This window comes from Ylistrum balloti, unplaced genomic scaffold (genome assembly GCF_031769215.1).
Source record: "Ylistrum balloti isolate Yb309-2 unplaced genomic scaffold, AGI_CSIRO_Ybal_v1 Utg369664, whole genome shotgun sequence".
Taxonomy (NCBI): Eukaryota; Metazoa; Mollusca; class Bivalvia; order Pectinida; family Pectinidae; genus Ylistrum; species Ylistrum balloti.
Window position 1 is genome coordinate 509,198 of NW_026781913.1, and position 118,296 is coordinate 627,493.

Genomic DNA, 118,296 nt, shown 5'->3' on the forward strand with positions numbered 1-118,296 from the left:
TGGCTCATTTGAGAAAAAAAGGGTCATACAATGAAAACTTAAAACTAACCCTTTAGAAAAGATGTACACATAAACACAGATGCCCAACACTTTTGCACCATGAATGTGCTTTGATTTTCATTTTCATCAAAATATTATTCCAGTTCAAATGATGATTTATGTAATACTTGTGTCACACAAAGCTAACTCAAGCGTCTCTGTGATTGATGTCATCAGAAAAGAAAGCGCAGTCACATGTTCGATACACATGTCAATCCTTTCAGGTTTGCCATTTTGAGATCATATCTTTTAATTTACCGACATTTTAAAATAAATCTTATAGTATGAACACATTACAATGCATTTATGTATTTGTTAAGTGTGGCAGTTCATCAACATAGCGTAGCTAGCGAAAAATTATTCTTAAGGGGACCGACTAAGTAATGTGCAAAGGGTACCTTTACAATAGCAATTAGTAAGAATTACCTAATATAGTCACACGTTAAACACATCCTGGGAAACAAGTCATACCCTGTCTCTTTCATCACTCTAAATGAGACAAATGAATAAGACTGCTCTCCTCCTGGAGGAACAATATTGTCTCTAGCACACGAAAGCTGTCTATTATCTAGTTAAAAAGATTTTCTCTGCGAGTATTGTTCGACACTATAACACTCCAAATTGTATCTTTCAATACAAATTTGAGATCTTGCATTGAATATATATAGAGGAGCTACATGTGAAGTGAGTTAAAAATCTCCGATACAAGTAATTCAGTCTAGCAAAAACTGGAGGGTTGGTCAAGGATGAGTGATGTCATCTTGGATTTTATCTATTTATAGACAATTTGATATATGAATTAGAAAATGAAAAAATGGTGTGGTTATAGGACCACTGCACATTTCAGCAATACTTCTAGCTGATGATACATCTTTCATAGCTTCATCATTAAAAAATCACAGTGTCAGTTGGATTGTGTTCAATCATATGCTAATATGTGGAGACAAACTTACAATGGAAAGAAAAGTACTGCGGTTATATCTAGAAATAAAAATTTAAAAATGGTAACAGTGTAAATCATTTACATCTGGGTAATATCAGAATATTACAGAAATTAAGAGAAAATAAGGAAACAGAGGCTGCATTCTCTGTATGGTATTGGAGTGAAACCTGATGGTATGACACCTATATCATCATTATCAAAATGCATATGGGAACGAGTTTTACTTCCGACCGCTCTTTATTCCTCTGCAATGTGGGGAAAAGGAAATTCTGGAAATTTAACAAAGAGTATCATTTTATGATTAGAGTCAAACCCAACTTTCGATACTACAATAATTAACTTTGGCCTATGGACAATAGAGACCAAAATAGATAAATGTAAACTATTTTTCTTGGAAAGATAATGTAATATAAATAATATGTATATACATAAATAAATGTTCAGTTACATTGTAGGAGCTACACATATCAATTCTAACTTGAGATTCAGTTACATTGTAGGAGCTACACATATCAATTCCCTGAAATTCAGTTCAATAACATTTCTTTTCAAAACCGCCATAAAATATGGGCAAACATTTGTTATAGAACAGTTTATTGGAAGTTGTTATTTTCCACCAAAACAAAATTGGAAATCTTGTATAAATGAAGAAGAGTTGTGGAGGGAAACTATAGCCAAAAGGTATGCCTTAGAATGTTTCTTTCTGACACATCATAGTCTATAGGAACACTGTATCCTTATGTCTGATAATGTTAGATAGAAATCAGCTGTAATGATAAAAATTGCAACTATACCGATCAAAGCAGAAAAATGTTAAAACTGCGGAATAGCTGTGATTGATATCATAAAACATATTTTCATGAACTGCGGTGATTTGTTAGAAGAAAGAAATACAATAGATTATATGATTGTAGATATGTTACCTGTTCATGAATCTGTAGAATTTTTCAATCAAGATGATTCTGATATACTTGTGTTTTTGCTTGTTGATAATAATCAATTTGCAAGGCAAATGAACAGTCAGGAATATCTGAATATAATGCTTACTATATCTCAATTTATCTAAATTGCCTGTTTATATGACATCAAAAATACATTGGAAGAGAATAAGAACATCAACCTTAATTAAATGTATGTGGTTTGGTGAGATTGTGTAGATAGATAGGTAGTTTGGCTTGGTGCGTTTGTATGTAAGTGTATATTCTACTCTCTTATTATGTACTAAGATGTCTTGATTTGTATATGTAAACAGTTTCTGATCAGTGCAAGGACGTATGATAGCATATGCATTAGGTACGTCCCTGATCAGTGTAGGGACATATGATATCATATGCATTAGGTATGTCCCTGATCAGCGCAGGGACATATAAATCATCTACATAAGGTACGTCCCTGATCAGTGCAGGGACACATGATATCATATGCATTAGGTATGTCCCTGATCAGTGCAGGGACATATGATATCATCTGCATTAGGTACGTCCCTGATCAGTGCAGGGACATATGATATCATATGCATTAGGTACGTCCCTGATCAGTGCAAGGGCATATTATGTCATATGTTTTAGGTACGTCCCTGTTCAGTGCAGGGACATAATGATATCATCTGCATTAGGTACGTCCCTGTTCAATGCAGGGACGTATGATAGCATATGCATTAGGTTTGTCCCTGATCAGTACAGGGACATATGATAGCATATGCATTAGGTACGTCCCTGATCAATGCAGGGACATATGATAGCATATGCATTACTTACGTCCCTGTTCAGTGCTGGGACATATAAATCATCTGTATAGGTACGTCCCTGATCAGTGCAAGGACATATGATATCATCTGCATAAGGTACGTCCCTGATCAGTGCATGGACATATTTGTCATATGCATTAGGTACGTCCCTAATCAATACAGGTCTCTGACAGTGATAAATTTGAGCATCAGCAACGGCTGAACAAGAACTGTATTGTCATAGGGGCAGACTTTGACATTTTCTAATTCATTTTGATGTCAAGCTGTGATGAAAATATTGATTTAACGAGTTTAGACTTTTAAAAAGTCTTAAAAATTCCATTCTGAGCCTCAACACATTGTGTGCTGCCCTCCATACGAGTAAATTTCCCTTGTGTACTGTTGTGTGAAATGGCTGTACTTTGTCTGTATCTGCCATTACATAATACGTTAATTATACATTCACTGTAATTCCATCAATGTTCCAATATTGTTCTTTTATAATTTTACCTTTGCATGTCAAAAATCTTCCCCAGTTACTCTTGATTACCAAGACAATTCCCCTGAGTAAATTTAACCTCTACACCTCAAAGTTACACATAAACAGTTATCAAACCATTACAAACAATAGCTGTCAATATTTCATCAATCTAATTAGACTTGTAATTTCCGTTCCTCCATGATAGGTTACAATATTTGTATTAAAGTCTTCAACAGGTCTATCATCAATCTAATTAGAATTATACTGAGCTTTCCTATTTGCAAAGAAATACTTAACATCCTATTTGCTTTTAATATACACCATATAAAATGAACCAACATCTTTATTCTTCTCAAAAAACACCAAAATGCTGTGTAAACATTTTGAAAACGAAGGACAACAGTGACTTGGTCAGAATTTTCGCAATATAATGTGCAACAAATGTGTCCTAAAAACGAATTTTGCTTGACAGAGGTTAGGTTCACAATATTGGTAGAAATTCTTACTCAGAATTTTTTCTGACCATATGTGAAATAAGCTCCAGTAACATTTCAAGAGAGTATTTAACTCGCAAACTTTAAAGGTTAAAATAAAGGTCACAGTAACTAACCACTCGTTAATGATGCAATGTTTTTTAGAGGTGTACCTACTTTTAAACAAATGTATCTTGCAGACCATGTGATATAGTATTAAGAGATTTGCATGCAGCATCACTTTACTTCCATTCACAAATACATGTATCGGTAAATCAATGTAGTGATATCACCTCATTGTTTCAACTACCAGTAATCATTGAGGGGTATGTGAAGTAAGCAGAATAAAACTGTCTAATACTTCCTATAGTGATTTTAACAAAGGAATGAGCAACATAGTCAATATGTTATGCTGATGTCACCTACATGTTTTGATGATAACACTTGTGTTGTCTGATAAATACGGCCCACCCCTTGGATATCGCCCATAAACCTCCAAGTGTAGAAAGAGGTTACATTGTCCTACTTTTAACAGGATACAACATTTCTGCCCAAAATGTAAAGGTAGAGCAGATAACATGCCCCAGACTCAACCTGAAACAAGAGACCATTGTTATCAATATGTTCCACTATCTGCTCAAAGAACTAAACCACTTTACAGTTCAGTTATAAGCACTCACATCTTCAAAACCACCATTAACTGCAGAAACATATTCTCATAGCTGTATTTCACACCTGTTTTAGTGGTTTAATTTTTTTACAACAGTTTTTTTTTCCATTATTTAGTATGTACATCAAGTATGAAACACGCATTTGGTTAAAAAAATCTTTAATAAAACATAGCATCATATATACATGGCCAACTGTGAGTTGTGATACAGGTCTAGATATGTAAAAGGTTTACCTTGGTAACTAGTTGTTTTAAGGGGAAGTACATTTCTCCCTCTTCTATATACAACTGGTAAAGTTTATATGTGTATTGTCACTCATTGATTAGGAAACACTTCTGCCATCTTTTTATTTGTTTAGTAAAACATGTTTTGGAGAAGAAACAAACATGTATAGTTGAACTTTGATATGAAGGCAATTCAAAGAATGAAAACAAACTTTAGCAAGGCTTTACGTGGTAGTGGTCACAAACGTATAATCCTATTCTACATTAAAACAACATTGTCAGGGTCCTATGTGTCCGACTCCATATCCCCCATTGGCTGTAATCACCACTAAAATAAACAACGTGTTGGAGGTGTATTTGTCTGAAAACGGAAGGGGCATAACTCTTATATTCATCAACAATATTCATTGCAATCTGCACCAAGACAAGGTTAAGCCTTATCAGTATTTAAGATTTGTTTCCATGGTAACTGAATGATTTTTCCAAAAGTATCTCACAGAAATAAAATCTATCAACAATCTGGCATGACAGCATTAACAGGGAAAAGTGTGATTAACTTTTCCAGGTTGTGCCTGTGATGGTCAAAATGATGGTCAGTCTCATCATCTGCTGGTCAGTACTGATCATCACTTCCTCTAGGTAATGATGAGGAATATTACAGAACATAAACAGTCACTTCCTCCATGTCACCTCCACTTCATCCGTCCTGAATCTGTAGTAAATAGTTGACATTATTTATAGAATTATTGAATAATGCATCATAGATATGTACCTTTCTTAAAACACCCATTCAAATTAACTGAAATGGATAATGTTTAGTAGAGACAAGACAAATCCTGAACATGAAGCCATTTTGTTATCTTTCTCTTAATTAATTAGTTATAGGTTACGAAACTGAATCCTACAACTCCTAGTTTAGACAACTTTTAACTGAGTTTTTTGTACGAGTTCGCATGAATAAAACAGATGTTTCTCTGTTTTTCAAAATGAATTAGAATTCAAGATATACCAGTAGTGCCTGTTTTACTGTTCTTTACCTGTTTATGTGATTACATCAAATTCACATTTCAATAAAACTTAACAACATGCAGAGCAACACTTTTGGATATTGGCCTTGAAAAACTGGATAAAGCTGAGGCCTTAGAATTACCATTAGATGAAGAAATCATTATACCTTTGTGTACAAAATGTGTCTTCTAATGGGGTGACTATTCCTGCTCGGAACATCTCCCAGCCGGCCTGCGCAATCATAGCTCCATTGTCTATACAGAATCTGTAATAAAGATCATTAAACTTTGTAAAATCTGGAACAAGACGGACTGTGAATGGAACTTTTCTCAAGACATCCTGGCTCCAAGATGAAAATAGCACTATTGATTAGTGAAGACAGTAGTATTTTCACCTGGGATCCAGGATGTATATCACAATGCTATTTGATTTCAGGCAAAAGTGAAATATATATATGATATATGACAACAATGATTGCTACATTTAATTCATCCCTTAACACTTAGGTTTCCTTTTTTTATACACATACCTCATATCTGTGGCAAATAGAGTGGCCCCTCTTTCCTCAGCCATCTTGCCCATCATTTCCTGTAGTCTGAGATTACAACCCACTCCACCTACTATGAGGACTTCCTGAGAGCCACAGTGGGCCATGGCTCGCTCTGTAATCTCAATCAACATGGCAAACACAGTCTCTTGTAAGGAGAAGCAGAGGTCTTCTGGTGTATACTGTCCACTCTCCACCAGGCTCGCTGCTCTCTCCTCTATAAATGACAAAAGTCCCGAGAATGATACATCCATGCCTTTGACTGTGTAGGGCAGCTCTAGAAACTTTTTACCACCTTTTGCAAGTTGTTCTATATTGTATCCTGGGCTCGGATCATTCGACAACTTCAACACCCGCGCAAATCTATCCAGACAGTTCCCAACAGCAATGTCAATGGTCTCACCAAAGATTCTGTACCGTTGTTGAGAATAGGCTATCACCTGTGAGTTTAACAACAAACACATACATCTGTAGGCTCATTATTACAAGTGTTAACAACTACACAGATGTTTACTGGATAATGTATGTTGTATACAAAGCCTTTTCCATCATAAGTCAACCACCTTCTTATTTGATTGTTATTGATCTTTAGCAATTGAAGAATTAGCACCTGGGTGAATCCTAAAATTTTGGAAAAGTGAAAAAGGGTAGGAATGGGGGTTAAGGGTTAGGCCTTGGAGAGGGGGCTTAAACATTTTTGGCCATTAACTCTATAATTTCCCCCTGATCCCACACAGAAACATTACACAAAGGTGAGGCTACATCACCACTGATATTAACACACCTGTGTGTTACCTCCACTGACATATAACACAGCCGGGTTGTTTGCTCCTGTGATGAGGCGCCCCATCTCTATATCTAGCAGTTGTTAAAGATACAAAAACATCATTTGTTTAATAGATAATATAAACACAGAAAGTAAACTCTAATTGTATACACCCTAAACAATACCTAATTCCTATGATAATGAACATGTCAGTACAATGTTTAAATCCTACTATAAAGTATACCCCGGTATACAATGGTTGACCTCTATTATAAAGGATATGCTCAGTACAATGGTTGAACAGTGTGATACAGGATATACCCTATAAAATGATTTTCCTCTTTGACAGGAAACACCTGTATAAAAACTGACCCTTCTGATAAAGGATACACTCTGTCAGAACTTTTTCAGGGAGCTGTGTAGAGCCAAATTTGGCCCCTTTCCAGACTAGATTCATTTCACAATATGGCCAAATTACAAAAATATGTAGTTTACTCCTGAAAGCATTCTTCCCAAATTCTCAGTCTTCTTCCCAAAAGACATGTTTGAACTCTGTAATGGAAGACATGCCCTATAGACTTTACAATGTTTGACCCCTATAATAGAAGACATGCCCTATGGCCTACATAATGCTTGACCTCTATAACAGAAGACATGCCCTATGGCCTATATGATGTTTGACCCCTATTATAGAGGATATGCCCTTTGGCATATACAATGTTTGATCTCTATGATAAAGGATACGCCCTATACAATGGTTGACCCCTATGATAGGTTTCCTCCACAGCTGGGCCACAGTTCTGGCTACTACTGCAACAGACACGAGAGGAGCTGCCATTCCTGGACCTGTAACCCAAAATTATCAATTCAAGCTTTTCATGAAACAGAGGTCTATGGTAGATTTGCACTGAAAAGCAGCGCTGTTATATGAAGGTGTGCTGGGTCATTACCTTTTGTGTAACATACTACATCCAGATCTTTGGGTTCAATGTTGGCCTCTTTCAGGGCTTGTCGGAGTACATCTAGGATATGTTTGCGGTGATGTATGGCAGTATCTCTTGGCAGGAATCCTGAAAAGTACAGAAACATCTAGTCAGGGAAAATATGACCATTTTCTTACAGTTTTGCCTGACTTTTAAAGAGTAGATGTTTTTCAAAAGATTGTCTTAAAGAAACATTTTGTTTGTAAAAACTTGCAACGCAAAAATTGTCTTCTTTTGACTAACATTTAAAATTCAGTGTAACAAATAAGGGGTTTGGTAATAGAATCCTATGAATATTTGATTTCTATGAATCATACCAATAATGCAACAATATCATCTACAGCAAGACAACATCACCCTGATTGGAGATGACTAGGACAACATTGCCTTGACTGGAGATGACTGGGACAACATCTTCTTGACTGGAGATGACTAGGACAACATTGCCGTGACTGGAGATGACTAGGACAACATTGTCTTGACTGGAGATGACTGGGACAACATCTTCTTGACTGGAGATGACTGGGACAACATCACCCTGATTGGAGATGACTAGGACAACATTGTCTTGACTGGAGATGACTGGGACAACATCTTCTTGACTGGAGATGACTAGGACAACATTGCCGTGACTGGAGATGACTAGGACAACATTGCCATGACTGGAGATGACTAGGACAACATCATCTTGACTGGAGATGACTAGGACAACATTGCCTTGACTGGAGATGACTAGGACAACATTGCCGTGACTGGAGGTGACTAGGACAACATTGCCTTGACTGGAGATGACTACGACAACATCACCTTGACTGGAGGTGACTAGGACAACATCACCTTGACTGGAGATTACTAAGACAACATTGCCATGACTGGAGATGACTAGGACAACATTACCTTGACTGGAGATGACTAGGGCAACATCACCTTGACTGGAGATCACTAGGACAACATCATCTTGACTGGAGATTACTAAGAGAACATAGCCTTGACTGGAGATGACTTAGACAACATTGCCTTGACTGGAGATGACTAGGACAACATCACCCTGACTGGAAGTGACTAGGACAACATCTCCCTTGTAGATGACTTGGACAACATTGCCTTGACAGGTGACTACTGGGACAACATCACCTTGACTGGAGATGACTAGAACAACATTGCCTTGACTGGGGATGACTAGGACAGTATTGCCCTGTCTGGAGATGACTAGGACAACATTGCCTTGACTGGAGATGACTACGACAACATCACCTTGACTGGAGATGACTAGGACAACATTGCCTTGGCTGGAGATGACTAGGACAACATTGCCTTGACTGGAGATGACTACGACAACATCACCTTGACTGGAGATGACTAGGACAACATTGCCTTGACTGGAGATGACTAGGACAACATCATCTTGACTGGAAGTGACTAGGACAACATTACCTTGACTGGAGATGACTAGGACAACATCATCTTGACTGGAAGTGACTAGGACAACATTACCTTGACTGGAGATGACTAGGACAACATTGCCTTGACTGGGGATGACTAGGACAGTATTGCCCTGTCTGGAGATGACTAGGACAACATTGCCTTGACTGGAGATGACTAGGACAACATTGCTTTGACTGGAGATGACTACAACAACATCACCTTGGCTGGAGATGACTAGGACAACATTGCCTTGACTGGAGATGACTAGGACAACATCATCTTGACTGGAAGTGACTAGGACAACATTACCTTGACTGGAGATGACTAGGACAACATCATCTTGACTGGAAGTGACTAGGACAACATTACCTTGACTGGAGATGACTAGGACAACATCACCTTGACTGGAAGTGACTAGGACAACATTGCCTTGACTGGGGATGACTAGGACAGTATTGCCCTGTCTGGAGATAACTAGGACAACATTGCCTTGACTGGAGATGACTAGGACAACATCATCTTGACTGGAAGTGACTAGGACAACATTACCTTGACTGGAGATGACTAGGACAACATCACCTTGACTGGAGATGACTAGGACAACATTGCTTTGACTGGAGATGACAAGGACATCATTGCCTTGACTGGAGATGACTAAGACAACATTGCCTTGACTGGTGACTACTGGGACAACATCACCTTGACTGGAGATGACTAGAACAACATTGCCTTGACTGGAGATGACTATGACAACATTGCCTTGACTGGAGATGACTAGGACAATGTTGCCTTGACTGGAGATGACTACAACAACATCACCTTGACTGGAGATGACTATTGGGACAACATCACCTTGACTGGAGATCACTAGGACAACATCATCTTGAGTGGAGATTACTAAGAGAACATAGCCTTGACTGGAGATGACTTAGACAACATTGCCTTGACTGGAGATGACTAGGACAACATCATCCTGACTGGAAGTGACTAGGACAACATCTCCCTTGTAGATGACTTGGACAACATTGCCTTGACTGGTGACTACTGGGACAACATCACCTTGACTGGAGATGACTAGGACAACATTGCCTTGACTGGGGATGACTAGGACAACATTGCCCTGTCTGGAGATGACTAGGACAACATTACCTTGACTGGAGATGACTACGACAAAACATCACCTTGGCTGGAGATGACTAGGACAACATTGCCTTGACTGGAGATGACTAGGACAACATCATCTTGACTGGAAGTGACTAGGACAACATTACCTTGACTGGAGATGACTAGGACAACATCACCTTGACTGGAAGTGACTAGGACAACATTGCCTTGACTGGAGATGACTAGGACAACATTGCTTTGACTGGAGATGACTAGGACAAGATTGCCTTGACTGGAGATGACAAAGACAACATTACCTTTACTGGAGATGACTAGGACAACATTGCCTTGACTGGAGATGACTGGGACAACATCACCTTGACTGGAGATGACTAGGACAACATTGCCATGACTGGGGATTACTAGGACAACATTGCCTTGGCTGGAGATGACTAGGACAACATTGCCTTGACTGGAGATGACTAGGACAACATCATCTTGACTGGAAGTGACTAGGACAACATTACCTTGACTGGAGATGACTAGGACAACATCACCTTGACTGGAAGTGACTAGGACAACATTGCCTTGACTGGAGATGACTAGGACAGTATTGCCCTGTCTGGAGATGACTAGGACAACATTGCCTTGACTGGAGATGACTAAGACAACATTGCCTTGACTGGAGATTACTAAGAGAACATAGCCTTGACTGGAGATGACTTAGACAACATTGCCTTGACTGGAGATGACTAGGACAACATCGCCCTGACTGGAAGTGACTAGGACAACATCTCCCTTGTAGATGACTTGGACAACATTGCCTTGACTGGTGACTACTGGGACAACATCACCTTGATTGGAGATGACTAGAACAACATTGCCTTGACTGGGGATGACTAGGACAACATTGCCTTGACTGGAGATGACTACGACAACATCACCTTGACTGGAGATGACTAGGACAACATTGCCTTGACTGGGGATTACTAGGACAACATTGCCTTGGCTGGAGATGACTAGGACAACATTGCCTTGACTGGAGATGACTACGACAACATCACCTTGACTGGAGATGACTACGACAACATTGCCTTGACTGGGGATTACTAGGACAATAACACAAATAAGTTATTTTCCTGAAGATTTCTGGTTTTGTGCAGTCATCAGTTTAATTCCCAGATGTTGTTCATAAGTGTATATCCCTGTGCAGAATGCCAAGACACAATAATGTAAATCCACAAATGTATGTTATCTAACAATCAGTTGTGGCATTTTTATGGCATTTGCTATCACCAAATTTCACACAGTGAAAATATCTAGTTAAAAGTAATCATATATATATGGTACATAGCCAATGAGTCATCTCATACAAGGTCGTTCAAATAACTTTATATCGTCATCTTAAGTTTTCAAAATACAGGAAGAAAGGGAAAACACCCACTTTATTTTTTCCTGCCACACACCATTGTGTAAACAATACACTATAAAAAATGTATATGAATAGGTATGTTTCACTATAAAAGTACTGTGTAAATGAATATATGCATGGTGCAAGTATGCATGTCTTATTAAGTAAATAGAATTTCACTATTGCCAAAGCAATACTTTGATGTCACATGTCTGTTGACTTCAAAATATACACATATTCACCAGATGAAACTGCAGGGAGCAGGACAAGCTTTCGCAGTTGTGTGTGTGTGTTAAAAGAGACAGGATAACGTGGACTACATACATGATTGCATTATGTTTGACTGAAATAGGGAATTAAGAAAAAATGTAGCCAAAACTCTTCAATCTTTTTTGGCACCATAATATACATACCTTGTCCTGGAGGTGTAATGTAAGTGTGCCGAGGGTTAGATAATACCTCCCCATCTTTGATAATGCCAATTCCGATCTTGTTGGCACTGCCTTCGAATCCAATAGCAATCACCATTTTTCACACTGCTAAAACATTTTAAGGAAACCATAAATTTAGCAGATTATCAAAGTATATTGTCATTGTTTTTACTTAAATGAATGATGGTTTATGGAGAAAAATGTAATATTGAGTTGAACCATAGGTATTTGAATTTCGGTCAATAATACACCATAACGTTTGGATGTATGAAGACATGAGGCATTCTCAGCCCCCATCAGCAGTTAAGCTTATTGCTATACCATCTAAACTGACAGAGTGAAAGGAAGTGTAAAAAGGCTGTTATCTGGGATTTGCAAAAATCTCCAACAGAAAAGACCTATACCAATAAAAAAGCATCAGGAGTCTACATGTAATCATTTCTCAATTGTCCAGAATTTCTGATCAATTTCAATATTTCTCTACAAAGACTCTGTTAATGTAGGAGCTCCATTAGAAAGTGTCCACATTAGTTTTAAATTAAGACTTGGTTAAAGTAATTAAAACAGGAGGACTGCAATTGTTTTGAATTTTTCGTCTACCGTCTAATTTTAAAAAGTGTGTACATAGTTGTGGATGATATATATTTCTTACTTAAACAGTGTCGCTATTTTGTTTGAGCGACTGCCAAACCTAACAGTTTATTAATTTAACAGATTAAGCCTACATGTACGTGTTACCTGATAGTTAGTAGACTGTGAGTGGTGACGTAGAACCAGACAAATCGATTACGATTTATTAATTCTATTTACATTTTTTTGAATCTACATATACACCAACGTTTTTATCATCGAATCACGTGTACCCTTATTAGCTGTTAACTGCAGTCGGTTTCTCTATCCCATGTGCTACGCTTAGTCGTTGTTTCAGTAAACAGGAAGTTCTAAACCGGCGTACCGGAAGTACGTAAATCTACTTGCGCTTTCCATATATGAAATGCAGGCAGGCTGCAAATCAACTGAGTGAGTTTCATGGTTCAGGACTTCCTCAGTCGCTTTGAAGTTCCCACTAGTGATAAATAACAAGTTTTACATGTAAAACCTAATGTTTGAAGGCGCTGCTGCACGCAAAATCACTACCTTCTTTAAATCGATTCACTTTATTTACACGGCCCTAAATCCCCATAGCCTAGCTCTCTCATCACGTTGTCAGTGTGTTCACAGGGCGCGTTATGATGTACGATATATATAGATAGAGAGATATGTGAGTAAGGCTTGGCAATCCTTATTTCTGTTAGATTAACCGAATTCAGTCTGGAGTCCACTGCGATAGAATTATACAGTTCTGAAAAAGCATAATCCGTAATAACACATGTTCATTTGAAATTTAGATTTGTATTGTAATATGAAGATTCACATCAGTTTACAGTGTAGAACTCTGGTAGGCCTAAAACCCATGTAATTCCTAACAAAGATTTTACATTATTTTTTTGATACAATTCATTTAACCATGGACTTAGAATAGTTCTACACTATGTCCATAATTTAACATATTCATTATACATGTACATGTTTCTTTACAGAAAGTTACTTATATCACATCATCCATGATTTACGAGAACAGCAATGATTACAGTTGAGTCAAGTCGACCTGATGATGTAGGAGAAGGGGAGAAAAAAGGGAAGCCTCTACAGTGTAAGTCAGTCCATTCAAGTAAAGAGTATTTTGGGAATTGTCAAAGAGGGTAATACCATCAGGAAAGTCACAGACATGGAGATTACAGACAGGGAGGTCAAAGACAGGAAGGTTACAGACAGGGAGGTCACATATAGGGAGGTCAAAGACAGGCAGACAAGGAGATCAGAAAGGGAGGTCACAGACAGGGAAAGTTACATGACAAGATGCAGTTTTGTTTTAGAGTTTGGCAGTTAATACACATGAATACAACTGTTGTTTTAGGCTCCTCTCAGTTTCACCATTTGAATCTTGATCCTCACACTCCTGCACCAGACATTTACTTTTCTATTAGACAGATGTCTGTTATGGGCATATGCCTATTTAAATACCTAAAGCTATGTATAGGAGCTAATGGAAACCATGATAATGCTTTCCTGGTGAATTGCTAATGTTTTAGGGATGACATACAATAACATGGATGTATCTTGGGTCTGTGCTGATTTTGATTAGTGTAATCAAAACAAACCATTATTTACTTCATCATAAATTCTCATTAACTGCTTAATATAAAAGTTGAATGCAAAAAAGATCAGGTGTACTATTTCATTTTGAATCATATTGATGATGATTGTTCTGTATAAAAAAATTTTCAAAGTGGTTTTTCTTCATTTTTGTTTGTATAGGTTGGTCATGTCGTGGCTATGGCCATCGAGCTGGAGATAGAAAATGTCCTAAATTCATCAGTGATGCAACTCAAACTGATCGCTTTAGATGGGTAAGTATAACACACTGAAGTTGACATAGTAATAAAGATACGGAAAACAAGTCACCCCTTTATTTTAACAAATCTAAATTCAGTTTGTTTTTTCAGAAATTTTCTACTAAATGACATTGGCCCATCTTGTCTTATTTGATGAGCAAATGACAACTTCCAGCAGAGACCTGCAGTAAGGATCATTGACATTTAGTCCATATTGCTTTTTGTATCGGTAAGTTATTTGGAGCTTACCTTAAAGATGTGATTTTAACAAACACTAAATTTACAGGGTATTATCTCCCTTTACAGAGTCATGAAGACCCAATGAGAAAGTATATAGAGGATAGGAAACGAAGACAAAAAGAAGAAAGGTAGGATATAAGACTTCAATATCAGAAGTTGCTTAGAGCAATACTCAATATATGCAAAGAAGTTGTTTACAATGTCACTTCAGGCTTTAAAATATTCACTTATAAATGATTTGTTTGTCATTTGACCAATTACAGATTTGGATGATTGGCTACAAAAGCACAATAATTTGTGTTTCTTTAATGGAACAGGACAAAATTTTGTAATTGTAAGATAAGACGAAGATCAGAGAAAAAAATTTCTGATAGACAGCGAAATATTAAAAGCTAGCATTTAAGCATGGGTACCATGAAAATAAATAATTAAAAATGACAAAAGCATATGTTATGACACCATAACAGTGTTACTATGTATAGATATTGTAGCAGCATACACATATACTTAGTACTTGGATCAGGATGTTTAGTTTGAGTATTTAACTGGCTGAATTTTAATTGTTTATTTGTATATTTTTTGTTTTCAAAATGGAGAAAAAAGACAATTGATTGTAAAGTACAGCATATTTTCTTTGGAAGAAAATCAGTTTGATGCAATTGTCAAAACTGAATTGAAATAAGCATCCTGTTGCTCTATGAGTGATGCATTTTAAAGTTAATTTCTGAAATAAAGTAGTATGAATAAATTATGATGTTGTTGACATGTTTTATGTTTATTAGTATGACTATCTTTGTTTAAGAATTCAGCAACTGAAAGATTTGATAGCACAGACATCATCATCTTCAGACTCCGACTTTAGTGAAAAATCCACAAAGAAGAAAAAACACAGAAGTCATAGAAAGAAGAAAGTAAAAAGATTGAAATCCTCTCATGCCAGTGTAGATTATGACGAAGGAAAGGACTCAATGAAACATAGGGGTGATAGAGAAGGTGATTCCAGTGAACAGGAGAAAAGGAAAGTTAAGCATCACAACCACACTGATGAGAGAAAAAAGAAACACAAGCATCTAAGTGACACTGAAGATAGAAAAAGGAGACATAATCATCATAATGATACTGGTCATAGAAAAAAGACAAAACAGAAACACAAAGATTACAAGGAGAAAAAACGTCACAAAACCAAACGCAAAAGAGATTAAAGATGATAATAAAACACTTAATTACTTCGTATGTTGTAATAATTATAAATTGGTAACTGAAAAACAAGTGTACAGCGCATTTATGTAATGTGCCATTTAGACAATAATAATAAGTAATAATAGACTTTTTTTAAGGTCAATGACACTTGGAGTTAACATTAAAATTCAGCGGTTTTCATGTTCTGAGCAAATGAAGTGTAAGTTGATAAGACGCCCATCAGATAATTCACATGTACATTTCTGGTTCTCTCAAATTTGTTATATGAACCACTTTATGAGCGATTCTTACCCGATAACAGAATAAGATGGTAGAATACCCCGTAAACAGCCTATTCAAAATGACATCATCTTGTTAAGCATAACATCAAACTAACTGATGTCAAAGAACGTGCTAAATTTTCCCTTAATTTTTTAACACTGCTTTATTCTATTATGGGTTGGCTCTTTCATTTATAATAAAAAAAAAATTTAAATGGTTTCCGTAGGTTCACTTGTATGACAGAATATCCCAGGTATCTGTATTTTTCATTAGTGTTCACACTCACTGAAAAATATAGATATATTGCAATTGTCATGCTGTGAAATAAATATGATTTTATAGAATACTTGTATCTTTTCAGTATCCACAAAAACAGAAAAACATAATCAAGACCCCAATGTCACCTAACCTAGAGCTGAGCGCAGTATGTCAAATTGTCACATCACTATCAAACTCTGTGCTAATTCAATGAATTCATTCATAATTTCTTCCTTCCTTTGCAAAGCATAAACAATAGCTCCTTCAGAGCCTGCACCAAGAGTTCAGATACACTATAAAAGGAACACCCAAATTAAAGAACAACAAAAAAGGCACCTATAGGGTTAGGGGATTGTTTGTAAGCTAAAACAATATAATTATTGACCAGAAACTTTTCATGTAATGTAAATCGTAACCTTAATCTAAGAAGGTTTTCGATTGGACAATGACAGATAGTACAAAAATTTGGCCATTTGATTTTCTGTTTTAAATGTATTTGATTGGATAATTGATTAGTACTACTGACAAATATGAAGTTATCAGAAAGCTACCATTAAAAGTTCACTTGGTTGAGTGTTCTTGAAATCAAGTACTTTCTTTGACGCGATGGTTTCGGGAAAGAAGTAACATATAGGCGTTGTATAAATGAAAGCATATGAGAGGCGTGAACTCAAGATCAATATTTTCATCACCGCTTATGGCAGAATGTACTTAGCATATCCTATGTTATGCTAAAACGTTGATTAACACAGGTTTACGACTGGCATATTCACAGTTGATCTTTATTAGTCTTGTCCCATCTGGTAACAACCGGATTATCTTCTGATGTTAGGGGTCTCTGTGTAGATATTTCTTTTCCTTTATAGTTTGATTTTAAAAGACGGTGATCAGCAGTTTGGTACCAACACACAGAGTCTAAGTGTTTTTGGCATTGTTTTCCAGTTGGTGTAAACAGAAGAGGCACATGGGGCCTGTAACACCCACCTCCTTTGGTTCGGTAACAATTGGAAGAATCTTAAACATTATTCACAGGAAAGTCAAAATTTTCATTAATGCTAAATCAGACCAAATTTTATAAAAATCAACTTTCATTATAACAGAAGAACAACAGCTATTCCTTGGATTAACCTACTTGACCCCGTTCATCTGTGTCCTTGGGGTGTGACCTTTCATTTATGAGTGCCAGTTGCCTAAAAACGCTTCAGATCAAATTTGGTCAATTTCCCATCATTCCCAAAGAAAGAATTTGCTCTATTTACCATAATGGACCTCACCATCCCGCTGTAGGGGAACAAGATTCACTTTCGATGCATAACTGATATCACTTCACCCAATGATGCTTCAGACCAAATTAGAACGGAACCCTGGCATTCTTACGAAAGAAGAATTTTAAACAATTTTCAAAATCTCGTCTATTGGGCAACGCCCCTCTAGTTCCGGGGAGACCAACAATTTATACAAGAAAATTGTTCCAAAGGATGTTTTTGACCTAATTTGGTCAGTACGCGATTTTAAGAATACAGAAAAAATATTGACGATGGACGCTGCGCTATGAGGATTTATTGAGTACTACGACAAGAAGTCCGAAGGGTGTTGACTATCTTTCCTTCATTCTATTTTTGTCATTGCTGATATTCCAAATTCCAACCCTCATGAAAACATCGACCTCGACAATTACAATATACTAGAACAAGAGTAAACAAGAGGCCCATGGGCCTTAACGGTCATCTGACAAAAAGCAAGCCAAACCTAGAAAGTGGGTTGAGGTCATTCATTTGAACAAACTTGGTAGCCTCTCCTCCAAGCATCTTACAGGCCCAATATCAGCACTCATGGACTTTTGCTTGTTGAGAAGAAGTCGTTTGTATATTTTAACATATTTGACCCCTGTGACCTTGAAAGTGAGTTGAGGTCATTCATTTGAATAAACTTGGTAGCCTTTCCTCCCAGCATGCTACAGACCCAATATCGGCACTCATAGACTTTTGCTTATTGAGATGAAGTCCTTTGTATATTTTAACATATTTGACCCCTGTGACCTTGAAAGTGGGCCAAGGTCATTCATTTGAACAAACTTTGTAGGGCTCCATGCCAGCATGCTATGGGCCAAGTATTAGCCCCCTAGGCCTTCTAGTATTTGAGAAGAAGTTATTTAAAGATTTTGACATATTTGACCCCTGCGACCTTGAAAGTTGTTCAAGGTCATTCATTTAAATAAACTTGGTAGCCTTTCCTCCCAGCATGCTACAGACCCAATATCGGCACTCATAGACTTTTGCTTATTGAGATGAAGTCCTTTGTATATTTTAACATATTTGACCCCTGTGACCTTTAAAGTGGGCCAAGGTCATTCATTTGAACAAACTTTGTAGGGCTACATGCCAGCATGCTATGGGCCAAGTATTAGCCCCCTAGGCCTTCTAGTATTTGAGAAGAAGTTATTTAAAGATTTTGACATATTTGACCCCTGTGACCTTGAAAGTGGGCCAAGGTCATTCATTTGAACAAACTTTGTAGGGCTCCATGCCAGCATGATATGGGCCAAGTATTAGCCCCCTAGGCCTTCTAGTATTTGAGAAGAAGTTATTTAAAGATTTTGACATATTTGACCCCTGTGACCTTGAAAGTTGTTCAAGGTCATTCATTTAAACAAACTTGGTAGTCCTTCATCCCAGCATGTCACAGGCCCAATATCTACACTCTGAGCCTTTTGGTTAATGAGAAGAAGTTGTTTAAAGATTTTAACATATTTGACCCCTGTGACCTTTAAAGTGGGTCAAGGTCATTCATTTGAACAAACTTGGTAGAGCTCCATGCCAGTATCCTCTGTGCCAAGTATTAGCCCCCTAGACCTTCTAGTATTTGAGAAGAAGTCGTTTGAATGAAAAGTTTACGGACGGCGGACGGCGCACGGCGGACGACGACGGACGAAGCATGATGACTATAGGTCATCGGACCCTTCGGGTCAGATGACCTAAAAAACAACACTTTGAACTACATAGCAATTTCAATGAGCAGTGAAAAAACAACGGAGGTTGACTTATCTCTCTGTAATTGTCATGCTACAATATACTATTCTGATCTCTCAGAGTTACTGCCCTTTATTTCACTCTGTCACCCTGTCGGATAGTATAGCGATAATCTTGACAGCCGATGGGAGCCAAGAATGCAATATACTGACATGCCGTTTTTTTTGTAAGATTTCAGATATGATGTCATATCGGAACTCTAAAAAAGAAGGAAAAACAAACAAAACGATACATATTTTATAAATTTATTGACTGACGACAGATTGAAGTGGAATCAAAAACAATACTTTTTTGCGATCAGATTTTTCGTTATGTACATGATATATTGACATTATACAATTGACGTTCGCAACATGATGGATACATCAGTATTAGGTATGTACATGTACAATGTCCTCCATAGATAATGGACTCGTTAGTTGCACGTGCTGTATTCCGTTGTTGCTGAATACAACAAAAATAATGTGGCAGACAACAATGGAACGACAAGTATGTTTACCCAAAAATAGATACAACTCCAATATATAAATATTTGAACTTAAGTTATTATTAAAATGACATTACCACATTAACCACACACGTAACAAGAAAAAAAAATCTAGAAAATACCAACATGACAGCATAACCATAACTCCAACTCAAATTCCGCTAAACTAGGGCAAAATATGAACAGAAGAAAGATTTACATGGTTACATGATTCAAGGAGAATAAGACCAGGTGTTCAAGAGGAGTAAGCGTCTCCTACTTCATCGACGACACCTGCCATGCAAACCTTGGTAAGTACTAGTAAGTAATGCTACAGTCTCAAATGAGAACAAGGTATACAACAACGGAACCAACAGGAAAACTAACGAGCATCAAATACGTCCAGCTTCATGTCGCACAAAGATATAGAATATTTCTCAAAACACATCTTATCCCGAAGGTTTGTATGATTTCAAATTATCCTGAGGTGAGCATCTTTTCATGTTACAAAAATAAATTCAAATTAAAATCAGTGAAACGTAGGAAATCATGAAAATATGAAAGATTTACATGCAAAGGTACATCGATAAAACTGGAGGTACTGATCTCTTTAGATAAAAAGAAATTTATTGACAACGTATATACCTACCAGAATTATAAATCAAAGACACGACAGACTCTTCTACATCAGCTCCTTACCTCGATATTTTCCTACAACGAAATCAACATGGACAGTTTTCCATCAAGCAGTACGAAAAACATGATTAATTCAATTTCTTGGTTGTGAATTTTCTACTCTTGATAGCCACATTCCTGCATCCAAAACCTATGGTGTTTACCTGTCGCAATTGATTCGATATTCAAGAACCTGTTCCCATAATTCCGATTTTCGTGCTAGAGTCGTTAACTGACAGACAAACTCGTACTATAGAGTTTTAAAAAATGCAGTTTCATGAAAAATATGGAGAAGTTTTATTTCGTCATAGTGATCTCATTGAGAAACATTTTACCTCTTCGTGCGATATGAAACTGGATGCGTTTGGTGCTTGCTAGTTTGCATGTTGTTCAGTTATCTTGTTCTCATTTGCAAAAAGTGACATTAACAACTAGGATTGATCAAGGTTTACATGGCATGTGTCGTCGATGAAGCTGAAGACGCTTACTCTTCAGGAACACTTGGTCTTATTATCCCTGTACCTTTTCGGGAGTCTTCTTGTTTCTCTTGTTCATATTTTGCCTTAGTTTGATTGAATTTGAGTTTGGATCATAACCGTGTTGAGATGGGTTTTTTCATCGACCAAACCTGTCATGTAAAAGTTTTTAAATGCATGTAATTAGCGGCACATTCCTAAATGACAACCAGGTTTATAACTACGAAAAGACCAGGCATGGACACACCTACAAAACAACGATATGTATATGTACGATATATAGTTGCACGAACAAGCACTTCTCGAAGACCTGACTTGTGACCGTAACAACTTTTGTTTCTACCACCACCCGTTTGTGAACTTGCATTTGTGTAATTGATAAACAATATAATGACATTTTTTACAACGACATTTGTTCTTCTGTTATTTCAAATCCTCTGTTTGATTTCCCGTGAAGACTATTCTCTTCAGGTGAAGATGATTCGTCCCTGTTTCTACAACACTTGCACACCCCAATAATCTTAGTTAAAACTCGATCTAAAGGATCCAGTGAGTGCAAGGGTTCTGGAAGGAAGTCCCAGTTCCTAAGAATTCTTGGTAAACAGTTATTCATTTTTCTCTGGAGTACATTTATTAAAATGATTATAACAATAGCTGTAAGAAGAGGGACTCCGACCGCTAGAAGAACCATGGTTCCCGCGAGGGACAGACCTAGTACAGTTCCGGGCACTAGGAAGAATGCCACAACTATATAGAAAAAGGAAAACCACCGGTATTGTGACGTCACGTTGCCAAGAATTTTTGCCAAACCAATAGGAATTTTTCTCATGAACGGGAGAGGATAAAACAAGATGGCTCCCGATAGATTGAAGAAGAGGTGACACAGTCCAACCTGGAGCGAGTGTGGAATCTGGTCGGCAGGAAGAGAGAGAGAAGCCATGATGGTTGTTATAGTCGTACCAATATTTGCCCCAACAGTCAGTGGAAACATTCGGTCAAGGGAGACAACCTCTACACCAACAAGTGGTGTAAGGATTGAGGTGAACACTGAGCTGCTCTGTATTATCATTGTCATACCTGTAACAATCAAACCATTGAACATAAAATAATACAAATATATTTTGACGAAATCAAAGAAATGGTCAGGTTTCTGGTCGACAACATGTTCGTCGAGTTTTTTTTTTTTTTTTTTAAAAACTTCCAACAGACAGCTGGCATACCCATAGCAGAGACGTATATATCACATGTGAAATATACGTCTCTGCCCATATGGAATAACTGTGCCCATCTGTTGGCTGGCTTGTTTATGCTTTCGAGCGATGTCTTGTCTTTAACTAACAAGAAATGTATTGACAACTTCCATCGTATATACCAAACAGAATTGGAACCAAGGACACTACCGACTCTTCTACATCAGCAACTTATTTCGATCTACCTATACAACGAAACCAACATAAACGGTTTTCCACCAAGCGGTATGATAACGTGATAATTCCAATTTGTCTATTGTGAATTTTCCATTTTTGGTAGCAGCATACCTGAATCCCTAGCCTATGGCGGTTACACGTCACAGTTTATTCGAGTTATATCCTCATATGACGGACAGACTCATAACACTGGCTTTCAAAACAGATCTTGAAACTTATGGAAACTTTTTAAGTTATCATAGTATTCTTATTGAAAAATAACATTACGGCGGGCAGAAGACTCTTACTCTTTCAGAATACATGGTCTTATGTTCTTTGTACCTCTTCAGGAGTGTCAGTGTCATTCTGTATATCATATTTTGCCCTAATTTTACCGAATTCGAGTTTGGTTAATCATGATGTTCACATCTTGGTATTTTCGTACTATTTTTGTTTAAAAAAAACTCAACGGCAAATACGACCTGTTCGGACCTCTGTTTATCACATTTTGTCTGTTTACTATTACAAATGAACACGTTTGTACATTGCAATCCTCTAATGGGAAAATTCCAAGTGTTTTATTCAGTATAAGAAAGTCATGCTCAAAAAAAAATCACATGGAATACATTCCGTCTTGAATCAACAACAGAGAAATATATTAAAGTTAACCTTATGATTTAATAAATCACAGATTCAATATTTTTTACATTGCAATAGACTCCTTTCTTTGATTATGCCGTACTCCTCTGAATAGTCCAATCAAACGTCACGAAATACATCGATTTATTATGTTATGGAGTCATACCATAAACAAAACCATTAAAATGTTTGTTTCACAGGGAATATGATATCATACGGTAAAAAGGTAATAAAATATTCTGGGGACACGTGCCAAATGCATTTATTGGACCTGAAATTTCATGTGAAATTCTATGTAAGCATATGAGCTTGATCCTAAATTATGTAGATTGAAACGTCACTGATACTTCACCTGTTCCGATCAAGATCGCCACATATCCAGTGAGGAAGGAGAGTTTTCCTGGAAAATTTGCATTTATGCTTTTCTTTACCACTTTAGCCACTGAACCCTTTAACATAGAGTTGAGGAGCTTGACGATAACTACAAGGGAGACGATGATAAGGCCAAACGAAATGACCATGAGGAGGCCACCAGCGGCACTGTCATCTAGATCTGTCAGAGCTAGCAGATTATCACCTGTAACCGTACAAATACAGCAAAGTAACTGCCAACAAGTCAAAACAAAAAATCATAATTCAAACTTTAAATCAATGAAACATTGACGAACAAAGGAGACCACTAAATCTCAGGAAGATAAGACCACGTGTTCCGAGGAGGTAAACCCGTTCACGTTACTGACAACACTCAACATTTAAATATAAACAAATGAGAGTAATGTCACAATCTCAATTGGAAACGTAAACTAGTATAGAAAAAAATAAAACCACCATACTAATTATCCATGAACATTTCCGAATTGATATTGCCTAAAAATGTAGATTTCTTACAATGGCTTCATAACTGCAGTCAGCAAACTTCCCTACAACCTTCATCAATCTGAATCTCTCTTACAACTTCATCAAACTGAATCTCTTACAACCTTCATCAACCTGAATCTCTCTTACAACCTTCATCAGTCTGAATCTCCTACAACAATCATCAACCCGAATCTCTCTTACAACCTTCATCAACCTGAATCTCCTACAACTTTCATCAGTCTGAATCTCCTACAACCTTCATCAACCTGAATCTCCTACAACCTTCATCAACCTGAATCTCCTACAACCTTCATCAACCTGAATCTCCTACAACCTTCATCAACCTGAATCTCCTACAACCTTCATCAACCTGAATCTCCTACAACCTTCATCAACCTGAATCTCCTACAACCTTCATCAACCTGAATCTTCTACAACCTTCATCAACCTGAATCTCCTACAACCTTCATCAGTCTAAATCTCCTACAACCTTCATCAGTCTAAATCTCCTACAACCTTCATCAGTCTAAATCTCCTACAACCTTCATCAACCTGAATCTTCTACAACCTTCATCAACCTGAATCTCCTACAACCTTCATCAGTCTAAATCTCCTACAACCTTCATCAACCTGAATCTTCTACAACCTTCATCAGTCTGAATCTCCTACAACCTTCATCAATCTAAATCTTCTACAACCTTCATCAACCTGAATCTTCTACAACCTTCATCAACCTGAATCTTCTACAACCTTCATCAACCTGAATCTTCTACAACCTTCATCAACCTGAATCTTCTACAACCTTCATCAACCTGAATCTCCTACAACCTTCATCAACCTGAATCTTCTACAACCTTCATCAGTCTGAATCTCTTACAACCTTCATCAACCTGAATCTCCTACAACCTTCATCAATCTAAATCTTCTACAACCTTCATCAGTCTGAATCTCCTACAACCTTCTTCAGTCTGAATCTCCTACAACATTCATCAACCTGAATCTCTCGAAACCCTGTGTTGTCGTGATCTACTAGTATCATGGAATCATGGTTGTGAGAGAAAACCGTAGAATATTAAATCAACTGCGACATGTAAACAACGGTTTAGGAAGCGGAAATTTTACCATATATAAATCTCCTTTTCATGATAAGGGAATGAAACTATGATCAGTACTTAAGATTTCAGATATGTGACATTATTCTAACAATAAACGATAAAATGTCATTTTCATTTATACAGTTTTCACAATATTAATAGATACTGATAATGATATGCAAGATACTTACATCTTTCCAAATTGATTCTTTCATATTTGTCCGCTATCTCCGATGTTTGTGACATATTGTGGGTTTGATTGAAACGTTCAGTCTGCTCTGACGATGAAGCTAAAGGCAAAAACAATGATTTAAGCTAACGATATTGATAAATATTGATACATGAAGCAGTTTGATAAAAAATACGAAACCTTAAAGTCCTAAACTTTAACCAACCCCTTGTAAATACCTGTCTTTACTTTAATCATTAAGATTTCTATAAAATAACTATAAATGCACATGTTTGTATTAATAGTTTCGATTATCGATATACGTATTACTTGTAGAGAGTATATGACATTTCCTGCTTTCTTAAGAAATATTTATGGCAAAATGATTTCTTTAAGTCTGATTTTCGACATTATCACGAACTCTGTAACATTTCTACTTACGATCATAAGAAATCACCTGGTAATGAGTTTCAAGTGTTGTAAAGCTCTACAAAGTTATCAAATACTGAGTATAACACGACATCAAATGACTCTTTATTGTTTTATTTACCATGATCCAGTTACCCGACAGTGAGTGCACTGAAAAATAACCCGAAGACATATAGCATTACTATCATTTAATACCGCTTTTTAAGATCGAGCGCTATGGTTATCAATTTCATAACAAACTCTCACCTAACGTTGTGTTCCGGAAGTTGTAGCTCCGGTCTGTAGAGGAGTTGACATGAATTGTCAGCGTTTTACACCACCGCTTCAGGACAGTCTTTTCCTCCGCCCCGTCTTTTTCTACAGCAATGTCCTTTATCACTTTGCTGTTTATCTGCGTATGGATGATTTTGTCGAAATTTGTCAATTCATTCATCATTTAAAATATTAGATCATCTTTGTTTAATATAAGCTCCGGGAGAGAAGAACATTTTTAGTGTTTTTACAATGACATCTATGTGTAAACTTAATAACACAACAACTACACTGCATGTTTATTTTATTCCTATGAAATACTGTGTATGTACTGGGTAAATAATTTCTGTACGTATTTCTACACTTACTATGTTGGGTCAGATTTTGTTTTCTTTGAGGTAATTTCTTCTCTTCACACTCTCGTGTAAAAATGATTAAAAAAAAAGATTTGAGACTACGGCAAAGCAATGTGTTTCAGTCAGCCAGTGGCTCAAAATTTATCATGCTTACCTTTACAAGTAGGTTAGTGAAGGGCTTGGTAATAGCTTTCAGGATGTCACGTTTCTTTCCGGAAGATTTAGAAAGGTCTAGGCTGTTGACTATGACGTCAGTTAGTTTGAACAGATAGTTGGTTGCGACCTCTAACGGAAGGAGTATGATAACAGTCAACCAATTGAACATGTCATGGACTGTTGCTCCGGCAAATGACCTCCGAAACTCCTCGCGGTTGCCGAACTGTGTTAGAGCAACAAGTGTATTGGTAACAGAAGTGCCTATATTGGCTCCCATCACCATAGGAATTGCAACCTTGGTTGGTATGACTGGGGGAGAAAAGGGAAAATAAACATGCTAATAGTAATCTATTTATTTTAATGACAATTACAACTAGATTTTGACATTTCTTTGGTTTTGTGATAGTCGAATTCCAGGTTTAAAAAAAATGCCATTATTATGGTTAAATGACTGAATGGTCACATTTTAATAAAAGTATGGCGAAATGTATACAAAAAACAATTAAAACGGAAACTCCTGAAAAAGTATAAGAAAAGTGTTCTGGAAGAGTAAGCGTAATCGCAAACGAGAACAATAAAATTTTAATGAGGATCGTAAACTTCCCCAATAATAAAGAAATCAACGATGCCCTTACTTACTTCCGGAGCCGACCATGGTGACGATGATGGAGGTAGTAGTGGAGGAGCTCTGAAGTAGAACAGTAGCCAGTACACCAATCATTAGGCCCGCCACGGGATTGGACAGAAGGTCGTTCTCACGGAATGCTTTACCGGCTGTTTTTCCTAGTGGTAGAGAGATCAACCAAGATATTTTTTTAAATAACACTACTTATATGACAAATTGCAAAGAAGAGATCGTCTTTTTATCAGACTCACTTAACATTTATTCCAAGTACAATGTCGGGTTTTCGTTTCGGATTATTTATATAAGATACCATATTGTATTTGAGATTTGTATGAAATATCTTCTATAAGATGTCTCATATACTTTATAAGGCATCTCACGTATCTTTGTAATGATACTAAGTGGACATTCGATAGACACCAGTACCCTTATTCGTCAAGTTGTTCTCATCTCGTACTACAAAGAACATTCTATATGTCTTACTATTAAGTATCAGGCGTTTTGTTACTGACGACGTTTTTGCAGAAGCCGTTGTTAATAACTGAAGCAGCCCTGATGGACCACGAAATCATAAGTTGTTAGATGTTAAAACATTAGACCGGACGAATATACGGCAATAGATTCCGACTAAAACCGGAAAAGTACCTTGTGTGGAAACTTTTCACCCCGGTATGCCAGCATTATCAACGATCTTCCCAGAAACTGTCTACCAGTAAAATAAATGGTATTTTCCCGGAAACAGTTCGAAGAACATCAACATACTACTGTAACTGGCTGTACAACAGTAAATGCAACAGTAAGAAGAACATGCTTTTCATTATCTTTTCTGTCCTCACCAGTCCCTGCTTTCGCTTCTTTTTAAACTCTTTCTTTACCGATGACAATTTTTTGGCATGTTGGCTTCCTTTGTGTCAACTGTCGTTTATTTAGCAAAATGTTATACACGTATATCATTCAATAAAGTATCTGATATCTGTGATGCTAAAAATAGCTACAAGAACTCAAACTCAAATTCAATAAAACTAGGGCAAAACGCAAAGAAAAGAAAAAAATCACTCGGATACTTTTGTAAAAGTACAAAACGAAAAAGACCAGGTTTTCCTGAAGTGAAAGCGTCTTCTGTTTCATTGACGACACCCACCATGTAAATCAGAATACATATTTATTCCGATATCAACAGGCAACCAAGTGAGTATCAAACATCCAGCTCTGTATCGAAGAAAGGAATTTCTCAATGGGATCTCTATGACGACCGTAAAACTTCCCCATACTATTCATCAAGCTGCATCATTTGAAACCCTTGAACCCTTTGAATTTGTTGGTATTTCTGTTGGATTGTCTAATTGCAATAAACTGATTTCTCTTTACTGTAATATATTACAAAGCGTACTGTTTTCGACCAAGTCATTCATATTTTATACTTTTAAATATAAATCCACATACGACGCATAACACAGAGAAAATAATTTCAACCTAATTCCAACTGGTCAAACGATTGAAATTATTTTTTTCATAAATTGTAAATGATTAAGAAAGAAAAGACGCTGCAGGTTTATTACAAAGTTGTAAGGTTATCAATTACAATAATTATGGGACCGTGCTTGGTTTAGGCGTGATCAATCAATATCGACTTGTAAAGATGATATTTATTACAGAAATGAGCAGGTTGATTTATAAGTCCAACTTACTTTCTAAAAGATATCAAAAAAATATCAACACGGCAACATAATCATAATTCAAACTCAAATTTCATAAAACTAGGACAAAATATGAACTAAAGAAAGATTAACACGCAGACTCCTGAAAAGTGCAAGGATAATAAGATCAGGTGTTCCGGAAGAGTAAGCGTCTTTTGCTTCATCGCCCGCACCCGTTATGTAAACTTTGGTCTATCTAAGTACGTAATGTCACGCTCTCAATTGAGAGCAAGGTATGCAACGACCGAATCGACAGGCATACTAACGAGCATCAAATACGTCCAGTTTCATGTCACACAAAATCTCAATGACTTCACTATGGCGACCAATGACACATTGCTTTTGCAAAGGTCTGCATAGAAAAAAAAACATTTTCTAAAGATTTTGCTTTATCAGCACATTTTAATTCAGCTAGATTTGATAGTTGCTTTATGGAATACATCTTCTAATAATGATTCTAAAGTATGATTACGATTGGTAATGGATTCCACACGATATCCGGGCATAACGTAATGGAAGAGTGTTGAAAATTGAATATAAGTAGTTTCAAAAGGTAACATCACTTGACACCTTTATTATGCTACGTAACTGGAAGGGTGTTGAAATTGAATATAAATCTTTTCAAAAGGTAACATCACCTGACAACTTTATAATGCTGTTATGTGACGAGTGTTGAAACTGGATACAAATCTTCCTAAAAGGCTACATAACTGGATGATAAATCCTCTCTAACATCACCATACACCTTTATAATAAATACACACTGCTGTTAAATAACACTTGTATGTCTCTTGTACAATCTTACATCACCATACACCTTTATAATAAATACACACTGCTGTTAAATAACACTTGTATGTCTCTTGTACAATCTTACATCACCATACACCTTTATAATAAATACACACTGCTGTTAAATAACACTTGTATGTCTCTTGTACAATCTTACATCACCATACACCTTTATAATAAATACACACTGCTGTTAAATAACACTTGTATGTCTCTTGTACAATCTTACATCACCATACACCTTTATAATAAATACACACTGCTGTTAAATAACACTTGTATGTCTCTTGTACAATCTTACATCACCATACACCTTTATAATAAATACACACTGCTGTTAAATAACACTTGTATGTCTCTTGTACAATCTTACATCACCATACACCTTTATAATAAATACACACTGCTGTTAAATAACACTTGTATGTCTCTTGTACAATCTTACATCACCATACACCTTTATAATAAATACACACTGCTGTTAAATAACACTTGTATGTCTCTTGTACAATCTTACATCACCATACACCTTTATAATAAATACACACTGCTGTTAAATAACACTTGTATGTCTCTTGTACAATCTTACATCACCATACACCTTTATAATAAATACACACTGCTGTTAAATAACACTTGTATGTCTCTTGTACAATCTTACATCACCATACACCTTTATAATAAATACACACTGCTGTTAAATAACACTTGTATGTCTCTTGTACAATCTTACATCACCATACACCTTTATAATAAATACACACTGCTGTTAAATAACACTTGTATGTCTCTTGTACAATCTTACATCACCATACACCTTTATAATAAATACACACTGCTGTTAAATTACACTTGTATGTCTCTTGTACAATCTTACATCACCATACACCTTTATAATAAATACACACTGCTGTTAAATAACACTTGTATGTCTCTTGTACAGTCTTCGTACTCATGTTATAGACTATTAAACCAGATATCTTGCGTATAGAAGCGGCCCGTTGGACGATAAAAAATCAAAATCTTAAGTACACAGAAATAACGCAATATATATATGTAATGATGATAATCAACAGAGGAAGAAATTGTGAATCTGTACCGAACAATACCCTACTGGACCGTCAATATTGGTAAAATAAGGATATCGCTATTCGTCACCTATATAAAATTCTTTTCTAAAATTTACTTACCTCCCACGAGTTTAAAAGCATTTCCAAGAAATCCCAGTGCACAGATAAACAAATAAAGGAAACACAAGACGATCAGTATTTTAAGAATAATACTGAAGATTTGTTTACATTTCGGAACATGTCCAGTCCCTGCCATGATTGACAATGCGTATTTTAGTGTCTGGAGCAACCATATATGAGGAAGTAAACAATGAAAGAAACAAGATTTTTTAAGTAGCTATGTGACATTTACCTGCACTTTACAGATTGTGTTGAAATACCGCCAGCTTACTTGCAAATAATATTATATATTATATATCAAAATCTTAGCACAAATTTCTAAGCATGTACCATTTTTGATAGGGCTCAGCCCACGTGTCTCATAACCTCACATAAGCAGTGTATTTGAAATTGATGTAAATCAGTTTGAGGAGTAAAATTGTTAAAGGAGTTAAGTTGTTCAGCGGTTGAAGATATGTACGGCGAGAGTTAGCGAACAAGGTGACGGATTGGAGGGAACATGCCTATCATGGTCGTGCGGCGCATGGTAATTAACAAAACGTATACATACATCACAATAGATTCCCCCGGGTCCTTTAACATGTATCGTCAAAACAACAGATGTACATAATATGTGATGATAAACCAGGAGATATCGGCTGTATAAGGTTGTTAAAGCCTGGCTTTCTTCATGTAGTAGCAGTCATCATAACCATGGGGAAAAAACAATGACAAACACTATAATGAAAAAAAGAATATAAAATTAAAGAATTTATATTTTTTTCTTAATCATACGAAGGGAAACCGAAGACCATATTCTGATTGTCGTTATTTTTATACAAGTTATTTTGATAAAAAAAACACTAATGAATATTTCAAATAATGCTCGATAGTTCTCTGCACTAAGTCATGTTTAATATCAGAAAATCGTTATATCACTTAAGGCATTTAAACATTTAAAAATAATTTATAAATTCGATAAGTTGCCAGACAAATGAAAACAATGTTACACAAGCGCACTTAAGACTGTATAAGGACCATATGTATGTTTTGTAAGATAAGGTTATCGTTACGATCTCTCTACATGTGCTTTCCCAATAGCCATTTTGCCTCCAGAATAAAAAAAGGAAGCAACTTTAATGAAACAAATAACTTTTAAATACATTTTAGTTCAGAAAATCTGTTACTTCGCTACAATTTCATCGATTAGGTTATGTAAACCCCCCTGCAGATATTGGCCTTTAGTTTGATTCTAGAAGTATGGAGACCAATGTGAAGATATTAACCTTATTCAGTTATCTAATTTTATCAATGCAAGAAGAATATTTTGGAAATAAAATTCAAATTATTTGTTTTCATACGAGGTTGAAATTATTGAAGAGATTATCAAAACAGGTCACAAAGTCGTTTAATTTCACTCCCAGAAATATTGATCACGTCTTGTCTTTAAATAGCAAGAAATTTATCAAAGACACGACATGCTCTTCTTTATCAGCTGCTTATCTCGATCTTTTCTTACAACTCTCCACCAAGCTGTATGATAGACGTGAAAGGTTCAATTTCCCTTTTGTGAATTTTACATTTCTGGATAACAATATCCCTGCATTCCCAACCTATGGTATTTGCATGCCACAGTTGATTCGATTAACAAGACCTGTTCCTTTTATCACGATTTTCAAGCAAGAAGCCGTCAAGTGACTGACAAACTAACAGCACAGTTGCAAAACGTTTCAAATTATGGGGAAATTTAATGGTAGCCATAGTGATCTAATTGTGAAATACTCTTCGTGTGATATGAAGCTTGAAGTTAGTTTGCCTGTTGGTTCCGTTGCTGTATACCTTGTTCTCCTTCGAGAACATGACATTACCCTTGGATTGACCAAGGTATACATGACTGTGACATCGACGAAACAGAAGCCGCTTACTCTCCTAGTTTTACTGTATTTATATTGGATTATGATTATGTTGACATGTTGTTATTTTCTTAAACCCATCTGAATGATGATAATGAATTCACTCATATTTCATTACATAGGCCAAACATAGACTGTAATAATAAAAAAATGGCCTCATTAAGCTATTAACAATTGTAAAACTATAAAACTTACTGAATTATGGGGTTTTCACGTTAGTTTCATTCGAGGTCGATTTTCTAGAATTCTTAAATTACTGAGAGAACTTGAAAAACAAACGTATGTGTAACTCAGTTGAATTCATTTCAAAGCTATAATGTATATCATTCTAACTTGTCTTGTAAAATATCTTAGAACATTTTGAAATTGTTGAATGGAAATAGACATACCTGTTTGCCATGTTAAAATTCTTACGAATGGTTTCATGGGTCATAATATACATAAATTTGATTTTACATCACTGACGAGTCCGAGAATGAGGAAGCTATGGTGGCTGATTCGAGACATCGTAATATCGCTTCGTTTAATGGGAAGCGATATTGCGATGTCACGATACCACGATGCGATACTACAATAGCACGATGCGATATCGTGGTATCGCATCGCGCTATCGTGGTATCGCATCGTGCTATCGTGATATCGGAATATCGCTTCCCATTAAACGAAGCGATATTACGATGTCCCGAATCAGCCACCATAGGAAACAAATGTATGATGCAGTCTCATTCGTTATTTGACTCTACTGTATCTAACTCTAAATTTGTATAGAAAGGTGTTATTTACTTGTGTGTCTGTTGTATAATCTTCATCTTCAATATTTTTGACGTTTAGTAGCATCTGGTACGAGTCATAAAGGACGAAACAGAAGTATGGAGCAGTTTAATCAATTCCTTGGCTCTAATCCTAAATTTGTATTGAAAGGTTTTAGCATATTATTGGTGGAATCCTCCATCACCATCTCACCATCCACTAGTTCATCTATTTCGGCGTGTTAGTACAACTCGGTGCCTCATGGTACCATTAATAGTGTCTTAACAGCCTAGCTGTAGCTTTCACAAGGTTGCGTTGATAAAAAACTGGTTTATTAGATCGTTTGCCAAAATAAGCTACCTTTACCTTTTTGTTCTTGTTGTTACTGCGGCTCTTACAACTTCAACAATATAAAAAACTAGCTTAGAACCAGACAGGTGAAATCTTCTTATTGTCAGTTTTACTGTTCTGAGGTTTATAAACCATTATTTTCTAAGTTGCTGTTGAGAGTGTTGATCTCGGCTATAACCACCCAATGTAAACACACACAAGAGAGAGAAAGTCAATGCAAAGGAAAGAGACAGGGATACAATGACGTTGAGTTTGAAAAAAGTTCTGGCCTTTCCAACTAAAACTGATTAATAAGAATTGTGATTTATGTCATTCAATTTCAGAGAGATGCTACAGCACATGTATATGTATATTTACTATAAAATTTGTTAGGGGTTTAAATCAACCTGTATGTCTACAGATGTCGTAAATATGTAAATTAACACATAACAGACACGGCCCTCACTAATTTCTTCACTCGTGGATCCTCGCGTAGGGATACTTGAGACCGCTTCACTCAGGCTCGTTGCGACGTTTTATTAGATAATATATTTAATCTAATGCCGATATAAAATCGAATTTATGACACACTTGACATTGTCGATATCGGATCAAAGAATTCTTGTAGTATTTCAAATACGTATGGCTATACATTTTAATATAGAACCGCCAGGAAAAGTCTTCGAGACTCAAAGGAGTAATTAAAGAAAGGTTCAATTAGATCATTTGAAATGCATTGGAGTCATGTTTCCCCAATGTATATGTAAATCAGTAAGTAGTAAGTTGATATTATATTCCGACAGCACAGTAGAACCAGATTTTATATTCTTAACACTTTCAGTATGAAAATGTATTCATACGAAAGCACAGCGGGACCAGAGTTTAATTCGTTACACTTTCAGTACGAAAATGTCTTCATACGAAAGCACAGTAGAACCAGATTTTCAATTCTTCACACTTTCAGTACGATAATGTCTTAAGACAACAGCATAGTGAAACCAAAGTTTAAATTATTTACACTTTAGGTTCGTTAATGCCTTCAGGCGAGTTCGATGATCTCTGCATGTGATTCAAAGGAAAGGAAATAAACTAGGATCAACTTAATACCTCTAAACAGATTTAGTTATAATATGACTACGTCACACAGTGTTTCGTTCTTCTAGGAATCGTTGGTGATCATAAGGCTATACGGACCTATGAATCATTTTCAGTTATCGGTTTTTTTAATAAAAACATCACACTGTCAAATCCTCATACCCACATAGTATTACACAAATAAAGTGTCGATAGTTCCAATCATTGCCAGTATAGAAAGCTGCCATAAGTCATATACCTCGCCATCAGATAACGACACAATGTTATCGACAGTTTACCTGAGGAGATTGTGTGTAAAACGTAACGCAATTGCGGTTTCAGCTTATAGTCACAGCCTCTAGAAGTAGACGTTACTACCAATCCTAGCTTTCTGGTTGGTCCAAATTGTTTAACGATCTACCAGCGACCTCTAGCGTCAATCGTATACTAAAAAAAATGCTGACATCTTTCAAAGTGTCAAGCATACTGTCGCTATCAGACAATCAAATATTATACCATAGCCTACCCAAAATTCACAGACTAAGTGTTTATGTCACGAACTGATATTGTTCTGGTTTGCAGAATGTTCTCCGTGACAGGACAATATGGCGATACGTAAAGGATTATGGGATCATTGTAAGAAGCAGAAAAATAAAATCAATATCGTTAGCAATATCATAGATGATACAATTTTTTTTTAACTTTCATGGTGATAAATGATTGAGTTATGGAGAGTTAAAGTTTACTCGATCGCTGGCGGCAATGTACGTTGTACATGTGTATCACACTCGAGGACAGCATCTGCAGCTATATCTTAGGCTACTGCATAAAGTAAGAGACAATAAACGATATGCACTAACTATGATTATAATACATTAATATACGAGTTTTCAGTTTCATGTATGAACATGTACAAATACAACGGGTGATTGTGAAGTGTCTTCAGACACAATTGCCTTAAATGCTCAAAGAAGTTAGCGATTTTAAAAGATGTATTTTTTAATATTGATGAATTTACCTCGATTGCCGACGGTACTCGTGTGTGTACAGTGTATACTTGATAGTAGCGATATCTTATTCTTAGTAGCTATTATTAATCAGGGAATAAAATCAATTACAGGAAACAAAAAATCATGTTATAATGGTTATATAACTTTCATCAGGAGCGTGTCTAAAACGTTTCACCGTCTCTGGTTTTATATTCCTCGTCAAACAAAATTATGCACACACAGGAAATTAGGATCCCCTTGAATGAAGTTTTCTTTCATAGTCTGCTGTCAGTATCACAGGGTTCAATTGGAAGTGTATCAAAATTTCAAATTTAGGATAGAAATCTTCTATTTAAGTGTTTGATGATCTTGCAAGGATAATATCTCAAATATAATTATATGTTATCAAAATGTTCAGCTTTTCAGTAATTTCGGTACATTAATACAACTCTCTCTCTCTCTCTCTCTCTCTCTCAGGATAAATGAGCTCCTAATGAAACTGGGTGCAAAGTACATACATATGCATGAGATTATATCCTAAGAGTCCATTTTAGGTGTTATGGTTTTCGTTATACGATATTCTACATGATAAAGGTTTAAGTTTCTATAATACTAGTAGACCCCTACCATTCGAACCAATCCCTTTTCGTTATCTTTGTAATATATGCAATAAATGCTAATGTTATGTTAATACTGTATTACGTTGCTAGAACACTGACGTTCGCCGGTGATAGGTGTCACCTAAACCCATAACTCGCAATTCTTTTCATGTATCACGAGATACAATAACAAAGGTCCTTAAATAATTGAAGACTGTTTAATCCTTGAACAATAACGTACGAGGAGCGACATTCGCAACCTTCCCGTTGTAGTCTTCGTCGGATACATGGATAAATTTTAAGACAAAACAAGAGAAAATCAGTTGGCTCTGCCGGAAGGGGATGTGGTAAATTATACGACGTATTAGCAAAACAAACAAACAACAGTAGGATTATCTGTCAGATACAGAGATACCTGAAGGATAAGACAAAACGGGAAAACAACAGTAGAATTATCTGTAAGATACAGAGATAAAGGATAAGACAAAACAGCAGAACAACAGTTTGATGAACTACATAATTATAAATGAGAAAAATGAATGTTGAGACTAGTGAATTTGAATAGGATGATATTTGAAACAATTATTACATTATTATTATTATGTTAATAACAAAACAATTTGGAAATGGTTAATAATTACTAAAATACATTTCTTATTAAATGTATATTCAAGACCATATTGACCTTTACTGTTTTCTTATATCTATGTATACATATCTCAGTATCTTTTATGTTGATTGCTCGGATGGGTTCTTTTTCTGGTAATTGTCGGATTGGACATGTTTAATGTCTGCTGCAATTTACACAACTTGATAAGGAAACATACAGCCATAATCAGTAGGGGAGGGCTAATATATGCGTTGACATGGAATGAATCCGGTCATATAAAGATTCAAATCTCAATCTCTTTGTGAACATGAACAGACCACGAGTGAAACATTCATTTGTTACCCTCATTTCAAGGTCAACCAATAAGATATATTGTTATATAAATACCGTCAAATCAGGGAACCTGTAAATATGCAAGCCACTTACAAAGGCCGGGACTACTTTATATATATATATACTTTTGTTCTGGGTGGGCGATCACAAAGCCGTTACACACATCAGACGTAAAGCCACCAGGACCGTTTACCTTCCAGGTAATTTTTTCATTCAGTTGATAATACTCTTGATATTTGATGTACACGATGAAAAAGATTCATTTTCATTCATAATCTAATCGGATGTTAATTTGCTGCAGTTTATTTCCAGGAATTAACAGTAGAATAGCATTATAACGTTATGAAATCCTGTTACAATTAACATTAATTGTAAGTATTTTCTCTATTCGCTTGTACTAGTATTTCGGGAAGGTGAACACCAACTCGTTTGATATTCAAAACAACAAAATTACAAATTACAAGGCATCTCAGATTTAAGGTCGGGAATATTCATTCAGAAGTCGTGTACAATACATGGAACCATAATTTGATGTTTTTCCTGTGATTAATTTTTCCCAAATCGCCAAATTCAAGTTGATTGACATTGACAAATCGTTATATTATATGATTGGCTCCTATCCTATAACCATGTGACGGGGAGTGGTATAAGTCTGCATCCACTTTACTTTAACTCCCTCTCTTAGCGACATTCATCTTCTTACGCTGACCTCTTAATGTGTGGCTTAGTATTATTTCAATTACTTCTAATTCTGGTGAATAACATTAATATTCAGGAGAAAAGTCAAGATAACACATAAAACTTCCGGTGGTTTACCATTGGAAGAACATTCGATGTTCGTAGTTTTACCCTTCGCCAAGGTTATATATATAGAGTATGTACAACAACATTTTAACTCATTGTTTTGTTGTTTTAAGTTTCTTCTCATTAGCAGTTTTTACAGTAATCTCAGCTATATTATGTTTTATTCCGATGTAATGATGTAGATGTGCTCGTCAGTTCCCTTAATGTAATGCATTAGAAGTAACGCACGTGCTTTTGTTTTTCAGTTCCATGTAACCAACTTGACTAATGTAATACATGATCGCTGTGAGTGGAATACCAACTTATCACTAAGTTAACGTTTAATGAAAACATTTTGTTTTTAAATTGGGTGTCTGATTTTGATGTGTAAATATTTCAGGGTAAGTGTCATTAAAAAATGAAAAACGCCACAGGGCCCGTAATGGTAACATCTGATGGTGATACCGGAAAATCGTCTGAAGCAGAACCTGAGCAAGCTAAAGTCGACCTGTACGCTCTCACGGACATACCGGACGATGATATCAAATGGAGAGGTATATTGTTTTATAGCGTGACGAGAACTTATGACTTATATATATTTACATAGGCCATATTTAGTACCTACGTACATAGCATGACCTCTCACAATATTTGACCTCAACTGATACCTACCCTCGTCACTGGACACCAAATATCCATGTCATCCTATTTAATGGAAAGAAACTTAATGATATCAAGTTTTTAGATAATGAAAATGTGTCATTGAAAGCAAACTGTTGTATTTTTAATGGTTACCTGTATGTCTTACCCTACTCCCGACTCAGATTCAGTCACCTATATATATATGTATGTATGTATGTATGTATGTATGTATGTATGTATGTACATTTGTTTTTCTTTTTCCTTTTTATTTTAAAATCATACTTACACACATAATATATTTAACTAGTCATCAACAACTTACTATTAAAATTCCTATTCAATTCCATGCCTCCAAGTTTTATTCAGAAAATGAACTCGCAAAGGTGGATGGTGTAGCAATGTGGATATGTATCTCTTTGTATATGATCTTTTCAGCTCATCTATAAAACAAAGTTTATCGCTATGTAACATCATATTAACATGCACCCTTTGTGATTCAGACCTGTCAGATCGACAACGGGTAAAATGGGTCATAACGGCAATCCCGAAACCAGTACTTCTCATCGGACTTCTGTACCTCTTTATCTGCTCACTGGATGCGCTAAGTGCTGCCTTCCAATTGCTGGGAGGTAAGTACATAATTACATAAAGTATAATTCCAGTTTAATTTCTAATATCATAGAGGATAACATATGAAATAAAAATATGCAATCGTCAAAACTTGAAATGTCATAAATAAATACGAATGCAATAAATATTTACATTTGAATTGTATCTTTTATGATTTATCGTGAGATTTATCTTCAAAACGGCGTGACTGAAAAAGAAATATTGTGATTTATATTCATTAGATTTACGTGATATTTAACTAGAAACAGTAAAGATTTTCCGTACAAACTATCGTTATAGACAAATATGCATTTTCTTAACCGAAAATATCTGAAAAGTCAATGAATAGATTTATACGTCACCAACAGTCATCAATTAAACTTTTAGCTTGTGCTTTATTGAATTGTGTTTACCAAACTGAAGGAATCGTTTGCCTAGTATATATGTGTCATTGGTCCTCTACAGGGAAGGCTGCCGGGGAAGCACTGTCCAATAATGAGGTACTTCAAAACCCTGTGGCGGGCCTCATGATTGGTGTCCTGGTGACCGTCCTTGTCCAGAGCTCTTCCACCTCCACATCTATTGTCGTGTCCATGGTATCCGCTGAAAGTATGTCATCACCATTTTTAGTCGTACAATAAATAATGTTCATCAAGAATATATATACCTTTTTATATTGTTACAATTATTTACATTGTTTTATTAGTTAAAGATATGGTATGAGCTATTTAAATATTTTAAAGAGATGATGTAGTATTTAAATAACATTGTGGAAAGGAAGCAAGAGGTAGGGCGAGTGCTTAAGAATAATACTATATCATTTGCGTTTAAAAAAAAAAGATGAAAAAGAAAAGAAGAAGAAGAAGAAAACAAGGACTACATAGCTGTTATGCCTTTTTACATTATTTGCCTTTACTTTGTAATTTGTTTGGAAAGATTGCTAATAAGCTGTTTATGTTTTGTACAATGCACGATGTACATGTATGTTTCTATATATGCAGTTCTGCAAGTAAAGCCAGCCATACCGATCATAATGGGAGCCAACATTGGCACGACAGTGACAAATACTATTGTTGCGCTTGGACAAACTGCCGATCGGAACCAGTTTCGGAGAGCATTCGCAGCAGCTACTGTTCACGACATGTTCAATTGGTTGTGCGTTTTTGTATTACTTCCGCTTGAGGTCATATCCGGGTATCTGTTTGAAATATCAAATGCAATTATACAGACATTACCAAGCACTGAAAACAATGGCACCGGGGACAACCCACAGTTCCTGAAAGCTCTCACCAAACCTCTAACAAGCAAGATTGTATCAGTAAGTATTACCACGTGAGGAGGAACCATATTCCAGCTATGCAAAATATTAATTGGATTTCAAAATCATTACAATACCATTATGAGTTTTACATTTGCCGCTCTCATAAAAAGACAAAAGGCATCGGCGAGTTGATAATAACTTGCAGCTTATAATAATAATATAAAGTTATCAAACCGTAACTTTCCGGATTAACCTGTATAGTTTCACTGCTTGTGTACGGCAATGCAATGTACTTGTACTAATTTAACTACGCCTAAGTGGAGAATAAAGTTTTAAATGATAGGACAAATCTTATTTCGCTTAAGCGGATGTAGGATACAACTTCTTTGCATCATCTGTAGTACATGTGTAATTCTAGTTGTCATAGATTATTGTAAGAGATATTTTATTTGTGCTCTATCTGAATTTGTTTTATATGTTGAAATACAAATAGAACGGTATAGATACAAAAGGGAAATTGAACAAAAATATGACAAGAAAGTATTGTTTGATTCAGGACATGCTAATTGTTTTGTTTTTTATTTTAATTTTAATTCTTGCTGTATGGTGTCTACAGTGGTTTGTGTGAGAATTAGAAAGAGTGGACAAGATATTCTGTTTCTGGTTTAATATATCTTACTAGCAATATTTTATATTTCAGTAAGAAAGACAGTAATAATCATAAAGTCCCATATGAATCACTTGTTTAAATATTATTCTAGTTGGACAGCAGTGCTATAAAAAGAATTGCCAAGGGAGAGGGCGCGGCTAATCTAAGTATAATTAAAAAAGGTTAGTAACAATTAAAACCGCTGAAATGTAATGCACTGAGCTACCCACTACGTATTAGAAACATAACGATTTTTACTGTTGATAAATTCCCCTGCAAGATTTAAACTGAAACAATACAGCCATTACATTTAATTATATGTAAAATCTCAATGATAAAACTTAATTTTACCTCCTCATGGCAGTACTATTTCAGTTTAAAGATGAGTATTGAGAATTATCAATTAATAGTCGCAATTATTTGTATAAATTGCAAACCATGCCTGTAATATGAATAAATCTTTTCTGAAAACACGTTTTGCGTACAGAAAACTTTAACCGGAACATTTATTTAGAGAAATGTTCTTTAAATAAAATTTTCTTTTATAAGAGAAACTCTTTCATATTAAGAACATAAACTAAAATGATCTATTTAGATTGTACATTTCCTGAACATACTTATCGGATAACTGTAAACCCGTTGTTTTCTATAGGGGATCACCTGTTCTCGGACACCACGTGGAGTGACGCCGCCGTGGGTGCGCTGCTTTTGGCAGCATCATTACTTGTCCTTTGTACGTGCCTTGTCCTCATTGTAAAGTTACTCCATGCCATCTTGAAGGGAAAGATAGCACGACTCATCCGTAAACTCTTTAATGCTGAATTTGACGGTTGTATGGCATTCTTGTCAGGCCTGGTAGCCATTATCGTAGGAGCAGGTCTAACCATCCTTGTACAAAGCAGCTCTATCTTCACGTCGGCGATCACACCTCTGGTCGGTGTCGGCGTCATCCACATCGACCGGATGTACCCACTGACCCTTGGGGCGAACATCGGCACGACGGGGACCAGTATTCTAGCAGCTCTGGCATCCTCTGGAAACTTCTACGAATCCTTTAAATTGGCGCTATGTCATCTATTCTTCAATCTAACAGGAGTTTTTCTGTTTTACGTTATTTATCCCCTTCGAAAGCTGCCTATCAATGCCGCCAAATACATGGGCAACGTGATAGCCGAGTACCGCTGGTTCGCAATTGCATATTTGATCCTTCTTTATTTTCTGCTTCCAGGTCTCATCTTTGCCATTTCGCTAGCTGGACCGGAATATCTAATGGCATTCGGTATCCCTGCTCTTGTTCTTATTGTATTGATAACCGTTATTAATGTTCTTCAGAGTAAGCTACCGAAAGTCTTGCCTTCAAAACTACGGACATGGAACTTTCTGCCCGAGTGGCTACGTTCCCTCGCCCCTTACGATAGGTTCGTTGTTCGTGTTGGGAAAATGTTTGTGTGTAAATGTGGAAACAGTAACATTGAAGATAATAAAGACAGTCTACCCGAGGAACAATCCACCAACAGCTATTATCTCAATGTAGATTCATTTCAAAATAAGGCCTTTAGACCTGATGAGATTAAAGGAATACAGATAACGTCCGACACCAAACTTTGAATAAATATGTCATAGTTAGAAGATGTACTTACCGTCCAAAGAAATCCTTGTTGTTAATGTAAATTGTAAATAGTGTACAATATAATAATCGATGTCTGTTTCACTTCTAATATGTACCTGACTTAGTTAATAAACCAAGCAAAATTTCCTTCATCAATTTTACTTTTTAGACCTTTTTGTTGTAGGTTTAATGCCCTCAATACATATTGGTGTGTGTGTTGAAATGAAGCTTGAATCCTAGAACATCACAGTAAGAAAAAAACTGATGTTCTCTACTAAATCATGCCTTTCACAACCAATCTATATAAGGTACACTTTAATACCAAAATTTGATTCAAACTATATATAACATACATGTAGCACTTTCGTCCTTCTAGTCCTCGTCGATAGGTAGGTAGGTAGGGACCTCAAGATCTGCAATCTAGGAGACTAGCTACGAAAATTCAAAATGGGCAGAATAAGTGATAAATGTATATGGGGAGGTGCGTCAACCCTATACATTTATTTGATATATTTTGTAAGGTTAGGAGGGGCTTTTTCTTCAGAGGACACATGAAGAAGGTATGGCACAATAACTCTTACAACACAGTTATCGGAATAAATGATAAAGAAGGTATCAAGTTCAGACAACATATTTCATACCTAAAACATTGTAAATATTGAATATGAGATTTCATCGGGCTCACTATAGTAATTTAAATTAATAGCTCGTTTACAACTTTCGTCAATAAGACTTCATTTAGGTAGTGGTATTGTATCCTCCATACCCCAGAGGGTACGATGTATTTACTCTTGGAACATGTGTTATTGTGGTAGAGTTTAATATGTATGCGCTCAATCGCTCTTTTTACCCCTGGAAAATGTGTTGTTGTTGTTGTAGAATTTGTTTAATATGTATGCTATTGGAAAGAAAGCTTGAATGGATTTCCATGCGTATGACCAATGCCTTTATTGAGGTGCTTGTCCATTTTATAGTTGAGAAGGGAAGAAACTTGCAACCGTCATTCATTTCATGCAATCGTGATAGATTATGATCAAATTCATTCTGTCCCATCAATCGTGTTACAAGGTTATAATGGTTCGTACGTAACAGTACAAATTGACCCTGTTCCAATTTTTAGAAAGTATAATTTGGAATGATTGTCAATGCGATAGCGGAGTAATTTTACGTATAAACATTCAATGACATTTGAAACCCCAATGTTGTAACACCGTTTATAAACATGATGTTTTTTAATTGTATATAAGTAGTCGTAGTTTGTTTTTGATTGTGTTCAGAAGTTACAACGAGAATATTGCTATGAATCAATACACGTGTAAATGATATGAAAAACGCAATGCACGTGCGAATATTTTATGTGGCACTTTTGTTTTTGCCAGAAGTTGGAAATGAAAATTTTTAACGAAGCATTTGATATTATGTTTTCAGATACAATTTTACGAAGTGAAAATTTCTGTTAAGTTTGTATATGACGCGTCAGATTCCTGACAGAGTTTATTGATTGTGTAAAGCATTTCATATCAAATTGTTGTCTAACGAAACGTGTTACTACTAAACCTCGTTGCTAGGGACCATTTCAAGCCCTGCGAAGTCAATTACACTTAATTGTAGTACTAAAAGAGAGTATGAAATTGATATATCATTGATAAGAATAGTTTATGCCCATTTGTAATAATGTCCTACAAGTTCATTTGTACCGTAACTGTATGTCTATGTGTATATATGTATGTAATGTATCTATCATATAAAAGTCAATTCTTTTAAATATGTATTGCTTTTTAAAGTTTTACTTTGGTGAAATATATGATGAAATAACTTTATAGTTCTTGTCAATTATGTACTATAATTTGTGATAACGGTGATGACATTAGGTTGTAAATGTTTTATCCTGGTGCAGGTGTTGAATTATATACTACTGTAATTGTATACATGACAATGAAATAAACGATGTTATAAAATAAATCCCTATGTTATCTGTACATGTTTTTATTCTACCCTAGATACAGGTATGTGAATATCAATACAGTAGCTAGCCAGAAAGTGATTTGTATGACAAGTAATCCTGGAAGTTCTCATACCTTCTATATCACAATGTACCTACATATGTCCTCGATTACTGTTACTTTATTATTTTTTAATTAGATATTTGTCCTTTATGCTATCTTTCTATTATCTCTTCTCGTTTTCCCTTTTCTTATCCCCCCCAAAATTATTGTTTTATTCAGTAATAAAACAAATATATATAATATGTACTTGATTTTCAAGAAGCATCAATATTGTTCAGCACATAATTTGTTTTATTCATGCTGGTGAAATTATGTTACTGTAAACAGTTAATGTATCAGATTTTGTTCGAGTAGTACCATCGTCAGTCAATATGTATTATTAATACAACAATATATAATGAAACAAAGTAATCATTCTTTCTAACCTGGTCATGCTTTCAGCGATTTGTAGGTCTTATTGTATGAAGACAGTGTCGTATTTTCGGCAATATCATAGAAACTCGTTTGGTGATAAATGAACAAAACTGGTCGGATCAGGTCGAACCCTATTCATGTTTAGATGTTGTTTTGTCCTCTTTCTTTTCCCCCTTTTTTTATTTTTTAAGATCCACCCAAAATAATTACCTGTTATTGGGATTACGAGAGAAGTGACATTGACTACATAGACACAATAGGTATGACTTAGTGTTGACATTTTAACTTCCTGAGCAGGTCATTGTGTGAGTGGCGGAGTGCAGGTCTCTGTGATAAGACAGGTCGTTATATTAAGTACAGTTCTTCTTTTGCCTGACCTTCCTTATCGATCGACAATTCGACAGTAAGTATCTCTTAATGGAATTTATCTGTTTATAAAATCTTAGTTGAGAGGGATTGAATGACAAATGAATGATTATTACAGTTTCAAATACACATGAAAAAATATTATATGAAGGGATATGCATTGTACGCTGGAATTGGTAACAACACATAATTGCATTATCAAATCGAGTATGGTAATCCCCACCACCCTTTTTTCAGTGTTAAATTGTACTCTCCCAGCAACACAGCAATTGGTGTTTACCTGTACATTTAATGAAGAGTATGGCGACATTTTTCAGTCACCATTATGATCTCATTGACAAATCTTATATTTTCGAGTGCAAAATTAAGTTAGACATGTTCGATGACCGTTGGCATGCCAGATGGTTTCTTTGTATATGTATCACTTGGATGTGTCTCGTCCATCATTTGGAGAACGTCACATCACTTTTATTGACTAAGGTTTTCTTATGGTCTCCGTGCTAAAGCAGAGCATACTTATCCTTGTGGTATACCTGGTTTTATTCAAGGGTATCCTTGTTATCGTTTATTTTACATCATGATTATGTACATGCATGCTAGTATTCTTTGGTTTATATGAGATATGAAAATGAAAGATATACTACTAAACTTTACACTAGACTAAATTCGCTTTACAATAGGTCAGGGAACTGATTTCTCTTTCTGAATGTTGGCATGAGATGTGTTAGTTCATTTCATTTCAGAATATTTTATCGATATAAATAATCATTATGATTAGACAGCAGGCTAAAGCCTATATATGTCTTCTTCAATGACAACATGATGGGTTAGTTGGTTGGTTACCAGTTTACTGTCACGTTTACTTTTCCTATTTCTAGGCGTTGTCTAACCGACGAAAGTCAGTGTTCTGGAGACGTATGTTTCTTAAATACGCGAGGATGTATTAACAAGAACAAGACACAATCTTTTACAAAAGAAGAATAATCTTAAAATTAACGACAATAAAAACACGTAGCACCACATCAGATTTACATGTGGTACTGTCTGGAGGAAAAGACGCTTATCATTCTGTAACACTTATTCTCCTAGTACATTTTCAGTGATCACTGTTATGATACTTGATTTGTCCTTCTTTACCCCTGATTTATCGATTTTGAGATTACATTATGTTAATCACGATAAACTTGTGGTATGTCTAGTAAGTTTTGTATTTATCACTGACACATAAATCGGCATGTTTTCTATAGACGTAACAAATTGTAATCTCCCCAAACCTACATAGACAATGGTAGTCTGCAAACAACAATTCCAATTATCTACAAAAATAAAATATCTATGTAATTTTAAGTTCAGTTTGGTTGAAACATTGACTAATATTGTATTCATACTCGCATAATCATCATACCTGATAAAATCAGTTTCCACATAAAACTGTATTAAAGTAAAATTTTGAATGATAATCCTGTCATCTTTCTAACCACTCTGACCAGATTTATTCTAGATTAAGTTTATAACTGTCTATCAGAAACAGGGACTTTCAAACTAATACATACAGTAAACGTATAACTGTCTATCAGAAACAGGGACTTTCAAACTAATACATACAGTAAACGTATAACTGTCTATCAGAAACAGGGACATATAACTGTCTATCAGAAACAAGGACATATAACTGTCTATCAGAAACAAGGACTTTCAAACCAATACATACAGTAAACATATAACTGTCTATCAGAAACAGGGACTTTCAAACTAATACATACAGTATACATTTAACTGTCTATCAGAAATAAGGACTTTCAAACTAATACATACAGTAAACATATAACTGTCTATCAGAAACAAGGACTTTCAAACTAATACATACAGTATACATATAACTGTCTATCAGAAACAAGGACTTTCAAACTAATACATACAGTATACATATAACTGTCTATCAGAAACAAGGACTTTCAAACTAATACATGCAGAAACATATAACTGTCTATAAAAAACAGGGACATTTAACTGTCTATCAGAAACAGGGACTTTCAAACTAATACATGCAGAAACATATAACTGTCTATCAGAAACAAGGACATATAACTGTCTATCAGAAACAAGGACTTTCAAACCAATACATGCAGTAAACATATAACTGTCTATCAGAAACAAGGACTTTCAAACTAATACATACAGTCTATCAGAAACAAGGACTTTCAAACTAATACATACAGTATACATATAACTGTCTATCAGAAACAAGGACTTTCAAACCAATACATACAGTAAACATATAACTGTCTATCAGAAACAGGGACTTTCAAACTAATACATACAGTAAACATATAACTGTCTATCAGAAACAAGGACTTTCAAACTAATACATACAGTAAACATATAACTGTCTATCAGAAACAAGGACTTTCAAACTAATACATACAGTACTACATATAACTGTCTATCAGAAAGAAAAGGACTTTCAAACATACTGTCTATACATCAGAAACAGGACTTTCAAACATACATACAGTAAACATATAACTGTCTATCAGAAAAACATACAGTATACATTTAACTGTCTATCAGAAATAAGGACTTTCAAACTAATACATACAGTATACATATAACTGTCTATCAGAAACAGGGACTTTCAAACTAATACATACAGTAAACATATAACTGTCTATCAGAAACAAGGACTTTCAAACTAATACATACAGTAAACGTATAACTGTCTATCAGAAACAGGGACTTTCAAACTAATACATACAGTAAACATATAACTGTCTATCAGAAACAGCGACTTTCAAACTAATACATACAGTATACATATAACTGTCTATCAGAAACAAGGACTTTCAAACCAATACATACAGTAAACATATAACTGTCTATCAGAAACAGGGTCTATCAGAAACAGGGACTTTCAAACTAATACATGCAGAAACATATAACTGTCTATCAGAAACAAGGACATATAACTGTCTATCAGAAACAAGGACTTTCAAACCAATACATACAGTAAACATATAACTGTCTATCAGAAACAGGGACTTTCAAACTAATACATACAGTATACATATAACTGTCTATCAGAAACAAGGACTTTCAAACTAATACATGCAGAAACATATAACTGTCTATCAGAAACAAGGACATATAACTGTCTATCAGAAACAGGGACTTTCAAACTAATACATGCAGAAACATATAACTGTCTATCAGAAACATAAGTATACATATAACTGTCTATAGGACAATACATACAGTAAACATATAACTGTCTATCAGAAACAGGGACTTTCAAACTAATACATACAGTATACATCTAACTGTCTATCAGAAATAAGGACTTTCAAACTAATACATACAGTAAACATATAACTGTCTATCAGAAACAAGGACTTTCAAACTAATACATACAGTATACATATAACTGTCTATCAGAAACAAGGACTTTCAAACTAATACATGCAGAAACATATAACTGTCTATCAGAAACAGGGACTTTCAAACTAATACATACAGTATACATTTAACTGTCTATCAGAAACAAGGACTTTCAAACTAATACATACAGTATACATTTAACTGTCTATCAGAAACAAGGACTTTCAAACTAATACATACAGTATACATATAACTGTCTATCAGAAACAAGGACATATAACTGTCTATCAGAAACAGGGACTTTCAAACTAATACATACAGTAAACATATAACTGTCTATCAGAAACAGGGACTTTCAAACTAATACATACAGTATACGTATAACTGTCTATCAGAAACAGGGACTTTCAAACTAATACATACAGTAAACATATAACTGTCTATCAGAAACAAGGACTTTCAAACTAATACATACAGTAAACATATCACTGTCTATCAGAAACAAGGACATATAACTGTTTATCAGAAACAGGGACTTTCAAACTAATACATAGAAGATATTAATTTATCCTGTCTTAAGATATGTAAAATAACTATAAAAGTTCACAATATCGTTGTATCTATACCTTAAAATTTCCCTTATTCCAGGAAAACTTTTAAATTTTGAGCAATTTAGACCGAGATACGAACTTTATAGCCCGTTTAGGTCTTTCCGCTTGATAAAATCTGTGTAACTTTCTTTCTATTCGTGTACATATTTATGTTCAACAACGGCTTCTTTGGATAAATGTTTAATTGTTGACAAATAATGCACTACAGTATAAGAAATTTGTCAGCTTTATCATGTATGGTACAACAATGATATCAAATATGCAATATAAAAAATCTACAACAAAGAGAAAAATCGCATCTGTACATGCCAAAATACTTATGTGAAAGTCAATATGCAAGATCATTGTGTTTCAGAGGGTTGTATACAAGTAATTAACTATCTATGTTTTCGCCGCAGGAGGTTGATTTGGGTTTAGATAAAGTATTGCTTAAGATTATTTTTACGATTGAAATGTTGTACGTTTATGAATTATTTCTTTTTGCAGTACCATCCAAAAACATGATGATCCTTCCACTGGCAGCAATAAGTATTCTGATAAAGCTCAGTGTGGCAGTTAATCCTTGTACAAATAACACACATTCTGATGGGTGTAGTATTCCCGGCGATCTCCCTTTCTTTTACAAGGAAACATTCACACCCAACTGTAACCAACACGACATCTGTTATTACTGTGTAAGTATTCCTGGTTATCTCCCTTCCTTTTACAAGGAAACATTCACACCCGTCTGTAACCAACATGACATCTGTTATTACTGTGTAAGTATTCCTGGTTATCTCCCTTCCTTTTACAAGGAAACATTCACACCCGACTGGTACCAACGCGACATCTGTTATTACTGTGTAAGTATTCCTGGTTATCTCCCTTCCTTTTACAAGGAAACATTCACACCCGTCTGTAACCAACATGACATCTGTTATTACTGTGTAAGTATTCCTGGTTATCTCCCTTCCTTTTTACAAGGAAACATTCACACCCGACTGGTACCAACACGACATCTGTTATTACTGTGTAAGTATTCCTGGTTATCTCCCTTTCTTCTACAAGGAAACATTCACACCCGTCTGTAACCAACATGACATCTGTTATTACTGTGTAAGTATTCCTGGTTATCTCCCTTTCTTCTACAAGGAAACATTCACACCCGACTGTAACCAACATGACATCTGTTATTACTGTGTAAGTATTCCTGGTTATCTCCCTTTCTTCTACAAGGAAACATTCACACCCGACTGTAACCAACATGACATCTGTTATTACTGTGTAAGTATTCCTGGTTATCTCCCTTTCTTCTACAAGGAAACATTCACACCCGACTGTAACCAACACGACATCTGTTATTACTGTGTAAGTATTCCAGGTTATCTCCCTTTCTTCTACAAGGAAACATTCTTCTTTGACCGTCCCCACATGTCCTTCTATTTTTCTTGATTGTGTTTGCACTTGGTTTCATCGCCAGGTACATATAGTGTTACCCTTGTCTAACATTCTGTTATAATTCCATTCCCATTGATTTTTACTCTTAATTATCCCCGCTTTCACCGAAACGAAGGATATTAATTTGAGTTTCACCACCCGTCCGTCAGTTCGTCTTTCACACTTTTGTTTCCGTGTTCTAACTTCCCCAAATATCATCAATTTGGGTGAAACTTGGTCAGCAGATGCATCTTGGGGTCATTAAGACTGAGTTTGACTGTCAATGTCATCTGTCAATAATTATGCATACTAATGAGGTATCCTTTGATTTCATTGGTCGGTTCATTTCCGTGCTCTAATTTCCCTAAATATCATCCGATTTAGATGAAACTTGGTCAGCAGATGCATATTACAGCACATAAGACATTATAGTTACTAGTATGTAAGTTTTCTTCAATTAGTTCACTTTATTGGTTAATATTTGGTATGTCCAATAAAACATCTACTCTCTATAATCCTTTACATCTTTCTTTGGCTTTATCGCAATACACCATAGCTCAAGAGAATATACCATTCTACAAAGCATTATGACATGTTTACTCCTAACCTCTAAAATATTTACTAACAATATGTTTGGAAAGCGAGGGGATATAAATTTCATGAATTTGCTTGTTTGATACAGATATATAACTGTACACTGGTACGTAGCTGTACCTGTATCATACGTCTGGACAATTAATAGGATCTTTACTTGTAACCACAGTCCAATCATTAATGAAACTCCATGACTGCAGAAATTATGGTTGCTAAAATATTCATTAATATATTTGAACGTTTTATTTTTCTCAGAAACAGAATATCACGAGTAATTGTTCAGTTCTATTGTATATAGGCATTACACTACGGGTTGGGCCGGCACGACTGTGATGATCTATTTCTGAAGAATATGGAGGCTTCATGCAATCATTTGGACCAGAAACGCTTTCTGTTTGGAAGTGACACTAACACTCACCACACCCACCCTGCATGTATGACTGCAGCCTTTGTCTACTATGAGGCAGTGTATTTTGGCGCGGAGAGTCACTTCGAGCAAGCATCGCCATCCTGGTGTGGTGAGAGTTGGGTCCGGCAATGTTTACCATAGCTATACACTATACCATCTATCACAAATGTGTTCATATTAATGCAATAAAACAATATTTTTCATGTCTACAATATGGATTTTGATAATTTTTTTTATTACTTACTTTACATTGTTATAATTGCACTTCAATTAATAGTGTGGTTAATTATTTTAGATAACCTGAGACAGTATTGTGATCGCCTTATTGTCATGTATCTTGCATCCGTAACCATTTTCGACTTCTTCTCAAAAACCACTGAACCAATTTCACTAACACTGTACAGAAACACTCAATAGCCAAATGTGAACTACATAGTTCCCATCCTCCAGGGGCCTGCAGAGCAGGGCCAAAAGGAGTCAAATTGACTCAAATTTCAAAACTCTTCTTCATATGATAGAATAGATTGCTTTGCATGAATGGAACATGTAAGGGCAATCTACCAAAAATTGTGAATTTCATGACCCCAGTGTCTCACATTTATCCCTGGGGAAGGGGGAAAAGTTTACATAGTTTAAATAGGAAAATTATATTTTTCAGTATATTTTGTTTAACTTCCATTGGAAATATTTCAAACTTTGTTAGAATTATTAGTAGAACATGATGGTTTGATGGTAAACGCATATTGATCCTGTCTGGCATCCAGGGGCTAATAGATTGTGCCAAAACGGGTCAAATGACTCAAATTTCAAACAATCTTCTTCTTAATACCCAGATATGCTAGAATAAAATGCTCTGCAGGGATGGGAGGTTTTCAAGGTGCTGTATTAAAATTGTCAATCTCATCACCTCCAGGGCCCGTATTCATGAAACCATTCTCATGCTCAAGCATAGATTTTTGTACTCAAGATAACTTTTTCATAATTCAACTATATCATATCCAATAGTCAAATATAAACATTGAATATAGCATTTGGCTTGAGGTCCTTTCAAAATATTTTCAAATCTTTGACAAAATCAGCCATTTTTTATTCATTTTAATTAAATCAAGATTTGAGCACAAAATTCATGCATGAGCATGAGAATGGTGTCGTGAATACGGACCCTGGTATTGCATTTCCATCTGAAGTAAGGTAAAATTGACAAAAGTTTCTATGAGAAAATTTAATTTTTGAGCATAATTTCTTTTAGTTCAAACTTGAAACAAACTTTTGTAGAATTCTGAATAAATGGATAGGCAGATAATTTAATGCACAGTTTACATTCACATTAAGTGTACACTTTATTTCAAGTTATCTTACTTTATTAACAAGATTATTTCTATAACATGTGACAAACACATTAACAGCTGTGTAACTCTGGTGATAGGTCAGGCCCTTGGGGCCTTTTGTTTACTTGACCATTTATTAGACTACCGGTGTGTAATTCTGCTAGGAAACACTGCACAGTACTCTATGTATACAAAAAATAAAGATATCTGTTAAAAAGTTCTGTAAACATTTATTGTAAATATAAAAAATGCAGCAATACAAAAATAAAGAAAATTCAGGAAAGTGTCTTAGGCAAGCCATCTTTATCCAAGAGACTTTGGTCAGGAGGTAGTTCCTGAGGGCCGGGGCCAGGCATTGTGTATATGATATACTTCAAACTGTCAGCGACGGGATCAAGGGGGAAATAACTCCTATCTTCTTCATTACCCTGCATCAAACAATATCAAGTATTGATAAGATCTTCCTTTGACTAAATAAAGTAATGTGTTCTGTTGTTGCTAAACCTAAGTTCTTTTATGCAACATACTAAAATCGCCACAACCAAATTGTCACAATAGTGTTAATAGCAAATCTGCTCTTAAAGACATACAAGAGATTCCAGAGGGATCTTGGCGCCCACCATTTGAGGATCTATTTTCAGTTCTTGAAGATTTGTTTATTTTTGTTTGTTTGTTACAGGTGTTGTAAATGTTCATGAACTGGTCTTCACTGAATGTACTCAATGATGGCACAAGATATTTTTATTAAGCACTTATTAGCAAATATCATTTGAAAAAGATCCCAAAGTATTATTAGATAGCAGTCAGTTACAGGTGGATAATAGACAATATGCTTATGCTGTATTACTGTCGACATCCAAGATGGCAGCCTGTGGGCCACCTTGATTTCAAATCAGTCCAAAAAAGGTACAATGCACAACTAGGGACCAAGGGAAACCAATATCTATGAAATATCAGAAGGATCCATCCAGTACTTCCTCAGATATAGCGGTAACAAACTTTTACATCCAAAATCCAAGATGGCCACCTGTCGGCCATCTTGAATTCGAATCAGTCCAAAAACGGTACAATGCACAACTAGGGACCAAAAGGAAACTGCATATGAAATTTGAGAAAGATCCATCCAGCACTTTCTCAGAAATAGCGGTAACAAACTTTTACTTCCAAAATCCAAGATGGCTACCTGTCGGCCATCTTGAATTCGAATCAGTCCAAAAAGGGTACAATGTACAACTAGGGACCAAGGGGAAACTGCATATGAAATTTGAGAAAGATCCATCCAGTACTTCCTCAGATATAGCGGTAACAATCTTTTACATCCAAAATCCAAGATGGCCACCTGTCGGCCATCTTGAATTCAAATCAATCCAAAAAAGGTACAATGCAAAACTAGGGACCAAGGGGAACCTGCATATGAAATTTGAGAAAGATCCATACAGTACTTTCCAAGAAATAGCGGTAACAAACTTTTACTTCCAAAATCAAAGATGGCCACCTGTCGGCCATCTCGAATTCGAATCAGTCCAAAAAAGGTACAGTGCACAACTAGGGACCAAGGGGAACCTGCATATGAAATTTGAGAAAGATCCATACAGTACTTTCCAAGAAATAGCGGTAACAAACTTTTACTTCCAAAATCAAAGATGGCCACCTGTCGGCCATCTCGAATTCGAATCAGTCCAAAAAAGGTACAGTGCACAACTAGGGACCAAGGGGAACCTGCATATGAAATTTGAGAAAGATCCATCCAGCACTTTTCCAGAAATAGCGGTAACAAGAATTGTTTACGGACGGACTGATGGACCATGGACGCAGGGCGATTTGAATACCCCACCATCTGATGATGGTGGGCTAAAAAAGACAGAAGGATTATGGTATAATCTTGTCTGTCTGTCAGCCCATCATAAACATTCAGAATTGAACAATTATCTTAGAAGCTTAATCAGCATGTCATGATGTTATATGACCCTGCCAGCTGTTTGATTCTTCAGTTCTTTAAAGAATAATTTCCCCTTTACCAGATATTTTAACATTTTTGAAGACCTCTTCGCTCAGTTTTCACAAGTCCCGATGAAACTTATTAATCATTATATACCTGATATGAAGTTGTGGGGCATTAATTCCACGTTATCAATCCCATTTTTTGTTCTTTCTTCTGCATTTTGGTCTTTTTCAGAGATTTCCTCTCATGGTTTTTAACTTTTCTCTTTTAAGCTGGGCACACCTTATACTTTGGCAGTTTTATAGCCTTTGCATTTTTTGGAGTATTTCAATCTTGACCAGAATTCCATCCTACAGTCTCAATGAAACTTTTATGGGCTGCATCATAATAACTCGCAAATTGACAGGATATTTATTGTTGTATTCATTTCAATGAAGTATACACCTCGTAAAGGGGCATATGTTTATTGTTTCACCAACCAGTATTTTATTGAAGAGTGTTTATGAAACAATTTTACAACCGAATATATAATCAAATATACCTACATTTGACACGGTCTCTGTTAACTCTTCAGTTTTTCCTCTAATAAAATCTTTTTCTTCTGTAGTTGGGGGGAAAAATTGCTTCACAAGATGAAGAAACCTCTGGACATCTTTCTTTAGAAGGAATAGACATGCGTTTGGACCAGCATCAAATGTGTAAGCCACCTGTTAATCAAATCAAGGCAATAAATCCTTTTCAAATAAAATTGACAGATGGTTTGTGTCAGAGCGAATACAAATTTGAAGTTCATTCCCTCCGTGTCTCTGAAGAATATGAGACCCTTCCATCACTTTCTCTATCATCAGGACGAGTTGTGTTTTTTTTTAATCTCTCTACCAGCTGATGAGGAGAAACACTTACCTTAGTTTGCTGACAGCTTCTGTTAAAATGATGCACCAGCTGAATGATTCTTCTGGACACATCAGTTAAGTAGGAGATGGGTGGGTAGGTATCCAGACAACATGCATGCATTTGGTTACTGTCCTGTCAGTTAAAAAACATTCAATGTCTAAATTATGAAACCCTTGAGGAGCAAATTTTCCTTCAATAGTTCCTGAAAATACAATAATAGTTTGAAAATTATGATACATACATACCCACCAAGCACTCACTGATCTCATATCTAGTTCAAATAGATAACCTGGCCACAATCATTTCTACCAATACATCAATATTTCCTTCTATAAGGAATTTGTAAACTATTTCCCATAAATACATAGAGCTCCTTCAGTTAGAGTGACTCAATTACTGAGGATTAAGTAAACAATATTACACTTTCAGTAAAACTGCGGAAAAATTCAAGATCAATATGGTCTCTTACTCCTTTCTACACCAACAACAAACCAAGTCAGAGATTTAGTTAATGATTCAATCCTTCTGAAGTTTGATTTCTAGACTTTTATAATAAAACCTTGCATGCTTGACTGAAGGCAGAAAGAATGTCTGAAATATGAAAGTTTTATATTGTAAATGTAACATGGAATGAAAGGAAAGACAATTTTTGACAAATTGATTGTTAAACTAATTAGACATCACTGTATACCTGGTAACATGTTTCCTTCATGATACAGAGAAAGCTCACATGCTACATTGTGCTATTTTTTTCTGCCTCATCTGAACTCTTTGTTTCTTTTACATGACATGTGATATAAAGTGACATCATAGGTAAAATAGCGTCATCCAATTGTCTTTCTATAACTGAAAAAGGAGGTAATTTAGCAGAATTGAAGAATTCAGAAATGAAAATAGTTTATAAAGTTTTAAGCAATTTTGACACAATGATGTGGAGATGACATTCTGCGACTTGCCGTTCTGGGCTTTATCTCAAACAAGATTTGTTACAGAATGAGGGCTAATGACTGTGATCATTTCATCTCAGTTACCTAGATTACAAGTTTAATAACAGATTTTGTCAGTCCATCCCTAATTCCTTGGTAAACACATGTATCCCTATACATATCACAGACTTCCAGTATCTAAGCTTGACACTGAACAGTTGGTCCACAAACTATGGGATTACATGCCTTCATTGTTATTTCTGCGAATGTTTGGAAATCTCTGTCGTTGATGGCCTGATTGATCTTCTCCACCTTGTCAGGAACACATCGAATTCTCCCCTGCAATAATTCACTAGTTTTCATAGTTATTTGCATTCCTTCTGTACTTCCAGTGTGTTTCTTCTGCTCATTCACCTGAAAAAGATTAAATGAGATGGCTTTAAATTACCTGGTAAGAGTCTGACTACTTATATTATATAATGTCCAGGGCAAACTTTTACAGAAATATATTCATCACTGTAATGGTGAAGTTTATATAGTAGGCTGTCAATGAATAAGACCAGCAAAGTATTGTGAGACACATACATACCACCAGTATAAGTACAGTGAGACTGTGAGACACATACATACCACCAGTATAAGTACAGTGAGACTGTGAGACACACACATACCACCAGTATAGTACAGTGAGACTGTGAGACACATACATACCACCAGTAAAGTACAGTGAGACTGTGAGACACATACATACCACCAGTATAAGTACAGTGAGACTGTGAGACACATACATACCATCAGTATAAGTACAGTGAGACACATACATACCAACAGTATAAATACAGTGAGACTGTGAGACACATACATACCAACAGTATAAGTACAGTGAGACTGTGAGACACATACATACCAACAGTATAAGTACAGTGAGACTGTGAGACACATACATACCAACAGTATAAGTACATGAGACTGTGAGACAAGGTGATACCACAGTATAGTACAGTGACACATACATACCAACAGTATAAGTACAGTGAGACTGTGAGACACATACATACCACCAGTATAAGTACAGTGAGACTGTGAGACACATACATACCACCAGTATAAGTACAGTGAGACTGTGAGACACACACATACCACCAGTATAGTACAGTGAGACTGTGAGACACATACATACAACCAGTAAAGTACAGTGAGACTGTGAGACACATACATACCACCAGTATAAGTACAGTGAGACTGTGAGACACATACATACCACCAGTATAAGTACAGTGAGACACATACATACCAACAGTATAAATACAGTGAGACTGTGAGACACATACATACCAACAGTATAAGTACAGTGAGACTGTGAGACACATACATACCAACAGTATAAGTACAGTGAGACTGTGAGACACATACATACCAACAATATAAGTAAGGTGAGACTGTGAGACACATACATACCACCAGTATAGTACAGTGAGACTGTGAGACACATACATACCACCAGTATAGTACAGTGAGACTGTGAGACACATACATACCACCAGTATAGTACAGTGAGACTGTGAGACACATACATACCACCAGTATAAGTACAGTGAGACTGTGAGACACATACATACCACCAGTATAGTACAGTGAGACACATACATACCAACAGTATAGGTACAATTAGACTGTGTGACACATACATACCACCAGTATAAGTACAGTTAGACTGTGAGACACATACATACCACCAGTATAGTACAGTGAGACACATACATACCAACAGTATAAGTACAGTGAGACTGTGAGACACATACATACAACCAGTATAAGTACAGTGAGACTGTGAGACACATACATACCAACAGTATAAGTACAGTGAGAATGTGAGACACACACATACCACCAGTATAGTACAGTGAGACACATACATACCAACAGTATAGGTACAGTGAGACTGTGAGACACATACATACAGTATAAGTACACCAGACTGTGAGACACATACATACCACCAGTATAAGTACAGTGAGACTGTGAGACACATACATACCACCAGTATAAGTACAGTGAGACTGTGAGACACATATATACCAACAGTATAAGTACAGTGAGACTGTGAGACACATACATACCACCAGTATAAGTACAGTGAGACACATACATACCAACAGTATAAATACAGTGAGACTGTGAGACACATACATACCAACAGTATAAGTACAGTGAGACTGTGAGACACATACATACCAACAGTATAAGTACAGTGAGACTGTGAGACACATACATACCACCAGTATAAGTACAGTGAGACTGTGAGAGACATACATACCAACAGTATAAGTACAGTGAGACTGTGAGACACATACATACCAACAGTATAAGTAAGGTTAGACTGTGAGACACATACATACCACCAGTATAGTACAGTGAGACTGTGAGACACATACATACCACCAGTATAGTACAGTGAGACTGTGAGACACATACATACCACCAGTATAGTACCGTGAGACTGTGAGACACATACATACCACCAGTATAAGTACAGTGAGACTGTGAGACACATACATACCACCAGTATAGTACAGTGAGACACATACATACCAACAGTATAAGTACAGTGAGACTGTGAGACACATACATACCAACAGTATAAGTACAGTGAGACTGTGAGACACATACATACCAACAGTATAAGTACAGTGAGAATGTGAGACACACACATACCACCAGTATAGTACAGTGAGATACATACATACCAACAGTATAGGTACAATTAGACTGTGAGACACATACATACCACCAGTATAAGTACAGTTAGACTGTGAGACACATACATACCACCAGTATAAGTACAGTGAGACTGTGAGACACATACATACCAAGAGTATAGTACAGCGAGACTGTGAGACACATACATACCAACAGTATAAGTACAGTGAGACTGTGAGACACATACATACCACCAGTATAGTACAGTGAGACACATACATACCAACAGTATAAGTACAGTGAGACTGTGAGACACATACATACCACCAGTGTAAGTACAGTGAGACTGTGAGACACATACATACCAACAGTATAAGTACAGTGAGAATGTGAGACACACACATACCACCAGTATAGTACAGTGAGACACATACATACCAACAGTATAGGTACAGTTAGACTGTGAGACACATACATACCGCCAGTATAAGTACAGTTAGACTGTGAGACACATACATACCACCAGTATAAGTACAGTGAGACTGTGAGACACACACATACCACCAGTATAGTACAGTGAGACACATACATACCAACAGTATAAGTACAGTGAGACTGTGAGACACATACATACCACCAGTATAAGTACAGTGAGACTGTGAGACACATACATACCACCAGTATAAGTACAGTGAGACTGTGAGACACATATATACCAACTACATACCACCAGTATAAGTACACGAAGATCTGGCCAGTGTGTATGTGGCTGTATCTGCCTAGCTATAGAATCTGTACCATCATTTTCTTCACCTTTGTTCCACACAACAAACCCTCCATGTATACTCCTACAGGCACTCCCAGATCCACATCTGGAAATATAGCATTTTAAGTGGAGAGAAATGATTGGTATTTACTCCAAGGAAATCAATACCTGAATATACAAATGTACTGCTAATTTGACTGATTTCTGAAAACTGTGACATATCAAATTCAAGAATAAATTGGGAAAAAAGGCAAAAGTCTTTTATTGTTATATGTGTTGACAAAGTTAATCTCAGAGAACCCTGAGCATTATTAGTATGACTACCACAGGATGTTTCGCCTTACCTGGCAATGGCAGAGATATCACCATCTATATCATACAAACACTTGAGAGCATACACTGAAACAGACACAAAAACAAACTCTTCAATACAGTATCATGCTTTAAGATTTGAAAACAATCAGTCTGAGTCAGTTATTCCTGTATTTATGAACAAGCTACCAAAAAATCTTATGTATCCTTGTTGGAAAGCTTTTTCAATGACCAAAGGTCAAACACTGACTATGAATCTATTTGATTTTTGCTGTCAGATTTCAGATAGGAGAAATATTTGCATGATATGATATTTGGATGCACTTGGCAGTTATTGAACAGACTTTGTATTGTCAAGCTTATATGGTGAGGTAGTATTTTGTAAAAGCTAAAAATGCTAAAAATAGCCTTAAATATCCATATTTTCAAGAAATGTACAGTATATATGGGCAAGAATTCTCTAATGAAATTTTAGTGTCAAAGTAGTTTATCCAATAAAAAACAAACAAAATCATGCAAGTATGGAGAATAAACATTGTTTAGATATCAAAGATGCTTTATTTTTATCGTCATATGAAATAACAAATTGATCTAATTGATTAAATAAAAGAAAGCAGCACAAGTTGTACGCCGCCAGTGGATAAATTATAGGCAACAAGTGTGACATTTCTGCAGTAGTGAAACTCCGAGTCGTATTTATTAAATGCCTGAAGAATTGTGGTGCTGTAGAAGTTGTTAATCGACTGCAAAATGATTGGTCTATAGATAAAAACGCTTGTTTTGTACAGGATTTGATTAATGCTGCAAATAAATAGGACTGAAAATAGACCTATGTATGTAACTTTTCGCATCAACAAGCGTTACGTGCACGTTTCCCTCAGTAAATTTGTTTGGAAATGCATCATCGGCACGGCATTTGCAAATTTACGAAGTGTCAACACAACGTACAATATGATTGTCGTAATTTTCATCAATCAACTGGAGTTTGGAAAATATATCAGGTAATAAAACATAATTAATTTTCGTGTCCAAACTACCCCAAAATACCCCCTCTGTTTGGAACAGTTGTATTTCTGTAACAGATCGTGTAACGATAATGTTTTTTGCGATATTTTGACTCACTCCCAGTAACATTAACACATGACGATGCAGCTTTCAAAAATAGCGTCTATCGGTGTAGAGGAACTCAAGGAGACCACGGAATCTGGTAATTTTGATCACATAATGAAGTGTTACGCACACATTCGGAGTAAAATGTGATCTTTGATAATGTTGTGTGATTTTTTCTTTGTATTTTTCAACAAAAAAAACCGAGTAGATCTGGTATTTGAAACAGGTTTGACCTCACAATAGGAATTATTTGGTGGGAACGATTTCCATATGTATCCTTGACCCGAAAATAAATAGTTGCACGTTTTTGGTGTCAATGTTACATGCGAATATTTAAACGATATTATATTTGAGATACGTGGGAGTATAATTATAATTTACATACAGATAGTGTATTGGGGGGCTTTTTATAGTGTCAATGTTACATGCTCTAAATTCATTAATTCTCTTTGTTCTTAACTGAAGTAAGTTTCAAAATGATTTTTTTTTACACATAGAAAGACACCATTTATAGTTATACTTCAAACAAAATTTGTAGGCTTATGAATATTTTTATCTTTTTCTTGCAATGTCACACTTAGGGTTACATTAGCGAATTCTTGCCCATATGTGAAACACTGATTACCTAGACAGGCATATCCAGCAGCTGATGAGGCCAGTCCTGCTGCAGTAGGAAAGTTATTCTTTGAGCAAATATGGATTTTCCAGTTCAACTTCTCAGTATCTGTATCACGGCTACTAACCTTCCGTTTTCTGGCTCTTCTTTTAACTGGAAATCATGTCAAAGCAATTATTACAGTATACAGCTGTGGTCAAGGTCTGAAGGACTTAATGAGAAATTTTCATCCCACTGTGGATTATTTAGTAATATCATGAAGTGAATTTCAAAATGCTGAAATGAAATTTTAAACTCTTGAATCTTAACTCACTTTCTCTGATGACGTTTTGAATCCTTGGGTTGTTAATGCACTGCTCTCTGTAAAAAAAAGGAGACACTTTACAAAAACATATCACTCTGGTCACCATTTCATGCTCTTAATAAGGCTTTAAAGACAAATTAATGTATATATCTATAGATTTTAATTGTGACTGCCATACAATGACTTTAATAGACTTTTTCTGGGGTGCTCTGAACTTATGCATTTTCAAATCTTTGCAAGTCACATACATGCAACCAAGAGGTTATGATGGGTTCTCAAAATTTAGTCCCCTCGACAAATAAAAAATCCAGGATTCAAATAAATGTAAGAGTATCAAAAATTACTTTAGTAACAGTATTTCAAAGAGTTTGATATAACATTGCTAAACTCACTTTCCGTTGAGCCATATCCTGTCCTTCTCAAAATGGTGGCTGACAGCGACACTAGTCTGAGCTTGAAGCTGTGTGAACAAACAAGTATATAGTTATACAGGGATCAACACATAACCTAATTTTACTATGGAGGAAAGTGTGTAAGCTGAGGATTTGATGCATTGTGTGATAATTTCTGTTATTTAATACTCAATAAAGGGAGATAATCTAATAAGATACATTCATAGAATTCACATAATTGTATATACCTCCAATAGTGAAAAAAAAAATAAAAATAATTTACCTCTATTTTGAGCTCTACTAAAATAACTTGTTTCTAAAAAATCAATAGTCTGTGCAGAACCATAGTTTCTTTTTAGAACAAATTAACATTGTCCTGTTTAAAACCTTGCTTTGGAACATTAGCAACATTTTCTTATTATCTGAAATAGTATTGAAGAATTTGCTGTGTCATATAGATCTCAAATAAATACTTCAGTGCTTCATCAAGTAAAGTGTATAACCAATTCAATCATCAACATCTAAAAATCAAGTGTAGAGTGTCTATACAACAACAAATCTTAACAAATCAAAATCAAGTGTAGAGTGTCTATACAACAACAAATCTTAACAAATCAAAATCAAGTGTAGAGTGTCTATACAACAACAAATCTTAACAAATCAAAATCAAGTGTAGAGTGTCTATACAACAACAAATCTTAACAAATCAAAATCAAGTGTAGAGTGTCTATACAACAACAAATCTTAACAAATCAAAATCAAGTGTAGAGTGTCTATACAACAACAAATCTTAACAAATCAAAATCAAGTGTAGAGTGTCTATACAACAACAAATCTTAACAAATCAAAATCAAGTGTAGAGTGTCTATACAACAACAAATCTTAACAAATCAAAATCAAGTGTAGAGTGTCTATACAACAACAAATCTTAACAAATCAAAATCAAGTGTAGAGTGTCTATACAACAACAAATCTTAACAAATCAAAATCAAGTGTAGAGTGTCTATACAACAACAAATCTTAACAAATCAAAATCAAGTGTAGAGTGTCTATACAACAACAAATCTTAACAAATCAAAATCAAGTGTAGAGTGTCTATACAACAACAAATCTTAACAAATCAAAATCAAGTGTAGAGTGTCTATACAACAACAAATCTTAACAAATCAAAATCAAGTGTAGAGTGTCTATACAACAACAAATCTTAACAAATCAAAATCAAGTGTAGAGTGTCTATACAACAACAAATCTTAACAAATCAAAATCAAGTGTAGAGTGTCTATACAACAACAAATCTTAACAAATCAAAATCAAGTGTAGAGTGTCTATACAACAACAAATCTTAACAAATCAAAATCAAGTGTAGAGTGTCTATACAACAACAAATCTTAACAAATCAAAATCAAGTGTAGAGTGTCTATACAACAACAAATCTTAACAAATCAAAATCAAGTGTAGAGTGTCTATACAACAACAAATCTTAACAAATCAAAATCAAGTGTAGAGTGTCTATACAACAACAAATCTTAACAAATCAAAATCAAGTGTAGAGTGTCTATACAACAACAAATCTTAACAAATCAAAATCAAGACTTTGAATGTTACATCCAAAAAATAATGTTTTCAGTCATGTTTACAAATATGAAGTCAGAAGAGAGGGCTTTTATGAAAATGATTCCAGATCCTTTCATTTTGAAATTATCATGAATATCAGTTACAAAAGTATGAAGACAGGATTTTGACAATGCTATATACATGTATCAATTTTTTTGTTAAACTTTTGTGACTGTGCTGGTATGACCTTAATTACTATTGTATTTCGGTGAAAAGAAAATGCCTTGTGGAATTTTACGATAACCGTATCTACAAGGCATGAACAAATATTCAACCTTTCATTTCTTTGATGCGATATAAGAATATTTACAAAAACCTGAATAAACTGTCATAAATTAACAAGTCCACAACACTTAACAGGTTTGATGATGTATCAATGTCATTCCACATGTATCTCAGTACCTAATGTTGATGTGACAGTATTGTTACCTGGTCCTGATGAAGAGTCACACTGACTGAAGAGTTGGCTGGAAGTATCAATGTCTCATCATTCTTACCCCCTAAATATAACAAAAAAGTATGTTTATATTGCCAGTACAAGATCTATAAACAAAATTCAATTAATTCAGACCCTTGACACATTGGTTATCAAAAAGTTGTTTTACGATTTTAGCACATTTAACCCATATGATGTTGCAAGTTGGTGAAGGTCATTTATTTGAAACAAACTTTGTAGCCCTTCATCCCAGTGTACTACAAGGCAAATATCATGACTCTGGGTCTCCTTAATTCGTTTCTGATAAAGAGTCTTTTAACAATTTACAGGTATTACATTTTACCTCTGTAACCTTAGAAGTGGGTCAAGGTCACTTACAGAAATTTGGTAGCACTTCATTTCAACATGCTACATGTAAAATATCATTATCCTAGGCCTTTTGGTTAATAAGAAAAAGATCCATGCTGGAATAGGGAATCAGAAGTAGTTATTAGGTTCACAGATATGAAATAGTTGTATTGCCCAGACATTGGTTCAAAACATTTATGTGTTTCCGAGATGAATCATATAAACTTTTGACCCGTGTAATGAACTTTTGACCTGTATGACCTCACCCTTGAATGATTTTGTTTACTTTCTTTACAAAACAATGTTGTTGAATTGTTAAAAAAATGAAAATCAAACCAATCAAGTTGAAAGCACATCTTATTTCTGGTTTAAGGCTTGAAACACATTTGTCACTTCCCATAAAGGAAAAAGTTCAGAATTTGGCACAAGATTATCATTCTTTGACGGGTTCATATCAAACTATATGCATACCACGGCACAGTATACACCTACAAATATTTTATGGGTGGAAAACTAATGCACGGTTGATCTCGTATACGTGATAAGTAACGAACTATGGTTTTGTGTGCGCGTGTAATGAACGTAAACGTACAATATTTGACAACAGCAATATTCACAGGAGCAGAACATGTTACACAGTGCATCATTTCATCTGAGGAAGCAGTAAGCAGCCGATTCCGCTTTACTAAATCGGTGTCAAACTCACGTTCAAATCTTGAAGGTAATAATGTTTTCTTTTAAAACAGGCAGAAGACTTAGATTGCATTTCATTCGAAAAGTTTCTATTTTTTGCTCACGTTTAAGGGCTATAATTTAAGATGTCCCGAATGGAAAACAAAAATGGCAGCCGCCATGCAGGGGCTCATGGCATCACGTCGCTTTTCATTAACATACAGTAAACTACTACACGGGATATTCCGAAGAGGGGTGAGCTTCATATTGACTTACCGGCTTGAATTCAACTACTGATTTTTTGTTCAATCAATATTTATCAATGATTAAGTTAAGTTGAAAACGGTTGCAAATATCAGCATCTACTGGTCCATGTTTCAAGTCCGTGGTTATCTGATTATATGTCCCTGTCCCCACTCAGAGAATAAAAATCCTTTCAACTCTAAATATTGGGATACCGTTTTTGATATGTATGTTCTCATTATCTTGGCACCAGAGCATACTCACCAGTTGGCTGTTCTCTGCTTGGGGAAAATATTTTTATACATGTTGGTAGGGCGTTCAAACAAACTTAGAGACTTTTGAATTGGCCGCTTAGTTTATAATAATAGAAGTGCAATATCTTTATTCTTTGCCATGACTATATATTTACAGTATGCACAGGATGAACTTCAGTTCCCCTCTGATATCAACATTGAAGAAGAAGTTTTACAAAGGATGGAAAAGGAGAATATTAAGAGAAGAAAACATCCAGGTCGTTTTGCACAAAATAAATTGCTTCCTCTGCCTACAAAGTTAGTGGATGGTGTAGATATAGTTATGCAAAGTAAGTACAAATGCTGGTAACCAAATATGGTAGATTCTTGGTAAATGTTGGTGAAAAATTCTGCTCTTATAATCTATAACACAATTGTAATGTTCAATATGCAATATTGTCCTTTTCTTGATCAGTTTTATTTGGGACCAGGTTTTCAGAGGGGTTCATGTAATATTTTGAATCAGTGAACTCTTTAATATGCCTGTCACACAAAATTAATAGGCTACGGTATACCTGCACTATGATGTTGTCCAGAAAACTTTTGTTTTTTTGCCCAGAAATTTCTTCTATTATTTTTAAGATATCTTTTTTTGAGCTTGATAGGCTTTTTAAACTAAAAAACAACAGGAATTTGTGGGTTTCTTTTTTCAATTAACAGTCTGAATCAAGGATATCCAAAACAGGAATTGTATTTTGTCCATAGTTAGCTCTTTGATCTTCTCCAGAGACCTTCTCTTTTAGTTTTAAAAATAAGGAAAATTGTTCTGTCAATGTCTTCTTCGAAATGTTTTATATGGTCTCTTTTGGACTTGGATGGTTTTATCATCATGTCATGTAGTTGTGCTTCTCTGATTAGTATATTGATGCAATGATTTTGTGAAGGAGTTATTGCCCTTTATCTTTTTCAGCATTTATGGTAGAATTCCTTTCTCAGTTTCCAACCTATTTCTTTGAATTTTATGGCAATATGATAATAACATAAGCTTATTTCTCCTTAGTTTTTTAGTTGCATTTAGATTGGGAAACAATTATCAAAGTTGTACTATAAGGTACCTTCACCATTTTGAATCCTCTTTTTCAGTTAACACAAATGCCATCTGAACTGATGATTATATTTGTGGGGGAACTATGTAGAGGTGTGATGATTATTTACAGTGATATTTTTTTTCTTTCATTTTTTGTTATTTTAAGATAGAAAAGGGTAAAATAGGTGTGTCTAGTGAGTGAGTTTGAGGGTTTCAGGGTTATGTTGTGAATGTGTGACAAGGAGACCTCCAGTGTAGTGCTTTGTACTGCTGCCACTGGTAAAGAGTTCCACTGTGTTGTTGTGTGTGGGAAGAATGAATATTTGTAAGTGTCCTTGATAGCAGGTATGTATTTGTAAGTGTGAGGGTGTGCTTGTCTTGTCCATGGGTCTGTGTGATGTGAATGAATAATGTGTTGAACTTTTTGCATGGACTGGGCTTATATTGTTTGACCTGAAGAACTGTTCTTTGTGCTTCAGGAATATGTCATTAAAAGATTGTAAACAAAAGTTTTGAAAGAAGGAATAAAGCTCAAGTGAACTGTCTGATTTGTATTACATTATGTATACATGAACTTAAGTTTATAAGTGAACACCATCTCAATATTTTGTTATAGAGTATGGCAGGAAATCTACACCGGAGGAAGCAAAGAAACTGGACAATAGTATTACAGGTCGCCATCCTCCACCAGAACCTGAAGTGTTGCGAGAAAAAGTGTCCATGATTAACCAAAAACTGGATAAAAAAAGTATAAATATACACAGTGACTTATATGTGATGGATAAGCTATATGTATTTCTTTACTTAAAGTGCCATAGCTTGGTGTTGCTGAGCTGTTTCATTTTGCTGAAACAAACATTAGATAGCAGTATGTGTATATAGGGAAATATCCTAAAATGGTTCTTTTTCATTATTTATTATTATTATTGTAAAATAATATTTGTATTAATCTCATCAACTCATTATTACTAATATAATGATGTGCATGAAGTAACAAGTAGATTTGAAGTTGTGGCTCTTGACGATAAAGTATCTACATCAGAAACATAGTAAGTGGAACTTCTGGTGCACTACATGTTGGATTACAGATTGATAACTTGACAAAGTAAAACTACATGAAATGCAGTTGTGCATCATAGATATAAACAATTCTCTCACAATTTTGAATATAGGTGAAAATGTTAATAATGTTTGTTGTGGAAAAGTATTGACTTTTTTTATTTGTTTGTGTTTCAGATAAAAGAGATCCATCAACTATGAGCGAGGAAGAACGACAAACATTTCTGGTAAACAGAAAAAGTAAAATACAGCAGATTCTCCGACATACCACTCACTTACAGAAATCTATAGAGTAAGGCTATTGCTATTGTAGAAAAAGCTTCGACATAACACTCACTTACAGAAATCTATAGAGTAAGGCTATTGTTATTGTAGAAAAACTCTTCACCTCAAAAGGTTATTGGAAAAAGTTAATGTATTGTACCAGACTATATGCTAGAAAATTAATGGAGTCAGTAAATTTGCATAGAACTATAAAATTATGTATAATGGTGTGCATTGTGTAGTATTAAAATGTGTTTTTTTTTCTTTTTCTTTATATAGAATATTTTATCAACGGAAAACAGGATGTTATTCTATGTTGTGTGTCTGAAATAAATATCTGTTGATTTATATGTACAGAGTATCATGTTGTAGTGTTTTGATTGGTTGATGTAACTGATCATTAATTCTGTGAATTTTTCAGCTACACAGGTTACAACACCATAGTCTATCTCCTTGCTCGTGTGTCCAAGAATTACAATATCATTCGCACCTGTCTGTCTGAGGTACGTACACTAGATTTCCTCCTGTTATCATCACCAACACATATGTACCGATTATTACAACCTACACGCCTTCCAGTCCTTTTGTTTATTTTTGACCTGTCATCTGTTGTTGTAGATAGAGAAGAGAGATCCAGGTTTTTTGCCAAGTGCTGTCTATAATTTTGGAAGTGGACTTGGAACAGCAGTATGGTGAGGACTTGGTATTAAGATTGTCTTATGGAAATGAAGTTTTTTCGTTTTTCTTGATAATATTTAGGACGCTTTGGATTTTGTATAAATATTATCTATGAGAGAAGCACTAATTGTGGAGACAAAATAAATTCATTTCTATATTTAGCTGAAATTTTATACAAAAAAAACCCTGTAACTATATGTAGATAGATAAAGTGAAACAACTGTCATTTTGAACATTATTGATGCATAGTTGATTTCACATTAAAGTAAGGTAAACATTGAAACACTGTCATTTATCTAATACTGAAGAAATTTCCTGAGGATGATGAGCAGACAGACTGGGATCTAGCAGACAGACTGGGATCTAGCAGACAGACTGGGATCTAGCAGACAGACTGGGATCTAGCAGACAGACTGGGATCTAGCAGACAGACTGGGATCTAGCAGACAGACTGGGATCTAGCAGACAGACTGGGATCTAGCAGACAGACTGGGATCTAGCAGACAGACTGGGATCTAGCTGACAGACTGGGATCTAGCAGACAGACTGGGATCTAGCAGACAGACTGGGATCTAGCTGACAGACTGGGATCTAGCAGACAGACTGGGATCTAGCAGACAGACTGGGATCTAGCAGACAGACTGGGATCTAGCTGACAGACTGGGATCTAGCAGACAGACTGGGATCTAGCAGACAGACTGGGATCTAGCAGACAGACTGGGATCTAGCAGACAGACTGGGATCTAGCTGACAGACTGGGATCTAGCAGACAGACTGGGATCTAGCAGACAGACTGGGCTGATTTGTTCCAGCTAGCCCAGCACAAAATTACAGAAAGACTCAATAGAAAAAACCTTTAGAAGAAGATAGGAATTAAATTTTTTAATTCAAAACCAAAACTATTCAGAGATTTGCCATATTGACTGTTGAAATAGGTGGTGACAAATGTGTGACTTCTGGGTTTTATGTTATTGTCTGCATTAATTAATGAGATATCATTATCGTCCCAAATTTTACTTATCTTCATTTATTTGATATCTATATCTCGACATTACTTTGGAATTCCTCCATGATTCAAAACATTTTTCTGGTTCTGATCTATTATATTCAGGGCGTCTAACACTGTTTGGGGGTCAGCTGTGAAACAGTATTATTGTCTGGATCCAGCTACTGATATGTCAACTCTAGCACGACTCTTACTACAGGGTAAGTCATGTCAGCTCTAATATGACTCAGAGCAAGTGATGTCAAGGACATCTGTACAGTCTGATTATCAATGACTAACTTATGAAATTCTAATCACCACAGCAGCACAGTGGAATATTTGTCAAATAATACAATAAACAGTGATGCGATTTGTACAAAGTACCTAGTTATACTAACCAAGGTGTAACCTACTGGTACATGTTGTACCTACGGGTACTTATACTAACCAAGTTGTAACCTACTGGTACATGTTGTACCTAGTTATACTAACAAGTTATAACATACTGGTACATGTTGTACCTAGTTATACTAACCAAGTTGTAACCTACTATTAAATGCTGTACATAATTTTGATCTATGTCTTAAAGAAAAATACTTAAAAAAATAATGAAGATGGTGATGCTTTTATGTTGTTGTCTTCAGAGGGAGATGAATTCAAAAAGATGGTGATACCTGGAGTATTTTTCAGAAACAAGCCACCATCTCATACCTCTGTAAGTAGTACTCTGCCTTAGTGTTGTCCTTGTTTTCAGCATCAGGATCAGGAAAAAGTTCTGTAAGCTCACCCCTATCTATAACTTTAAAATGGAATATCCCACAAATACCACATGATTGTTTTATAAGCTCACCCCTAACTATAACTTTTCTGTGGAATATCCTACAAATACCACATTTGTTCTGTAAGCACACACATATTTGTAACTTTTCAATAGAAATCCCATTCAGGAACTCCAGGTATGGTGAGAATTGAAAGTCCTGTTATAATGGGTGACATATTGATTTCCATGTTATTTGATAATGACATTTGTGAATGCAGAATTTTATAGGGGAAAAACAGAAAAGGAAAAAAAAAACTTGATAGTATGTGCCATTAGATAAAAACACTGATAATTTTTTTTGGACTTTGATTTAATTTTAATTTAAATGTCTTTGTAAAACTAATTACAACAATATACATGTTCAATATTATATCTTCTTCCATGGTTTCCAGCTGCCGTTTCCACTGGTTGTAAGTGCTTTTACATTGCTTGAACAGCCCAGCAAGATAAAACGTCTGGAGCTCATCGAGCACCTGTGGAACATGACGTCTGATTACCTGGTAACTATGTTTAAAATTTCTTTTCAAAGAATTTTTAGTAGTGGAAAATGATAGGTCAGACAGCTAGAAGCATTGGTATACACTGACTGTCCGTTCTCACAGAGATGTCATTATTCACACAGAGATGTCATTATGATATATCATAAACATTTGTATTTACTGATATTTATTAACATGGTATTATGTTAAGCTTCTCCTGTCAGGGGTGTATTTAGTTCATTCTATGGTCTAGTAAGTAAGTGACATCAATTGTTTTTAGAACTTCATGACTTTGTGAATAGCTTACCAAAACATGTGACATTGGGTATGGAAATTTTGACCTAACAAAATTATCAATGTTCTGATATGAAAAATAAAATTTGTTTGGCCTTACAGTTTCCTTTGATAAGTAAATTATAGTTATCTATGGATGAAATGGGTTTTTGCAGGTGTTGATAGAGAATGGTACATATGCAGGTCACACTGTGATACAGGAGGCAAAAGAATGGCTACTACAGGTAAGTTTTTACTTCCTAGTCTTCAGGTTTCTGATGTACTACATCTAGTAGGTTAGGGGTAATGTTTGAATTAGTATCAAATCAGTGGTATTTAATTAAAGATTTAGATCTACTTTCTGTGTTTCCTCTGTTATAAGGCAAGGCAGACCAGTCAGACTGACCAATTTCTGTAGCTCTGTATTTTTGTACCAATTTCTACACCTGTTATTTTCCCTTTTTTTTTCTTTGTGGATTGTTGACTATAATTATTTATAGTGTCAAGCTATTCTGTGTTTTCTAGTCACCGTTCGAACCTCAATCGCGCACTACTGCTGACGAAGAGCCTCATGTCTTTGCTCCGGTGAGTCAACACAAAAGAATTCCTCAGAATTATGTACCTATGTCTATTCCTCTGCTTCAAAAATAATATTGCTTATTAGGTGATGAGCTGGGTCAATTTAATAGGAGAAACCACTCCTTTCCACCTCCAACCCTCCAACCCTCCAAACTAAATCTAGAAAATGTTAATAATCTCCATTAGAGAGCTGGGAAGGGGTGGAGGGTGAGGGATGCTGTAGTTTTGTGTTGTGTCTATCCATCCTTCTGCTATGTTCTCCAAGCTCTTACCACTACACATATATTAACTATAAAGATTCTGTGATATTTGATTGAGATATTTCTTTTCCAGTGCCCTCATGATAAAAAATGCCCAAAGTTTGCCATCAAGGATTTGAAAATTGCTTGTACGTTTAGTGCCAGTTTTGAACCTCTTAAGCAATACAAGGCAAGTATAAGACCTGTGTACATAAATACAAAAGTAACTTTGTGAATAAATAACCAGAGATGAATGCAAAGCACACATCTTTTTCTTAATCAAGGTTGTCTTGTGGTGGCTGTATGAGGTATTGTAGCACGGTCAAGTTTATTTAAAAGAATTAAGGATACTGTGATGTATGATATACATTTACAACCATTAGGAAAAACAAATTACCCGTGAAAACGTGTGTAGCCTCTGTATCCTATACCCAGAAGAACAATGAATTATTATTAATTTGTCAGCTAGGATTGTATTAGTAAGTATATTTACATACTAGGTGAGCATGTAAAACTGTGGTATGTGTGAGTGGTCTAGGTACTGTACAGCTGTGGCATGTCCGAGTGGTCTGGGTACTGTACAGCTGTGGTATGTCCGAGTGGTCTAGGTACTGTACAGCTGTGGCATGTCCGAGTGGTCTGGGTACTGTACAGCTGTGGCATGTCCGAGTGGTCTGGGTACTGTACATGTACAGCTGTGGTATGTCTGAGTGGTCTAGATACTGTACAGCTGTGGCATGTCCGAGTGGTCTGGGTACTGTACATCAGTTACAGCTATAATATATGTATATGAAAGTCACTTGTCACAATGTATTCCTTTTTTTTTTAACCAGACTGATTTGAACAAACTGACAACTTCATACTCATATGTGATTATGAAACGAGGAAAGGTGAACACTCCAGGTAAGTTTAGAAAAATTTTCTTAAATTTTAAACAAAAGTCTTAATTGGTCATGAAAACATCAGAACTGTAAAATTTCAGTTATTTTACTTATTTTAAGTATCAGGACTGACTTTGTCATCATGTTTTGTCATCCATATACCACCAAAACCATAGTTCCCTGTCTGCCGTGTGTACATTTTTAACATCTTGAACTTATTCTCTTATTCAAATAATCCTGATCCTGATCAACAGATGTCACTTTTCAGGTTTGTCTGAAATCCAAGATGGATCTCATCATGGAAAAACTATTTCAAACTTTATGTTAAATTCTAAGAATGTAAATTAGCCAAAACTTTGTATAAATTATCAAGGTCACAAAGTAACAAGGTGCTGTTATTTTCCAGTTTTTTCAAAATTTGAAATGACCACTATGGCCATCATTTTGAGATGTTAGGTTTACATGTGAAAGGTCCCAATGCTGATGCGTTGTTATTATCAGTGTTTTAGCATACCATCGGTAAAAGCTTAAATTGTTTGTATTCTTTGTTCATTGTCGAATAGCGTGCATCTTTAGACAACATAGTGACTTCTTTTTAGAAAGAAGTACTTGAACCACTAAATGTATTGAGCCTTATTGCTAGCACACTTCTTTGTACTTTGTATATTAAAAAAATGAAATAACAAGGAAACATAATCACCATATCTAAAGTCTGGTCCACTGTATTGTTTGCCTATAGATGCGAAGTGGCCACGAATTGTCCAAGCAATGCCTCAGAATGACCACCACACACACTGTCGTATGTGTTGCCATGATGCTAGTATTAGACATTATGTTGTGAGCAAGAAGAAAACAATGAGGTAGGTCCTTGATATCATCTTTGATTGAAATGTATGACCCCAGGAAATCTCAGTGATAGAATCCTGTGAAACATTGACACCCACATTGATAGAATCATGGGACACATTCTCACTGATGGGATCATGTGACACATTGACATTATTACTGATTGAATCATGTGACACATTGACATGATCATGTGACACTTTTCCACCGACGGGATGATGTGACACATTGACATCACTGATGGAATCATGTGATACATTGATATCACTAATGGAATCATGTGATACATTGATATCACTGATGGAATCATGTAACACGTTGACATCACTGATGGAATCATGTGATACATTGATATCACTGATGGAATCATGTGATACACTGATGGAATCATGTGATACATTGACATCACTGATGGAATCATGTGATACATTGATATCACTGATGGAATCATGTGATACATTGATATCATTATTTGAATCGTGTGACACATTGACATCCTCATGGATAGGATCATATGACACAATGACATCCTCACTAATAGGATCCTGTGAGACATGACATTTTAAAACAGAATCACATGACAGTGACATCTTCACAGATAAGATCATGTGACACATTGAAATATTCGCCAATAGGATTATGCAACACACTGAAATCTTCCCGTTTTGACAAAATCATGTTACAATTAAAATTTCATAAATTTTCTTTTTCCAGACCAGTGTACGAGATTGTCCGACGTTCTCATTGGGGGGACAAAATACCAATTGACCTTACAGATGCCAGCACAAAAGGAGCACTTTATTATTCTGAGGAAGGAGTCAGGTACAAAGGAACACAAAAAAGTAAGAAGAAGAAAGCTAAACCCAAACAGACATCAAAGGACTCCTTACTAACAAACTTGATGCTTGATAATTCTGATCAAATGGAAGATATTATGGAGAAGTGGAAAGAACATTTCATTCCTGCAGATTCAGAAGGAAGTGGATGTCAGTCAGAATCTATTAACTTGACAGAAGACTCCTCAGATCAGGAATATACAACAGACAACCTAAACAGTTCTGTGAAGTTTAGCAGAGGTGATTCTGTTCACCAGGACAATTTTATAGACCCTAAGAAAGATAGCCCAACTTAATCAATTTATTTCACACATGATAGAATAAAAGAGAATTGTATCAACACAGTACACTTTGGTTTATATTTTTGAACTGATTCTCTTTATAGACTGTTAATTACTGACTTGTTTCATCAAAATCTGATACTTGATTTAAGAGAAATCAAATTGTTTTACAATCAGTGAACCCCTTTTATATAGTCCTACCTCTTAGTCATAATACCCCCCTCCCAACAAGTAAAATAGGTGCCACAAAAATGAAATAAGTTTTATTTTACTGAAATTAAAGAAACAAAAACACAAAATGAATCGATGTGATAATTTAATGGCATTATTCTTCAACATAACAATAGCACTCTCAAAGCATCCTCAGCATTCCCATCACAGAAGCATCTGTACACACAGTGTTTCTCACAAACATGCACTGCGTAGATATTCAAACTTACTATCCTACTCACGTTCTGTCATTAATTTTGGCTTTGTGCCAGGAACCATCAATTGACCTACCAAGCTTCACTGCTAAAACTCTGCATGATTTTGACACAATACAAATAAAAATGTTAACACATTTATCTTGTTCCCAATTCACATAAATTTAAGGACATTCTAGATCTGTATCCTCCTCACCTACTGTGTGATTTCCTTCAGAAGTTTTAAAATGTACTGTATTTGTTTTATAACAATTGTGAGACGTTATTCCAATTTGTATTAATCACTCTTGTTGGTCCGGATAGAAGCTTCAAGGGGCTTACTGCAGGAAAAAAAAATGAAGACCCTGGGGAAAGCATATGTGGGCAAGTGACCCTTTACTTTTTCATGTCAGTTTGGGTAATAGAACCCTGAACATCTTGGTGAATGCGTTACCACTGTACCCCTCCCAACCCCCCGGCCACACCTTTAGATGTTAAACACTGAGTGTATCTCTGAGATACAACCAGTTCCTTTGTGGCTTGTAATCTGTCTTCGACGCTTTCAGTCAAGATTTTATATACATGTAGTAAATTCTTTTCCACAATATCTATAATTTCATAAGAAATGTAAACAACAGACTCGGAAAAATTAAAAAGAATTGACTTTGCAAAAATAAGGATTGTCTTGTGCTAAAAGTAATACACCATATATGTACTATGTTTAGCATACCATTTAGAGCAAGTGATGCTGTACAAACTTGGTACAAGTGTAGAGTAACACACTTGTGTGGGGAATACCCGGAAAATACTAGTCTCCAAACATTGCACATTCCCACACATGTAATGTCAGATATTTAGTATCAGTTATGGAAAGGCTGGATGCATTGCTAAATGTGACATTACTTTTACCAAATGCAAGATGCAAGTTACTTTTTGCTAAATGAGAAGTGTATTTTGCTTGCTAAATGTGAATTGTGTTTGGCCAATTACAAATCTGGACCCACAGGAAGCAAAGGGTGCACACGTGCTTCCAAAGCCATTCACATTTAAGAAATGCATCAAGCAAAAAGCAAATTGCATAGCTGTTGGCAAAAAACATTTAGCATAGTGCCCAAGACTTCCTTAATCAGAACATATGTAGTAGCATTACAACACAACCTTTATCATTCACCTCATCAATCTGACCACTGGGAACTGTCGTTGTATGTCACCATGAAAAACGGCACTAAATAATGTTACATTATAAACAAATGCTTTCAAAAAACAATCTGTTGGACGGAAGCATGATTCACAAAATCTAGAAAAAAAGGTCAATTAGAGTTAAAATATTTATTCTTTAAGAAAACAGGACGGATTGATTCTGCAGCTCAGTTAACCAGGTTTTTTTCCTAAAATAAAAAGTGAAAATTGAAAATAAACAATACTTGGATAAACTTCATCAATGATCATATTAAAATATGATGAACACTCTGAAATCTGTACTTTTGCTATCCTAGGGTAACATAGAATGAGTTTCTTATAAAATGAAACCTTGTTTTAGGTAACTTTGATTACAGGTACAATAAAAAATTTAATATTTAAAACATAAAAAAAAAAAAAGAAAAAAAATTTGATTCCTGAAATCTGCATTATAGTAACATCATAGGAAACCCAAACTGATGAGAAATAATTGTGTTAGGTCATGTAAAGGTCATTATGTAAATATGACAATCATATCACACCTGTACATCACAGATCTATTTAATGATAAGTAAACTATCTATGATAAAACATTTAAAAGATTTCATCCCACACAGGCAAATTGATAATCAAATTTTAGGAATACCATGCACAGTAAAGTAGATTTTGATTGGTTTTGATAAAAGTAAAGCACCAATCGGTGAGTTCTGTCAATGATCAATTGAACATCAATATGGTGCATGAGAACATCAATATGGTGACAAATAAACACAGGAAAGAACATAAGTTTCTTTATATTTCTGACAGTAATTGATTGTGATAATTAGAAATATAGTACACATACATAAACCCATTGGAAGTGACAGTAACCTGATGGTCACTGAAAAAGTTCAATGTTAAGAGGAAAAGTTAAATTTTGCATTAGATACTGTATAACTATTTTCAAAAAAGGCTATTCTGATATATTTTACTGTGATTTACTAAATAAAATATCAGTTAAAATCAAAATTGTGACGATAAATAGATTAAGTGAAGTGATTAGGCATACTTGGTGTGAGGATCAAGTGACATATGCCATCTATGATCTTCTAGGTCATCCCCAATGATTCCCACCATGACAACATCATCTTGTTGGCTACCATCAATGGTTCCCACCATGACACCACCATCCTGTTGGCTACCATTAATGGTTCCCTTCATGACAATGCCATCTTGTTGACTATCATCAATGGTTCCCACCCTTACACATCATCTTGCTGGCTACCATTAATGGTTCCCACCCTGACAATGCCATCCTGTTGGCTATCATCAATGGTTCCCACCATGACACCACCATCCTGTTGGCTATCATCAATGGTCCCCACCATGACAACATCATCTTGTTTGCTACCATTAATGGTTCCCACCCTTACACATCATATTGTTGGCTATCATCAATGGTCCCCTCCCTGACACTGTCATCTTGTTGGCTACCATTAATGGTTCCCACCCTTACACATCATCCTGTTGGCTATCATTAATGGTTCCCATCATGACAACATCATCCTGTTGGCTATCATCAATGGTTCCCACCATGACAACATCATCTTGTTGGCTATCATCAATGGTTCCCACCATGACAACATCATCTTGTTGGCTATCATCAATGGTTCCCACCCTGACACTGTCATCTTGTTGGCTACCATTAATGATTCCCACCATGAAAACATCATCCTGTTGGCTATCATCAATGGTTCCCACCCTGACACTGTCATCTTGTTGGCTACCATTAATGATTCCCACCATGAAAACATCATCCTGTTGGCTATCATCAATGGTTCCCACCCTGACACTGTCATCTTGTTGGCTACCATTAATGGTTCCCACCATGACACTGTCATCTTGTTGGCTACCATTAATGGTTCCCACCCTGACAATGCCATCTTGTTGGCTACCATATTGTTCCCACCCTGACACTGTCATCTTGTTGGCTACCATTAATGGTTCCCATCATGACACTGTCATCTTTTTGGCTACCATTAATGTTTCCCATCATGACAACACCATCCTGTTGGCTACCATTAATGTTTCCCATCATGACAACACCATCCTGTTGGCTACCATTAATGTTTCCCATCATGACAACACCATCCTGTTGGCTACCATTAATGTTTCCCATCATGACAACACCATCCTGTTGGCTACCATTAATGTTTCCCATCATGACAACACCATCCTGTTGGCTACCATTAATGTTTCCCACCATGACAACACCATCTTGTTGGCTACCATTAATGTTTCCCATCATGACAACACCATCCTGTTGGCTACCATTAATGTTTCCCATCATGACAACACCATCCTGTTGGCTACCATTAATGTTTCCCATCATGACAACACCATCCTGTTGGCTACCGTTAATGTTTCCCATCATGACAACACCATCCTGTTGGCTACCGTTAATGTTTCCCATCATGACAACACCATCCTGTTGGCTACCGTTAATGGTTCCCATCATGACAACACCATCCTGTTGGCTACCGTTAATGTTTCCCACCATGACAACACCATCCTGTTGGCTACCGTTAATGTTTCCCACCATGACAACACCATCCTGTTGGCTACCGTTAATGTTTCCCATCATGACAACACCATCCTGTTGGCTACCGTTAATGTTTCCCACCATGACAACACCATCCTGTTGGCTACCGTTAATGTTTCCCATCATGACAACACCATCCTGTTGGCTACCATTAATGTTTCCCATCATGACAACACCATCCTGTTGGCTACCATTAATGGTTCCCACCATGACAACACCATCCTGTTGGCTACCATTAATGTTTCCCACCATGACAACACCATCCTGTTGGCTACCATTAATGTTTCCCATCATGACAACACCATCCTGTTGGCTACCATTAATGTTTCCCATCATGACAACACCATCCTGTTGGCTACCATTAATGTTTCCCATCATGACAACACCATCCTGTTGGCTACCATTAATGGTTCCCATCATGACAACACCATCCTGTTGGCTACCATTAATGGTTCCCATCATGACAACACCATCCTGTTGGCTACCATTAATGTTTCCCACCATGACAACACCATCCTGTTGGCTACCATTAATGTTTCCCAACCTAAGCTATCAGATTGGACTACAAAAGATTTATTACATCAAAGGGTTTATTCCTATGAACAGAAAATTGTAAAATTAGACAGTTGTACTGATATTGAAGACCTGTAACACCATGACACCTTATAAACAGACAATAAAATGAAACTTGTTGTAAAGATTGTAGATACTCTCTCACTATCATTAGCTCCATTATGTTGACTGTCATTTTAAGGGTTTTTGGAGACAGAAGTATTAATGACATGAAAACCAGAAAACCAACACTAGATCTAGCCTACTTCATATCATAAGTTCTTCCATCACTTTACACACTAAACACACATATCACATAACTAATGAGCATTGAACACTTGTAAAGCTAAGATCGGATCAGATTAAATGCATTCTTATGATTTCCTTTATACTTAAACAAGCACTATTTACTTTTGGAGTTAAGGTAACAGAATGATTGACAGCTTTTAGACTGATCTTATTCAGTAAGATTTACATATCTTTTCAGTCAACACCGAAATTAACATTTAATTGGAGTTTTATATTGATATTTTCTTTTCTTAAGAATATACTTGTATAGTGATACTGTGGATGAGAGAGATCTTCTTGCAAATGCTAAAATTTTTTGTAGAAGTGAGAATAAAAATCATTTTCTTGTAAGAGTAGAACTAAGAAAAATAGCAAGTTTGGCTTTTGTGTTTATTTCAGTTTTTCTAATCTTTTTATCATCAAATCCACTGCAACAGAAAATATCATTGGATATCTATCATCAAATCTAATGCAACAGAAAATATCATTGGATTTCTAACTACTATCAACAATCTCATCAGCGGTGATAAATTATGATAAGTATCCACTGTCATGGTTAATGTTCCCCTATTTACTATGGTGGTAATGCTTAAACATGATTTGTGTGAGTTCAGGTAGTCACTTATGTCTACATATATCACCAGTGTACTAAATGTGAAAACCTATACAATATAGTGATGTGTTTACACAACTCTTTTTAACAATCTGAAACCCTGATGTTGAACACAGTATAAACATAATACATTCAGTATTTCAATCTATGGCATGAAAACTATAAAGCTAGACATTCAAACATTAATCATTAAAACTTTTATGGGTAAATAAAATATGTCATTAAAATTGTCATAATTAGAAGATATAATTGTCTGTGCATAGATTTCTACCTATGTATATAAATCTTTAAATTTTTATCTTGATATGGCTTGACAATATGGACGGACAACCTTGTATAAATAGGACATCAGCTGTTGTGAACACTCGGAGGCTCCAAAATAACATTGCATTATGACACAAACATATATAAGACAACTTACACATATTGGAAATTGAAACTAAAATAACATAAAACATATATTAAATGATATAAAGCTATACAATATGTTTACATAAACTGTCATATTCCTTGAATTATTTGAATAGACAGCTATAACAGTAAGAGATATTTAAAACAAGTTCAAACATGATGTATGCAGTTTGATGAGATAAAATGCTTTGTGAATGGGTCATTGCAGATTGCACATTCCACTAGCATGTACTTGTAAACAAGTAAACAACAAACACATCAAATATTTGACCACTCGCTCCTTCCTATCTTACACTTCTCGCAGAGAGTTTGGTCTACAAACGTTTCTCTCTATTTGGACATCAAGTCACCCAAATTTCTCTGGGAGGAATAGTAGAGGGAATTTGTATTCAACAACAAAACATTACATTATTGTTTAACAATCATTTACAACCTAGCTGTAAGCCAATCATTATCTGTAAATTAATAATTTACAACTGATACATCAACCATAATTTGTAAATCAGTCATTTACAAGCCAACAAGTTAACAATTACTTGTAGGTCATTTACATCCCACAAAAAATTATTTACAGGAAACAATTAATATTCATATGTTATACCCAATTTACATAACTCTGAAGGGGGAAAGCACTAAATATTGGAAACAAGTAATATTTTTCCCAAAATAACAGCCACATTTCACCGAGTTTCTCTAGAAATCCTACAATGGACCCATTCTGATTTTAAAAAAGAAAACTACATAATGTCTTAGTTCAAGGAATCGATTACCAATCAAAAATCTTGTTACAATACAGAAATATACAAATAGTTTTACTGTGAGAATGAAAAAACAAGTAACTGAATACGATTGTTTCAGCAGTAAACAAATTTATAACAGTCACTTTATTATCTGGAAAGTATTTCCAGGTGTTTATCAGAAGTTATTTTGAATCTTGGCCAGGCTAAAATTTAGGCCACATAGACTCACCCTGTTGTTCAGAAGTCCTGCCTCCTAGTGACATATAAATTGTAATATGTCATCTGTCAACAAGCAGGAGCTATCACAAGTTTCACAATACTGATTGGATATACTCTAGTAATGAGTAATATATGACTTCCAGTACACCGGTACCGGTTTATAATGTTATCTTTGGTCAATGGTCCTACAACCAGCTCTTCTTCTCCTTGAAGACATACAATATAATCATATGTCATGTTTTCTTCCTTCCAGTACACCTGATGATTAATCACTATTATTATGAAATCATACTTGTTTATTTCCTTAACTTTCTGAAATAAATAACAATAAATCACTTGCTCCATCTTCAGTCACATGATCAATCATGTGATGAATCCAGCTTGGCATATGGAATGCTTATACAGTGTAATATAACACCGGGAGTAGTCCCATCTTCTGACCTAGAGAGTATCAATGGCTGTGGATAAGCTCTTCAGTATAAGGATTCTACTCCGCCTACTTTCCAAGTATGAGTGGATGACCCTGTCCTCTGGATTACCCTGAAATTACTCTCAGATTCCTTTCCTGAACCCTTAACAAGAGTGGACTTTGGTTAAGTCCTCATCCAGCGAAGACCATAAACACACAAAATGCTTTTCAAGAATGATCTGTGTCACCAGATGATGCAGGATGTGACCACCTATAAATAAATCACACACATTAGTTATCAACCCTGAAGTACACTATACTGATCCTGTCATGTCTGATTCACTGAACATTTAAACATTAATTAAGCAATTACGTCCAATATAATGCAAAGAAATAAAGTACAATTTAGTCCTTGACTAAACAAGAAGGAAATTCTTAACATAGCACCATACTTTTTTTACATTACATGACCTGTCAACAAGCCTCTTTCAACATTTATATTAAAATGATTAAAGGCATATAGACTAAACCCAAAGTTAAAATGGTTAAAATGAATGTAACCTATGTTGGTGAAGAAATTACAGATCTTACCCGTTGATTCTACTAGCAGGGTCTGCTGGTCGAACCCTAAGTGTTGACTGGAAGGTGGTCATTGTGTCAACAAACTGCTGGCGCTCCTTACCCTGGTCACAAAATTTATTAACAGTTCATTAGATCTACTTAGAACAACAGAAAACAAATGTTTTGTTCTGTAGTTCAAATCAACAACCTAAATAGCATCTTATCAGTACTATTGGGAAATACTTTAAGGAAACATGAAAGGATCTGTTGTCTTTTGCAAGTATTTTGTCAGATAGGTCAACACAGGAGTGAAACTACCCCAGAGAGATCTCAAGAAAAGAAGTACCAATACGAAATATTTTCTTACAACTATTATATAGGTATTGTATAGGGATTATATAGTGACTATGGTCCTGTTAAGGGTACTCCCTAAAAGGATCAACATGCCAAATAATTACTAGTCTAAAATTAGCTTTATTTATTTATCTTTCTTGTCTGGAATTGTGATATAGGTGCTTTAATTTCCTCAACTTTCCTGTCTGAATTTCTGATAATAGTTTTTTCTTCATCTTTCCTCTCTGGAGTTCTGATATCGTTTAGTTTCCTTAACTTTTTTTTTGAGTTCTGATATAGTTTGATTTCCTTACCCTTCCTGTCGTGAGTTCTGATATAGTTTGATTTCCTTACCCTTCCTGTCTGGAGTTCTGATATAGTTTGATTTCCTTGCCCTTCCTGTCTGGAGTTCTGATATAGTTTGATTTCCTTACCCTTCCTGTCTGGAGTTCTGATATAGTTTGATTTCCTTACCCTTCCTGCCTGGAGTTCTGATATAGTTTGATTTCCTTACCCTTCCTGTCTGGAGTTCTGATATAGTTTGATTTCCTTACCCTTCCTGTCTGGAGTTCTGATATAGTTTGATTTCCTTACTCTTCCTGTCTGGAGTTCTGATATAGTTTGATTTCCTTACCTTTCCAGTTTTAAGTTCCGATATAGTTTTAAGGATCTGCTGACGTGACTGTGTATGGGAGATACCAAGCTCATTCAGGTCAGTATCATTCAGGGTAAGGAATGCCTCCATGTCCACCTAAACACAATGATATAGGGTTAAAAACAACACAACCAGTGGTCAATGCCACACCAACAATCAGAGCAATAAGTTGAAATCAATTATTGTACACTAGTGTACAATACTGACAGGTGGTTGTTAAGGATAGGTTTTATCAAAATTGATTTAACTACAGAAGTCTTTCTTCAATCACTTAAAATATCCTACTTTAATCACGTTAATTTCTTGAACATCAATAATCTTAGAGAAAGCTACATGTATAATGAAACAAATTTTATCACTTAGCTTACATTTTTACCATGTTATATGTCCATGTCATGAATGTGATAAACAGAATTTTATAATTGTGTCATTATCACATTGAATTTATTGATCTCATCATACGATTTGACATGACATTCACATTAAGTCTTGTATCAAATTAATTTTCAATTTTTTCAGACATTAACAGCAAAATTTCTCATTTGATTGTTAACAAAATTACCTCTTGTTCTTCAAATATTGGTTGGTATTTCTCCAGTGATAATTTCTTCAAAATACCAGAAAGTTCATCTGCAGAGGAAGAAAATCAAATAATATCACTTCTTGCTGTAATTGTAAGCATGAAGATTGAATAACTAAGAAGGAAAAGTTGTATACTTTCAGATCAACATACACAATGTTAAGTGGAAAAATATTTCAAACTCCGTTTTTAATAATTTGTTAACACTTAGAGTTGGACAAATTTAGTACAGACCAAACAGCAGTGTAGTTTGGAGCTCATTGGTCTGTGTTACATTTGTATTTCATTCCAAATCTAAGTGTTGTGGTGATATTTATCCCCATTCTCAAATTGCTAACATCAAAGTCACTACCTGAACAGTTGCTCTACATGGAGAGATATTACTAATACAAGTGAAAGTGTGCCAATAAACATGACTTACACCTATTCTCCTATAATTGTGAGTCAAATTATGATTTTGTTTTGTAGCGCCCAACCCATCTCACGTAATGACTGCTGATGACATAGGTGAATGACTCTACTGAAGGTCACAGCCACTTTACTTTTGGTATGCAGCACATAAGCCATAATCGTAAGCTGTACCAGCATATGAATATTCTAAACTCTATGTCATCTGGGTTAGAAGTTAAAACCAATATGAACTTTACAATGGAAGGCAGAATAGAATACAGTGAACTGAAGTTTGGCTACAAAGTGAGCTAAACTTCAAGTATAACCTCCAAAGGTAGCACCGGTGAAGGAGTGAGAAATGCTAACATCACAGAAATCTTCATGTTATGTATATTAGTATGAGCATAAAATCTATGTACAACAGAACATAATGGACAACAATGCCATGGCAACTCACCATTGGTGTTACTTTCATTCTCATGTAGAGAGCTGAGTATATGTCCAGGATCCTCTTGGAACTATAAAGAAGAGATGCACACTTGGTACAGTATGAAACATGCCCTGATGACATGTTAAAAATTTTGATCGATTTTTTCACAATGTTACATTATTTGAGCTAGATATACACATAATCTGATGATAAATATTTAGAGGCCACATATACCCATACATATAAAAAGAAAATTCCCCATTCTTTGGGCTGATCAAAATAAAGCAGACTTTTCCTGGTGTTGGTGATGGTGTGAGAATTCACACTGGTATAGCCTACCTTTCCTGGTGTTGGTGAGAGTTCACACTGATATAGCCTACCTTTCCTGGTGTTGGTGAAAGTTCACACTGATATAGCCTACCTTTCCTGGTGTTGGTGAGAGAGTTCACACTGATATAGCCTACCTTTCCTGGTGTTGGTGAGAGTTCGCACTGATATAGCCTACCTTTCCTGGTGTTGGTGAGAGTTCACACTGATATAGCCTACCTTTCCTGGTGTTGGTGAGAGCTGATTTCACACTGATATAGCCTACCTTTCATGGTGTTGTTGCGAGCTGAGTTCACACTAATATAGCCCACCTTTCCTGGTGTTGTTGAGAGCTGAGTTCACACTGATATAGCCTACCTTTCCTGGTGTTGGTGAGAGCTGAGAGAGTTCACACTGATATAGCCTACCTTTCCTGGAGTTGGTGAGAGTTCACACTGATATAGCCTACCTTTCCTGGTGTTGGTGAGAGCTGAGTTCACACTGATATAGCCTACCTTTCCTGGTGTTGGTGAGAGCTGAGAGAGTTCACACTGATATAGCCTACCTTTCCTGGTGTTGGTGAAAGTTCACACTGATATAGCCTACCTTTCCTGGTGTTGGTGAGAGCTGAGAGAGTTCACACTGATATAGCCTACCTTTCCTGGTGTTGGTGAGAGTTCACACTGATATAGCCTACCTTTCCTGGTGTTGGTGAAAGTTCACACTGATATAGCCTACCTTTCCTGGTGTTGGTGAGAGAGTTCACACTGATATAGCCTACCTTTCCTGGTGTTGGTGAGAGTTCGCACTGATATAGCCTACCTTTCCTGGTGTTGGTGAGAGTTCACACTGATAAAGCCTACCTTTCCTGGTGTTGGTGAGAGTTCACACTGATATAGCCTACCTTTCCTGGTGTTGGTGAGAGCTGAGAGAGTTCACACTGATATAGCCTACCTTTCCTGGAGTTGGTGAGAGTTCACACTGATATAGCCTACCTTTCCTGGAGTTGGTGAGAGTTCGCACTGATATAGCCTACCTTTCCTGGTGTTGGTGAGAGTTCACACTGATATATCCTACCTTTCCTGGTGTTGGTGAGAGTTCACACTGATATAGCCTACCTTTCCTGGTGTTGGTGAGAGCTGAGAGAGTTCACACTGATATAGCCTACCTTTCCTGGAGTTGGTGAGAGTTCACACTGATATAGCCTACCTTTCCTGGTGTTGGTGAGAGCTGAGTTCACACTGATATAGCCTACCTTTCCTGGTGTTGGTGAGAGCTGAGTTCACACTGATATAGCCTACCTTTCCTGGTGTTGGTGAGAGTTCACACTGATATAGCCTACCTTTCCTGGTGTTGGTGAGAGCTGATTTCACACTGATATAGCCTACCTTTCCTGGTGTTGTTGCGAGCTGAGTTCACACTGATATAGCCCACCTTTCTTGGTGTTGTTGAGAGCTGAGTTCACACTGATATAGCCTACCTTTCCTGGTGTTGGTGAGAGCTGAGAGAGTTCACACTGATATAGCCTACCTTTCCTGGTGTTGGTGAGAGTTCACACTGATATAGCCTACCTTTCCTGGTGTTGGTGAAAGTTCACACTGATATAGCCTACCTTTCCTGGTGTTGGTGATAGTTCACACTGATATAGCCTACCTTTCCTGGTGTTGGTGAGAGCTGAGAGAGTTCACACTGATATAGCCTACCTTTCCTGGTGTTGGTGAAAGTTCACACTGATATAGCCTACCTTTCCTGGTGTTGGTGAGAGAGTTCACACTGATATAGCCTACCTTTCCTGGTGTTGGTGAAAGTTCACACTGATATAGCCTACCTTTCCTGGTGTTGGTGAGAGAGTTCACACTGATATAGCCTACCTTTCCTGGTGTTGGTGAGAGCTGAGAGAGTTCACACTGATATAGCCTACCTTTCCTGGTGTTGGTGAGAGCTGAGAGAGTTCACACTGATATAGCCTACCTTTCCTGGTGTTGGTGAGAGCTGAGAGAGTTCACACTGATATAGCCTACCTTTCCTGGAGTTGGTGAGAGTTCACACTGATATAGCCTACCTTTCCCGGTGTTGGTGAGAGTTCACACTGATATAGCCTACCTTTCCTGGTGTTGGTGAGAGCTGACTGAGTTCACACTGATATAGCCTACCTTTCCTGGTGTTGGTGAGAGCTGAGAGAGTTCACACTGATATAGCCTACCTTTCCTGGTGTTGGTGAGAGCTGAGAGAGTTCACACTGATATAGCCTACCTTTCCTGGAGTTGGTGAGAGTTCACACTGATATAGCCTACCTTTCCTGGTGTTGGTGAGAGCTGAGAGAGTTCACACTGATATAGCCTACCTTTCCTGGTGTTGGTGAGAGCTGAGAGAGTTCACACTGATATAGCCTACCTTTCCTGGTGTTGGTGAGAGTTCACACTGATATAGCCTACCTTTCCTGGTGTTGGTGAGAGCTGAGAGAGTTCACACTGATATAGCCTACCTTTCCTGGTGTTGGTGAGAGCTGAGAGAGTTCACACTGATATAGCCTACCTTTCCTGGTGTTGGTGAGAGTTCACACTGATATAGCCTACCTTTCCTGGTGTTGGTGAGAGCTGAGAGAGTTCACACTGATATAGCCTACCTTTCCTGGAGTTGGTGATGGTGAAGGTGTGAGAGTTGAGGTGGTGCTCTCCTTGGACGAGGTGCTACGACCATGAGAGTGCGAACGCTGTGGTGTGACAGAGGAACTACCGCTGGTGGAGCTATTTGGTGAGGTTGTGTTGGACGCTGTTCTAAAGGCTGATGGTACAGATGATTTCCTGTAAATACACAATAGATTACAAAACTCCATCAATGGGCAGTTTTATTTTCCAGAAGATATTCAAGCAAACAATGTTTGTTTTTGAGCACTGAATATACTTTGGCTATGTGATGTAATACCTAAATATTCATTTAAATTTTAGTTAACAGAATCTTTTTTCTTCATTATTGTTTACATATGTTGTACACTCTATGTTCAAATGATTTCATACTTCATTGTTGATAGAGAAATATCCACCTCCATCGCAGTGAGTGTTGTCAGACCTAAACATGAAGTCTTACCGTGGCATGAACAGTCGTGATGGTGTCTGTGGTGGCAAGAAAACTAGAGGTCCTTTATTGTTTGTAGGAGAATATATGCCACTGTCATTGTAGTCACCTACAAAACCAAAAACAACAAACTTTTCAGGTAAAAAGTAGAATCTCAACTTATGCTGTCAATGTCGGTTTAATTTTCAAACCATTCATTGATAAAAAACTGCCAAAGCACATGAAAGTAGGGTAGTATCTTAAGAGACATCAGTCATTGTATAATCCTTGCAGCTAATTATATGATTTATATTTATCATATTTCGCCAATGAAATACAGAATTTCATCAATTTCATTAAATCTTGTATCATCATTGCAATGATAATATAAGAAATCTAAAAGCATATCACTGCTTTCTAGTCTCAGCTTGGAATTTTCCCCTTTGATTGCAAATACTTGTGAAATTTCCCCTTTGAGTGCAAATAATTGAAGCTGGCTTTCCATCTTTTTCTTTGCACATATCAGGCCCTGTTCTGATTGAGTGGTCACTTCTTTCAACTTAATATCCTAATAAATGCAACATAAATGAAATTCCAAAATAATATAATAAACTTTATTCATTTTACAACAATTGCGAAGCAAGTTTTTCCAACTTATATAAATCACTCTTTTTGGCTCAGATGGAAGCACGTGCTGGGTCTTAATGTGGGAGGAAGCCGGAGTACCTGGGGAAAACCCACGTGGTCGGGCAGGTGACCCCATACCTTTTCACATCCATTCCAGGAATCGAACCCCGGATGGCTAGGTGAAAGGCGAGTGTATTACCACTGTGCCAACGACCACCCTAAGGGCATATCACTGCTTTCTAGTCTCAGCTTTGAATTTTCCTCTTTGAGTGCAAATAATTGAGAATTTTCCCCTTTGAGTGCAAATAATTGAGAATTTTCCCGTTTGAGTGCAAATAACTGAAGCTGGCTTTCCATCTTTTTCTTTGCACATATCAGGCCCTGTTCTGATTGAGTGGTCACTTCTTTCAACTTAATATCCTAATAAATGCAACATAAATGAAATTCCATCCAGATACTTGTATAGAAATATGTCCTTTTACTGTTTTGCAAGCCTTACCGTTGTTTTGATTGGCTGCCACAAACCTGCCTGAGCTAGAGGGACTGGCAGGACTAGAGCTCAGGTTACTACTGGTTTTGTTAGGCATGAACATCATTGGCGGTTTCATCATAGGACGCACAGGTGAGTGTAGGGTAGAACTGGTGTCAGGGCCTCGGGCACTCAGCTGCTTACTACGCGGGCTGGAGATGTCCAAGTCAAAAGTAGGGGTTGGCAAAAAAGGAGGGATGACAGGCTTTAAAGTCTCACTGGTCAAATTGGAGTTTGGTGGATTTATGTCCTAGAAACAGATTTAAACATAGCTGACAAAACAACACAGCTAACAAACACACTGAATACAAACTTTTTTTTAAGCCTAAGTATAGTATTTTCACTTAAATAACATACATCAAAGTACAACATCATATTCATTTTTACATGGTTTATTGTATGTAAATATTATCAAAATGTTTCTGACCACGAAAATAAAAAAAAAAATCTAACAGCTGTTATACTGACCAGTGTGTACATGGAAGCACTCTTCTTGTTTTCCAGAAGAATCTGATCATAACTTGTGGAGATGTGGGACTGGTCCATGAAATTGTTAGTTTTCCTGGGTGGCTGAAATAGTTAAAGTCATATGTCACAAAGTGTTCAGCAAATCCAAGATCTTTATTATGCAGTAGAGATTATTCATTTTAGTACTAAACTTTCAAGCTTTTTTTCTTTCAGCATGAAGAAACTTTTGCACTTTTGAAATCAATATTGTACAATTTTTAAAGAATCTCCCATGAGTATGTGCTATTTATGTCTATTATGTGATTAGAAGCTTAAATCAGTATTTTTTTATACCTCCAGGACTCGATTGTAGCATTAGTGTATGGTTCAATGGACAATGCAAAGTGTTTAAATCACCTGTCCTCATGTCTAAAGTATCTGAATTGTGATCTTGTTAAATCTGACCAGACAAATTATTTACATCAGAGTTACCAGATAGTATGTATGTCTTATAATTCTGCTAATCTGTTGATCACTCTGTATTATCACTCTGTATTCTTAAACATTCAGCAACAATCACTTTCAACTGACTGCCTCAGCTCAATAAAGAATCACTTGTCCGAATGTCAAGTTATTCAATGCTGTTTTGGACTGATTTCTTAATCAATCCAGCATGGCCTTGTAACACACATATGATAACCAGAGGGGAACACTCACCACAAGTGGACTTTTAGGAATGGTCAAGGTGAGGTCCTGTACAGATGTTGATGAGTGTAGGGCAGTGACGGGAGTGAGACGATTGGTAGAGTTCATAGTACGGCCAAGCTTCGTATTCTTAATTCTACTTGTCAATCTACTCAACCAGGCCTAGAAAAAATATAATTATTGTGCCATCAGACATTGCTGGAAAACAGTAAATAGCCAGGTCTGTGATATCATATCAGTGTTCTTACTAGGATTTTGTGATGGTCAGGTGCTCAGGAAGTACATATATCTGTCACCAATTTGACATTTTTGCATGCTTAAAAAAAACAAAAACAAAAAACACACCATTTGGTTTTATGCACAATTACATATTTTTTTCTATTCTCAACATAGAGTGACATTCACAGGCAGCAAATTAATGGCATGAACACAAGACATTAAAAGTCAGGACAGTACTGAGTAATTTTTCTTGTTGCTCTGAAAAACATTGCCAGTCTTCTCAAAAAATATATGGGAGTGCAAAACTCGCCTATAGCTGACTGTGATGACGATTGTTTGTAAGTTCAACCTGTTTAATACCTAATAGCAGTTAATGGTTGATTTACACTGGATTATTGTTGTCAAATTATACTACAAGAACAGTGGATGGCTAGCCATGTATTTATATGTGAGTTTTTCTTTCATCATGACATACCTTCAGTCCACTTTTGGGTTGTTCATCCACACTGAAATTTGAATAAAAAAGAGAACATTTGATTAATTCTGTGAAATAATATAGATATTGAATGAAAGTAATGCAGGATAAATTTGTTGAAAAACTACAGCCAGTAATGTATTTCCAAAGTAGTAATTTAAAAGAAATACTTTGACTAATAATTCAAAATAATTGTAACTAAGGTACCAAGGGTTAATACACTTCAATGAAAGATCATCATGAAGAGGCAGTCCCTATTTTCATTCATATGAAAAATCCTGCATGCATACATTTTCATTGCATATTTTTACCCAAGATAAAATTGTCTATGAGGGTCAGTAAATAGGACAGTTCAATTACATTTAATAACAAGAGTATCACAAACAATATATAATATCCCTGTCAAACCAAACAGACAATGCAGCATACATATTAACTTAATTATATAAGATAGTGTTTCAGCAGACGTTAGTGTAACACCATTTAATCTCTATTCATCACTTACTGGTTGAACACAAATGGCCTATTAGTTTATATGGACAAACCAGTTTGCAGGCACATTAAATGTAAAATTGCACACAAAAATTTGGACAGATCTGCAAATGCACAATATAAATTACTCAAGTATGCTGCAATCAAGAAGGCTTAGTCAAGGCTATAATGAGAAAGCAAAATTAGACCTGGGCTATTCATTCCAGTAAAACATCTAGTTGACCCCGGGACTCCAAAATCACTTCTACCCATGGTTTTGGTTTTCTGCCTACTATTCCTAAATAAATTATGGAATCCCTTAACAAAACCTGAAGTCTAGAATTGAGATAGATGTTTGTCCTTATTTCATAAGCAAACAACCATGTTCTAACTGATCAAACTAAAAAAGTGATAGAAAAATTTGTATGACCAGAGGATTTACTCAGTCTGCAACAGAAGTCTACTAAGAATCTGTGACTGAGAATACCTTTTATATACTGTTCTGTTTTAACTTAGGAATCTACCCAGTCTGGGTCTGAGAATACCTGTTATATACTGTTCTGTTTTAACTTAGGAATCTACCCAGAGTCTGGGGCTGAGAATACCTGTTATATACTGTTCTGTTTTAACTTAGGGACCTACCCAGAGTCTTTTGCTGAGAATATCTATTATATACTGTTCTGTTTTAACTTAGGAATCTACCCAGAGTCTGGGGCTGAGAATATCTGTTATATACTGTTCTGTTTTAACTTATGAATCTACCCAGAGTCTGGGGCTGAGAATACTGTTATATACTGTTCTGTTTTAGGGATCTACCCAGAGTCTTTTGCTGAGAATATCTGTTATATACTGTTCTGTTTTAACTTAGGAATCTACCCAGAGTCTGGGGCTGAGAATATCTGTTATATACTGTTCTGTTTTAACTTAGGGACCTACCCAGAGTCTGGGGCTGAGAATACCTGTTATATACTGTTCTGTTTTAACTTAGGGACCTACCCAGAGTCTGGGGCTGAGAATACCTGTTATATACTGTTCTGTTTTAACTTAGGGACCTACCCAGAGTCTGGGGTTGAGAATATCTATTATATACTGTTCTGTTTTAACTTAGGGACCTACCCAGAGTCTGCAGCAGTAAATGTCTTTGAAAGGCCATTCTGCTTAGCAGATGACTTTTTCCCTTTGTCCTCCTTGTTGACTGACATTGCTTTTGAGGCCAGCAGTCGTAGCAGCTCAGTATCCACATCCTCTGTTGAATTTAAATGACAAGGACTGATCAAGATATTTTTCAACTAACAATCAACACATTACACAATAGTGAATAAATGCAATACTGTATATCTGTTATCTTTGTGTTTTTGTGACGTACCTAATAATTGGTTTACTGTAAACTAAACACCTATAAGATAATATACATGTACAATTATTGTGATCACTTTGTAGAAAAGTGTAGTTTACTGAGTTAACTATAAGTTACAACATGTATTCCGGAGACTCTATTGAGCCAGAATGAAGAGAACTTCAGAGGACTGAGCCCTCGGCCATTTCATTACCAAGAGTACTCATGATTAAACCTTTAATGAGACTTTAGTCTCAGCTCTTTAAGATAATCCAAGATTATCATATATACTTTAATTCATTGTCTTAATATGGCAATCTGGAGCACTTACAAGTGTTAAAATAATGACCTCATATTATAGGTATATATTCCAGGAGAAACTTGTTTTCTAGATAGACTTAGAAAGCTCATAATTTCTATTATCTCATACTTTATATCATTTAGGTCTTAGATTACTACCTACCTATGATAAGTGCCATGTCAAAAGCTGTACATCCATTCTTGGCCTGTATGGTTACATCAGCTCCTTGTTCAATCAGAAACACTGCCACTGATTTTTTCCTAGATCAAAATTAACAGGAAATGTAAATGTGATTCATATGCTACCTCACCTACATCATATTTCTTGGTCCATCATTCCTTCATAGTATGCATTTCTTCATACATCAAAATGTACATTTGACAGAAACTTAAAAAGTTAAATACATTCATCACATTACCACTTAAACGATCCTAAAAGCAGATAAATAAATAGTATTCTGACTTCATCGTTAGACCAATTCTACATACAATAATATAAAACATATAATCAGACAGCAGTATGATGACTTAGACAAGTATCTGAAGTTAAATTCAATCATTTCCATGTCATATTCATCACAGTGTTTATATCACAGGGATGGAAAAAATTTCTCACTTTAACATACCCATGATATGTGGCCTGCATTAGTGCTGTCCATCCACTTATACTGTCTTGTTTGTTTATATCACACTCGCGGGCAACCAGAAGGCGGGCCACATCCAACTGACCCGTCATGGCAGCAAACATGAGAGGTGTGGCCCCATCCTGGGGGGAGCTGGCATCAATTTGGCTAATGTCCTTGTCTAGTATTGCCTGGATCCGAAGGATGTCACCATGCTTGGCTGCTTCGATAATGTCAGGTTTCACCTCTTCTGGTTCTGCATGGGGAGAAAACTAACACTATTAACATCATCAGAATTCATTTATAATATATAAAGAAGAGAAAACAATCATGAAAACACATGTACAAAGTCATACATATCATTAATACAAAGAAATAGTGGTGGTATCCCAGAGCTATGTTAATTTTGAATTTAACCTGCAGTTTTCAATACTGTGATGTTGTTCTGAACATATGTTGTATGCCATAAACTTAGATGTCAAATTTCTCAGCATCAATTATCTCTCTAAGATGTCAGCAATTAATTGTGATATACATGTACAAAGACAGTTATAAGTATGAAAGAATTTTCTGTCTTTTTTTTAAAATCTCCTTTTGAACTTTTCTTAGGATAAAAATTGCATTCTTCTTCTTAGAAAATAAGTTATTGACCTATTTTTGGCTTGTTAATTGTCTTTCTGTCAAGATAGCTGGCGACCTCCCTCCTACCCCTGCGTGTTGCAATCTCTAATGCAGTCTTGTTATCAACATTTACAACATTTGGGTCACATCCTCGCTCAACCAGGATCTGGGCAGTCTTCATATGGCCATTGAGAGCAGCCAACATCAGTGCAGACTGACCAGTGGATGGTGTCCGATAGTTCACATCACTGCCACGGTCAAGAATGAACCGAAGTACTGCATCATGTCCATGCTGAGCTGCAGCTAAGAGAGGAGTAAACTCACACTCCCCACTTGCACTGTTCCCCGAAGCATTCAGGTCACTTCCAAAATCAACTAATAGACGCACCACCTGCAGGTGACCCCCACGGGCAGCAAGGGTCAATGATGATGCCCCAAGGCGGTTTTTGGCATTTGTGTCGGCCTGGCGTTGCTGTAGAAGGGTTGCTACCACATTGGCATGACCATGACGCGATGACTGCATGAGAGGGGTCCAACCATACACATTGCGTCTGTCCAAGGCTGCTCCTCGCATAAGCAGGAGGCGGACAATGTGATCATGTCCATTGGCAGCTGCAACCTAATATAATGAATACAACAATTTAATGATATAGCATGGAACTTTTCATTATGTCATAAATCACTTTATTCAGTCTTCATCAGTTGCTATGTATGGTTGGAAGCATAAATAGACAAAATTTCAAACAAGCTTATTCTTTCAGTTTAAGTTTACCACAAGAGGAGTCGTGTCCTTGTCTTGTGCTGCATTATGTATGCACTAAGCTTTCAATTAACTTGTTTTCTATGGCTGTTTTTGAACTTTGACACTGTACCAGGTATTGGTGTTTGTGAGATTAAGTGGGTACAGTAAACCTTTGATCAATTTTACAAAATTAAATGAATATTGTTGGACTGTTCAAATTATTATGCTTGTGACAATAAATTCAAATTTGGACTATCAGCATAAACATAGCCCATAATCATACAAAATGTAGTTAAATATCCTAGCATGACAGGAAAATACTGGTCAGTAGGTCTAATGGCATATCCTGATAAAAAAATATGTCAGTTATAATATGAATATCTTTTGAAACACTGACAGTACATGTTATGGTACAAGTTAACAAATCACAGGTTTTATTTTGTTCTTCATCATGTTGTATATCGCGGCAAAGAAACCATGTTAAATGTAGCCCAAGAAGTATACGTCTACTTATGTATAGGAGGAAGTTAGTGTTAACATATCAGTATAGTCTTGACATGATTATCTTATCAAAATGTGAAGTGAAGTACTGGGTACTTTTGCTCTTTGAAAATACACATGCTGACATCCCTCTGTCTGTTTGTAATATAGATTTAGGGCCTCGAATCGTGTCAGCTGGTTCAAGTATGATGTGATGGCAAGATGTGAAAGAAATCATACTGAATCAATGCATATTAAAGGTTCAAACTATCACTAAACAGAAAATTATTGTTTTTATTGAAAAATAATGTTCAAATTGAGCCATCTTTTAGTACTGACCGGAGGTTTACCATATGTTCTTATCACTAAATGTGACATTGTGAAGATTTGTGATAATTACATATAATGGCTTATGGTTTTCTCATCACTACGCACTCATATATAATATGATAGGAGAATAGTTTTTATCACCACACACTTTGATATCAATATGGGAGAGTGAATCCATCACAAGTCTTTATGTTGATATGGGTGGTATTAATGTACCACAGTTACAGATTATATGTCCTTGGTATGGGATAATTAATGTCTGAATTACAGTTCACACAGAGTTTTTTTTTACAAATATTTGGATTACCTGATGGTTGAAAGAGTGGTTTATCATCACCATATACTAATTAGTGATCATGATCCATAACAGAGAGAAGATAGGACAAGCCTGTTAATTTACATTTGAATGGGAAAAACATTGCATAATGCATCCCAAATCCCTTTCAACAATGACATTAACTATTTCAAACACATGGTGGTTGACCATTCTCATTACTAGATAGGAGGATGGATTGTTTTTCATGACTTAACATTTACTGGTGATTTCTCATGCTCACGTATCTATAATGGTAATTATAAGAACTTCAGGCCTAGCTATTTGGCCTTTTCATTACTGGAAAATAGATTCTTGCAACTGATATTGATGAATTGATTACTTTTGATCCTTTACTGATATTAGGGTAAGATGTACATTTTACCGTTGTAGCTGGATAATTTCTGGTGTGTGCTGTATCGCGATCGGTTACTAATATTTTCAATTAAATGTCAACACGACAAGTAAACAATGACAGTGCTAGGTTATTAAGTAATATAACGGCCTCGCATTCAGTCTCTCCCTTGTTATAACAGCCATCCTTTTTTGCTACACCATGTATATGAATTCGATACCTATTGTTAGATTCATACCTGAAGAGGGGTCGTTTCGTCAGCATCCGTGCTGTCTACATCCAACCCTTCATCAAGTAACGCCTGAACGGATGGGATATCGCCATGCTCACATGCACTCAGCAACAAGCGAACACGGTCCATGCTCGCTCTAGCCTCGTAAATTAAAAAGGAGATATTCCATTGTTAATGACATAACTTCCTGGCGACTTCACAGTCGCTCTAACTTCCGATTACTACCCCATCGTCGCACTTTTTCCTCTCATAATGACATTTCGTGGTCTCCATGTTCGCCATATTAGTTCCGTTCATGACGTCATATATATCCCATGATACCCATGTAAACAAAGCCACGTGTTGTTATAAATATGTCACTTACATAGATATGGTCTATGATATGTATCTTATATCTATATGTTATAGTATTGCGTTGTAGTATATTCACATTTACGTTCCTTGTGTACTTGTATCATATGATCACGGATATAGAGAAAACCGGTGATGAATAATGTAAACTGTATTTAGTTTTACAACAAACAATACATTTCCGCTCACACTGTCAACTCTTGTTGGCCCGGACATACGCGCGCGAGGGGTCCTATTGCGGCAGGAAACTGGTACTCTGTGGCAAGCGGTTTAATTTTAATCATATTTCCTCTTATAATAATAAGGTTTTTTTGCCCCTGAAATGGAATTCTTTTTCATGAAGTCTTTTAGACTACCTGACCTCTAGTAGATAAACTAATGCTTCGATATGCCGTTTGTCGTTCTGGCATCTGACGTTCACTTTATGGGCATATTTGGATAAACGCAATTTTATGGACACCCTTGGCAATGGGCACACTTCAAAGTTCAGACGGATAAAGTAACATATAAATAACCAAAACGTCTAGGGTGGGATAGTGGTCCATAAAATGCTGACATGGAGCAAGAAGGAATATCAAGTTAAATCAAATGAGAATTGCACCGTAAGGATCATTCTCAGATATCAGTATCAGATACAAGACGACCAATAGGCCACTTCCTTGACATCTTCGTAAGCCAAATTACTTCAACACGATGCAATTCGTAGGTGATCTAACCTCTGGAAGTTCATGTATGCTTTCTTAGAGTTTACTATCTATGTTTTCTCAGAGTGTACTTGATTGATTGTTCTTAAAATACACATATGCAGTAACCCTTGACAGGTGTGCATATTCATATTTGTGATGAATTGAACAATGATCAGACATGGGTCCAGGAAGGACATTTATATTTTACGCTTTCTGACCCCAATTCTCATTTTTTCCCCTTGATTCTGTTTGTTTTGTATTTCTATATGCATATTTTTAAATAGGATTCTTAATAGGATTAATAATGGACGCCTGCCTCTGCGGGATCACCACCTTATCGTGGTGGGGCAGTTTGTGCGCACCTTTGACTAAGAGATTTGCCGGCGGGAGTACATAATGCTCCTGGTAGGGCCACCCATCTCGGACAGTTCGAGGGGTACGGGCCAGACGAAGCGTGATCCCCTGGTCCTCCAGGTTGGGGGTTGGGCAGAAGGCTAATAACCATTTCCTTTAAAAAATAAACTTATTACAGAAACCGAAAGCAGAACAAATCCATCAAATTCAGGGAATGCTACGGCCTTGCCTCCGATCAGAGGAGACTCCATGACGCAAGAGGGCGAAAGCCAAGAGGAAATCCTCGAGCAGACCAGGCCATTAGTACACCCCAAATCTACAACGAAGATCGGCAACTGGAACGTACGTACACTTTACCAAAATGGCAATGTAGCACAGGTTGCAAGAGAAATGACAAGAAGAGATACAGATATCATGGGTATTAGTGAAACTCATTGCACCGGACAAAGGAAAATCCAGATAGCAGAAGGAGAGACAATCATCTACTCCGGAAGGGACGATAACATCCACAGAGAAGGTGTTGCCATACTTATGTCAAAGAAAGCATCAAGTGCGCTGATAGATTGGACACCAGTAAACGAAAGGATCATCCTAGCAAGGTTTTTCTCAAAGCACATCAAGCTGACGGTTGTGCATATATACGCACCTACAGAAGATGCAGAAGATCAAGTGAAAGATGAGTTTTATGCAAGACTACAGGAGGTACTGGAAAGAAGAAACCGGCATGACATGTTGATCATCACTGGTGATATGAATGCCAAAGTGGGAAGCGACAAAGAGCTCTACAAAAGAATAATGGGGAGACATGGGCTCGGGGTGAGGAACGACAATGGTGAAAGGCTGTGTGAAATGTGCGACCTCAAAGAATTAGTTATTACAGGAACCTTATCCCCACAAAGTAACTTAGATCTCACCAAATGGAACCACCAGGAATCAGATAGACCATGTGTTAGTCAACAGGAGTTTTAGGAATTCAGTTAAGTATACTAGAGTATTCATATCGGCAGACATCGGGAGCGACCATCTGCTTGTGTGCACAACCGTCAAACTGAGGTTAAGGAAGCAGTATAAAGAGAAAAGGTGTGAGAGGGTAAAGTACGACATAGAGAAGTTGAAGGATGCGGATACAGTGAGAAGGTTTAACATTGCAGTAAGAAATAGGTTTCAGGTATTGGACGACGAGGAGTTTGATAGAGAAGAGGACGAAGTAGAGAGAAAGTGCAGAGTAATCCAGAAGACATACACAGAGACAGCAGAAGAGATATTGGGTAGACCTAGGAAGAAGAAGAAATCATGGATCAGTGGAGCCTCATGGAAGCTAGCAGATGAAAGAGGAGAAATAAACAAGAAAAAATTGTGTACACACTCAGAGAGGGTTAAAGGACAGTTAAAAGTGCAGTACAAGGTTAAAGACAGAGAAGTCAAAAGAAGTCTGAAAGCAGACAAGAAGAAATGGATAGACAACATCGCGAGTGACTCTGAAGAGGCAGAAAGGAGTCCGCACATGGAAACTTTGTATAGTCTTACAAAGACACTCTGCAATGAAAGACCTAGGAGTAGTACAGCGTTATTGGACAAGAACGGCAACCTCATTAGTAGCAAAGCAGAGGTGTTATCAAGATGGACAGAACACTTCCAGGAAATCCTGAACAGAGAAGAACCACAGGATCCCATTACAGAAAATGATGAAGTAGAATTAGATGATATATATGAAGAAATTTCAGTCGACATGCCATCAACAGAAGAAGTGCAGAGGGCTATCAAGAAGTTGAGGAATGGAAAGTCACCAGGAATAGATTCAATCACGGCAGAGCTGATAAAGGCAAATACAAACTTTCCAATTACAAACATCCATGAACTAATGGAAGCAATATGGAGAGAAGAACAAATTCCAGAAAGCTGGAAGAAAGGGCTCATCATCAAGTTACCAAAAAGGGAAACCTAAAGGAATGCAAGAGCTCAAGAGGAATCACTTTGCTGTCAGTAGTAGGAAAATTGCTCGGAAGGATCATCATCGATCGCATAAGAGAAGGAATCGATAGCATGCTAAGGAAAGAACAAGTAGGATATAGAAACGGACGGAGCACGACGGAGCAGGTCTTTATACTTAGGAACATCATAGAGCAAGTGAACGAGTGGCAGGATACATTGTATTTGAAGATTTTGAAAAAGACTCCATCCACCGTGAAAGCCATTGGACCATCATGAGGAAATATGGGGTACCAGACAAGATCGTAAGAATAGTACGGTTATTTTATGAAGATTTCCAGTGTGCAGTAGAAGACCAAGGAGAGACAGGAGAATGGTTTAACATCAAGACAGGAGTAAAACAAGGGTGCAATATGTCCGGTTTATCTTCTTGGTAATTATGGACTGGGTGATGAGAAAAGCAGTTGGAAACGGTGAGAACGGCATTAGATGGATCTTGACAAAAAAAATGGAGGATTTAGATTTCGCAGATGATATCTCCTTATTCTCCTCAACTAGACAACAGATACAAGACAAAACCACAAGACTTGATGAAGAAGCAAGCAGAGTCGGACTTAAGATCAACAAAGAAAAAACTAAAGTGACGAGAATCAATGCATGGAACGAGAGTACCATCAAACTAAGAGGTATGGACATTGAGGATGTAGAACAGTTCACATACCTAGGAGCAACAGTGTGCAAAGAAGGTGGTGGAATGAAAGGCATTAAGAACAGACTTTCAAAAGCCAGGGGAGCATTTATCCGGCTCAAGCATGTATGGAACTCAAGCAACATCCCAAGGAAAACACAATTGAAACTGTACAAGGCATTAGTAATACCTGTCCTATTATATGGATGTGAAACGTAGAAAATGAATAAGGGTGATGATCGGATGGTAGATGTTTTCCACAACAAGTGCCTCAGGAGAATTCTCAAAATACAATGGCAAGAACACATAAAGACGGAAGAAATATTGGAAAGAGCGAGCATGAGACCAATTAGCTAGGAGATAAAATGCCGCAGATGGAAAATGATTGGACACATATTGAGACAGGACAGAAACAACGACTGCAACGTTGCCTTAACCTGGGCCCCAGAAGGGAAGCGGAATAGAGGAAGACCGAAGATGACAAGGAGAAGAACAGTGGAAAGAGAGAGAGAAGAAGCAGGCTGGAAATCCTGGAACGAGGTGCGGACAGTGGCAACAGACCGGCAGAGATGGAAGCGTTCTGTGAAGGCCTTATGTGCCACGAGGCAGAAAGTGGATAGGTAACAGGTAATAGTGGACGCAGTCTTAGAGCCTCTATGGCCATATCATACATAAACATTCATAATCAATTATAATTATTTCAGTGTCCATGGCTTAATAATTACGGAGTACATGCACTAAACTACGAAACGATTATTTTTCCAGTGTTTGTCTAACATGACTTCAAATTCGAATACAGTTTTTGTATTAACAGCATCTGGAGGTATAGAATTCTATAAATCTACTACTATCTGACTAAAAAAGTGTTTTCTAACGTCTAATTTACATCGTTTTTTAAAAATCTTCTGATGATGACCTCTCGTTCGGCTGGAGCTATCCATTTGGAAAAAGTTTCCTGTAACTCTGCAATCATATATATTGTTAACTAATTTGTAAACATTAATCATGTCTCCTCTATTCCTTCTATAATGAAAAGTACGAAGATTGAAAGTTTCTAGGCGTTTTGAATAAGGTAGGTTTTTGAGAGCCGGAATTAATTTCGTTGCCCTCCTCTGGACGTTTTCAATTTGCTTGATATCTTTCATCTTGGAGGGGCTCCAAACGCTTGTAGCGTACTCCAAATGCGGTCGTACCAAAGCCTTGAAAAGCAAATTAGATATTGACTCGTCAAGGTATTGAAAGGATCTTCTAATTAGTCCTAAAATGCTATTGGCTTTATTTACTATTAACTGAATATGGGTTTTAAAGTTCAATTGATCATCTATTTTGTTACCCCGATATCTTTTTCGTTGGAGATAATTTCCAGTTGTATTTTTACTCCATCACTCCCATGCATAAAATAATTTCTTTTTCCAGATCCCTTTATCCTTAAGACCTTACATTTGATTGGATGAAATTTAAGCACCATTTCTCAGACCAAAACTGTAGTTTATCCAAGTCGTTTTGAAGTAATGCTACATCATCAGCGCCTTTCACTTGTCTGTATAGTTTTGTGTCATCAGCAAACAATGGTGATGGTGACTGTGTTACTTCAGTTAGATCGTTTATATATAATACAAATAGAATAGGCCCTAGCACGCTTCACTGGGGGATACCACTGATTACCGGATACGTCGCTGAAGTTTGTCCATTGACAATTACTCGTTGACATCGATTTTTGAGAAAGTCCCCTATCGAATTAACTACTTATGTACTTATTCCATATCCTAATAATTTCCTGATTAATTGCTGGTGGGCCACTTTATCGAATGCGTTTATAGAATCTATGTAGATTATATCAATTTCTCCACCATTATCTATTTCTGTCCATTCTTCAAGCACTGTTATCAGCTGAAGTTGCGAAGACCTTCCAGAGATGAAACCCAATTGTCATGGACTTAAAAGATCATTCTTATTCATATGTTTTACAATACTATCCCTAACATTTTTCCAGTATTTTCACAATTATACTAGTCAAGCTTACTGGTCGGTAGTTTCCTGGGTCTGATTTTGAACCTGTGTTTTGTTATGTTAGCCTCTTTCCATCCCTGTGGTTGTGTTTCTTCTGTTAACGATTTGTTATAAATATATGCTAGAGGTGTACTGATGTTACTTCGTAGTTCTTTTAAAACTTTTGGATGCATCTTATCGGGTCCCTGAGATTTATTTTCATTAAGATTTGCTTATAACTTTTCAACAACTTTGGAATTACAAACTATATCTTCAAAAGGCTGAACTTTATGTCTTTCTTCAAATTCTGGCTATTCGTTTGATGGTTCCTCTGTGAAAACACTACTGAAGAATTTTGCTAGCACTTCTGCTTTATCTTTATCCTTCACAGCTATCTTTTGTTCCTCTCCATGTAATCCTTGTAAGTCAGCGATCACAGTTCTTGCTTTTCTTTTTGAATTGACGTATTTCCAAAAACATTTTGGGTTAACTTGGACATCTTCAGCAAAAGCTTTCTCGGTTTTATTTCTGGCTTTCCTTAATTCCCATTTTAATTGGTTTCGTGCTCTAGCATATTCTTTGTGGTTAAGCTTACACCTAGTTTCCATGCCATGCTCTGTTCTTTTTGTTGATTTTTTCGTATGCTCTCATTTAGCGGTATTGCATAATTATTTTTACCGGATACTTGAGAACTTTTTGGTTGATTCTCGGGAATGAATTTTGTCACAGTGTTATTAATAACATCTGTGAACGTTTTGTACACATCTTCAACACTGCCATTTAGAAGTCCATTCCACTCTCTTGGTAAATCTTCTCTCATGCCCTTATAGTTACCTTTATTGTACATTAAACGTGGTTCCGAAATAGCAGAATGAGATTTTTCACAATAGAATTTAAATTTTAAGACGAGATGGTCGCTGTTGCCGACAGGACTACCATAGTCAATTTCACAGATCATTTCCTCTTCATTTGTAATTACAAGGTCTAAGATATTTGGTTCATTCCCTTTTCTACATCGAGTGTAGTAAGTTACGTGTTGGTGGAGGTAGTTATTCCTTAAACATTCTATAAAATTCTCACTTTCTCTGTCATTGTTTGCCGACCATGAACTTCAGTCTATTAAAATCCCCCACGATTAGTATATGACTGTAAGTTTTTGAAGCTGACATCTTATTTATAAGTATTCGTAGTTGTTCTGAGTTTTTTTCGGTTGTATTTGGACTCTTATAAATGCATCCTACTAGAAGACTATTACTATTGGCTAAATTTACTTTAACACAGATACCTTCCTTAAATTAAATTTATTTCTACTCCTTTGTACTTTGATTTCATATAAAGCCCTACTCATCTATGCCTATTTTCAGAGTTGTCGTTTATAAAGAGATCGTAACCCTTGATCATTAATTCTGCCGTTTGGTAAATATTTGTAGTTTTTAGGGTATTCTTCTGTAATACCGATGATATCTGTGTCGTTTATTCTTGACCTAACTTCATCTAGTTTATTTAAAAGACTGTCCACGTTTGTATAAATACAGTTTAGAGATTTGCTTAGTTTTTTTTACTCCTTTCTGAATTTTCTGATGTTTCTGTCCCACGGTGGACCTCGAACTCGGTAGATGAATTCCCTCGATTCTTTTTCATTTTTCTACTTAGCTTCCTCACTAAGTTTGGTCTCTTTCTCTCGTTCTTGTTTCGTTAGTTCGTTACTTATAGAGATTCCTTTGTATTTCTCATGCTTTCAAAGTTCCTTTATGTTCTTGAAAAACTCCCTTTTGTCCTCAGTTGAGCCAAATGCTACAAGGATTGGTCTCGCTTTTCTTCCAGTATCATTGCTTTCCTTGTCATATTTTCCTATTCTGATCATCCTGGTTATTCCATTTTAAACCTCTAAAGGTACGTTGCAGACTTCAAGCAAGTCCTGAACTTTCTTTTCATCTCCTTTGCGATCGCGTCCTTTGCTATCTCGCTGTTCATTAATTCCAAAGATCAGTATGTTCCGCTCTCTTTTCTTTCAATCCTCTATTTCAACCAAGACATCTTGAGTTCCCCTTCTTTTCCCGTTGTTTAGCTCTGATGGAACTTCTTGATTTTCTCTCCCAGACATCTTGACAAGTTCTTCCCTCACAATATCTCGGACTTGTTTTTCCTCACATTTTTTGTGAGTGATTCTATTGATTTTAGCCTTTCTTCGTACTTCTTCATGGCTTCTGTACATTTTTTCTCTATCTCAAAATCTGTATGGATATTCTTCTGTACAGAGACCTGACAAGGGGTACAGAACCTCAATGAAGTTGTTTTGGACATTACGCTGTATTCCTGATCTCCCATGTCAAGGCATCTCACGCAGAAATGCTCTCGACATCTGTCGCATTCCATGACTTTGTCGTTTCCATCGTGGAAATTCTTATTGCATAGCTTGCATGTCCATAATTCCTCAACCAGTTGTGTTCTAAAGGCACTGTCGTTATCCTTTCGATCCCTGAAGGATCCCGATCGGGTGTTTCTTCTGTATACCATGTCCCTGGCAACGGGTTGTTTACAACCAGATGTGCTTATTTCGGCGATATCCGGCGATACCTTAATCTGCCTGGATTAAAGATTTACACGCAGGCGTAGAAGTTGCTAATATTGAAACTAATATGCAAGGATTTACAAGGATATTAAGTTAACTGGTTATATCTTCAAAAAACAACTCTCGTTCACCGTGGCTATGAATAATAGCGACAGTTGCCATTGACATCGGAAGTAAAAATTTGAAGAAGTGAAGTCATATCTGGTGAAGAATGGCAGATAGGTATATAAAGATATATAGATCATTCTCTTCATATAGATTTCCGCCTTGTCCGCAGTTGTGCAAATTCAATCAGCCTGGGACTGTGCCATCGATAAGGTAAAAATTGTCTCTTGGATATTAACTGGAAAGGTCTTTAATCTCTTTTTCTTGGAAGAAACGATGGGTTCTTTTAACAAATTTTGTATGTGTATGTGTCAGTTTTACTTGGTCCCCAGAGGTGTGGATGTCAAGAAGGATAACGCCTGGTGTGGAGACAAGAGGAAAATTGAGCCACATTTATTGGTAAAGTGTATCGTGAAAAAAACCCAAGCCATCCACCAGTTAAACATTATGGGATGTTATATATGCAATTATTTTTGCTGTAAATAACATCTGATTAGAAGATGGTACCAAGAATAGCAGGGTCTGCATGTACATTTCATATCTCTTGGGGAACACTACCAACTCATTGAATTTGATGTACGTTTTAGCCATAGCGCTATTGCTGAACAATCAGCCTTATGGTTTGTTTCAGTAAAAGTGTATTTAAAATGCCATTTGTGACCCCCTCATCACAAAAGGGCAGTAAACTTACAAAAAATCAAAATGCTGTTTTTGTACTCATTGCAAAGAGTAAGTTATAAGCTTTAGGGTAAACCATGTCAATCGGATATATACAACCAAAGTTATTGCAGTTTAAAGATCACAGCTCACCGGGATTTTAGGAAATAGCCAAGTCGAGAAATTCTACTTTGAAAATTAAGGCGATTTTAAACTTATTTTATGCTGTAGTATACTTAAAAACTCCATAGCAACGATATCTTATAATTATCCAATCTTCTTGAAATTTTATAAACATATTTCAGAAATAGTTCTTCGATAATATACATAAAGATTAAAAAAATGACCACGGCCCCTCTCATCGTTATCTTCAGAATTTAAATAAAGACATTTAGCATCATTTAAAGCTTCGGCAATTTGCCGTTCAATATCACGATCTCTAGGTTTCGCCATGATTGCAATACAGGTGCAAAACGCTTCGGTTGTTACCATGTTCTACAATAGGGATCGGAAGTAAACATTAAAACTGCGCACGCTCAGTTGATCACATGACTGAATTAGGCCAATCATGCTCTGTCTTTTGTCTTCTTAGATACGCTTTGTTTACGAAGAATAGGGTAAGAAATTGTCAGGTTTCATTGGTTAAATTAACGAAAAGCTTTGATTTTATCCAAGCATATGCTTCCTTAGACAATATATTAGCAAGTAATATCAAAAATATTCAAAAGTGTGCCTGCCACGATGAAACACGCTCGACTACAAACAAGGGCATTTTCGGCGATCGTAAAGCCGGTTTGTGATGGTTTAACTCATGTTTTGAATAAAATGCATAATATAAACTTCGTTTTTTTTGCAACTTATGGAATTTAATTTGTCATAAAACTTCGCGAAGTGTAATTTTTAGTATATATACTATCGATTTTTCTTAAAATCTAAATTTTGAACATGTACATGTTTTAACATTGCTTTTAGCATGTACTTGTTTTTATCACGAAAACTACTCGAGCGGGTTTACGGATCGTTTGTGCTAAGGGGTCACATTTATAGATTTTTAGCCCACCATTGATGATGGTGATGGTGGGCTATTCAAATCGCCCTTCGTCCGTGGTCCGTCGTCCCTCCGTCCGTCCGTCCGTCTTTAAACAATTCTTGTTACCGCTATTTCTGGAAAAATACTGGATGGATCTTTCTCAAATTTCATATGCAGGTTCCCCTTGGTCTCTAGTTGTGCATTGTACTTTTTTGGACTGTTCTGAAATCAACATGGCCGCTTGTCGGCAAACTTGGATTTTGGAAGTAAAAGTTTGATACCGCTATTTCTGGGAAAGTACTGGATGGATCTTTCTCAAATTTCACATGCAGGTTCCCTTTCGTCCCTAGTTGTGCATTATTATACATTTTTGGACTGATGCGAATTCAAGATGGACGCTGGTCGGCAAACTTGGATTTTGAAAGTAAAAGTTTGTTACCGCTATTTCTGAGAAAGTACTGTATGGATCTTTGTCAAATTTCATATGGAGCTTTCCTTTGGTCCCTAGTTTTGCAATGTACCTTTTTCGGACTGAATCGAATTCAAGATGGCCCACAGACGGCCATCTTGGATTTTGAGAGTAAAATCTTGTTACCGCTATTTCTGAGGAAGTACTGGATGGATCCTTCTGATATTTCATAGGTATTGGTTTCCCTTGGTCCCTAGTTGTGCGTTGTACCTTTTTGGACTGATTTGATATCAAAGTGGCCCACAGGCAGCCATCTTGGATGTCGACAGTAATACAGTAGTTTGTTATCGCTGTGACAGGATCCTTTTCAAATTTCATATTTAGCTTCCTCTTGGTACCTAGTTAAGCATTGACCAATATTAAAAATGATCTGAAAAACAAAATGGCCAATAGCTCTTCATCTTGTATTTGAACAGCGAGTAATTGTTTTATGGCTATTTCTTACCTACATGATCAGTCATTCTCAAGTTTCAGATTTTCTAAATTAAGTAAACATAGATAAATACGCTGTTTAGGGTATGTATACTAAACCATGCAATGAATTGAGTTAATGGCATATGGGTTGACACATGAGAAGTAACGAAGAATTGATTTATTAAAAATGTCAACAATTCCTAATATTTAAGTGTTGGTGTTACAAAAACATTGATGTAATAAAATAAACTTTAAAATTTAAAATTTGAAAAAAACTTTGAACTTTTATTATACTTGTTGCGCTCTTGTACATGTGCATCATCATCATCATCATCATCATCATCATCATCATCATCATCATCCATTTTGAATTTAATAAGTATACAACTTAATAAAGGGTGTTCATTTTATCACTATATCCCTGTAAAAATATCTTGTGCCATCATTGAGTACATTCAAGAACATTTACAACACCTGCAACAAAAAAATAAATAAATAAATCTTCAAGAACTGAAAACAGATCTTCAAATGGTTGGCGCCAAGATCCCACTGAGATCTCTTGTTTCAGTAGTAATGTATTAAAAATCACATTTATAGATATTGACATATGACTGTCTTTGTTCCAGGGCTAGTTCATGGGGATTAAATTCTGTGAATATCTGTAAAATGGTTGAGGATACTAAATTTCATGTTATCTTTAACGACTGAGGATATGAAAACATTAGGTTTTCATTATACTTTGTCAGTAACTGCGGTATCACGTAAGTTTCCACACCAGACCGTCTTTCAGTGAAATCTATCATACCTCATAATTATTATCATTTGGATAGCTGAAGTGTTATCATTTGGATAGCTGAAGTGTTATCATTTGCTGACAAAAGTAGCCTCTTATTCAGCTCTACATTTTTTCTTCATATAATGTTTATAGAATGATACAAGATGTTAATATTTAGCAAGCTATTTCAAATCAAGATGATTTATTTTCCAATGGTTTTTAGGTCACCTGAGCCGACTTTTCACATATTCGACTTCTTCTCAAGAACCACTGGATGGATTTTGACCAAACTTGGCACAAAGCATCTGCAAGGGAAGCCGCTTCAAGTTTGCGAAGAAAACGGGTGTGGCCCCAATAGGGGCCCGGAAGGGGGAAAATGGTGGTAAAATTAGGTAAATCTTTAAAAAATCTTCATCTCATGAACCAACTGTCAGATAAAATTCATATTTGATATTTAGGGTCCTTATGGTAAGGTCTACAAAGTTTGCGAATGAAAAAAATCGGGTCAAAAACTGCCCCACTAGGGGGCGTTCAAAAGGGTCGAAAATTCAACTTTGACCGATTTCAACCAAATTTGGTAGACAGGAAATAGGAAATTAAGTTGAAAAAAGTGATAATGTCCCCTTTGGGGCCCATAAGGGGTGTAAAAGGGACCATATGTTAAAAACCTTCTTTAAATGACTTCTTCTCAAGAACCAGTGGATGGATTTTGACCAAACTTGGCACAAAGCATCCCCATGGGAAGCCGTTTCAAGTTTGCGAAGAAAAAGGGCGTGACCCCAATAGGGGGAAAAAGGGGTAAAATTAGGTAAATCTTTAATAAATCTTCTTCGCATGAACCAAGTCAGATTAAGTTCGTGCGTCGTTAACTTTTTAGGTCATCTGAGCCAAAGTCTCATGATGACCTATTGCCATCATGATTTGTCTGTCGTCGTCCGTCGTGCGTCATTAACTTTTCACATTTTCGACTTCTTCTCAAGAACCACTGGATGGATTTTAGCCAAACTTGGCACAAAGTATCCCTATAGTTAGATGCATCAAGTTTGCGAAAGAAAATGGTGTGGCTCTAATAGGGGCTACAGGAGAGGGCGAAAAGGGGGAACATTAGGTAAATCTTTAAAAATCTTCTTCTTATGAACCAAGTATCAGATTTTCCAAAAATTCAAAATTAATGATTCTTAGAGCAAGGCCTACAAAGTTTGTGAATTAGAAAAAAAATTTGGTCATAAACAGGCCCTCCAGGGGGCACTAAAAAGGGGTCAAAATTCAAAGTTGACGGATTTCAACCAAATTTAGTATATAGGGTCCCCTACTAAAGAACATGTGACTTTGAGTTGAAAAAAAGTTTCTGAGGGGTTCTGGGGCCTCATAGGGGGGGGGGGCCAAAAAGGGGTCATTTAGAGTTTTGAAAATAGGTTCTTATGGCATTGGCCATGTTTTTTTGGGTTACAACCACACTAAGTACAAAGCATCTGTGTAATAAGACGCATTTAGTTTGGGGACAAAAAAGTAATGACTGCAATAGAGGCCCCAGGTGGGTGTAAAAAAGGAGTAAAATTAGGTAAAGTAAGCTTTTTTAAGTTTACAATAGAAAAAGATGTGGCCTCAATGGGTGGCATATTTAAGGGGCAGAAAGGTGTACAATTTGTTAAATCTTAGCAAATCTTGTTGTCCTGAACCAAAAGTGTAACTTCATATAAATGATCTTTAGGGAAAGGACTGCAAAGTTTGTGAGAATAAAAATAACTGGTCCAAAATTAGCACTTCTGATATTTGTTACATATTAATCTTTAATAAAGACATGTTGTGTGTTTATGACAACAATATAGGCGAGAAAAAATGTGTAGCCAGATCTTTCATCAAACCCTGACCTTATTACTCGCTGAACCTTCTATGCTCTGAACTACATGTATAATATGGTTCAATACCTGTGGTAATGCTACATTTCTCAGCCTTGATACATATATATTCCTGTCTCAGAAGTACCACAAGATTTTTTTCACATTGTTTTATTTGAGTTTTTTTAGTGGGATGCCTTATTGTATTAGACAAGGAAAAGATTGTGGATAGACTTTAAATTGATCTGATTTTTTGTATACTTTAGCTATACATGTATCTACTAAGCTATATTTCAACTTGTAAATGAAAACATGATTTGCTGAATATAAATGTGCAACCCTGGCCTCTGTTTGGACTTCCTCTCAAGAACCACTGGGTGGATCATGTTCAAAGTTGGTACAGATGTTTTACACACAGTCCTGCACAAGTGTTGTTACATTTTTCCAACATTTTAAAATCCCCAGATTATTGACATATATTTCTCAGGTGACCGTTAAGGCCCCTTGCGCCTCTTGTTATATATTGGTGTGACAATCGTGAATGTCTAACGTTTTGCTTAGACCATTGCAGTTCATCAGACCCAGATCGATTGAAAGTCAACAGAACGAGTACATCATATTGGAAGTTCATTCTACTTTGATTGTTTACCTCAACTCTAATGGTAACTGTGCGTAGACACACAAAAGATGTACGTCCAAAGTTAGAGGTCTTGGTTTTCAGTCTTCGTCTGGTCGTTGCCTTTACCCAGAGGTAGCGCCAAAGACTGTGTTGAAGGAGCGATGATTTGAAGTATACATATGATATAGAATTCAAGTTGTGGCATTTTACTTCGGTCTTTTGATACAAAGTAACTGTATACTAGTACGGGTATTTTTCATTTTCATTCTTAAGTGTTGTGGCATTCTGTTGACTTTTGACATCTGGGGCAATTTCAAAATCTGAAGGGTCAAAATATAGACTAATGTCCCTATACACCCAAGTGTCATCTCATTTTAGTAATTGAATAATATACTCCCAAGGGCCTACTGAGTTTAAACAGGAAATTTTGTATCTGAAAGAATTTATGGTAGATCTTCATGATTGCAAGTATAAATAGCTCTTCAAAACAAAACACAAGAAATGTCAGTTTGTTGAGAAAGTTTTGATCACTTGTCAGTTGGTTATGAATACATTAGTTGAAAAACATTTGTAAATAAAACCAACTATGAATAATGTTGTCTTTGTGATGAAATTGTTTTATCACACTTTATAAATGTATTACAGTAATCCTATGATTATCTGTGTAAATTCATGATTTTAACAGAATTAAAAAGAAAAAGCAATACAGCAGTGATAGAAATTAATGTTTATCATTTATTATTCGAAACTTAATAACTAGTAAAGCATACAGTAGAGAACATTATTTGCAACCTAATGTATTGTACTAATACAATGTAGCCATCAACATTCACTGGAATCAAGTATAAACAAACTACATGATTCAGTCATGTTCAAATTATTTCCCAGTGCAATATGCTGAACTAGTGGACTTTGAAAAATAACATTATTAAGATTTTGTGCAGAAGAATTCCCATTTATCCCCTACAACCCTGTCTGAACTAGCAGTGACCATCATTATAAACTTGTCATGTTCAATTTCAGTTCTATTATTCACAACAAGACATGAATTTGCTTCTCTTCTAGATTGAAATTGCAGTGTTTAAAAAAACGTTCGTTTAGAAATATTTCTTTCATCATGTCCATAAAAAATATTAAGTCTTATTATTTTCATTTTTTAATGTGTCCATTGATTACAGCTGGTCTCCACAGATGACAATGCAACATTACTGAGGTCATATTCTGCTATCTATCGAGAGATCTGCTATCCAACTTTTTAAGATGAACAGGGAACCAGTATTTCGAGAGACTGTAGTTATTCCGACTATGGAGACCCAGAGGAATGGTTCTTTTGAAGATACTGTTTGGTTAACATTTCAACATATAATGTCCTTTCAAAATTCCTGTTGATATTTGTCCATTTTGTCATCAATATGTCTGCTTTGGCTGTTGTGTTGGAAGAATCCCAAACCTCTTCTTGATTGTTACCCGATGCCTGGAGTATTTATCATCTGGTGAAAATCTGGCTGGGTGGGCAGAGAAAGTGGGCTTTCCCTCAAGGTCCTCCCTCTGTAAAGATTTCATTACATATATTAGTAACAACCATATCTGAACTTACTGATAAACTTGTAATTAATGCTCTTTTATTTCAATGTATAATGATTTTGCTCTCCTTTTTTGATACATGCATGCAACTACGATCAGGGGTTTCATGTTATATAGATACACTGTCTGCTACAGTTGACAACATTATTTGGGCTTTATATATATAACCCCCATAGATCTGTCGAGCTGTCAACCTCAATAATCTTATATAGAAAACATGTGACATATTTGATCATTGACTTTTTCACCATGCATTTGGTAATTGCATTGTTCTCACCAATTACAATTTCTTGGCAATGCTGAGAGAAATTTTATTAAATATTGAACTTAAATTGCACAAAACTGGACATTTTTTCAAAGAAAGGCATTGGCTATATTACTGTGGCATATAAAAAATATGGTTTTTTTTTTTGCAAAAGTTTAAGAGAATTTCCTGTGTTTCTATTTCAAAATTACCCTACATTTGGGTAGTTTGTGCAGGTTGGGGAAAAAACACAAATTTGCAGTTGTATGATGTTTCATGACTAAATAATGCGACTTGTGAAAAAATGGGTGTGGGGGAGTTTACAGTGAATTTGCTGTTTCCCTCGACTGTTAACGTTGTGTCCAACCATTATAAAGTAATGTTACTGATATGAACATTCTAAAGCACTTCAAAAGGAAGGAGCCAATGTCAGGTCTGGATACGTGGTTGTTTAGTGGGGTACTTCGTGGTGAGTATGGATACCAGATGGTATGCAGGGCGATCAAACAAAAACTAAATAGTATGTGCAGAACGGATATTTATCACAACATACTCACGCATTACCAATAAGAGGGTGTTTCCTTTATATGTCTACTAGTTTCGCCTCTGAAGTTGATTTTGTCCTGATGAAGCCTCAATGTTACAGCTTCTTTTCAGAAACTGAAAGATTATGTCTCTGATAGAACAAAAGATGATACTTTCTTTGTTATACCAAATGTATCTATTGATTTTACTTCAAAAATTTTGAAAAAACCTTGATGTTCACAAATCTACAGGTTTTGATGGTATTAGTGCTAAGTTGCTGAAAATTGTTTATAATGAAGTAGCACCTTCTCTTACCTACATTATGAATATCAGTCGAAAGACAGGTAAATTTCCTACACAGTGGAAAACAGCTAAAGTTACCCCGCTTCATAAAAATGGTAGCACTGCTGATGTTGAAAACTTTATAGGCCAATATCAGTCTTACCTGTTCTCCACCAAATTTTAGAGAAACATGTTCATAACACTTTATACAAATACCTTACAGACCATGATTTACTTTTAGCGTCCCAATCTGGCTTTCGCCACAAACATTCATGTGAAACAGCATTACTGAATATTGTTAACTCCTGGGGTGAGAACATTGATGACGGTCTTTGTACAGGAGTTATTTTCCTAGACTTTAAAAAACCCTTTGATCTAGTCGATCACTCTGTTTTACTTCAGAAACTTTCCCTGTATAAAATTAATCAATGTTCATTTCTGTGGTTCAAGTCATATCTCGACAACAGGGCACAGTTAGTCTCCATTACTGGCCACATGTCGACCATCTGTAAAATAACCCATGGTGTCCCTCAAGGATCTATTTTAGGTCCTCTGATGTTTTTAGTATTCATAAATGACTTGCCACTTACTGTCAGATGTCATACAGATATGTATGCAGACGATTCTACTTTATCTGTTACTGGTAGATCATTGGATGATATCAATAGCAAACTGCAATCTGATTTAAACAATGTTTATTCATGGTGAGTTGAAAATAAGATGATTATAAATGTCAAGAAAACAAAATGTATGTGTATAGCTTCTAAACAGAAACAAAGTAGAAACTGCTTAACTCTAGATCTTACCTTGTGTAATGAATCTTTAGAACAGGTTGTAAGAGATAAATTACTTGGGGTCATCATCGATAATTCCTTGACATGGTCAGATCACATTTTGTCAATATTGGGCAAAATAAGGCAAAAGCTAGGCTTGTTGCGTCGTATTAGTCCATATTTACCCATGGAAGGAAAACTGAATTTTTTCAGGCATGTATTTTCCCACATTTTGTGTATTGCAGCACTGTGTGGTCAGGTTGTTCAGGAAATTTAATGGACAAGCTTTTGAAAACTCAGAAACAAGTTGCCAGAATGATTCTCGATGTACCAATAAATACCCCTTCCAAAGACATGTTTGAAGTTTTACAGTGGATGCCTATTTATAGATACTTTAAGTTTAGAAGATTATATATGATTTTTAAATGTTTACATGAAGATGTCCCAGACTACTTATCTAGCAATATCTCATTAGTTAGAAATAGTCACAATAGAACCACAATATATGCCTGTGATAACAACTTTTTAGTTTTTTTACTCAAACCATTTTTTAATATCGAGTATCAAAGATTGGAATCTTTTACCTCACGAACTTAAGGGGATTAATTGTTTTACTACTTTTAAAAGACTACTAGTCAAACTTTTACTTGATTTGTAGACAATTTTGCAAGATACTGCTGCTTTTTACTTTTAAGAGCAACCAAGTCTTTTATTTGTACACTGTATACTTTTCAATAATGTATGTAATCATGTAATTTTCATGTTGTTTTTACTAACCCATTGATACGTACTTTTACTAACAAGAGCAGAGGACCATGTGTTAGAAAAGCCTTTGGCTTAACGTGTATTTATCCTCTGAAAATAAAGATTATTATTATTATTCTGATATTATCGATGAATACAGTACCTTCAGTGTGTAGACACGGTCTCCCTTTTCGTTAAGGTAGTACATCAAATACATCTTGTTAAAAAAGAAATATTGTTCCAACACAAAACTCAACCACGAGGGAAGATATGAAATCTAGGTGCTTTTTACTCTTTATTTAGCTTGGACGAGGGAGTAGTTTTAAAGCGTTTCTATGACCATTAAGGTGATTCTAAATTTCAAATGTGATTACGGATTCGGTGAATCCGAATTAACGCTGAGTCAGGTTTGTATTGCTAGATCAAATTACTGATGTAAGTATTTTTATGAATATTATGGAAAAGTCACTATCAGTAATTTTAAACATCATTAACAAAGAAAGGAAAGAGAGGAATGGTTAATATCAGAACTTCATACTACAGGCCTGGTATTGCAATTACCTCTTTCACTTCTTGCTTTATTTTGCTCTAATTACTTGTTGCTAGGTATATGTAACCAAGGTCGCTCTATTTGTGTTAATGCCTCCACTAGGATTCAAACTTGTCTACTTACTAGTCCAATTCGGTGAATCCGAATTAACGCTGAGTCAGGTTTGTATTGCTAGATCAAATTACTGATGTAAGTATTTTTATGAATAT

The 118,296-nt window shown here is 36.0% G+C and overlaps 10 protein-coding genes across 14 annotated transcripts; 5 read left to right on the plus strand and 5 right to left on the minus strand.

Annotated features, from left to right (window-relative positions):
• Positions 1-4,474: 4,474 nt before the first annotated feature.
• On the minus strand, positions 4,475-13,162 carry LOC132559687 (probable tRNA N6-adenosine threonylcarbamoyltransferase). 5 transcript variants are annotated; one of them, XM_060224317.1, is made up of 8 exons: positions 13,096-13,162; positions 12,215-12,340; positions 7,829-7,948; positions 7,623-7,724; positions 6,897-6,970; positions 6,095-6,552; positions 5,732-5,830; positions 4,475-5,269 (listed from the first exon to the last, which is right to left on the minus strand). In XM_060224317.1, exons 2-8 carry the CDS (start codon positions 12,327-12,329, stop codon positions 5,230-5,232), a joined length of 1,008 nt encoding a protein of 335 aa, XP_060080300.1. In that variant the 5' UTR covers positions 12,330-12,340; positions 13,096-13,162; the 3' UTR covers positions 4,475-5,229. The 5 variants fall into 5 exon arrangements, with proteins under 5 accessions (XP_060080300.1, XP_060080292.1, XP_060080308.1 ...); XM_060224309.1 differs by having other exon boundaries at positions 12,971-13,156; XM_060224325.1 differs by having other exon boundaries at positions 12,215-12,337; positions 12,971-13,149.
• A 58-nt stretch (positions 13,163-13,220) lies between these two features.
• Positions 13,221-16,130, plus strand: LOC132559803 (retinitis pigmentosa 9 protein-like). The gene is made up of 5 exons (XM_060224433.1): positions 13,221-13,252; positions 13,813-13,925; positions 14,591-14,682; positions 14,974-15,035; positions 15,710-16,130. The coding sequence occupies exons 2-5, from the start codon at positions 13,856-13,858 to the stop codon at positions 16,107-16,109; spliced, it is 624 nt and encodes a 207-aa protein (XP_060080416.1). The 5' UTR covers positions 13,221-13,252; positions 13,813-13,855; the 3' UTR covers positions 16,110-16,130.
• Positions 16,131-21,672: 5,542 nt separating this feature from the next.
• Positions 21,673-31,071, minus strand: LOC132559969 (sodium-dependent phosphate transport protein 2B-like). Its single transcript, XM_060224614.1, has 7 exons — positions 30,936-31,071; positions 27,271-27,414; positions 26,630-26,940; positions 26,108-26,258; positions 25,461-25,559; positions 23,670-23,894; positions 21,673-22,349 (listed from the first exon to the last, which is right to left on the minus strand). The coding sequence occupies exons 1-7, from the start codon at positions 31,069-31,071 to the stop codon at positions 21,673-21,675; spliced, it is 1,743 nt and encodes a 580-aa protein (XP_060080597.1).
• Positions 31,072-38,737: 7,666 nt separating this feature from the next.
• LOC132559977 (sodium-dependent phosphate transport protein 2B-like) lies at positions 38,738-43,064 on the plus strand. The gene is made up of 6 exons (XM_060224626.1): positions 38,738-38,849; positions 39,438-39,566; positions 40,012-40,155; positions 40,548-40,864; positions 41,569-41,638; positions 42,109-43,064. The coding sequence occupies exons 1-6, from the start codon at positions 38,738-38,740 to the stop codon at positions 43,062-43,064; spliced, it is 1,728 nt and encodes a 575-aa protein (XP_060080609.1).
• Positions 43,065-50,340: 7,276 nt separating this feature from the next.
• Positions 50,341-52,397, plus strand: LOC132559628 (conodipine-P1-like). Its single transcript, XM_060224263.1, has 2 exons — positions 50,341-50,511; positions 52,146-52,397. The coding sequence occupies exons 1-2, from the start codon at positions 50,341-50,343 to the stop codon at positions 52,395-52,397; spliced, it is 423 nt and encodes a 140-aa protein (XP_060080246.1).
• Positions 52,398-53,841: 1,444 nt separating this feature from the next.
• On the minus strand, positions 53,842-66,599 carry LOC132559770 (diphosphomevalonate decarboxylase-like). The gene is made up of 11 exons (XM_060224400.1): positions 66,537-66,599; positions 65,590-65,660; positions 63,547-63,614; positions 63,164-63,210; positions 62,860-63,003; positions 61,157-61,211; positions 60,774-60,918; positions 57,593-57,760; positions 56,430-56,552; positions 56,072-56,233; positions 53,842-54,012 (listed from the first exon to the last, which is right to left on the minus strand). The coding sequence occupies exons 1-11, from the start codon at positions 66,589-66,591 to the stop codon at positions 53,860-53,862; spliced, it is 1,191 nt and encodes a 396-aa protein (XP_060080383.1). The 5' UTR covers positions 66,592-66,599; the 3' UTR covers positions 53,842-53,859.
• Positions 66,600-66,784: 185 nt separating this feature from the next.
• Positions 66,785-76,462, plus strand: LOC132559792 (methyltransferase-like protein 17, mitochondrial). Its single transcript, XM_060224422.1, has 15 exons — positions 66,785-66,871; positions 67,271-67,442; positions 68,796-68,927; positions 69,416-69,530; positions 69,924-70,005; positions 70,121-70,194; positions 71,292-71,386; positions 71,810-71,880; positions 72,378-72,485; positions 72,914-72,982; positions 73,263-73,322; positions 73,650-73,745; positions 74,389-74,458; positions 75,176-75,296; positions 75,997-76,462. Exons 1-15 carry the CDS (start codon positions 66,785-66,787, stop codon positions 76,412-76,414), a joined length of 1,770 nt encoding a protein of 589 aa, XP_060080405.1. The 3' UTR covers positions 76,415-76,462.
• A 3,450-nt stretch (positions 76,463-79,912) lies between these two features.
• Positions 79,913-81,067, minus strand: LOC132559987 (uncharacterized). The gene has a single exon (XM_060224638.1). The coding sequence runs from the start codon at positions 81,065-81,067 to the stop codon at positions 79,913-79,915; it is 1,155 nt and encodes a 384-aa protein (XP_060080621.1).
• Positions 81,068-84,023: 2,956 nt separating this feature from the next.
• Positions 84,024-99,086, minus strand: LOC132559995 (ankyrin repeat and SAM domain-containing protein 6-like). The gene is made up of 17 exons (XM_060224651.1): positions 98,916-99,086; positions 96,488-97,076; positions 95,840-96,092; positions 95,377-95,474; positions 94,694-94,823; positions 93,107-93,137; positions 92,425-92,574; positions 91,729-91,830; positions 91,214-91,510; positions 90,562-90,575; positions 90,138-90,218; positions 89,677-89,854; positions 86,772-86,832; positions 85,907-85,974; positions 85,324-85,440; positions 84,387-84,478; positions 84,024-84,066 (listed from the first exon to the last, which is right to left on the minus strand). The coding sequence occupies exons 1-17, from the start codon at positions 99,036-99,038 to the stop codon at positions 84,024-84,026; spliced, it is 2,427 nt and encodes an 808-aa protein (XP_060080634.1). The 5' UTR covers positions 99,039-99,086.
• A 1,463-nt stretch (positions 99,087-100,549) lies between these two features.
• LOC132560005 (uncharacterized) lies at positions 100,550-102,245 on the plus strand. Its single transcript, XM_060224663.1, has 2 exons — positions 100,550-101,198; positions 101,308-102,245. The coding sequence occupies exons 1-2, from the start codon at positions 100,550-100,552 to the stop codon at positions 102,243-102,245; spliced, it is 1,587 nt and encodes a 528-aa protein (XP_060080646.1).
• Positions 102,246-118,296: the final 16,051 nt, after the last annotated feature.

What these genes read in the sequence shown, in the direction of transcription:
- LOC132559687 (XM_060224317.1), bottom strand. Translation starts at nt 12,329, where the DNA reads ATGGTGATTGCTATTGGATTCGAAGGCAGTGCCAACAAGATCGGAATT. An exon ending in TGTAGTATGTTACACAAAAG is followed by an intron (nt 7,725 to 7,828) that starts GTAATGACCCAG and finishes TTTGGGTTACAG; the next exon opens with GTCCAGGAATGGCAGCTCCT. An exon ending in GGTCAACCATTGTATAGGGC is followed by an intron (nt 6,971 to 7,622) that starts GTATCCTTTATC and finishes AACAACTGCTAG; the next exon opens with ATATAGAGATGGGGCGCCTC.
- LOC132559803 (XM_060224433.1), top strand. Translation starts at nt 13,856, where the DNA reads ATGATTACAGTTGAGTCAAGTCGACCTGATGATGTAGGAGAAGGGGAG. An exon ending in AAACTGATCGCTTTAGATGG is followed by an intron (nt 14,683 to 14,973) that starts GTAAGTATAACA and finishes CTCCCTTTACAG; the next exon opens with AGTCATGAAGACCCAATGAG. An exon ending in CGAAGACAAAAAGAAGAAAG is followed by an intron (nt 15,036 to 15,709) that starts GTAGGATATAAG and finishes TCTTTGTTTAAG; the next exon opens with AATTCAGCAACTGAAAGATT.
- LOC132559969 (XM_060224614.1), bottom strand. Translation starts at nt 31,071, where the DNA reads ATGGCAGGGACTGGACATGTTCCGAAATGTAAACAAATCTTCAGTATT. An exon ending in GAACACAACGTTAGGTGAGA is followed by an intron (nt 25,560 to 26,107) that starts GTTTGTTATGAA and finishes TTTTGCCTTTAG; the next exon opens with CTTCATCGTCAGAGCAGACT. An exon ending in AAGAATCAATTTGGAAAGAT is followed by an intron (nt 23,895 to 25,460) that starts GTAAGTATCTTG and finishes GTACGGTTACAG; the next exon opens with GTGATAATCTGCTAGCTCTG.
- LOC132559977 (XM_060224626.1), top strand. Translation starts at nt 38,738, where the DNA reads ATGGTAACATCTGATGGTGATACCGGAAAATCGTCTGAAGCAGAACCT. An exon ending in CGATGATATCAAATGGAGAG is followed by an intron (nt 38,850 to 39,437) that starts GTATATTGTTTT and finishes TTTGTGATTCAG; the next exon opens with ACCTGTCAGATCGACAACGG. An exon ending in TAACAAGCAAGATTGTATCA is followed by an intron (nt 40,865 to 41,568) that starts GTAAGTATTACC and finishes ATATTATTCTAG; the next exon opens with TTGGACAGCAGTGCTATAAA.
- LOC132559628 (XM_060224263.1), top strand. Translation starts at nt 50,341, where the DNA reads ATGATCCTTCCACTGGCAGCAATAAGTATTCTGATAAAGCTCAGTGTG. An exon ending in ACGACATCTGTTATTACTGT is followed by an intron (nt 50,512 to 52,145) that starts GTAAGTATTCCT and finishes TATTGTATATAG; the next exon opens with GCATTACACTACGGGTTGGG.
- LOC132559770 (XM_060224400.1), bottom strand. Translation starts at nt 66,591, where the DNA reads ATGATGCACTGTGTAACATGTTCTGCTCCTGTGAATATTGCTGTTGTC. An exon ending in TCGCAGAAATAACAATGAAG is followed by an intron (nt 56,553 to 57,592) that starts GCATGTAATCCC and finishes TTTAACTGACAG; the next exon opens with GACAGTAACCAAATGCATGC. An exon ending in TAACAGAGACCGTGTCAAAT is followed by an intron (nt 54,013 to 56,071) that starts GTAGGTATATTT and finishes TGTTTGATGCAG; the next exon opens with GGTAATGAAGAAGATAGGAG.
- LOC132559792 (XM_060224422.1), top strand. Translation starts at nt 66,785, where the DNA reads ATGGCAGCCGCCATGCAGGGGCTCATGGCATCACGTCGCTTTTCATTA. An exon ending in TGTAGATATAGTTATGCAAA is followed by an intron (nt 67,443 to 68,795) that starts GTAAGTACAAAT and finishes ATTTTGTTATAG; the next exon opens with AGTATGGCAGGAAATCTACA. An exon ending in GGACTTGGAACAGCAGTATG is followed by an intron (nt 70,195 to 71,291) that starts GTGAGGACTTGG and finishes TATTATATTCAG; the next exon opens with GGCGTCTAACACTGTTTGGG.
- LOC132559987 (XM_060224638.1), bottom strand. Translation starts at nt 81,067, where the DNA reads ATGGTGGGAAACATTAATGGTAGCCAACAGGATGGTGTTGTCATGATG.
- LOC132559995 (XM_060224651.1), bottom strand. Translation starts at nt 99,038, where the DNA reads ATGGACCGTGTTCGCTTGTTGCTGAGTGCATGTGAGCATGGCGATATC. An exon ending in AATTAACAAGCCAAAAATAG is followed by an intron (nt 96,093 to 96,487) that starts GTCAATAACTTA and finishes CTCCCCATGCAG; the next exon opens with AACCAGAAGAGGTGAAACCT. An exon ending in CAATATTTGAAGAACAAGAG is followed by an intron (nt 85,441 to 85,906) that starts GTAATTTTGTTA and finishes CATTGTGTTTAG; the next exon opens with GTGGACATGGAGGCATTCCT.
- LOC132560005 (XM_060224663.1), top strand. Translation starts at nt 100,550, where the DNA reads ATGACGCAAGAGGGCGAAAGCCAAGAGGAAATCCTCGAGCAGACCAGG. An exon ending in AGGAACCTTATCCCCACAAA is followed by an intron (nt 101,199 to 101,307) that starts GTAACTTAGATC and finishes TCATATCGGCAG; the next exon opens with ACATCGGGAGCGACCATCTG.